General features: G+C 42.6%; 4 protein-coding genes across 6 annotated transcripts; 1 reads left to right on the top strand and 3 right to left on the bottom strand.

The window, feature by feature from the left end:
• Positions 1–5,435: 5,435 nt before the first annotated feature.
• kgd4 (alpha-ketoglutarate dehydrogenase subunit 4) lies at positions 5,436–19,922 on the bottom strand. The gene is made up of 4 exons (XM_067982648.1): positions 19,814–19,922; positions 15,979–16,042; positions 12,486–12,703; positions 5,436–6,615 (listed from the first exon to the last, which is right to left on the bottom strand). The coding sequence occupies exons 1-4, from the start codon at positions 19,862–19,864 to the stop codon at positions 6,598–6,600; spliced, it is 351 nt and encodes a 116-aa protein (XP_067838749.1). The 5' UTR covers positions 19,865–19,922; the 3' UTR covers positions 5,436–6,597.
• A 10,173-nt stretch (positions 19,923–30,095) lies between these two features.
• cenph (centromere protein H) lies at positions 30,096–52,830 on the bottom strand. Its single transcript, XM_067982144.1, has 10 exons — positions 52,746–52,830; positions 47,143–47,286; positions 44,487–44,542; positions 41,317–41,365; positions 41,083–41,154; positions 39,084–39,140; positions 34,813–34,876; positions 33,264–33,315; positions 32,588–32,748; positions 30,096–31,046 (listed from the first exon to the last, which is right to left on the bottom strand). The coding sequence occupies exons 1-10, from the start codon at positions 52,784–52,786 to the stop codon at positions 30,939–30,941; spliced, it is 804 nt and encodes a 267-aa protein (XP_067838245.1). The 5' UTR covers positions 52,787–52,830; the 3' UTR covers positions 30,096–30,938.
• A 207-nt stretch (positions 52,831–53,037) lies between these two features.
• Positions 53,038–93,708, top strand: LOC137320796 (uncharacterized). 2 transcript variants are annotated; one of them, XM_067982640.1, is made up of 9 exons: positions 53,038–53,204; positions 54,437–54,678; positions 56,979–57,055; positions 58,256–58,338; positions 66,263–66,380; positions 66,900–67,036; positions 78,384–78,544; positions 82,952–83,069; positions 91,150–93,708. In XM_067982640.1, exons 2-9 carry the CDS (start codon positions 54,461–54,463, stop codon positions 91,390–91,392), a joined length of 1,155 nt encoding a protein of 384 aa, XP_067838741.1. In that variant the 5' UTR covers positions 53,038–53,204; positions 54,437–54,460; the 3' UTR covers positions 91,393–93,708. The 2 variants fall into 2 exon arrangements, with proteins under 2 accessions (XP_067838741.1, XP_067838742.1); XM_067982641.1 differs by lacking the exon at positions 53,038–53,204 and adding an exon at positions 53,240–54,171.
• Positions 80,880–132,477, bottom strand: LOC137320797 (uncharacterized). 2 transcript variants are annotated; one of them, XM_067982643.1, is made up of 6 exons: positions 132,150–132,477; positions 131,755–131,906; positions 127,541–127,709; positions 106,961–107,035; positions 106,280–106,415; positions 80,880–82,266 (listed from the first exon to the last, which is right to left on the bottom strand). In XM_067982643.1, the coding sequence occupies exons 1-6, from the start codon at positions 132,205–132,207 to the stop codon at positions 82,260–82,262; spliced, it is 597 nt and encodes a 198-aa protein (XP_067838744.1). In that variant the 5' UTR covers positions 132,208–132,477; the 3' UTR covers positions 80,880–82,259. The 2 variants fall into 2 exon arrangements, with proteins under 2 accessions (XP_067838744.1, XP_067838743.1); XM_067982642.1 differs by lacking the exon at positions 80,880–82,266 and adding an exon at positions 97,588–98,701.
• Between the last annotated feature and the right edge of the window lie 4,788 nt (positions 132,478–137,265).

Below are 137,265 nucleotides of genomic sequence, written 5' to 3'. Positions count from 1 at the left end.
TGATGTCTTTACTTTTCAAGGTGGGATTCCTCAAAATCGTAATTTGAAACCAAAGTGAGTAAAGGAAAGGAAAGTACTTTGCATTTATATAGCACCATTCAGGACGTCCCAAAGAGCTTTACAACCAATTAAGTACTCTTGTGCATTCCCGATTTCCTTCACCCTGCCATTGGCGGCCATGCTTTCAGCTGTTTAGGCGCTAAGCTCTGGAATGCCCTCCCTAAACCTCTCCGCCTCTCCTTGTTTAAGACGCTCCTTAAAACCTACCTCTTTGACCAAATTTTTGATCACCTGTCCTAATAGCTGCTTGATCTAGGTAGAGAGGCAAGAGTTGAATGTCAGAGGAGAGGTGAGAGTAGCTGCCCTCAATATCAATACAGTATGGTACCAAGGAGCCTTAGCAAAACTGATGTTAATGGGGCTTAATGGGAAACCCTGACACATGGGAAAATGGTTGTCAGAGGGCAATCATTGCAGCCCCTGGATAGTTCCTCAGAGCAGCGTTATTGCGCCAGCTATCATCTTTAGCAACCACCTTCTTTAGCAACCATGTAACTGCTATTTCCTTAATGTAAACAAACATTCAGAGTTTAGCACAGATTTCACACCTTATGAACTCGTCCATATGAAATTGGCAATGAAGGCCTGGTGTATTCTGGTCTTTAAAGAAGGTTGTTTTTAAAGCTTGTATGACAGGATTTTCTTTATGGCATTTTTGATGGGATATTTGATAACTGGATTTCTAATTGCTTGATTTTTGTTGGCAAGATTTTTAATTTCTACAATCAAAAATCAGAATATGGTAATTCCTATGGCTATTTCTTTCTCTTGTGTTCTTTGGAAACATTAGAAGAGGATGTAAGAAGAGATGCAAGACAGATTCTCCTGCACCAGAGGTGGACTTCCCACATCAGCTCTTCCTGCACAGCTACGTGTATAGATCCAGGCACACCTCTACGACAATGTCCAAAGACAACTGCTTTCACAGATTCTACTTCATCAGGAAGGCATTGATGTAGCTGTGCTGTGTGCTAGAACCTGACCTAAACAAGGTCACTGCAGCCCTGAATTTTTATTCCTCCACCTCATTCCTAGCTACCTCAGGTGATAACAGCAATATCAATCAATCTGCAGTGCACAGATTCACTGATGTGTTGTTCGCCAGGGCAATCACTTTACCCATTAAAAACTAGCAGCACATGAGCACACAGCAATTTTTCCACATCGCAGGATTCCCCAAAGTCTATAGCATTATTCGTGGCACCCCTGTGGCCACCTGGACCCCTACACACAATCCTATGGGTTTCATGAACTGCGAGAGGTACCATTCCATCATTGTCCAGGCATAGAGGATCACACTTGTTGATGCCCAATTCCCAGGCAGGAGTTACAGTTCCTTCATTTTAAGGCAGTCCTCTGTGTTTGGGTTAGTTGAAGGAGAAGCCAAATTGAAAGGATGACTCCTAGGAGATCAAGACTTCCGTAGGCCTAGTTCATAACACTATAATGACAGCCGAGACAAAGATCCAACAAGATGTACGTAGCCATCAGGATCATAATTGAGTGCACTATAAGCAGCTTGAAGCAGTGATTCAGAATATAAGACACCTCTATCAGTATCTCCAGGATTATCATTATCTGCTGCATGCTGCTCAATTTTGTCATCCAGAGAGGAGGAGGTGGTGGCAGCCAGAGGAGCTGATGATGAGGATGAGGATGATCATGATGAGCATTTATGAGAGATACCTGGAGTGGGCTTTTGGTTAGGATAGTGGAGGCAAACACTGGAGTAATGCAAGATGCAGTTGGATGCTACAGTACAGGGGTGGGTGGATGGTTGTATCTTTCCATGGAAGGCTAAGCTAGATGTGCCAAATAGCCTCCCTCATCTACACTTATATTTGTGGAGAATGTTCTGTGGCCCTCCTATTCTGTAGTTTTGCTCCCTCCTCTTTATGCAGCTTTGTCATGCCTAGTAGTTATGATAAAAGTTTGAAGACTACATACAGTGAGAACCAAGTGCCTATCCTGCAACACAGCAGATGTAAGTAAATGAACATGCACCAAGGTTGTGTTGGAATTCGCATGTGGGCTTATCTTTGCTGATGACAATGTGGCAATAGTTTCAGTTCGATATTTCAGCTAAAAGGATTGCCCAGCTGCAATGTGAATCTAGAAAATTTGTCTGACTTCTTTGCACAAGACCTCGGTCAAGGTGTAACAGCTTTAAAAGAAACTTTTTGTAGCATGCACATTTTGACCGTCTGCTTTGTGTAGGAAAATGCTGGGTAGTTTTATCTTGGCAGACTTTCTGAGGCTGGCATTCTTTCCCACCTGCTCCCAGGTCCTTTGAACGTGGGCCATCACCTTGTCCCACCGAGCCTGGATGGCTTTTCTGTCAAGAGTGTGCGCTTCAGTGCCAAAAAGAGTGATCTTTCTTTGGCCAATTTCTTAAAGGAACAGCTCCACGATTGCACCAATGAATGCTGGGTTCTTTGCTGAACCATTACTTCCCTGCAATTGATTTGCTTCCAATTCTCTTGCTGCTGAAGAAACAACCCTATAAGTGGCAGCTGCAGCACCTTTATGAACTGTAACATACCCCATCCAGTCCAAGAGATCGCAGTTAATATATGATAGGCCTAGCCCAGCTATCTGGCAGCTCCTAATCTAATTTACGCGTGCACTAGAACTAGGAAAATCTACTCTACATATTTTTAAAAGCTCATTAGTATTAACACCTTCTTTTAATCAAAAAGAGCTTAAAATGAGAGGAAGTAATACCAGAGAGGAACTTGCATGGTTAGAAACCAAAGTGAAGCCTCCTAAGGATTTTCTCAATTGTGTAGTGTGTGGGGGATGACGACAGCAATCAGGAGTGGGAACTCCAGCTGGTTTTCCCCAGTAGAGCCCCTACTAGCCTATCTGAGATTAGCTGATTCAGCACAGATTGAGGATCAAACCTGGGACTTTCCTGATCAGTATAGCTCAGCCACACACTGACCCATTGAGGGAGCCTTCGAAAAGGTTTTATCTAAACCTTTTAAAAAAGGTGCTTTTAGCAATTAATTGTTGGAGTCTTTCACACTGCCATATTGTATTTCCCTCAAGCGGGCTTCTGTACTGTAATCACTTATGCATCATGAACTCAGTTTTTGTTTCACTGCTCGAATGATTACTTGCTTTCATATTAAGCAACTAGCATGATGGTTGATAACTGGTGAAATGCAATAAATCCTCTTGATTCAAGCAAAGCTAATTGTGAGAGGCTAGTGTCTGGAATTTTCAGTTCTCCTAGCAACTTTGAAATAGTCAGCTTTTTGAGGGCACATCTGTCTGTGCAAGATAAATAAAATCTAATGTATTACTACAAGACTGCATAAAACATAGAATTTAGAATATACATAATTTATTTCATAATTTGTCTCCAGATCACTGAATATAAACAATACAAACACCTCAACAGGAATTACAGAACCTCTTTGACCCCTGCTAAAGACTAACTTATAATCTTTACAAGTGTTTGTCATCCTTTTGTAAGTTTTTCTGTTCTGGAACATCTCCTCACCCCTCTACATCCATAATGTACCTTTGTCTGCAGTCATGTGTGGGAGGTAGCCTGTTCTTCGATCTCTGTCAATGTGATACTGAACCAGTTGTGTAAAAGGAGTCTAGATTGATTCATCCTCCAGCATTTCTCCTTTGATGTGGAGAATTCTTTCAACTCCCCAGATGGATGAAAAGAAATGCTATTAATAAGTAGAAACAACAGGTGTTTTGTGTGATCAAGTTTAGATCTAAGAGAGAACTCAAACAACCACCGTAGAGGGCCCCAATCATTCCTTCCAGGTGAAACAGTTTGTACTTTGAATTTGGTGTATTGTGTTCACTGCGGTCTCCTCTACATTGGGGAGACCAACCGCAGATTGGGTGATCGCTTTGCTGATTACCTGCGTTCAGGCTGCATGTGTAACCCTGACCTGCCAGTTGATTGCCATTTTAAGTCCCTGTCCCAATCCCCCTCTGACCTCTCTGGCCTTAACCTTCTATACTCTTCCAATGAAGCCCAACGGAAGCTCAAGGAACACCACCTCATCTTTTGATTAGGCATTTACAAGTTTCCAGACTCAACACTGATTTCAATAACTTCAGATCATAACCACTGCTCCCATTTTTTCAATTGTAAACAATTTTACAACACCAAGTTATAGTCCAACAATTTTATTTGAAAATCACAAGCTTTCGGAGGCTTCCTCAGGTGAATGTCAAGAAATCCTCGAACCTTTCGCATTTATAAATCACAGAACAATACCTGGTGATTACAGATAGTCTTTCCAACTGCCCGTCGCCAAGGCAATCAAAGTGTTCAGACAGAGAGGTGTTACCTACAGGGCCACCGAATATACAAACAACCAAAAAAAAAGAGAGAGAGAGAGTGGCAGAAACATAGAAACATCAGGAAGAGAAAGACAGCAAATGACCCGTTATATTAAAAACAGATAACTTTTGTTCGCTGGTGGAGTTACGTGTAGCGTGACATGAACCCAAGATCCCGGTGGAGGCCGTCCTCATGGGCGTGGAACTTGGCTATCAATTTCTGCTCGACGATTTTGCGTTGTCGTGTGTCTCAAAGGCCGCCTTGGAGTACGCTTACCCGAAGGTCGGTGGCTGAACGTCCTTGACTGCTGAAGTGTTCCACGACTGGGTGGGAACCCTCCTGTCTGGCGATTGTTGCGCGGTGTCTGTTCATCCGTTGTCGCAGTGTCTGCATGGTCTCGCCAATGTACCATGCTCCGGGGCATCCTTTCCTGCAACGTATGAGGTAGACAACGTTGGCCGAGTCACAGGAGTAGGAACCATGTACCTGGTGGGTGGTGTCCTCTCATGTGATGGTGGTACTTGTGTCGATGATCTGGCATGTCTTGCAGAGGTTACCGTGGCAGGGTTGTGTGGTGTCGTGCACGCTGTTCTCCTGAAAGCCATTTTTTCAGACAGCAGGTGCTGGTAATCGAAAGTAGCCATTTACAACTCCTCTAGACCCATCTTTTGTTTCTTTACTTGTCCCATTACCACCCACCTTGCCTTCCACCATCATCCCTTTTGTCATTTAATCACTCCTGCCCTCCACTCTATCACAGAGCTTCCTTTCTGTCCTTTCTTCCCCTCATGCCTTGGCCCAGCTCTGTACTTGCTTAAGAACCGTTAAACCTTTTAACTTCTTCCAGTTCTGGCAAAAGGTCATCGACCTGAAATGTTAACTCTGTTTCTTTCTCCACAGCCTGACTGGCTGCACATTTCCAGCATTTTATGTTTTTATTTAACGAGATCTTGCTTAAAATTCATCAGAAGATGATGTTGATAAGATTAATGATAAATTATAGAAATTAATCATTTGTGAACACATTTCACACCAGAATACTGCACAAGACAAAGTGTGATTTAATTCAAAGTTTTAATCATATATATTTAGATTCCTTAAATTTTTTCATTCATAATTTTGTTGAACAAAGGCATATGGCAGTAATAGTGAAAATACAGTATGCAGTTTATGTCCATATCTTTCTGTACAATGGTACTTCTCACACTCCTCCCCCCATACATTAAGTGAGTTAATTTTCAGTCCTGCATTCAGCTGATGACTGATTTAACAATTTCACATGCAGATGATGGTAACATCCTGTTAATAAGTCTTATGTACATAATTTTCTAGTTTCCTACATCACTGTTCTACAACTCTAACAAATGTAGTGCTGCAAGGTTAACTTGAATATAAAATACCCAATTAAAAATACTTTAAGTCTGATGTTAGACTGCATAATTCATAATGTTAAATTCAGCAATATATTTAAATTCATCTTTAGCAACTGCTGTCCAATAACAGCAGTTTTTAAACACGTGGATAATATTTGGCTAAAGCAGGATTTTAAGTAGAACTAAGCACTAATCTGCCAATGTACTTTACACTTAAAAACTGAGTATTGACAATATGCCAGAATTAAAGTATTCCATAGGCTTTCAAAAAATAGTGGAGTCAATAGCATTTTTTTGAAAACATTGTGATATACATGGTTCCCAATAATTTGTGTAATGAATTTCCTAATTTTTAAAACCAATTGTATGAACATTCTAAAAATGTTTGAGAATTAGGATAGTACTATCATATCTTTTGGTTCAACTTTTATTTTACATATGGCAATTAGTATGGGTACTTGTATTTCAGTTAAATTCAACATATTCAAATTATAATTTGGAAGAAATTGCCTTAAAATTGGGCAAGAAATAATTTATCCTTACTGAATTTTACAGAATAATATAAAATATAAAAGGCTATTTAATTTCACAAAACCTTTCCTATGAAAATCACTGAACACTGTTTGAGGATTACACCAGGATAATTCTGGTTTTATGAAATGGGGACAACTTTTCAATGTTTATTGAATGTTATGGTATGTACATCCATTCAGCCTGAGGACACGTAGTCAGTGCAGCGATATAAAGTGAATTCAAAGGATTGCAATTATATCCACAGCTCCGAAATCTGACAAAATCAGCAAACAGAAGCAGCCGTTGATGGAAGACAGAAATAAGCCGTTGATCTTACTCAGGTCCACCGCGCTGTAACAAAAAAATTATAGTAATAAGTGTGCAGTTCAATGTACTCAAACAATACACTCAACTAGGACAGAATAAAATGTGTTTATTATTAAACAAATGGATAATTAAATTCAACAGTTTATTGAAATTCATATTAATTATCCTCACTAAAATTCCACGTTGACTAGTTCAAATTCTAAACAAGAACAACAGATTGGTTTATGAACTTGGAACATTTCATATAACAGTGAAGTCAATATATCGAAGTCCATGGGACCCGGCAAAAAACTTTTAATATATTGAGATTTCTGTTTCTGTCCTAATCCTGCTCAGGTTAATTCTCCAGCTCTGGCAGGCTGCCTGCATTTGCTACATATACAGTAAAAGTATTCCTAAACCTGGTCCAACATGTGTTTTTTTTAAGCCTCCTACCTGAATCCCAGTGCCAGTCTGCAATTTTCCCCTACCTGACACCTGATCAGATAATGGAGGCTGGCTGATTGGGATCAGTTAGGAGAGACCAGCAGAATGGTGCTAGAATCAGAGTAGGAGGCTAAAAAACCATGGCATTGAAGCAGGTTGAAGAACAGATGTACTCTAGAGTACCTGTGTCATATGCAGGCAATGTGCTGGAGACAAGAGATGAAAAGTTCAGGTGAGCAGAAAAGGCCAAAATTATTTTCTAAAGCAAAATACTGCAAATGCTGGAAATCTGAAATAAAAACAGAAAATGCTGGAGAAGCTCAGCAAGTGAGGCAGCATCTGTGGAGAAAGAAACAGAGTTAACGTTTCAGGTCGAAGACCATTCATCAAAAGTTCTGACGAAAGGTCTTCAACCTAAAACGTTAACTGTTTCTTTCTCCACAGATGCTGCTTCATTTGCTGAGCTTCTCCAGCATTTTCTGTTTTTATTCCAAAATTATTTTGATGTTTTTCTTTGATAAACTAAATGCAATTTAATGTTGAGCAGCAGAAATGAGCCAAAATGTCAATATAGGATACTGAAATTCAATACTCCACCATATATAATTTGCAGATTATAAAGGCAAAAACATAAATCCTACTACAGTCAATGGTACCTTAATTGTTCTTTTCAGCCACTTCTATAACAATACCAATTGACTTTCCTGTCCAGCTCATATTTTCATTGTTATTCCAGAGATGTGAGCCCCATACTTTTACTACAGGACTAAAAACGATTAGCTGCAGTAAATTATATAGGGACAGTCAGCATGTAAAGGGCAGGTCGTGTTGACTAATATTTGAATTTTGTGATAAAATCACGAAGATAAAGGGAACATGTGATTTTCAAAAGTTTGAGTACAGAGAAGTGAAAAAGGAAATAAGAAAGAAATGAGAATAGACTAGCGGCTGACATAAAAGGGAATCAATCCAAAAGTCTTCTATAGGCATATTAATAGTAAATGAGTAGTAAAAGGAGGAGTGGGGCCGATTAGGGACCAAAAAGGAGATCTATGTATGGAGGCAGAGGGCATGGTTGAGGTACTAAATGAGTACTTTGCATCTGTCTTTACCAAGGAAGATAGTGCTACCAAAGTCACAATAAAAGGAGACAGTTGAGATACTGGATGGGCTAAAAATTGATAAGAGGAGGTACTAGAAAGGCTGGCTGTACTTAAAGTAAATAAATCACCCAGTCCAAATGGGATACATCCTAGGTTGCTGAGGGAAGCAAGGGTGGAAATTGCAGAGGTGCTGACCATAATCTTCCAATCCTCCTTAGATATGGGGGTGATGCCAGTGGACTGGAGAATTGCAAATCATAGAATCACAGAAAGATTACAGCACGGAAGGAGGCCATTCAGCCCATCAGGTCCACGCTGGCTCTATGCAAGAGCAATCCAGCTGGTCCCACTCCCCTGACCTATCCCTGCAGCCCTGCGCATTTATTTTCAAGTACTTAACCAGTTCCCTTTTGAAGGTCATGATTGAATCTGCCTCCACCACCCCCTCTGACAGTGCATTCCAGATCCTAACAACTCAGTGTAAAAAAAAGTTTTTCCTCATGTCACCCTTGGTTCTTTTGCCAATCACCTTAAATCTATGTCCTCTGGTTTTTGACCATTCCACCAATGGGAACAGTTTCTCTCTATCTACTGTGTCTGGACCCTTCATGATTTCGAATATCTCTATCAAATCTCATCACAACCATCTCTGTTCCAAGGAGAACAACCCCAGCTTCTCCAATCTATCCACGTAACTAAAGTCCCTCATCCCTGGAATTATTTTAGTAAATCTCTTCTGCACCATCTCTAAGGCCTTCACATCTTTCCTAAAGTGCGGTGCCCAGAACTGGACACAATATTCCAGTTGTGGCTGAACGAGTGTTTTATAAAGGTTCATCATGGTTTCCATACTTCTGTACTCTATGCCTCTATTAATAAAGCCCAGGATCCCGTATGCTTTTTTTAAAATCGCTTTCTCAACCTGCCCTGCCGCCTTCAACAATTTGTGCACATATGCCCCCAAATCTCTGTTCCTGTACCCTTTTTAGAACTGTATCCTCTAGTTTATATTGCCTCTCCTCATTCTTCCTACCGAAGTGTATCATTTTGCATTTTTCTGCTTTAAATTTTATCTGCCACGCGTCCGCTCACGCCACCAGCCTCTTGAAGTCTATCACTACTCTCCTCACTGTTTACTACCCTTCCATGTTTTGTCTCATCTGCAAATTTTGAAATAGTGCCCTGTCCACCCAAGTCCAAGTCATTAATATATATCAAGAAAAGCAGTGGACCCAGCACCGACCCCTGGGGAACACCATAGTACACCTCCCTCCAGTCCGAAAAACAACCGTTCACCACCACTGTGTTTCCTGTTAGCCAATTCTGTATCCATGTTGCTGCTGCCCCCTTTATTGCGTGGCCCGCAATCTTGATGATAAGCCTACCATGCGGCACTTTATCAAACGCCTTTTGAAAGTCCATATACACCACATCAACTGCATTGCCCTCATCTACCCTCTCTGACCTCATCAAAAAACTCTATCAGGTTAGTTAAACACGATCTGTCCCGGATTATCATTTCCAAAAGTTTCCCCACCACCGAGGTTAAACTGACTGGCCTATAATTGCTGGGTTTATCCTTACACCCTTTTTTGAACAAGGGTGTAACATTTGCAATTCTCCAGTCCTCTGGCACCACCCCTGTATCTACGGATGTTTGGAAGATTATGGCCAGTACCTCCGCAATTTCCATCACTTCCCTCAGTAATCTAGGATGCACCCCATCCGGACCGGGTAAATTATCTACTTTAAGTACAGCTAGCCTTTCTAGTAGCTCTTCTTTATCAGTTTTTAGCCCATCTAGTATCTCAACTATATCTTCCTTTACTGAGACTCTGGGAGCATCTTCTTCCTTGGTAAAGACAGATGCAAAGTACTCATTTAGTTGATCTCTTTTATGGTCCCTGTTGTAAGGGTGTAACATAATTGCATCTTTGTTCAAAAAAGGGTGTAAGGATAATCCCGGCAACTACAGGCCAGTCAGTTTAACCTCAGTGGTGGGAAAGCTTTTAGAAACGATAATCCGGGACAAAATTAATAGTCACTTCGATAAGTCTGGATTAATAAAGGAAAGCCAGCACGGATTTGTTAAAGGCAAATCATGTTTAACTAACTTGATTGAGTTTTTTAATGAGGTAACAGAGAGGGTTGATGAGGGCACTGTGGTTGATGATGTGTATATGGACTTTCAAAAGGCATTTGATAAAGTGCCACATAATAGACTTGTCCGTAAAACTGAAGCCCATAGAATAAAGGGGGCAGTGGCAGCATGGATACGAAATTGGCTAAGTGACAGGAAACAGAGAATAGTGGTGAATGGTTGTTTTTCAGACTGGAGGAGTGTATACAGTGGGATTCCCCAGGGGTCGGTACAAGGACCACTGCTTTTTTTGATATATATTAATGACTTGGACTTGGATGTTCAGGGCACATTTTCAAAATTTGCAGATGACAAAACTTGGAAGTGAGAAGGATAGGAATAGACTTCAAGAGGACATAGACAGGCTGGTAGAATGGGCAGACATGTGGCAGATGAAATTTAATGCAGAGAAGTGCGAAGTAACATATTTTGGCAGGATGAATGAAGAGAGGCAATATAAACTAAATGTACAATTCTAATGGGGGTGCAGGAACAGAGAGATCTTGGGGTATCTGTGCACAAATCTTTGAAGGTGGCAGGACAGGTTGAGAAAGTGGTTAAAATAGCATATGGGATCCTGGGCACAGAGGGTGCTGAAAAGAATTACTAGAATGGTTTCAGGGATGAGGAACTTCAGTTATGTGGATAGACTGGAGAAGGTGGGGGTTGTTCTTCTTGGAACAGAGAAGGTTGAGAGGAGATTTGATGGAAGTGTTCAAAATCATGAAGGGTTTAGATAAAGTAAATAAAGAGAAACTGTTCCCATTGGTGGAAGGGTTGAGAACAAGAGGACACAGATTTAATGTGATTGGCAAAAGAACCAAAGGTGACATAAGGAAAAACTTTTATGCAGCGAGTAGCTATGATCTGGAATGTGCTGCCTGAAAGGGTAGTGGAAGCATACTCAATCGTGGCTTTCAAAAAGGAATTGGATAAATACTTGAAGGGAAAAAGTTTGCAGGGCTACGGGGAAACAGCAAGGGAATGAGACTAACTGGATTACTCTTACAAAGAGTCGGCACGGGCTCAATGGCGTCCTTCTGTGCTGTAACCATTCTACGATTCTATTGATAAGATTGGGAAATGTTGATGTACAAAGGGACCTGGGTGTCCATGTACACCAGTCACTGAAAGCAAACATGCAGGTGCAGCAAGCAGTTAGGTAGGCAAATGGTATGTTGGCCTTCATTGTAAGAGGATTTGAGTACAGGAGCAAGGATGTCTTACTGCAGTTATACAGGGCCTTGGTGAGACCACACCTGGAGTATTGTGTGCAGTTTTGGTTTCCTTACCTAAGAAAGGATATACTTGCCATAGAGGGTGTGCAGCGAAGGTTCACCAGACTGATTCCTGGGATGGCAGGACTGTCATATGAAGAGAGATTGGGTCGACTAGGCATGTATTCACTAGAATTTAGAAGAATGAGAGGGGATCTCATTGAAACATATAAAATTCTGACAGGGCTAGACAGACTGGATGCAGGATGTTTCCCCTGACTGGGGGGGTTCAGAACGAGGGGCCACAGTCTCAGGATACGGTGTAGGACATTTAGGACTGAGATGAGGAGAAATTTCTTCACTCAGAGGGTGGTGTACCTGTGGAATTCTCTACTACAGAAGGCTGTGGAGGCCAAGTCACAATGTATTTAAGAAGGAGCTAGATAGATTTCTAGACACAAAAGGCATCAAGGGGTATTGGGAGAGAATGGGAATATGGTATTGAGATAGAGGATCAGCCATGATCATATTGAATGGCGGAGCAGGCTTGAAGGGCCGAATGGCCTCCTCCTGCTCCTATTTTCTATGTTTCTATGACACATAAGAGACTTGTTACAAAGATTGATGCACCCAGTATTGAAGGGAATGTAGCTGCTTGGATAAAGGGATGGCTGAGAGGATAGAAAGCATTCTCCATACTTCATTTATATTCCTTTTCAAATGCTATCCAGTTAATTTTAATTTATGTTAAAGTTTCTGCAGCAGCCTGATGTTCGATCACACTTTGCTGACGAGCTGCCTGTCGCTTTCTGCAGCTTGCTAACTCGATGGAGATGAGGCCCGAGGCCCAATATCGGGGGTGCCTCGGTTCTCACCATTCAGACGGAGGGATTAATCCCTGGGCCACCCCCCTCCGCCCCGCACCCGAATTTCTAGGCCTTAAAACTATACTTGACAGTAAACCTTGCTCCAGGCAATTAAAATCTCATCAAGATTGTGCAAATTCACCTGAATGTACTCCATTTCTTCTACTGACACTGGTAGCCTTCTGTATTTCTGTGGGAGAGATCTTACTATTTCTACAGTGTCACGTGTGCCAGACAGTTGGCTAACAGGGGCAGAGACTGAAGATACTGAACTTGATGCTGTTGATTGCCGTCCCTGGATTGATACAGATATTGAATTTAACATTGTCTGATGATTCATTGATTTGAGAGCTTCGTGCACTATAAAGTGAATACAAGAATTAAAAAAAAATCTTTGCTGAAACCACCACTTCAAAAACAACGTGGATTATACAGCACACAACTCCTCCCTTTCTGCCGCAACATACGGTTTATCCAACGTTTCAATCTACAAAGATTTAAAAACATATAGCAAGTAATGTTAACTATAATTGTAAAAAACTTGTATGTCAGTCCATTAGTAGGCATAAGAATAGAAAATGATAAAACATTTAATGCTAAAATTCTATCAGATTATTTATGTTTATAAAAGATTCCAGTTGTCTGAGAATGATGTCAAAAATCACAAAAATCCAGTTGGTCTTACTGCAAAAGTATTTCATAAATTAAATAAAATTAATCTAAAATTAACTAACTATTAGGAATAAATTCAAAGAATTGATTACACCAGTACTCATTGGTCATTCTACAGAAGACCTTACTGCAGGTGCGGCTATCCTTTCAAAGCTCAAGAGCTCGATATAGTCACGCCCATGGGCTAAGATTAGTTTACATTATAATTAGTTTAAAATAGATTGTTTAGCCAGGTCAAAATTGAAGAAATGCTGTCAGTTCTATTGTGGCTACTTGTATTTCTTACATCATTATTGAACATGTGGGTAGATGAAATGAGCCACTTTTCTGGTCACAGAAGAGCCACATGTACTCAGAAGATGTCTGTTGGCTATGCTTATTTCATAATCACACACCTTCCCATTCCTTAGGGCTTATACTTTGAATTTAGAACCTCAAAGATACCAACAGCTCGAGACTATAGGATGTTGATGCCTATTTATATAGTAACAAGGATGAACATCTTAATATCCATAATTACGGCTCTGCAATTTTATACAAATTACACAAAGATGTAGCTTTAAATTTTACTAGAATATTGAAATATATTTACATATTGTTCTACTGCAACATGAATTAATAGAGTAATATGACAAAAAATATAGTAAACAACATGTCCTGTACTGTGCTCCGCTCAGGTTGTGTGCGCGTGACTGGTCAATTCCTATAAGTGGTTGTTCATAGAATCATAGAAATTTACAGCACAGGAGGCCATTCGGCCCATCATGCCTGTGCCGGCCAAAAAAGTGCTATCATGCCTAATTCCACTTTCCAGCACTTGGTCCATAGCCTTTTAGGTTATGGCATTTCAAGTGCTTATCCAAGTACTTTTTAAATAAGATGAGGGTTTCTGCCTCTACCACCCTTTCAGGCAGTGAGTTCCAGACCCCCACTACCCTCTGGGTGAAAGAGTTTCTCTTCAGCTCCCCTCTAATCCTTCTACCAATTACTTTAAATCTATGCCCCTTGGTTATTGACCTCTCTGCTAAGGGAAATAGGTCCTTTCTATCCACTCTATCTAGGCCCCTCAATTTTATATACCTCAATTAAATCTCCCCTCAGCCTCCTGTGTTCCAAAGAAAACAACCCCACAATCCCAGCCTATCCAATCTTTCTTCATAGCTAAAATTCTCCAGTCCTGGCAACATCCTCGTAAATCTCCTCTGTACCTTCTCCAGTGCAATCACATCTTTCCTGTAAAGTGGTGACCAGAACTGTACAGAGTACTCTAGCTGTGGCCTAACTAGTGTTTTATACAGTTCTAGGGTAACCTCCCGGCTCTTATATTCTGTGCCTTGGCTAATAAAGGAAAGTATCCCGTATGCCTTCTTAACCACCGTATCTACCTGCCCTACTACCTTCAGGGATCTGTGGACATGCACTCCAAGGTCCCTCTGTTCCTCTACACATCTCAGTATCCTCCCACTTATTGTGTATTCTCTTGCTTTGTTTGCCCTCCCCAAATGCATTACCTCACACTTCTCCGGATTGAATTCCATTTGCCACTTTTCTGCCCACCTGACCAGTCTATTGATATCTTCCTGCAGCCTACAGCTTTCCTCCTCACTATCAACCACGCGGCCAATTTTTGTATCATCTGCAAACTTCTTAATCATGCCCCCTACATTTTTATCTAAATCATTAACATATACCATAAAAAGCAAGGGACCTAGTACCGAGCCCTGCGGAACCCCCCTGGAAACAGCCGTCCAGTTACAAAAACACCCATCGACCATTACTTGTTGCTTCCTGCCACTGAGCCAATTTTGGATCCAACTTGCCACTTTCCCTTGAATCCTATGGGCATTTACTTTTTTGATCAGTCTGCCATGTGAGACCTTATCAAAAGCCTTGCTAAGATCCATGTAGACTACATCAACACGCTACCCTAATCGACCCTCCTCAAAAAATTGTTGTTCTATTACAGTTAGTGATATTCCAGTTGTACTGATAAATAAGTGGCATTGTTCAATATATTGTAAATCTCCATCACAAAGACCGCCTACTTACAAATCCACAACATTGCCTGTCTCCACCCTTGCTGCATCATATCTGCTGCTGAAACCCTCATCCATGCTTTTGTTAGCTCCAGACTCTATTCCAATGCACCTCTGGCCAGCCTCCTATCTTTCACCCTCCATAAACTTGCAGAGTGACAATTGACACCACTGTGTCAGCCAATGAGCTGGAGGTGGGGCAGGACTTACAGACAAACAGTGAATTTTACAGGCATGAGGAATTACCCAATCATCTCCATTCTGGCCGGGAATAGTGGTGCCACTATATGCAGCCTCACTATATGCAACTATAAGCAGCCATAAACTCAAGCTCATCCAAAACTCTGCCGTCCATATCCTAACCCACAACAAGTTCCGCTCACCCATCATCCCTGTGTTCACTGACATACATTGGCTCCCGGTCCACCAATGCTGAGATATTAAAATTTTCATCCTTGTGTTCATATCCCTCCATGACCTTGCCACTCCTCATTTCTGTAACTCTCTCCAGCCCTACAACCCCCCGCGAACTCTGCGTTCCTCCAACTCTGGCGTCTTGTGCACCCCGACTTCCTTCGCCCTACCACTGGCGGTTGTGCCTTCAGCCACATTGGCCCTAAGCTCTGGAATTCCCTCCCTAAACCTTTCTCTTCTCCTTAAAACCTATCTATTTTACCAAGCTTTTAGTCACCCATCCTAATATCTCCTCTTTTGGCTTGGTGTCAGTTTTTATCTGATTACGCTCCTGTGAAGCGCCTTGTGACATTTTCCGACGTTAATAGCACTATATAACTGCAAGTTGTTGTTGTTAAATAATACTAAAGAAGGATCTCAAAACAGTATCCAATGGGGCAAAAATAATCAAGATTTTTTTTAACCTATGGCAATAAATGAAGAACTGAGAAAATTTAATTGAACTACACTTACCATTCGGCCGAGGGGAGGCTTTTCTATCTGGGAATTTAATTAATCGTTGATGCGGTTTCACAATCTAGAAGAAATTTTTAGAGGGAAAAAATACATATCTTAGTTGGTCAGTCTTGTAATTAAATCCTCATCAATGTTCACACACATTTATGATGTGGAGATGCCGGTGATGGACTGGGGTTGACAATTGAGATTTCCGAAAGCTTGTGAATTTAAAATAAAATTGCTGGACTATAACTTGGTGTTGTAAAATTGTTTACACACACATTTAAGAATTTTCAGCATCTTCCTTCGACGGTACACATTAGGAAGATTTTGCATTTAGAAAATTAATTAAATCTCTGTGCCATTGAACTTCATGAACTCGTGAAGTGAATATTTTGAGATGTAACGGTACCAAAATATGCCTCCATGCAAAATATTACCTTAGAAAGGGCAATATTCAATGATAAATATTTGTAATCTCATAACAGATTAAATCGACTGCAAGAAGCCTGGACTGAACAGGCTCTTTTCAAGATTTGAATAGGAATTCACAGGCATTACTAGTGACATTTTAGCCTCATTTCAAAAGCCCCTTTTTTTTTACATCTGACAGTTGAGAAGTCAGTTACAAGATTACAAATTTCCAGTAGTATGTTCTCGTTGGAAAAGAAAGGATTGAGAGGTGATAGGATTGCTGATTTTAGGATTCCAAAGGGACTAGATAATGACCTATGGTTCCCAAAGCCTTCCACCACTGGGGTTTTTCCTCGCCTCATGTCTGGATCTGTTGTAAACTAATTGTTAGAGTTTGATTGCCATGATTAGTCAACAACTCCATTATCATTGTATCATGTGACTACCAGGATGGTAGAAAGTGAACTAGATGGACTGTGGTCTTTTTTCCTATGTAGCAATTCCTATGTTCCTACAAATATTTAAGTAATTTTTGTAAAAAAAGAAACCCAACTTTTTATAGAATACAATTTCCTTTTGTCACAAATGCAAACTGAAAATTAAGAAGGAAAAAAAACTAGGAACTAGGTCCAAAGATAAAAAGAAATAGCAGACAGAAGGTTCCACTCATTCCATCCATGCTCTGATAAACTTTTAGTCACATGTGTATACTCACCATGTGAAGAACAAAGACTGTATAAATATACAGGCTGGGGAGTAATGGCAGTCTCAGAAGGTTATGTACTTTCTTCAGTTTACATACTGTTGTTGAAACACCTAGTAGCTCCACATTGATCAGGTCATGCTTCCAAACACTATTTTCAATTACTACCTACCCCCCAACTCTTATATTAAACTGCAGCCAGCAGTTCCCAACCTAACGGTGTACTTTCTAATACCCTCTGTTTAACTTCCTTGTAAACTTTTTTTCTGTAAAGTGAATCACTTCTGTTTATTAGCACAACAGTTGTTACCAAGAAAAATCGACAACTAATGTATATAAAACCTGCTTCGCCCATCTGTGGGGCTCAAACACCCCTCCCATGTTCTTCTCACAGTCTGCTGCACAGATAGAAGTCTTTAATGAACCTGTTCGATGGGAGGTCCCTGACTCAACACATGATTTAGCTAATGGGAAAGCAACAGTTGTGAGTAGTATTTTTGCTGAATTCCTAAAACCTGCTCCAGCTGAAAGGAGGATTGGCAGTGGTCTTGGAGAATTGTGTCAGAAACCACTGACTCAGCTTGGAATTGCCCTTCTGAGGTTGGGGAATAGGACTGTGTTCAAGACATGTATACTGTCAGTATTCCAACCTTGTGTTTTCTAGCCACAAGAAAGGAGATTCTAGAAAGCCCATAAACCACCCAGGAATGCCAACATCAGTGGCTCTTATGGTAGTTTTTCAGTTTGTCACAGCATGCAGAATGAATAGTTTGGAGACCCCCAAAGCATTTAGGAATGAAGAGGCTCAATTTCACTCATGAGGAATGTGCAGGTTGTGATTTTATCAGAGATTGAGTGTCATCATAAGGTTCAGGCTTTCATCAATTTTTGTAAAGCTTTTGACCTAGTGCCTCGAAGAAGCTGGAAGGTATGCCAAATCTTGGATTTTAACTGTGATGTGTATTCCAGCTCCGAGATCATTGTAAGGGTAGATGAGATTCTCTGTGAACCCAATTGTTAAGTTTGCGGCGTATATTATGTATCTGAACGTTTCTCGTTCATAGTTCAGAACCTTAACGTACGTACCTTCCTCTGGTCCACGTGTATGATCCAGGGCCAAGTTGAGTGAATTTGTGGCACAAAGGGGAAATGGTTGCAGGAAGGGAGAGCTCCAAACCAATCAGTCAGAGTACCCTGGAAGGGGCAAGTCAGCCTTACAGCATGCACGCCTTTTTTCCCCAAAGTCCCTTACCAAGACCTGAATTTAGCAGTTGGTGTTGATGGATGGTGTATGGCATTGGATTCAGATGTCTAGAAAATCAAGGTGGCTGGCATGTCACAAGCTGCCTTGTGTAATTTCATTCACCATGCTGAAGGTACATGTCCATTGTAGAACTGATGAGGAAACTCCCAACTTAAAGAGAACACAAGTTGAAAGGTGTTACACGGAGGCCAGATATAAGAACATGGCACACGCAGAGAGGCAATCAGCCTCGGTTGAAGCTCTGCATCGCCAACTAATGGAACTACAGTTCAAGAGGGCATGGTCAGGAGGATGGCAGTAATGTACTCCCACATTTATAGTGAACTGGGCTGATCTCTATACCACTCAACTTGGTCCTGGATCTTGCCTGTGTATATCTAAGAATTCCAAACCATAAGGAGGAACTCCTGGTACCTACTGTCCATTGATGCGAGGTGGGCTGAAACCCCTGTAAGTTGTCCAGTAATCAAGTACCAATTCTCCAGGGAGGAAGGAAGTAAGCAGGGTCTTTTTAAGATTGAGAAAGGGTCCAAGATGACATGTCTATCTTTTGAAGTTTAGAACAAGCCAACTCTCTGTGGCAAACTGGGCAATGCAATATCTGAGCCAGGCAAGTTCGTATTACTCCTGGATAATGGTACTGATTAGTGAGCCAGGTTGGCTGGTCAAAGAAACCTGCAGGAATAGATTTGTCACTGGGATTTGGGGTTCTTAATTAGGATGTGTCCACTTTGGCTCAGCAGTAACACTCTTGCCTGAGTCATGAATTCAAGCTGTACTCCAGAGACTTGAGCACATAATCCAAGCTGACACTTCAATGCAGTACTATCGCAAATGCTGTCTTTTAAATGAGGCATTAAACAGGTCACAAATCCATACCTATCTGCACCTAGAACATCTCTAGTGTGATGAGAGGGAGAAAAAAAATGAAGCCGCCTTGCTGCCACCCGTTTTTAGAAATACCATTAAGTACTACCACAGAATAATCAGCCCTACATGTCTTTATTACATTCCACTGTACAGACGGTACAACTGGAATAACTTGCGACCGATAAACAGTGTGCACAACATATCGCTGGTGACACTTCCCGTGACTCAATCGCCCTTCAAAGGATAGCCCCGGGATTAATGACACTCGAACCTGGATAGAAGCTCGGACTCTCTGTTCCGACTCACTTTTTTTCTCCCCCGTCACTCTCACGGTCTCGGAAACTGCCGGTCCAGGCCAGGCCAGGCCAGGCCAGCCCGCTGGAGAAGCTGCGGGATCTCGGGCTCTGAGCGAGTCCCATCACCGACAATTGGCTCCCCCTACAAGGACACGACCCCAGTAAAATACCGCACTCGGGCAGGACACGGACACCCGCGGCTGCTCTTCAAGGCCGCTAACGTTTGATTTGCTTTCGCAGTAAACAAACGAGACTGAAGCGGGAAACAACAACGTCAAAAGAAGCCGCAACCTCTGCTCTTACCTGAATGACCCGACCCACAGCCGCCATCTTACTCCCCCAACTGTTCCCCATAGCGACGCGAAGCAATATTCACTTCCGGGTTATAGGCTTGAGCGAGTCAACAAGACCGCATGCGCGGCGGTGACAGCGTGTGCGCTCCAAAGGAGGGAGGTGGTGAGAGCCCTGGGAGTGCGTCAATGGTCCAAGCTCAGGACTTTGGGAGGAGGGGCTTATAGTGCGTGAGCTGCCTCATCACAACCCAACACGGCGCTGTCAATCAAAACAGTCACAGTTTAGTTTGTCGACGCAACATCATGACCACAGGGTGGCGGTAATCCTGCAGCTTTGATCACGTGACGTCTGAATTATATGCTAGCTGCAAATGGCATTTCATTTACCTTATAAAGGTTCGGTCCTCACCGGTGGAGTGGTGCACTAGAAGCGTGCTGGCTCCATAACCCAGAGGTTGATGAATCATAAACTGTCTTTCTGTTGTTTACATTCTTATACTTTTCTATTCATTCATGGGATGTGGGCATCGATGGCAAGATCAGCATTTATTGCCCGTCCTTAATTGCCCTTGAGAAGGTGGTGATGAGCCGCCTTCTTGAACCGTGTGGTGAAGGTACTCTCACGGTGCTGTTAGGGAGGGAGTTCCAGGATTTAAACCCAGCGACGATGAAGGAATGGTGATATATTTCCAAGTCAGGATGGTGGTGTTCCCATGCCTTTGTCCTTCTAGGTGGTAGAGGTCATGGGTTTGGGAGGTGCAGTCGAAGAAACCTCGGCGAGTTGCTGCAGTGCAACTTATAGATTGTACGCACTGCAGCCACAATGCGCCAGGGGTGGAGGGAGTGAATGTTTAAGCAGGTGGATGGGGTGCCAATCAAGCGGGCTGCTTTGTCCTGGATGGTGTCGAACTCCTCGTGTGTTGTTGGAGCTGCACTCATCCAGGCAAGTGGAGAGTATTCCATCACACTCCTGACTTGTGCCTTGTAGATGGTGGAAAAGCTTTGACGAGTCAGGAGGTGAGTCACTCGCTGCAGAATACCCAGCCTCTGATCTGCTCCTTTGGCCACAGTATTTATGTGGCTGGTCCAGTTAAGTTTCTGGTCAATGGTGACCCCCAGGAATTTGATGGTGGGGAATTCGGTGATGGTAATGCCATTGAATGTCAGGTGGTTAGACTCTCTCTTGTTGGAGATGGTCATTGTCTGGCACTTGTGTGGCGCGAATGTTACTTATAGGAACATAGGAACAGGAGTAGGCCATTCAGCCCCTCGTGCCTGCTCCGCCATTTGATAAGATCATGGCTGATCTGTGATCTAATTCCATATACCTGCCTTTGGCCCATATCCCTTAATACCTTTGGTTGCCAAAAAGCTATCTATCTCAGATTTACATTTAGCAATTGAGCTAGTATCAATTGCCGTTTGCGGAAGAGAGTTCCAAACTTCTACCACCCTTTGTGTGTAGAAATGCTTTCTAATCTCGCTCCTGAAAGGTCTGGCTCTAATTTTTAGACTGTGCCCCATACTCCTAAAATCCCCAACCAGCGGATATAGTTTCTCTCTATCCACCCTATCTGTTCCCCTTAATATCTTATAAACTTCAATCAGATCACCCCTTAACCTTTGAAACTCTAGAGAATACAACCCCAACTTGTGTAATCTCTCCTCGTAACTTAACCCTCGAAGTCCGGGTATCATTCTAGTAAACCTATGCTGCACTCCCTCCAAGGCTAATGTGTCCTTCCGAAAGTGCAGTGCTCAGAATTGCTCACAGTACTCCAGGTGCGGTCTAACCAGGGTTTTGTATAGCTGCAGCATAACTTCTGCCCCCTTGTACTCTAGTCCTCTAGATATAAAGGCCAGTATTCCATTAGCCTTCTTGATTATTTTCTGCACCTGTTCATGACACTTCAATGATCTATGTACCTGAACCCCTAAGTCCCTTTGGACATCCACTGTTTTTAACTTTTTACCATTTAGAAAGTACCCTGTTCTATCTTTTTTTGATCCAAAGTGGATGACCTTACATTTGTCTACATTGAATTCCATTGGCCACAGTTTTGCCCATTCACCTAATCTATCAATATTGCTTTGTAATTTTATGTTTTCATCTAAACTGCTTACAAGCCACCAATCTTTGTGTCATCGGCAAACTTAGATATGAGACTTTCTATGACTTCATCTAAGTCGTTAGTAAATATTGTGAATAATTGAGACCGCAAGACACATCCCAGCGGGACTCCACTAGTCACATTGCCAATGTGAGTACCTACCCATTATCCCTACTCTCTGTCGCCTTTCGCTCAGCCAACTTCCTAACCAAGTCCGTACTTTTCCCTCGATTCCATGGGCTTCTATCTTAGCTAACAGTCTCTTATGTGGGACCTTATCAAATGCCTTCTGGAAGTCCATATAAATAACATCCATTGACATTCCCCTGACCACTACTTTAGTCACCTCTTCAAAAAATTCAATCAGGTTTGTCAGGCACGACCTACCTTTCACAAATCCATGCTGGCTCTCTCTGATTAACTGAAAATTCTTGAGGTGTTCAGTCACGCTATCCTTAATTATAGACTCCAGCATTTTCCCCACAACAGATGTTAGGCTAACTGGTCTATAATTCCCCAGTTTCCCTCTCTCTCCTTTCTTAAAAAGCGGAGTGACGTGCAATTTTCCAATCTAGAGGGACAGTTCCTGAATCTAGAGAACTTTTAAAGATTATAGTTAGGGCATCCGCAACGTGCTCACCTACTTCCTTTAAAACCCTGGGATGGAAACCATCTGGTCCTGGGGATTTGTCACTCTTTAGTGCTATTATTTTCTTCATTACTGTTGCTTTACTTATGTTAATTTTATCAAGTCCCTGTCCCCGATTCAATATTAGTTTTCTTGGGATTTCCGGCATGCTATCCTCTTTTTCTACTGTAAATACTGACACAAAGTAATTGTTCAACATATCCGCCATTTCCCCATTGTCAATGACAATATCCCCACTTTCAGTTTTTAAGGGGCCAACACTGCTCCTGACCACCCTCTTTTTCCTAATATAACTATAAAAGTTCTTCGTATTGGTTTTGACACTTATCAGCCCAATCTTGGATGTTGTCCAGGTCTTGCTGCATGCAGGCATGGACTGCTTCATTATCTTAAGGGGTTGCGAACATTGTGCAATCATCAGTGAGCATCCCTACTTCTGACTTATGATGGAGGGAAGGTCATTGATGAAGCAGCTGAAAATGATTGGCCCAAGGACAATGCCCTCAGGAACTCCTGCAGCGATGTCCTGGGACTGAGATGATTGGCCTCCAACAGCCACTACCATCTTCCTTTGTACTAGATATGACTCCAGCCACTGGAGAGTTTTCCCCCTGATTCCCATTGACTTCAATTTTACTAGGGCTGCTTGATGTCACACTCAGTCAAATGCTGCCTTGATGTCAAGGACAGTCACTCTCAGCTCACCTCTGGAATTCAGCTCTTTTGTCCATGTTTGGACGAAGGCTATAATGAGTCTGGAGCCGAATGGTCCTGGCGGAACCCAAACTGAGCATCTGTGAGCAGATTATTGGTAAGTAAATGCCGTTTGATAGCACTGTCGACGACACCTTCCATTACTTTGCTGATGATTGAGAGTAAACTGAAGGGGCGGTAATTGGCCGGATTGGATTTGTCCTGCTTTTTGTGGACAGGACATACCTGGGCAATTTTCCACTTTGTTGGGTAGACGCTAGTGTTGTAGCTGTACTGGAACAGTTTGGCTAGAGGCACGGCTAGTTCTGGAGCACAATGTTTCATATGTTTCAATGAAACATATGTTTCTATAGTGGAGGCCAAGTCATTAGATGTATTCAAGATGGAGATAAATATATTTCTTAATGCTAAAGGGATCAAGGGATATGGGGAAAAAGCGGGAACAGGGTACTGAGTTAGACGATCAGCCATGATCATTTTGAATGGCGGAGCAGGTCCGAATGGCCTACTCTTGCTCCTATTTTCTCTTTCTACAAGTCTTCAGCGCTACAGCTGGGATGTTGTCGGGGCCTTTGCTGTATCCACAGCACTCAGCCGTTTCTTGATATCACGTGAAGTGAATTGAATTGGCTGAAGACTGGCTTCTGTGATGGTGGGGATCTTGAGAGGAGGCGGAGATGGATCATCCACTCGGCAATTCTGGCTGAAGATGGGTTGCAAATGCTTCAGCCTTGCTTTTGCACTCACATGCTGGATCTGCCATCATTGAGGATGGGGATGTTCACGGAGCCTCCTCCTCCCGTTAGTTGTTTAATTGTCCATCACCATTCGTGACTGGATGTGGCAGGACTGCAGAGCTTTAATTTGATCCATTGGTTATGGGGTCGCTTTGCTCTGTCTATAGCATGCTGCTTCTGCTGTATAGCATGCATGAAGTCCTGTGTTGTAGCTTCACCAGGTTGGCACCTCATTTTTAGGTATGCCTGGTGCTGCTCCTGGTATGCTCTTCTACATACCCGTTGAACCAAGTTTGATTCCCTGGCTTATTGGTAATGGTAGAGTGATGGATATGCTGGGCGATGAGTTACAGATTGTGCTGGAATACAATTCTTCTGCTACTAATGGCCCATATGCCTCACGGATGTCCAGTTTTGAGCTCCTAGATCTATTCTTAATCTATCCCATTTAGCACGGTGGTAGTGCCACACAACACGATGGACAGTGTCCTCAGTGTGGAGACAGGACTTCGCCTCCACAAGGACTGTGCAATGGTCACTCCTACCAATACTGTCATGGACAGATGCATCTGCGACAGGTAGATTGATGAGGACGAGGTCAAGTAGGTTTTTCCCTCATATTGGTTCTCTCACCACCTGCCGCAGGCCCAGTCTGGCAGCTACGTCCTTCAGGACTTGGCCAGCTCAGTCAGTAGTGATGCTACTGAGCCACCCTTGTTGATGGACATTGAAGTCTCCCACCCAGAGTACATTCTGTGCTCTTGCTACCCTCAGTGCTTCCTCCAAGTGGTGCTCAACATGGAGGAGTACTGATTAATCAGCTGAGGGAGGGCAGTAGGTGGTAATCAGCAGGAGGTTTCCTTGCCTATGTTTGACCTGATGCCATGAGACTTCCGGAGTCAATTTTGAGGACACCCAGGGCCACTCCCTCCTGACTGTATACCACTGTGTCGCCACCTCTGGTGGGTCTGTCCTGCCGGTGGGACAGGACATACCCAGGGATGGTGATGGAGGAGACTGGGACACTGGCAGAAAGGTATGATTCTGTGAGTGTGGCTATATCAGGCTGTTGCTTGACTAGTCTGTGGGACAGCTCTCCCAACTTTGGCATAAGTCCCCAGATGGTGGTGAGGAGAACTTTGCAGGGTCGATTGGGCTTGGTTTGCCTTTGTCGTGTCTGGTGCCTAATGGTCTGATGCCAGGTGGTCTGTCCGGTTTTATTCTTATGACTTTTTGTAGCGGTATTGTACAACTGAGTGGCTTGCTGGGCCATTTCAGTGGGCAGTTAAGAATGAACCACATTGCTGTGGGTCTGGAGTCACATATAGGCCAGACTGGGTAAGGACGGCAGATTTGCTTCCCTAAAGGCCATTAGTGAACCAGATGGGTTTTTACGACAATCCGGTAGTTTCATGGTCACCATTACTGATACTAGCTTTTTATTCCAGATTTTATTTAATTAACTGAATTTAAATTCCCCAGCTGCCATGGCAGGATTTGAACCCGCGTCTCCGGATTATTTGTCCAGGCCTCTTGGTTACTCGTCCAGTAATATGCTACGGTACCCTTTTTTGGACGGCACAGACACAATGGGCCGAATGGCCTCCTTCTGTGCCATAAATTTCTATGATTCTATGAGAAAGACTTGCATTTACATGAGGGCTTTCACCACCCCAAAGTGCTTTACAACCAATGAAATTCTTTTGAAGTGTAGTTCCTGTTGGAATGTGGGAAAAGTGGCAGACAATTTGTGCACAGCAAGATCCCACAAACAGCAATGAGAGAATGACCAGATAACCTGTTTTAGTGATATTGGTTGAGGACTAAATATTGGCCAAGAAACCGGGGAGAACTCCCCTACTTTTCTTTGAAATAGTACCATGGGATCTTTTATGTCCACCTGAGTGTTGAGTATCTTTGCTCGTGGTTTTGCGCCAGCAACTGCTGTGCGAGAAGTTTCGAGAACAAAGATGCCAAGCAGGCGAGAAAGGAAAACCGAAGGTGTGGGAAGGATTCACATGGGGGAAAAGCAGAAGTGGGAGGAACTTTGATTCCACAGTAACTAATGGTAATTCACTGAAATTGCCCCGATAACTAATAGTAATACTGGTAACTCTGAGTCCCCTCATAACAAATGGTAATATAATAACTCACTGATCAATCTATTACTAACAGTTACACATAAAGTAACACCCTGATATCCTACCTGTAACTAGTAGTAAGCCTATAAACCATTGATAGTCACCCTGTAACTACAGCCAGAATCCCCCTGCACTATACAGTTTGCAGTCAGGCTCCCCAGTCGAAGCGACTTTTAACAGGCCCCATCTCTCTCCATCTCCTTGGACTTAAGTTTGGACAACTCAGAACAGGGAGCCTCGGTCACAGACAATCTGTACTTGCATTCCCACGTTAAAACCAGTCGGTACAAGACCGACCTGAACCAAACCGAGAAATCGCACAAAGGGCAGCAGACTGGGTATTTGGGGCACTTCTCACAGGGCATATTGTATTAAACTCAGTTCAGCACCAACATTTCTAAACCACTCTCTGGGCTCAGACTCAACATAGGAACAAGAGTGGGTCATTCAGCCCCTCGTGCCTGCTCCGCCATTTGATAAGATCATGGCTGAATCATAGAAAGTTACGGCACAGAAGGAGGCCATTCGGCCCATCGTGTCCATGCCGGCTAAAAAAGAGCAATCCAGCTTTATCTCACTTTCCAGCACTTGGTCCGTAGCCCTGTAGGTTACGGCACTTCAAGTGCTCATCCAGGTACTTTTTAAATGAGTTGAGAGTTTCTGCCTCTACCACCCTTTCAGGCAGTGAGTTCCAGACCCCCACCACCCTCTGGATAAAAAAAATTCTCCTCCGCTCCCCTCTAATCCTTCTACCAATTACTTTAAATCTATGCCCCCTGGTCACTGACCCTTCTGCTAAGGGAAATAGGTCCCCCATATCCACTCTATCTGGTCCCATCATAATTTTATAGACCTCAATTAAATCTCCCCTCAGCCTCCTTTTCTCCAAAGAAAACAACCCCAGCCTATCCAATCTTTCCTCATAGCTAAAATTCTCCAGTCCTGGCAACATCCTCGTAAATCTCCTCTGTACCCTCACTAGTGCAATCACATCTTTCCTGTAATGTGGTGACCAGAACTCTAGCTGTGGCCTAATTAGTGTTTTATATAGTTCCAGCATAACATCCCTGCTCTTATATTCTATGCCTCGGCTAATAAAGGAAAGTATCCCGTATGCCCGTTTAACCACCTTATCTACCTGTCCTGCTACCTTCAGGGACCTGTGGACATGCACTCCAAGGTCCCTTTGTTCCTCTACACCTCTCAGTATCCTCCCATGTATTGTGTATTCCCTTGCCTTGTTTGCCCTCCCCAAATGGATTATCTCACACTTTTCCGGATTAAATTCCATTTGCCACTTTTCTGCCCACCTGATCAGTCCATTGATATCTTCCTGCAGTCTACAGCTTTCCTCCTCGCTATCAACCACATGGCCAATTTTTGTATCATCTGCAAATTTCTTGATCAAACCCTCCACATTCAAGTCCAAATTATTAATATATACCACAAAAAGCAAGGGACCTAGTACTGAGCCTCGCGGGACATGTACAGGAACTGACACTGAGACACACACAGGCCGCACAGCAACAGACAGGAGTAAATCGCTTCCCCCTACCTGCTGTGTACTGTACATGTACAGGAGCTGACACTGAGATACACACGGGCCGCACAGCACCAGACAGGGGCGAATTGCTCCCCTTCACCTGCTGTGCACTGCATATGTACAGGAGCTGACACCAAGACACACATCTGTGATCTAACTCCATATACCTGTCTTTGGCCCATATCCCTTAATACCTTTGGTTGCCAAAAAGCTATATATCTCAGATTTAAATTTAGCAATTGAGCTGGTAAAGGAGTTATCATAGAAATTACAGCACAGGAGGAGGTCATTCAGCACCCAGTGCCTGTGAAGGGCTGGTGCTTTCTGCTGTAACCCCATTCGCCCAAGATTTTTTATATTCCTCCTTTTCAAATACTTTTCCTTTTAAATGATATTCTGCCTCAATAGCCACTTGTGGTGAAGCATCTTGTGGCCTAATAGCCCTCTTTCTAAAAAGTTCACCAAACTATTTCTGTGTCGTGGAATCTTACAGCACAAGAGGCCATTCAGCCCATTCACCTGTGATGTTCACTACAATCAAATACCTTGCTAAGCACACACGTGGATAAGATACTGGATTGTTAATAGCACTTGTGAAACATATTCAGGATAAATCACTGGGTTTGGGAGAGAAGATAAAAAGGAGAGAAAATTGGAAGGAATAACATCGTCTGTAAAAGGTAGCAAATTATCATAAGGTGGTCTAACCCTGTTAATTCAAAATTGTTTGGTGCTAGAAAATCCAAATCATCTAGTAATTCAAATTAAGCAATTGGAATAAAAAATAAAGCAGCCCTCTGGCCTTAATATTGACGAACTTCAGAGCTTATCTATAGTTCCCATTTTCTCACTAGTAGTACTTGCAGGTAATGTGAGATGGGTGTCTACCAGTGTTTCCTGAAAATGGGAAAAGACATGAAATGACCTGTAAAGTGCTACCGTGAGGATCAGGAAATGGCTACAGAGCAGAAGTGATATGTGCAGGAGACAAAAGAAAGCATAATGAGATGGGGAAAGAGAATGGGTTGGTGCTAAAGGTCTGAACACTTGGTGTTGACCTTTTTTTTCTTCCACCAAACTCCTGGAGTTGCTTCATTTTGCCAGTTTTTCATACTTCCCATTCTACTTACCTAGCCCTCTTTACCTCGTTTTCAAATCCCTCCATGGCCTCGTCCTTCCCTATCACTGCAACCTCCTCCAGCCCTACAACCCTCAGATCTCTGCACTCATCCAATTCTTGCCTCTTGCGCATCCCCAATTTTAATTGCTCCACCATTGGCGGCCGTGCCTTCAGCTGCCTAGGCCCTAAGTTCTGGAATTCCCTCCCTAAACCTCTCCACCTCTTTCCCTCCTTTAAGACGCTCCTTAAAACCTACCTCTTTGACCAAGCTTTTAGTCACCTGTCCTAATACCTCATGATGTGGCTCAGTGTCAAATTTTGTTTGATAATGCTCCTGTGAAGCACTGGGACATTTTACTACGTTAAAGGCGCTATATAAATGCAAGTTGTTGCTAGTCTCACTTTCTTGTATGTCTTTCATTTCTTTGATTTCTCTCATTATGCCTCCTTTTGTCTCCTGCACATATCACTTCTGCTCTGTAACCATTTCCTGATCCTCACGGTAACACTTTACAGGTCATTTCATGTCTTTTCCCAGTCCCCCCACACCTTTCTTTTGTTCTATTCCTTCTTAAAAATATTACAGATAAACAGCATTTAAGTTCCAAAGGAAGGTTTTATACCTGAAACTTCAACTGTCTTGTGTTTTCTGGACAGATGCTACCTGACCCGCTGAGTATCTCCAGGATTTGCTGTTTGTGTTTCAGATTTCCAGTGTCTGCAATATTTTGCTTTTTGTTGGAGGCTTTTTAGGACAATTTGAATTATCCACTGATTGAACTCAAGTGAATTTGAATTGTATTCAATTTCAGCCTCTCAATGAAATAGCACTGGCAGAAACATTGGTGTTGCTCAGCATTGTGAAGTTACTAGATTTGGAATACAATGCATTTAAATACTGAAGTTTGTTACAGTGCTGTCAGTTACAAGAAGCAGCAATTAAATGAATCCACCTAAATTAATTTATTTAAGCTTAGGCAGGGGAGCAGTCAGCTGGGAATTAAATCAATTAAATGTAGTTTTGGAGTAAATGGGCCTTAAATTAATGAATCCATGGACTGTGTCTTGGGAGGAGCAGACCCGGAAGGAATTAAATAAATGATTTTGGTTTAAATATATGGACTTGGGGGCAAAAAGCCAGCCAGCAGCTGTAAATTATGTAATTAATTAAAATATAGGATGAATAAATGCAGTCAACCTTTGGGAAGCATGCCAGACACAAATTAAATAAATTTGGCACTGAACAGATGAAATAAGGACAGCCACAAATTAATTATTTCTTTTGATCTCTGTTGTTACCACCACCACACCATATCTACTTTCAAAAATGAAATTTCTTCAGACTTACACTGTACATAGCCACACACACAAAAACTAACTTGTTTATGGGGCTAAGATTTTATTTATATTACCCCCAAGATAAAATTATACATACAGTATTAACAGCAGTTACTTCTACTTGCAAGTTTCCAGAATGTTAATATATGTAGATATATTTACATTTAAGTGGTTTAACACATCATACTGTAGACAAGTTCTAAACATTCTTAAATTGTTAGAATTTATATTTACATGTGCAATAGATACTAATATTAGGGGGGGGTGTAAGAGAAACAGAGTCAATGTACAATACTACCCATGACAATCTGATCAAAAAATGCAGTTAATTTTGGACAGTGGATTTTGTGTAAATTCTGAATGCCTCCCAAGTCATATTCAGTATTGATCAGGTGGCTGATAGATATAATTCAAATTTCTACAAGGGCAATTTAAACTGCCACCAAAAACTATTTAAAAGGCTTATTTTATAGCTATTGCTCAGGTAAAAAAATATTATATTACTTGAAGACCAAACACAATTGTAGTTTAAAGTCACTAACATGAAAGTAACATCTACAAAAAAGTTTAAAAGACAGCTATGCATAGACAATTAAAACAAAATTCTTGAGTGTTCACATTTCATATTTAGCACAGTACCAAGATGAGTTCAAGAATGTGGTTCTTTTCATTCTAGTAGAAAGCAGTGATGGGATGGTACAGGTACTGCCTAATGTGAGGTCACTTTGCACATTAAATTGAGCTTCATTTTGCCCTTCACCACTGAATGCTATTGGAAAACATCAATGTCTTGAATCTGCTTCATCAAGTGGGTTATTCTCCAGCTGCAAAACAATTTCCTTTAATTCAGGATCCTTGGCCCAGTTCACTCCACTGGCAAGAATAACACCCTGTAAAAAAAAGTCAATACTTTAATTACTTTTCAAATCATTACAGGAAAACTTTCAAGATACGCAGGTTAGTTCAGCAACTGTTCTACACATTTTCCATAGAAAATAAAAATATGGTTCCTCGATAATTCAATAAAGGCAACAAGTAATGGAGCTGCATGGACAACAATATACCAGGTTCATTTTCCAGTTTGTGCCAAGGTAGCTGATCTCAGCTGGGATTGCAAAAGGGGCACTGCAACTAGCCTCTGAGCTAATCAGTCAGCATTCCTGATAGTTATCCTCTGGATGAGACAATAAACCAAAATGCCTGTAATTCAAACAGAAAATACTGGAAACACTCAGCAGATCAGGCAGCATCTGTGGAGAAGAAGGTAGGGTTAACGTGTCAGGTCAATGACCGTTGTCAGAACCAGGAGATGTTAGAGGAACAGCCAATAAGGAGGAAGAGAGCCGGGGAAAAGGGGGCAGGCAGAAAAAAAAATGGTCTGTTTATTAAGTGGAGGACAGGAGATGATCAAGTGATAGGAGTGATGATGGTTCAAGACAAAAGGAGGCAATAATGAGAGAAAAGAGAGAAATAAAAAACGTATCAGAGAGCCAGAGGATATGTGAATGGTGACAGCAGAATAGCAAAACAGAAGAGGCGGGACACCTCTAGTGTCGCCTGCCTTTTTCTTCCACCATACTCCCAGGCCACAGGAGCTTTCTCCGCTTTTCCATGCTTCCCTTCCCCACTGTTATTCTGCTGCAACATCACCTGGTTCTGACGAACGGTCATCGACCTGAAACATTAACCTTACCATCCTCTTGTCACAGTTGATGCCTGACGTGCTGAGTGTTTCCATTTTCTGTTCAGATTTCAGATTTCCAGCATCTGCTGTATTTTGCTTTGTATTTGCTTATTCCCATGGCACTATTCGAAGTAAGCAGTAAGGGGTTCTCCTGGTGTCCCTTAAACCAATACTGTCAAAAAACAGATCACTTAACTCATTACTTTTTGTGCTGGTTGGCTGTGCACAAAATGGCTGCTGCCTTTCCCTGTATAACTATCAATGTATTTTTAAACTGAAACTATTGCATGTGATATGTTTTGAGATATTTCCACAAGATGTGATACAGCAGTATATAAATGCAAGTTTTTCTTTTTTTTGCCTTCAGTGACCCCTTGCCTGAAAGCGTTTGTATGGATATTGGGAGGGGCCAGGATTGGGTTCAGCTGTGAAACTCCTAGCAGTTGAATAGTCTGCCAAGACTCAGGCAGAGGTTTGTACTTCTGCAGTCACCAGCCTATGATTTCCCCTCATTATTTTGATGGGCAGGAAAATCCTGGTCTTGCAGTCCACAATCACATATGAAGCATGAACATCCCATGGAATTGTACATTAGAGGCAGTCAAGGTATTCAGGAGAGATGAAGGGGAGATCATCTTAAAAGTAAATAAGAAAACTCCATGTTCAATATTTAAAAAAAATTGAAAATAAAGCACTTGTATAGTATTTAAATATTAGTTGTGTTATTTAAATGTTGACAATCTCTACCTGCAAAACCTTCTGAATTATAGTCACCATCTTCATGTGCTCTTGCAAGTTCTTTTCTCCACGTTTTGGAAGTTCATTCTCCAGTTGCTGCAGCAATTGTTGCTGTTTCCTCTTTTCAGCTCTCATGTCCTTCAATAGCCCTTGCATCTTTCGTTTTAACACTAAGTGAATTGAAAAAATACACACACCGCTGTTTCAGTTTGTGAAAGATTAAGGATGTAAACCCACTTTGTGTCACTGTGTACTGGAGCTACAACACACTCACTATTAATTACATTTATTTTTGTTTCAGAAGAGACCTGTACTATCTCAAACTTGTCTGTACTTGCTCACCTAGTAACTATTTTAGAACACTTGTGTATTGTAAACATTAGAAATTTGTTTCTACTTGTGCCTCCTAGCAGCTGGCTAAAGGAAGTATTGGCAGGCCTGGGAGTAGTCATTGAGCTATTGATGACTTCCTAACAAATGAATGCTCAAAAAAAAAAAAATCTATTCTACATTTTGAAATTAGATCTGGTTGGAATGTTGTACTCTGGATAGCCAAGGAATGTTGCAGCAGAATAACAGTGGGGAAGGGAAGCAAGGAACAACACACCAGTGGTCTAAGAATAGATTTTATCTAAGTATTTATGTCTATACAATAATAGGAAACAAACATCTCCACTGCAATTACTTAGCCTCTTCTTTTGAACTTCAAGCACTGCATTCTCCAAAGTATAAACTTCCTGCAAAAGAACAAAATCAGTAATGCATTTACACCAACATCTCCTTAGATGTTAATCAAGTGTCTACTATGATAATAATAATCATCATTAACCACTTTGTTAAAGAAATGAAGTAGTGTAATCTTATCAAATGGCGGAGCAGGCACGAGGGGCTGAATGGCCTACTCCTATTCCTATGTTCCTATTAACTCCAGTTTTTTGTGTGTGCTCGTATTAGTAAAGAATGGAATCTTCCCATTTCAGGCACACAGTTTTAGCATTGAGCACTCCCAGGTCAGGTACAGCACAGCCATAAGCAGAGTAAAATTTCCTCCATTCTGTCTCAACAATATGCCGCAGCCCCAAACTCAGAAAAGCACTCCCTGCTCAATCTCAAAGTGGCTTCTGTAAAAGATCTTGTCTCACCAATCTGGTTGAACTTTGAGGAAGTCACCAAGTTGGTGGATATAGGTAACCCAGTCAACAGTGTGTATCTTAATTTTCAAAAAGCATTTGATAAAGTGACACACAATAGGCCACCAAGTAATATAGGAGTCTTGTTGGATTAGTGGCCAGATTTTGGATTGGATAAGGAATTGGTTTCATTCTTGTAGACAGAAGGCAGTTATTAATGGTAACGGTTCTGCGTGTGGACCAGTTACTAGTAAAGTCCCACAGGGATTGGTGTTAGAACCATTGCTATTTACCATCTTTATCAGTGATCTGGATTAAGTTGTCGAGGAACCACCCACAAATTTGTCAATGATACAAAGATACATGCAAGTGTTAAGACCTTAGATGAGAGAGAGATTACAGGCAGACCTAGATGAGAGGCAGGGAATGGGTCTGCATCTGGAAGATGCCTTTAAATATGGATAAATGTAGTGTTATGGATGTGGGTAGGGCCAGCACCAAGCACGTGTACACCATGCAGGGTTGAGCGCTCAAGGCTGCTGAGCAGGAGAAAGTGCTGAGCAGGAGAAAGTGCAGGAGAAATGACCAGTTAATGTTTTTTTTGGCAATTTGCTGAAGGATAAATGTTGGCCAGAACAGAGGACTCTCCTGCTCCTCTTCAAATTGTGCTATGGGATCTTTTATGGCCATCTGAATAAAATGGCATCTCTGACAATACAGTACTCCCTCAGCCCAGTGTCAGTCTTATATGCTTAAGTCTTGGAGTGGGGCTTGAATTCACAGCCTTTTGACTCAGAGGCAAGAATGCTATCCCTGAACCAAGACCGTCACCCAATATAAAGGGACCAAAGTCTTATATGAAGCCTTTGAGTTATATAGAATATGTCAAAAGTTGTTAAACTATAATAAATACTTGCATACAAACAATAGTGACAAATTACTTTGAATAGGATTACTAATGAATTTCCAATGCAACAATATCCCTTATATTACTGGTATGAATGTGTATAATTTAAAATATGAAAAACACTGCAAACAGAAAGTCAACTACAGTAGCTCATAACTACTCCAAACTACAGGAGTTATTAAACATATTAGACTTACTTTCTGGGTTGCTAGAATCTCAGAAGAAAGATCTAAAGAGTGCTTGATGGTTTGCATTATCAACCTAAAAAACAACAAATGATTCATGAGAAAAAGGCTGAAGACTTGAGTTACACACTACAATAAACACTGATCTTCATTAAAAACTTACAACAATAATTTGCATTAATAGGGAAAGCCCCAAGTTGCCGTAGAGAGAAAATGTTAAAAAAAGCTTCGCCACCAATAGGCAAGGAGTTTATGGATGGAGGAATAAAATGAATGTGGAAAGAGTGAAAAATAGGGAAAATATTACCAGTATCAGAACCATGATCTTTAGGAATAGTTATATGGATGTAATTTTACATCAATAAAAATGGATGATTATTTTATCAAAGTCAAGTGAACACCTGTATCATATCTCTTAACTTTCTCTGCTCTAATTAAAAGAATCCAAGTTTCCCTTGTCCCATAACTAAACTCTCACGTCCCTGGTATCAGCTTAGTGAACCTCTTCTATACCCTCTCTCCAGTCTTGATATCCTTCCTAAAGTAGGGAGCCCAAAACTGGACAATATTCTAACCGTGGCCTAATCAATGATTTGTGTACGTTTCGCATTACTTCTTTGATTCTGTACTCTTATGTCCCTATTATTATAATCCAGGATCCCAATTTAAAAAAAAAGTGCTATCAACTTGTCCTCCTACTTTCAAAGATTTATGTATCTAAACACCCAAGTCTCTCTGCTTTTACTACTTAGTATAAATTTCTTCTCCTCATTCTTCCTTCTTCCCTTGAATCACTTCACACCTATCTGGATTAAATTTCATCTGACATCTATCTGCCCAATAAACTAACTTGTCCCTGACTTTCTGAAGTCATATACAGTCCTCTTTAGTTGACCACATTCTATTTTTGGGCTGTTTGCAAATTTTGATACTTATGTACAGAGACAGTTGAAAACTCTAATCCAGTGCTAATACAGTTAACTCATTGTCTACATAATGCCATTCCAATTATACTTTCCAAAATCCACATTAACTGTACAATTGTACCAGTGATACCGTCTAAATCTTGAGGCTATGGTGAAAGCTGTGCCAAATAATATTGGAAGAGTACAGAAGTATGTTATAATGGCCTGCATAATTTATTGAGAAAATGGTTAATATTTACAACAGGGCAGTTTAGGCTAGATTAAAAGGACTTTAAAAAGTATGAAAGTCAGATTCTAGTAGGGGGAATGATGAGATCTTAGATTGATCCATTTGGATGAAAAATTGAACAGACTACATGTAAAAATGCTGAATTGCTAATCTAAAAGCAAGGACAGTATATATTAACTGCACAGCAATAGAGTTTTAGAAGAGGCTCTCAGCTACTTTATGGCTTCTGCAATTAAGTTAAGTTTTACTCTTAGCTAAATGCTGGTGATCGCCAAAATGCTTTCTGGATCAAAGGAGCAAGAGATACCCTGCCACCTAAACAGATTAACTATTCCTTCCAGAATGTGAATTGGATGCTGTGTATATTTTCAAGTAACATTTTATGATTAAATATTGCAGGAAAACTCTGTAGCCTGAACTAGTTCAATTAATAGAGGTCTCAAAACCTATAATGAAGGCAAGAGGGAAGGGTCATCAAGAACACCACCATGACATTGTGGACCAAGATATTATCCATTAGGAAAAGAGACACACTAGCCATGAGAACAGGAAATCAGGAAGTGGTAGTTGTGGGGGAGTTTACAAACAGGGCGATAGACACCCTGTTTTGCAGCCATAGTCAGTAGTACTGAAGGGTCATCGATCTGAAACGTTAACTCTGTTTCTCTTTCCACCAACGCTGCCCGTTTCCAACATTTTCTGTTTTTAGTACTAAAGGATCATTGATCGCCAAGGCACCACAGCAAGGAACATAAAAAAAGAGGGAAAGCAATCAGAATTCCTGGTTCATGTTGGAGCCAATGACCTAAAATAAAAAGAGTAGGATGGAAGACTTGGAGAGTTTGAGGAATTAGGTTCTACATACTGCAAAGCTGAGGGTAGAGATCAGGATTACTTCCGGTGCTATGTGTTGGACAAGTTAAAGAGGAACAGATTAAATATGTCAATACTTAGCAAGAAAGTTTATGTAGAAGGGAAGGTTTCAGCTTTCAAGGACTGTGGGTCAAGCTCTGGGGCTGGAGGAAGCCTACAGATGGGCTTCCCCTGAATCAGACTGATACCAATGTCCTTGCAAAGAGGGTAAATAAGACAATGAAGAGGGGTTAAGCTAATGACAGGAAAGAGGGACAAATAGAGCTGACAGAGGGGAAAATCAAGAGTGACGGAGGTAGAAAAAATACAGAAACTACATGTCAGGTTACCGAGCAAGGCTTGTAGATGACTGATAATTACTTTTAGCAAGTAAATATGCAGAGGGATATGACCACATGGGGAAATTATGACAAAACAAACAAATGGATGCCTCACGTTCTATACATGAGTACTCAAAAGAGTTTTAGAAATAAAATGAGACCCCCAAAGGTCCTGGCTGGAGATGTAGGCTGTGATATTATCAGACACCTGGATCAACATACAGATTACTTCGTAGAGCTAGAATAGATAAATTAGGAGGGAGTGTAGCTTTTTATGTTTAAGAGAACTTGATTATGACAGGTGGAAACCCTGTGGAGAGGGACGAGGCACAAGGGAAAGGATACTGGTATAGACCATCAGGAGGAAGGATGATTAAGAACTTCGTAGGCAAATAAGAGAAGCATGTACAGAAACATGTGCAGTTGTAATGGGAGACTTCAACTTACCAGGGATAGATTTGGAGATCTAGAAAGAGTGGAATAGGTGTGAAATCTATGAATTGTTACCATGGAAAACTGGTCATGGACCCTATGCCAGCAGAGGTGCTACTGGACCAGTTATTAAATAACAACCAAGAGATACTAGTGCAGGTCAACTGAGCAAAATGTCACTTTGCAAGGCAACTAAGCCAGGATATTATTCAAATGAAAACAAGACAATGTAGAAGAAAACGGGACAGAATTCAGGGGGAGTGTTTGGTAGGACTCTAGGAGGAATCGTTTATGTCCACCTGAGGGGGCAGGGGACCTTGGTTTAACATCTCATCCAAAAATTGGTACTTCCGACAGTGGAATACTCAATATTTCACTGAAGCGTCAGCCTAGATTATGTGAAGACTCTGCAGTGGGACTTGAACTCAACTAAGGCAAGATTGCTACCACTGAGCCAAGGCTAACACTGAAGTAGACAGAAGTCCATATGAAGAGTTCCTGCTGAGTTTATATTGATAGACATTTCAGCCACCAAGATGTGAATTTGTGACCCCATAATCCCAATATCATTTCAATTTTAGTTCAGATATATCTTCCTTCGTTTTTGAGTTTTCTTTTTAATTTTGTCCCATTTTTGGAATAAGATCAAGGTGGGATGGGAATGAGGAGTTTTGCAAAGATGTGCATCCTTCCTGGTTTGTTAATCCTAGAACTCAAATGGAGTTTGAAAGCCAAGCACTGTTTTAGACTCAAGTACAAACCAACACTGAGCTTTTGAGTTGCAGTTGATTGCCAGTTTAGTCAGCTCTGCGGCTGCCAGACTCAGGTACAACACCTGGGTAGGTATTTTCACCATCAGAAAAATTAAACATGATGCTGCTTTTATGACGACAAAAGAGAATATCTTCACTCAGGAGAAGCAATTCCCAAGGATCTCTGTAGTATTTCAGGGAAGAAGAAAATGAAAAAGGGGAAGCAGCCATTCATAGTCTTAAGACATACATATCTGAATGTATGGAGATCATGTATTGTGCTCAGTGTGATAAATTACATCTCTGGCTGATAAGTTATACATCAGATTTCAGTCTTGTTGGATGTTCAGCACATACAGGTCATAGAACACATTATTCTCCCAAATCTCTGAAAGCTGAAGCTTTGATGACTAAAAAGAATTCCAAATATAACAATGAAAGGCCATTTCACTAATCAAAACTTATTTCTTTCAAAGATTGCTTAATTAGACCCCATTCTTCGACATAAACTTAGTTCACTGCTCTTCCTTCTCACAGTAGTTGTTTTTGGCAATCAATAGGTCTGTTGCAAAACATGTTTGCAAAGTAACAGCGCTGAAGGCCAAATTTAAATTAAGTGGCAATTAAGAGAACACACTTCTTTAGAAATTCAGCAGAATTTGACTTATGACTACTTTGACTTTAATGCAAATGCACAGAAATGGAGAGACAATATAGCTTTTACTAAAATTTATGCATTTGAAATACTTACTTCCCTTCTTCATCATTCATCTGTGCTGCTTCTCGGAGCGCGTGTGTATACTGAAGTCTGTAAAACAGCAAAGGAATGCATCAGCTAGTTATTTATGTGTTTCTTCTTTTCGGGTCCCAAGAAGTTTCTAGTCTGAAAGCTGGAAAAACTATAGTCTGGTCATAGACTTCTTTAATGTAGCTATCCAGGAGGTACCGGACTGATGCTTATCAATATGGATTATTCTGCCCTTTGCAGTAGCTTGACAGAGTGATCCATCTTATGGCAAACATGTCTCAGATTAGAACTTGCAACTCTTCACAGGAAGTCCAACACCTTAATTTAAAGATACTGGCCTGGATATTATGACTGCTGACTGGATAAGACTTCCGCCCTCCCTGGAGGTGCCCCTGACCACACACCAGGCCCTGGAATTATTTGCACGTGGGAGACGGGCTCCCTGACCTCCACTGAGTGTCGCACCAGACTGGGGACTTCAGGGGCCTGCCACAATTGGAGGAAGAGGCATGAGGTACCTGCAAAAAAACTTGCCTGATACTGCTGGGTCTGTGCACACCAACACCAAGATCCCTCTTCATTAGAGCCCCAAAGGCCACCCCACACCCCATTCCTCTGCTGATTTTACAACACAGGAGCCTAAAAGACAGTCCCAGCATCCAATTGAAGAAAACAGTGGGAAATATGGCAGAGTCCATGTTTCCCTCATTTTAATTCAATTTGCATGCACCTACCCAAATATGGGAGGATGCCAGGTTTGGCAAATGCAAAATGGGGGATGGGGGGGGGTTAGAGAAGAGGCGGGATGAGACAGCTTCCTCTGTGCCCATCCCAAGTAAGTTAAAGAAAAAACAGGAAAGAAAAAAAATCGGCAGGATGTTGGCATAAAACCTAAGCCAATAAAACACCATGGGGGGAATTTTAACCCCCAAGAACGGTGGATTGGGGAGCAGAAATTTGAAGCTGGATTGCAACCCAGCTCCAGCGTGCCCACTTCCCTTTAACTGAAACGTGTTTGGCTGTGTGTGAAAAACTTACTCGCCGGAGGCACAATCATTAGGATAGGCAGGTCAGTAATTATCACAGCCATTTAGACGATTACCAGATGTTAATGAGGTAATTTTAAATTGAATTCAATAGGCATTTGAATTTAACGCCTTCAGCATGGTTTCACAGATCGCGGGAATCCCGGCAGGTAAAAGGAGGTGAGAAGGGCAGGATCCACGAGGTAAGTGCCTTTATTGCTTGTGGGCCAGGAGGAGCAGAAGTACTTCCCCACGCCCACCAAGCTTACTTTTTAAAAGCCCCACGATCAGCCGACCCCCTCCCCTAACGATGTCCGATTCCCCCCCCACGATGTCTGACTTCCCCCCCCGCCCCCCAACGAAACCCTGCTCTCTCCCCAACACCCCCCATCCAAACTCCATGATCTCTCCAAGCCTGTCAATCAGCCTGGCTGTCAATGCGAAACCTGTTGAAAATTTTTTTAAAGAAGTCCTACCGTCAAAATTGTCACGACGTGTGGGAAATCCTTACTTCCGGGATTCCCATCTGAAAATTCCTCCCCACCCACCCCCACCGGTTGCTGTCTCCCGGCTCCAAGTATCGGGGCCCATATATCCATCACTCTTAGATTACTTGGAAGCATATTGCGGCACAGGGTTGTTGCAGTCTAGTTAAGGTTTGAATTAAAAATCCCTCCAAGTTACATACTATCCTAACTTGGACATATATCACCATTCCTTTATAGTCTCCGGGTCAAAATCCTGGAATTCCCTACCTAACAGCATTGTGGGAGCACATTCATCTGCATGGACTGCAGCGGTTCAAGGCAGTGGCTTACCACCACCTTCTCAAGAGCAACTAGGGATGGGCAGTAAATACCAGCGTTGCCCACATCCCAATAATGAATACAAACATTGCAATTTATTAGATTGGAACTGAGTCACAAACAAGATAAGAGTGCCTGGGTAAAATTGGGGCCTGGATTTTTTTTTCATACCTGTGGAGGGCCAAGGTTTTGTGCTGGAAAGATACTGAAGCATCTTCTAATTCCTTTTCAATCGCTTGAATTCTGCAAAAGACGTAAAAGAAATTAATCATTCCACAAACAACTGACAGGTCATCTAGCCCTTCCATTAGGTTACTCGGTTATGAAAATAATTTTGTAATGGTAAGAAGTGAAAGATAATCCATGTTTTAGTCCACAGTAGAACAGTAAATTGCACCAACATACGCTTCTTTCAAGTTGTCTTCTGACATAGCCTCTGTATTGGTTTCAACACCTGACAATAAAACAGAGACCAGTTAAACTTGGCATTTAAAAAAAATATAAGCTTTTGTAATCTGCTTCATTTTGGTGTTGCGCTTTGCTGGTCAATTTATAGGCTCAGATGAAGCAGCGCATTCCATCCTGCATTTCTTTTTTTTTGGGGGCGGGGGGAGCGCGCACAGAAGAGAGGAAAACATAACATCCATCATACTCTGCAAAACAGCATCGCCCATCAGCCAACTGTTTAATTTCACTTTATTTTTCTTCTTTCAATTTTCAATGTCATTTTTAAAATTATGAGCCACATCTCGGGCCAGAAATCGCTCCCAAAATAAACAGAGGAGCTCATCAGTGGTCAGTTTTTAGTGGCAAATTGAAGAAGCAAGTTCCACGTTTGCACATGCCCAGTGAAACGCGGAAATCCAGAACTTGCTCCTAGTGGTTCACTGGCAATATGACAGTTTCAAATTAAAAAGGACCATCGCACTCTGCAATCAGAGAAATCAGTGAAAAAGCGCCAACTTGCTTATCTGCCCAGCTGGAAAGTAACTAATTACACCACCAAACAGGTACGCTTAAAAAGACCAGGTCTAAACCAAGTATAAAAAGCAGGTTGATCTGAATGACTGACGAACAACTAAAAATTAACTTTTAAAAATATGGAGTCTCACATTATTCCTTATTTTTTTGGTCATTAAAAAAAATTAAAAATTTAAAAAATGTTTTTTTAAAAAAACTTTTCCCTTCTCTTATTTCTTTGGCTTTTTATGAAAAAAATTTAAAATTTTTATTTACAATTACATACAGAATATAACTTTAAATGAATAACATCTGCTTGCCTAATGGAGCGATGCAGCCTGAATCTGTGGGCATGACTTCTCTTCCTGACAGATTTTGTGGGCGTGTCTTCTCCTCAGACTTTTCCAGCCACGCAGCAACTCACGCTGCTCAGAGGCTGGGTTGACAGCACACATTTTGTTTAAAGTTCAAATTCAAGCAATTCGACGCCAGAGCCCCGCAGTAAGTATTTTTGTTAATTTAATACGCAGGAGCTGCGGTGAGTGTTGCCTCACCGCTCAGATTTCTAGCCCAATCTAAACAGCACTAGAAATGATTTCATATGCTTCTAGTTATCACCCCCCTCAAAAAGTAAAATACAAAATTTCATTCACAAACATTGTAGGTGACCCAATGTACTAACATACAATGCCGCACAGGGTACCACCCATTTTATTGAGGGTTGCACCAAGGAAAGGAAAACAAGAAAAAACAGCTATGTCACATTGAGCCAATTTTAGAAAGACCCTAGAGGGCAATCACAGTTCACGCTTGAACGAGGCAAAGAAGCAAGCACCCTCAATACTTTCAGCTATGTTTTGTTATGCAGGAATAGAGAGTAGGGGAAAAACTTGTCTTTTTCTGTAACTAAATATCAAAATGAAGAGTCTTCCCTCTACAATTTTCTCTTCTCCGTACTTTAGGAACTTGCATTTATATGGCACCTTTAACATTCGTCCAAAGGTTTCACAGAGGGGTATCCAGATAAAAATGGATGCCGAGTCAAAGAAGGAGATATTAAGGAGAGGTGACCAAAAGATTGAGCAAAGAGATGAGTTTTATGGAGGGTTTTAAAGGAGAAGAGGCAGAGAGTTTTAGAAAGAGAATTCCAGAGCATGGGACCTAACAGCTGAAGGTGGGAGAAAGGGAGGGAAGGATACACAAGAGGGCAGAGTCTGAAGAACAAAGAGTACTGGTGGGGTGTAGGGCTGGAGGAGGTTATAGAGATAGGGAGGTGATTTCAATATGAAAATGAGAATTTAAATGGGAGACATTGGAGGATCTGGAGCCAATGTAGGTCAACAAGGACAGGAGTGACGCGGGATAGTATACAAGCAGCAGCCTTTTGGATGAACTTAAGTTTAGAGTATAAAGGATGGGAGGTTGACCAGGAGAGCATTGGAATAGTTGAGTCTGGAGAGTGACAGAGGCATGGATGAGGGTTTCAGCAGCAGATGGGCTTAGGCAGGGGCGAAGGTAGGTGATGTTATGTAGGTGGAAATAGGCTGTTTGTGAGGGAAACGATATGGGGTCGGAAGCTCAGCTCAGGACCTCATTATGGCTTCAATCATCCCAATGTTTAACTGGAGAAAATTGAAGCTCATGCACGACTGGATGTCTGATGAGCAGTCTGGCAGCACAAAGGTAGTGGAGGGGTTGATGAGAGGAGGTGTAGAGGTAGAGCTGGGTGCTGTCAATGTACATGTGGACAATTACCTCATGTCTTCAGATGATGTTGTTCAGGGACGGCATGTAGATGAAAATAAAAGAGCCAAGGATAGATCCTTGGTGGACTCCGGAGGTAACAGTGCGAGGTCAGAACAGAAGCTACTGCTGGAGATAATCTGCCTATGATTTAATTGTTAAAAGTAGAAGCAAGTAAGGAATTCACTGAGCTGAACAGAGGAAATGCATTGGAGCTGGGCAGTGTAGTCGATCGTACCAAAGATTGCAGAGAGGTCAAGGATGAGAAGGGCAAATGCACCAGAGTCATGGAGGATGGTAGCCAAGGGGAAAGGGGAGTCACAAGATTCATGACACTCTAGACTCATACTGGGTTACGGTTCCACTAGTACCAACTTCTCTGGTACCTCACGTTATAAGCATTGAGTTTTGGTAGGATAGAATCAAACCTATGCGCATCTGATGCCCACACATAAACTTGCCAACAGAAGTCACAGGGTAGTAATTAGGAGTGGGAATCTTGGTTGATTTTCACCGCCCCCCATGTCAGGGGACTGAGACCAATTGTCGGGCCCCACTGTCAACCAGGCTGACGCCAGATAACTCAGCATAGACTAGGGACTGAACCTGGGATGTTCCTAGTTTCTATGGCTCAGTTTCACACAGAGCAGGGCTTTTACTCAAGGGCCCACTGGGGGAACACGTAGAAGAAACTGACTGTGAATCAATGGTTTCTGTATCAGCATTATTTTTCCATATTATAATATTAAACATGTTCCACACAAGGAAATAAATATTATAGGCATTATTCTATAATAATATTTTCAAATCAAGCAACATTGGTTTTAACAAAAAGAAATAAAAGCTTCAACATTCAATTCAAAAGAACTTACAAGCTTTCACACCAGTCTCAAGTTCTACAGTTTGTTGGGTTACTTGATCCTTTAACCTAAAAAGAAAAAATACAGGCTAAGAAAGAACAAGAAGTGTTTTCTGTTGTATGTCCAAGGACAGGTCAGGACGAGCAAGATGGGAAAAACAGATGTATTGCCATAATTTCAGATTTACAAGCGTAAGACAGGCATTGGGCTTGTCTTGTAGCGTTCCATTTGAAAAAATATTACTGACTTTACATTGAATAACATTGACCCTCCACATATGTAGGATACCTAGCAGTACACAATTTTGATGTCCTGCTCAGCTGAGCTGAGCTGAGCTTCAATATCCAGTCTAACACAAAGGCTGCTTATTTTCACTTCTGTAATATTCCCTGCCTCAGTCAGTGCCTCACCCCCATCACTGCTGAAATATCTCCAGACCCAACTTCTTCAGTGCTCTTGTCATCGGCCTCTTGTATTCAACCCTACAAAATGCCAACCATCCACTTCAGGAGCTGCATCCTATCCAGTACTAGGTCCTGCTCACTTATCCCTAGTCCTCAATAGCCTCCACTGGTTCCTCATCTTCCAGTGCATTGATTTCAAAAATCTTTATCCTTCTTTACAAATTCCTCCATGGCCTCACTTCACTCTACATCAGCAACCTCTTCCAGCCTGAAGACCTCACTCTTCGGATTCAGGTATACCGTGCATTCCTGCCACCCCCCACTCCAGATCCTGCAGCCATCATGCCCCAACACTCTAGAATTCTCTTTCTAAACCCTTCCCCTCTAACAAATTGTAGAACTTGAGACTGATGTGAAAACTTGTAAGTTCTTTTGAATTGTACGTTAAGTCATTTTGGTACACCTTCAGAAACTTTGTCAAAGCCTATTTCAACAGTGCCGTGGTATAACTCTTCTCTGAAGTTCTGCTTAATTCCCAATCCCCCGTGAAGTGCTTTGGAATATTTTGCTGTTATAAGATATTGTCATCCTCATGGGGTGGGAGGCATAAAAGGGGGCAAAACTTAAGATGCTGACTCAAGAAAATACACATCCTGTACACCTCAATGGTCTTCTCTGACTTTGCTATACATTAGGCCACATTCTGGACTTTAATCCTAGCACTTTGCTGGAAGGAAATAGTACCAAGACCTCATGTAATAACAAGAGCATTGAAACATAAAATATAGCATAAGCCACGCTTGATCAGAAAGAGAAGTCAAAGTAAGGAGCTTCATATGTGGAGGCTCACCTGCAGTCAAAGAATGAGGATGACCTACCGAAGACAGATAATTAACATTTTTCTGCATTTTTTTAAACCTCCATATATAAACAAGAATTAAATCAAAACTGCCAACAGGAGGGAAAAACAGATTAAGGCATTATTGAGAATTAGGCCATATTCACACCGATGCCGAGGACACACGTCCTCATGTGTTTCCCTCCCCACCGTACACATGATGGAATTATCCTACTTGTATGTGAAGGTTGAACGAATGAGAAAGACATTTCACTGAGTTCTGTAGAAGCCAGCATCAAAGTTATAAATACATTTTTGACAAATAAAATTCCTGTAGCATAAGTTATAATTAGTTTAAAATTAGAACTTCGAGAAATAATAACATTTAAATCTTTCACAGATCAATGAAATTTGTGCCCTTTGCACAGGTGAAGTCCAATATCTTTGAAGGCAGTGCGAGTGAACACGGTGTGACAAAGACAGACATAAATCATTAAGCTACTTTAATTTACAGCAGGCAAACATACAGAGCAACATTTATACGACTACCATTTATAATGGAAACTGTCTATGTAAACTTGTTATGCTATAATTACACCCTCCTGCCATTGGTGGCGCTGTATATGCCATTTCCAATATAACACCCCCCCCCCCCCCCACCCACAGATAGATAGCAATGGATAATTAGATAGATGTGCATACACAATTGCTTTTAATGCTTCCAAGGAATATGCATCTTGATACAATAAAATAAGCCACCTGCATGCAAAACTGAATACTGTTTCCACTAGCAAGACGGTTGGAAACCAGATGAGAGACAGATTTACTGTAATTGGCAAAAGAACCAGAGGGGAGATTAGGAGAATTTTTCTTATACAGCGAGGTGTTATGATCTGAAATGCATTGCCTGAAAGAGTGGTGGAAGCAGATTCAATAGGAATTTTCAAAACAGAATTGGATATATACTTGAAAAGGAAAAATTTGCAGGGTTATGGAAAAAGAGCGGGGGAGTGGGATTAATTGCATAGCTTTTTCAAAAGAGCCAGCACAGGCACAATGGGCCGAACGTTCTCCTTCCGTGCTGCAAGATTCTATTAAGTGTTCCTCAAGAGTAATCTACTCCTGGTCCCCCAGTGACTTAAATTTAAAATTCTTGGCTTCATTTTTAAATTCTTCCCTGGCACCACCTCTTAGATGAAGCATTTAATTTGGAAGTCACTGGTTAATAAATAGAAATTCTAAAAATTAACTTCAAACTGAAACATTTTCTAAAGACAAAAGCTAATCTTTGTCCTGAATTCAACACCTTCATAATCACTATTCCAACTGTGTTAGCAACAAACATTTGCTCTAATATTTTTACTGTGGTGATGTGATATAGAAAATCTACCATACTTCACAGATTAAGTGCACAACCATTACTCACCACATGAGGTGCAGAATGGAGTCCATTACAGCAGGATTTTCTTGACCAACTGCTGGTGTTACATGAAAGTTATCAAGTGCCAACTGTCCCAACTTCATGGAGGAACGACCGAGCTCCTGAAGAATATGTGTATCTGCTCTATGACTGAGATAGAAAGAAAAAGTAAAGTATAGTAAGATGAAAAACAAAGAATATGCAATTTTTAAGTGCACAATGCTGCCTCTCCAGAGGCGATCTGTGTCACACCTGCTGTGGAGGCTACATACTTCTCCACAGGGAAGAATATAGAAAAAAAAACTTAGCCACCATCTCACAACTTCTAAAAGCCAGCTATTGGGTGTTTGACACCAACACTAGTTATGTGAAACAGGAAGTATTCGATTAGAAGCGTACGCTGGCTGCCAGAGTGGATCGATATCAGTCACACCTTCTGAGGAGGCCAGATACTACCCCCACAGGGAAGAAGGGGAAGGAAAAAAGGGGGTTTTAACTCAGTGGAAGAGCTCGGGTTTTACATTTATGAGGCCATTGGTTCATGCTCTGACACCCACCATTTAAATATTTTGTATGGGTTCTCTTTGCTCAGTGATAGCACTCACCTCCAAAATCAGAGGATTGTGGGTTCAAGCCCTGTTCCAGGATTTGAGCACATAATCTAGGCAGACACTTCAATGCCATAATGAAGTGTTGCATTGTCAGAGGTGCCGTCTTCCAGATAAGATATTAATTTCAGGCCCTGTCTAGCCTTTTAAGTGGGTGTAAAGGATCCCATGGCACTATTGAAAAAGCAAGAAAGAGCTTGCATTTAAATAGTGACTTTTATGACCTCAGGATGTCCCAATGCGCTTTACAGCCAATGAACAACTTGCATTTATAAAGTACCTTTAACGTAGTAAAATGTCCCAAGGTGCTTCACAGGAGCACAATCAGACAAAAGTTGACTTTTTTGGAAGTTCTAGTCACTGTTGTAATGTAGGGAAATGCAGCAGCCAAATATGCACACAGCAAGGAGATAACAACCAGATAATCTGTTTTAGTGAATTTCGTTGAGGGATAAATATTGGTCAGACCACGGAGGAGAACTCCCCTGCTCTTCAAAATAGTGTCATGGGATCTTTTACATACACCCGAGAGAGCAAACGGTGCCACAGTTCAACGTCTCATTCAAAAGACTGCACCTCAGACAATGCAGTACTCTCAGTACTGCACTGATGTGTCAGCTCAAGTCTCTGGAGTGGGATTTGAACACCCAACCTTCTGATTCAGAGGCTACCACTGAAAGCATGGAATTTATTCCTCAATCAACACCAAGAACAGATTATCAGTCATTCATTGCATTGCTGTTTGTGGGACCTTGCTGTGTGTAAATTGGCTGTTGTGCTTCCCTACATTACAACCATCATGAAGTTGGAATTAAAATGTTAATATTCCAAGTTTGGAAATTTTCTTCTACAGTCAACGTTCAATTTTCATTCACATTAATAGGGCTGCTTTACAAAACACATTTGAAGAAAAGTATATACATCAAGGAGCTCCCTCAATTGCTCAGTGTGAAAACACACCAACCCATATAATACTGAACCAATCAGACTACAAAGATCCTAAATTCCATCCCTAAATCATGCCGCGTTTAGCTAATCTTAAACAAAAGATGAAACACTGGAAATGTTGAAAATCTGGAACAAAAACAGAAAACGCTGGAATCATGTCAGTCAGCATCTGTGCAGACAACAGAGGAGTTAATGGCCCAGAAATTGCTGGAAAAATAATGGCGAGTTCACAGCCCTTGCTGGACAATTTGCGCCGTTCCACCATTAGTCTCACCAAACCAAAAAAAATCCAACCTTGTCATAAGCCTCTCCATTGACATTAATTGTGTGTCATGAAATTGCAAGACTTTCATTGTTCATGCAAATTAATCGCACCACAGCCATTTAGGACAGGTAATTTATGTCGTAAGGACACGGTTAATGACGTGATTTATAAGAACATTAGAAATAGGAGCAGGAGTAGGCCATACGGCCCCTCGAGCCTGTTCTTCTACCTCAACTCCACTTTCCCACCGATCCCCATATCCCTTGATTCCCCTAGAGTCCAAAGATCGACCAATCTCAGCCTTGAATATACTCAACGACTGAGCAGCTACAACCCTCTGGGGTAGAGAGTTCCAAAGATTCACAAACCTGAATGAAGAAATTTCTCATCTCAGTCCTAAATAGCTGACCCCTTAACCTGAGACTATGCACACAGTACTCCAGGTGTGGTCTCACCAAAGCCCTGTACAATTGCAGCAAGACTTCCTTACTCTTGTATTGCAAGGGAGTTGGAGTAAAGGCCAACATACCATTTGCCTTCCCAATTGCTTGCTGTACCTGCATGTTAACTTTCTGTGTTTCATGTACAAGGACTCCCAAATCCCTCTGAACACTAACATTTAATAGTTTCTCACCATTTAAAAAATTCAGTTTTTCTATTTTTCCTACCAAAGTGAATAACCTCACATTATACTCCATCTGCCACCTTCTTGCCCACTCACTTAATCTGTCTTTATCCCTTTGCAGACTCTTTAGTGTCCTCCTCACAGCTTACTTTCCCACCTAGCTTTGTATCGTCAGCAAACTTGGATACATTACACTCAGTCCCTTTATCTAAGTCATTAATAGAGATAATAACACTGATCCTTGCGGCACCCCACTAGTAACAGCCTGCCAACCTGAAAATGACCCATTTATTCCTACTCTCTGTTTTCTGTCCACCAACAGATCCTCTATCCAATAATATATACTAATATATTACCCCCCCAACCCCATAAGCCCTTATCTTGTGTAACAATCTTTCATGTGGCACCTTATCAAATGCCTTTTGAAAATTTATGGTCCTAACACGCCACTCAAACTTGGAGGCCCAGAAAGGGAACAAAAAAAAACTGTGGCATCTCACTCCCGCAGATAGTAAATTGTTCCCAGAGGTGTTTAAAAACTTTTAAAATCTATCCTGGCAGTATTTGTGCCAGTCTTGCCTTCTACACATGTTAGTTGTACCATGCAACTACCAGGATGGTAGAAGTTGAATTAGATGCATCTTGGTCTTTTTTCAATCGGGCAATTCCTATGAAAACAGTTCCATGATCATGCTGGTTCAATACTCCATGGCTCAAGAAAGTTTGTACATTTCACACGTCTACCCTGTTATTCACTCATAACTCCTCAAGGACCAATACAACAATTCCCAAACACAACTGGGTTACCATGACCTCCTCTTCTGCTTATTGCTTTAAATTTTTTTTAAAATTTTTCCTTTGTCTCTTTTTGTTCTCTCTTTTGAGCCATTCTTTATTTCTTGTTGTCTCTAATTCACCGTATTTCCTTCACCTTCTTTAACTGTTTCTTTAACCTTAAAATTAATTGGTTAAGGAGACAGACCACTGAACCTGACGCTCATGAGGTCCCAGATGTATGGTTGACATTGCTGCACCATTATCAATTTGCATTTCAAGCAATTTGCAGTGCAAAAATAATGCGATCTGAAGGATGAGGTAAAAAATCCAATTCACAACACTAAACACGAGATCGGCCACGCCAAGGTCAATGGGAATCAGGGGGAAAACTCTCCAGTGGCTGGAGTCATACCTAGCACAAAGGAAGATGGTAGTGATTGTGGAGGCCAATCATCTCAGCCCCAGGACATTGACCTTGGCCCAACCATCTTCAGCTGCTTCATCAATGACCTTCCCGCCATAAGGTCAGAAATGGGGATGTTCGCTGATGATTGCACAGTGTTTAGTTCCGTTCGCAACCCCTCAGATAATGAAGCAGTCCATGCCCACATGCAGCAAAACCTGGACAACATTCAGGCTTGGGCTGATAAGTGGCAAGTAACATTCACGCCAGACAACAACCATCTCCAACAAGAGAGTGTCTAACCACCTCCCCTTGACATTCAACGGCATTACCATTGCCAAATCCCCCACCATCAACATCCTGGGGGTCACCATTGACCAGAAACTTAACTGGACCAGAAACTTAACTGGACCAGCCACATAAATACTGTGGCTACAAGAGCAGGTCAGAGGCTGGTATTCTGTGGCGAGTGACTCACCTCCTGACTCCCCAAAGCCTTTCCACTATCTACAAGGCACAAGTCAGGAGTGTGATGGAATACTCTCCACTTGCCTGGACGAGTGCAGCTCCAACAACACTCAAGAAGCTTGACACCATCCAGGACAAAGCAGCCCGTTTGATTGGCACTCCATCCACCACCGTAAACATTCACTCCCTCCACCACCAGCGCATTGCGGCTGCAGTGTGTACCATCCACAGGATGCGCATTGCAGCTGCAGTGTGTACCATCCACAGGATGCACTGCGGCTGCAGTGTGTACCATCCACAGGATGCACTGCGGCTGCAGTGTGTACCATCCACAGGATGCACTGCGGCTGCAGTGTGTACCATCCACAGGATGCACTGCGGCAATTCACCAAGGCTTCTTCGAAAGCACCTCCCAAACCCACGACCTCTACCACCTAGAAGGACAAGGGCAGCAGGCACATGGGAACAACACCACATGCACGTTCCCCTCCAAGTCACACACCATCCCAACTTGTAGATATATCGCCATTCCTTCATCGTCGCTGGGTCAAAATCCTGGAACTCCCCACCTAACAGCACTGTGGGAGAACCTTCACCACACAGACTGCAGCGGTTCAAGGCGGCGACTCACCACCACCTTCTCAAGGGCAATTAGGGATGGGCAATAAATGCCAGCGACACCCACATCCCATGAACAAATGGGAAAAAAAATTGGCTCACGTTCCCTTTCTGGGCCTCCAAGGTTGAGTGGCATATCAGAACCACAAATCACTTAATTAACAGGGTCCTTACAACATGAATTATCAGCCCTGAAAGCTGCAGCCAGATTAATTTACATTAAGGGTGTAAATCCAACAATTTCATGACACACAAACCGTTCACCTGAGGAAGGAGGAAGCCTCCGAAAGCTTGTGGAATTTAAAATAAATTTGTTGGACTATAACTTGGTGTTGTAAAATTGTTTACAAATGACACACAAAGGGGAGGCTCCCAGCGAGATGGTAATGTTTTCAGTTTTGGAGAGGCCAACAGCGAACAGTCCAGCAATTTGTGGAGAATCGGAACTCACAGCATATCTCTTCTTCACCACCAGTTGATGGGAATTTTTTTTTATAAACGTACTAATAATGGGGAGCGCCGTGAACTCACCATTACCTTGCCACAAATTTCTGGGCTTGTGTTGGTCAGGTGAGTACAGGATTAGGTTCAGCTGTGATGCCTACCCCCACCCACCCACCAAACAATCCAAACCCCACCCCACAGTCCAATCACCCGTCCCGGCTCACAGAATGAATATCGGGCACTAGGGCCTGGTCTTAGAGGACAAGCAGCGTCCACAGATCCGTGCCCCAGCAGGTAGGTAGGCAGAGAGAGAGAGAGAGAGACTCCAGCTGGCAGAGGTGCTGACCCTCGGTCCCCGCCTATCCGTGTAAGGCTTCCATTTGCTCGGCGTCGACTGCCAAGCAATTTATAGGATTGTAGCTCCCTAGTTTATAAAGCGGAACCGGCTCTTACTCCATGTTCCCCGCCGCTCCCACTCCCGGCTCCGGCTCCATCGCGCTGAACACTTTTCAACGGTTACCCGCCGTAAGCCGTTGGTCCGCCCGTCCACTGTGCTGATTGGTCGAGCGCGTCTGCGGGGCGGGGGCCGGCGGTTATGCCCGGGGAATTCCCCGCCCTCTGTTTGGTTTAGAGACACGTCAATCAGGAGAGCCTGATCCTAGAGTGATCGATTGGGGCGCGCGCGGTCCGTGGACGTTCGGGTCCGCAGTCGATTAGTTCCGTCTGATCAGCCGAGGCAGTTCAATTTGAAGCGGGAGAGGAGGGAAGGAGGCGGTTGGAGTGGTGCAGCTCATCCTCACTGTAAATAGATTGGGCCTGAGGATAGGGGGGGGAAGCAGACCCGTCCTTTGTCTTTGTACTAATGCAACATGAGCTAATAACTAGCAATAACCACCAGAAGCACAAAGCAAGGTACGGGGGGCGGGGTTCGGTAGTAGGAAGGGTAATTTTAATTCCCAAGAACTGGTAAGAGGTTAAAATAACAGTGGCCCGGCTCTAATTCGCCAAGTTCTGGGTTTAATCCAGGCTGGTTTGTATGTGTGTGCATAGCAGACACCAGGAAGTCCCGCAGAATACTGCGGATGCTGGAAACCTGAAATAAAAACAGAAATATGCAGCAAGTCAGGCAGCGTCTGTGGAGAAAGAAACGAGTTAATGTTTCACGTCAGTGACCTTTCATCAGAACTGGAAGAAGTTGAAGACTTAACAGTCTAAGCAAGTACAGAGCAAGGCAAGAGGGGAGGAAAGGACAAAAGGGAAGGACTCTAATAGGATGAAGGGCAAGAGTGATTAAATGATAAAAGGAATGATGGTTCAAGGCAAGGACGATGGTAATAGGACAAGTAAAAAAACAAAAGATGGGTCTAGAGGAGTTGTAAATGGTAACAGCAGAGCCATTACCAGCACCTGCTATCCAAAAAAATGGGAGCAGTGGTTATGATCTGAAGTTATTGAAATCGTTGTTGAGCCCAGAAGGTTGTAAAGTGCCTATTGGAAAGATGAGGTGCAGTTCTTCGAGCTTTCGTTGGGCTTCATTGAAATAGTGTAGAGGACACAGATTTAAGGTGATTGGCAAAAGAACCAAAGGCGACACGAGGAAAAACTTTTTTACGCAGCGAGTAGTTACGATCTGGAATGCGATGCCTGAAAGGTGGTGGAAGCAGATTCAATCGTGACTTTCAAAAAGGAATTTGATAAATACTTGAAGGGAAAAAACTTGCAGGGCTGCGGGGGAATGAGTTTAACTGGATTGCTTTTACAAAGAGCCAGCCTGGGCTGAATAGTCTCCTTCTGTGCTGTAACCATTCTATGATTCTATTCTATGTGGACAATATACGTTCATTATTCACCAGTTGTAGGACCCCAACCCAATTTTCAGGTACCAATGCATGTATTTTTTAAAAAATTCACATGCTACTGCCAAATTTATCAACATATGTATTAGTACATGAACAGTGGCTAAGTCCTTTGATGTTGAAAGTGTTGCCTTATGTCTTAGGACCTTGCAGAATGTGACTTAAAGTGTACAGCTATAAATTTTTAGTACTCAGTTTACCACATGCTTACTCAGTCACATAGTGCATAGATTTCAGTTTTTAAAAAGGACTTTGTATCAAACTAAATATTATCTGTTGTTTTTCTAGGTTTGGTGAGTGTAGTGCCATATTATGGTTCCTACTCTTAGGTCAAACAAATTTCAAGAAGTAGTTGGTACGCCATGCCATGGATATAAGAACCTCCAAATAGGAGTAAAAATGCAATCTCAGCATCTCTTTGCGAACAGAAGGGAAAACATGGAGACTCCTAATGAGAAAAGTAAACTTGCTTTTACTCCACGACAGCGATTGGTAACACCGCTAATTTCAAATACACTGAATCATCTGATGTAAGTATTGGAGTTAAATGTAGAAAAGTAGGCAAAAGGCCTAATGATTGCTGCATACAATCTTACTAACCGCTAAGCATTAAATATTATTGCATTTGTATAAAATTTTATCACATCAAAACATTTCTGAGATTCTCACAAATTATTTTTTGAAGTGCAATTACTGTTATGTGGGCAAAGGGAGCAGCCATTGTACATAAGCATGTCCCACAGTGACGTGAATGACCAGTTAATGGTGTTTTGGTGGCATTGGTTGACAGAGGAATGTTGGCCAAGACACTGGGAGAACGGCCAGCTTTTTTTTTTGAGTAGTACCTTTTCGATCCTGAACCACCAGAAGGGGCATCAGGACCTCCTGTTTAATGTCTTGTTCAAAAGGTGATACCACAGTGCAATACTGAGGGAATGCTGCATTGTCAGGAGTGTCATTCTAGATTATGAGCTCAAACTATAGTAGGGAGCTAAATCCACAACTTTCTGAGAGTGCTATCAAACGAGCCAAGCAGACACATGAAAAAGTCAAAAAGTAAAACTACAACCCTGAGTGACATTTGGGGATCACAAGATAGTTACGGATGAAGAAAGCCATTTGGCCCTTCTAAATTCATCTATTCAGAATAAGAATTTTATAGCATAGGAGGAACCCATTTTGCCCACCATGTCTGTACTGGCTCTCTAAGAGTTATCCACTTAGCCCCATTCCCATGCCTTTTCCCCATACCTATTAAAATTATTATTTTTCAAATACTTATCCATTTCCCCTTTACAAGTTATTATTATCGATTCTGCTTCTACCACTGTTAGGGCATTCCATGCCATACTAGATCATTAACGAAAAGGAAGGCCATTCGACCCATCTTGATTCATCAATCCAGAAGCAACCTACAGTCCCTCAATTGCAGCATCCAGTGGTTTCTTAAATGCCTCCACTTTTGCATCCAGGAGTTCATTCCATGTGATGATCACTTCGAGTGAAGAAGACTTTCCTGATATCTGTCCCAAATTTACTATTTATAATTTGAACCTGTGTTCCTTGTCCCACTCTTTAAATTGAATTTAATGTAATAGTCTCAATTTACCTATTCCGCTTCCTTAAGTATCTTGTATACCTCTTGGAACAAACTGGATTGCTCTTACAAAGAGCCAGTATGGGCTCGATGGGCTGAATGGCCTCCATCTGTGCTGTAACGATTCTATGATAAGATCACCTCTCAGCCACCTCCTTTCCAGGCTGCCAAGTGCAAGCTTCTCCAGTCCTCCTTCATAACTCAGATCTTTGCCTCCAGTGCTTGAATGTTTTGGCGACCAGTACTCAAGGTGTGGTCTATTGTTCTGGGAAAAAAAGAGCCAATGTTTTAATTTAATGCCACAATGTACTTAAAATGCAAAATTCTACTTGTGTTTGTCAGCTTGTCAGCGAGTGTGGGAAAAGTGCACTCTTTGTCTTCTGAGTCCCACCACTTCTTGAGTGGGTGGCAGACATTCTGATTTTTCCCATGACCTCCACTTGTTTCTCCCAGAGTGTCTGCCTGCTACTGTACGTTTCCACAGTAGCTCAGACATCACTGCAATGTCTCACCACTTGGGAAATCTCATTCCAGCATTGTCTGCAGAGTATTTTCTGTGCCAAGGGAGTCATAGCATTTATTTCATTTTATTGAAAAACTGATAACATTTGCACTCCATGCTTGTTACTTATTCACAGTAATTCTTCAAGCTGGTTGGTAAGACTGAAAATACTTATTTGTTAATGCATTATTATAAGGGATGGATAGAAACTTCTTTATAAAGTTTTTGCTGGGCTCCCTGATAGCTAAGTGGGTAAATGCACTATTAGGTGTGGAACTTCATATAGAACAGGAAGATCTGAGTTCGATCCCTGGTTTGTGCTGAGCTAGCTCATCTCTATCTGGTCAGTTGTTGGGTTGCTACAATTGGGACTCCCTTTCCTTGGCTATGGGGGAAATCAGCCAGGGCCCCCAGTCTTGATTGGTACACACATCAACCCTCTGCTGGAAAGTACACTAGGCGAGGACTGGATTGGGCTTGGCTGTGGCGCCACGTGCAATAAAATAGCTTGCTGACACCCACTGTCTAGGCTCACAGTAAAGAATAGCCCTTATACACCCCTCCTGATTTTCCTTGGAAAGGAGGTGTATAATAGGCGGTCGATCCGATGCTGCCTTTTTCCACCACTACCAAAACTTAAAATCAGCCCTGGTAACTTCAGGGCAGGAAGGGAGAAAAAGTTTTCATTTCATTGAATATTTTTTTAAAAGAAAATGTTTTATTTTTAACAGCTCCAGTATTGAAAAGAGCCAAAAAAAGTCAGAAAAACCGATCAGCCCAAATCTAGCGATGCTTAGAATGACTCCAGGTGAGTTGGTAGTTTGATTAAAATCTTACTTCTCCCAATCAAATGCCATAAAGGTGGGGTGTACAAACTGTCACTTGTTGACCTCAAGTAGACCCTGCACCCTGGCAATCTGGTCTCAAAGCCCAGGCAACCAGGTCCTATTTGTGTTTATATTTCTTATTCACTGGTTTATCCTGTTTGAATTTTGTGGGTCTGGAGGTTTGGAACGTGTTGCTCTTGGTGCTGTTGCCTCATTGATGAATAAATCTAAATCAGCACATTAAAATTTGTCTATATATATATATATATATTGAGATATATGCAAAGTAATAGGAACATGGATTCAAAGTCTATATGTGGTGCCCCCCCACCCCCCCACCCCCCCCCTTCAAAGGCTCTGTGGTATGCACCTATATAACCCACAAACACTACAGGATTGGATGTCCTGCCATAAAAGCTCACTACAGATGCAAATTGGGTGAAGTATTTCCACCAGGGTTGTGAGTTATTGAGAGAAGGGTGCAGCTATGAATGGTGAGTTGGGGGGAATGCAAACAGTTATTAAAGATTTGGCAGTATCTTTAGATGCTGTTATATTTCATGGCAGGTTTTGGGCTGCTTTTACACTTCCATCTGGCGCCGTTCTTCACCATACGCTGAGTTGAGCAGCTAACAAATCCAGTAGCAGCTCCTAAGACTCATGAAAAAGGTGGATCTTTGCTGCCGATGGAACAAGGGAATTTGACAAATTTATATTACTAACTGCAGCCAAAAGCACGAGAACTATGCGTTTGCCATCGACTGCAGTTTTAAACTGTAGCAGTGCCTTAGAGCTGAGCGTACTATATAAACTTTTCAAAGGTCATCTCTGCTCTTCTTTCTCATTTGCCCCACATTTTAGTTGTTGCTGATGTTCCTGCATGAAATAAGCAATAATGGCCTCTCCCTATTCTTCGATTGGTCCATACCAATTTAGCGAAAGTCCCTGACAATTATCAATGCTCATTCATTTAAAGATGTTGTAAACTGTCTAATGGGAAGAAGCATATTCACCCACCAAACCTGATGCTTCTTTACACTAATTTTGTTGAAATATAGAATAATACATTTAAAGCTGTCAAACAGTTCTTATAAAAAGCTGTAGTTCACACTTGCAGAACTGTAGCATGCAACGTAAAATTGAAAGTCTTTTAATTATATTTTGCATATTTAATGAACCAGGTCTTCAACAGAAACAAAAGCTTTTACGGGAAAAGCATCTGAAGGCAAAATCCTCGGTGGACAAGATTCCTGTGGGAGGTGGGGTAAGTATTTATCTCTTGTAATATGTTCTCAAAGCTTTTCCTTGTATTAGATTACATCCTGCCATTTGCAGAGAACACCATGAGTTGGTTAACGGGGACATCTACACAAACATAGTTGCATTTCCTTTGTATGTTTTGTGATGTTCCATTGCTGGATAAAGAGTGCATTTGTGTTCTCATTAAAAGAGTCCTACACTTCTTAAAATAAAATTCAAGCGACTAAATCAACAGAAACCAAATCAAAGGAATCATTTATTTTCCTTCAGCTATTTAAAATGTTAGTATTAGATAGTTGATGAGGAAATAAATATCTGATCTATAGCCTTGAACTCGCTCCAGGATATCCATTATTTAATAACACATGGATACCAGTGGCTAATATGGTGCACATTCTGCTGTGGAATGATACAACATGAGCTCATGACTACAATTCTTCACTTTGTGAGTGACCTATCTTAGCGATTCTGTCACAGGAGGGGCTGACTGGAAATCAAGCCCTTCTTAACATGGAGGAGAAAGCGAGAGTTACGCTGATGTGTGCTCGTCTGCCTTCTAGCCACTGGTTTAAGGCAAGTGTTGGTCAGCCTGGGAGCAGAACACCCACCCCACCTCACTTGTGAATGATGTGGGAGTATCTGAGGAAGGTGTTCCACATCATTGTGCAGTGATATCCACAATGAAGGATCATTCGTATCAACATAAGAAATAGGAGCAGGAGTAGGCCATAATGGCCCTTGAGACTGCTGCGCCATTCAACAAGATTATGGCTGACCTTCAACCTCAACTCCATTTTCCCGCCCGACCCCCCAAGTCCCATGATTCCCCTAGAATCCAAAAATCTATCTATCTCAGTCTTGAATATACTCAACGATTCAGCATTCACAACCGTCTGAGTGAAGAAATTCTTCCTCATCTCAGTCTTAAATGGCCAACTCCTTATCCTGCGACTATGCCGTCTAGTTCAAGTGAGATCAGTTGACGGGAAGTCATTTTCATTTTATTTTTATTCTTGGGATGTGTGCGATGGTAGCATGGCCACGATTATTGCCCATGCTAGTTGCCCTGAAAAGGTGGTGTCCCTTTTTCTATAACTGAGTGGCTTGCTAGACCACTACAAAGGGGCATTAAAAGACAACAGCAAAATGTGGACTAGAGTCATGTATAGACCAGACCAGGAAGGGATGGCAGTTTCCCCTTCCTAAAGGACATTAGTGAGCCAGTTGGGATTTTACTATGATATAGCCAATTTCATGGTCATTTCTTTTCTGGGGCTAGCCCACAAAATTAGCTGATTTATTGACTTTAATTTCACAACCTTGCCATGGTAGGATTTGAACTCACAACCTCTGGGTTGCTAGTCCAGTACCATAACCACTTCCCTGTTAGCCAAAATATTTTGCTTTAACAGTAAAGTGTACAAATAAAGCTTAGTGTGTGCCATTTGTTTTAACTACAGTAAGAAAATGAGTATTAATCTCATAAGGCTTGTTAAGGTTTTAGTTTCCATGACTGATTTGGGCTTTGGGAGCAGATAACAGGCACCACAAACGACTAAAAATGTCAAAATTAAGCAATTTCCATATCCCCTCAAGGTTTTTTTTTGTCCTAACATAATAAACACTTTATCAGATGCTTCCTCTGTAGCCCAAGGATTAGTTTCAACATGTGAAAGTATACAGCTTGTCTAGAAAAAAAATCTAGTTTAACATCTAAAGAATTAATAGTACATTTGAGGAGTGAGGGAGAAACCACAGAACCCTTTGTGATTGGCACATCTCTATTCCTACTGTGAATGCTGTTTGTACGACAGCTACAGGTGAGGTGCCTGAAGATTGGAGGGGAGCAAATGTTGTGCCTTTGTTTAAGAAGGGAGGCAGGGAAAAGCCTGGGAACTACAGACCGGTGAGCCTGACATCTGTAGTGGGTAAGTTGTTAGAGGGTATTCTGAGAGACAGGATCTACGGGCATTTGGAGAGGCAGGGACTGATTAGGAACAGTCAGCGTGGTTTTGTGAGAGGAAAATCATGTCTCACGAATTTGATTGAGTTTTTTGAAGGGGTAACTAAGAAGATAGATGAGGGCTGTGCAGTAGACGTGGTCTACATGGACTTTAGCAAAGCCTTTGACAAGGTACCGCATGGTAGGTTGTTACATAAGGTTAGATCTCACGGGATCCAAGGTGAGGTAGCCAATTGGATTGACGACAGAAGACAGAGGGTGGTTGTAGAGGGTTGTTTTTCAAATTGGAGGCCTGTGACCAGCGGTGTGCCTCGGATCGGTGCTGGGTCCACTGTTATTTGTTATTTATATTAATGATTTGGATGAGAATTTAGGAGGCATGGTTAGTAAGTTTGCAGATGACACCAAGATTGGTGGCATTGTGGACAGTGAAGAAGGTTATCTAGGATTGCAACGGGATCTTGATAAATTGGGCCAGTGGGCCGATGAATGGCAGATGGAGTTTAATTTAGATAAATGTGAGGTGATGCATTTTGATAGCTCGAATCGGGCCAGGACCTACTCCGTTAATGGTACGGCATTGGGGAGAGTTATAGAACAAAGAGATCTAGGAGTACAGGTTCATAGCTCCTTGAAAGTGGAGTCACAGGTGGATAGGGTGGTGAAGAAGGCATTCGGCATGCTTAGTTTCATTGGTCAGAACATTGAATACAGGAGTTGGGATGTCTTGTTGAAGTTGTACAAGACATTAGTTAGGCCACACTTGGAATACTGTGTACAGTTCTGGTCACCCTATTATAGAAAGGATATTATTAAACTAGAAAGAGTGCAGAAAAGATTTACTAGGATGCTACTGGGACTTGATGGTTTGACTTACAGGGAGAGGTTGGATAGACTGAGACTTTTTTCCCTGGAGAGTAGGAGGTTTAGGGGTGATCTTATAGAAGTCTATAAAATAATGAGGGGCATAGATGAGGTAGATAGTTAAAATCTTTTCCCAAAGGTAGGGGAGTCTATAACGAGGGGGCATAGATTTAAGGTGAGAAGGGAGAGATACAAAAGGGTCCAGAGGGGCAATTTTTTCACTCAAAGGGTGGTGAGTGTCTGGAACGAGCTGCCAGAGGCAGTAGTAGAGGCGGGTACAATTTTGTCTTTTAAAAAGCATTTGGACAGTTACATGGGTAAGATGGGTATAGAGGGATATGGGCCAAGTGCAGGCAATTGGGACTAGCTTAGTGGTATAAACTGGGCGACATGGACATGTTGGGCCGAAGGGCCTGTTTCCATGTTGTAAACTTCTATGTTTCTATTCTATACCATATAAGGGGCAACATTACGAGTATGTGCTGCTCGGCAGTGTGCACCTGAATTTCCAACATGCACTGTTGGCAGATGAGGCTTCCTGTCAGCAAGATGGATTTGTAAAATTACCCCGATTGACTAATTTTAAGCTTTCTATAAAAAATTGCATAATTTGTACATATTGAAGGTGGACAAGCTTCTTTACAATGCCCTAGGAAAACTGCTATGTTCGCGCTTTTACCACCACTTAACTCTTTCGGCTTTTGCCTATCTTCTGGTATGCTGATTGCCTGGTGATAGCTTCTCTCTTTCCCATTGCTCACCTTGATTTGATCTGTAGGGCACTTGAACACCAACTAGAGTTGCAGTTTGCCTGGGGCTTCCAGCTATTGGAACTGTTCCAAATCTGTGCAAAAAAGGGTCACTGAACAAGTTGCAGTGACTCAGCTTCCTACGTGCACCTTTGTTTCCGAATCCACTCTAGTCCGCCAGAACAGCATGATACAGTTTTTTGAAACTGTTTTTGCAAAGCACACTTCAGTATGGAAAATGGCAGAGCATGTTCAAATAACACTGTAGTGCATGGCTTAAGACAAAGAAGAAAGTCAGCTGCATATTTTAAATGGTGTTGTAGATAGTAATGAGAAGTGCGTGACCATCTTACCAGACAGTCAGTCAATCGAAATGAGATTCTCAAAGCCCATAGCAGTGTGGCAAACACTCATTTAGCCAGTTAGAAAGCAATTGCTTGTGCACACTTGGGGTGAAGGGTTATCCACTCTGACACAGTAGAGATCAGAGAAATCTAAAATTTTAAAAACAATTTCAAAATCGAATTACTTCAGCTAAAGAAATTAAATTCCATTATTACCACATAAGCTATAGTTCTATTACTGGTTGAGTTGCAAAGTACAGAAATAACTGAGATTAGGAAAATCCTCCTTGCTCTGAAAGGTGAACTGAAACTCTTGATTATGATTATTTTGCCCTGGGAAAGTTCTGTAATGAATTTCCATCCCTTTGTATAATACTTTCAACATACGTTACTCATTGGACAAGTGTAATATTTAAGTAGTTAAAATGACCTGAAGCAGCTAAAAAATTTGCAGGGCTACAGGGAAACAGCAGGGGAATGGGACTATCTGGATTGCTGTTACAAAGAGCCTGCGTGGGCTCGATGGGCCGAATGGCAGCCTCCTGTGCTGTAACCATTCTATGATTCTATACATGAGCACTAACTGTATAGTTTTGGGAAATAGATGAAGTTATGCCACAGCTGGAGTCACTAATCTGAGTAAATTGGAAGGTTGAAAATTTGTGGACCCTCCCGGTACTTTTGTATATGGTACAAGGATGTTGACAGCAATTCTCATTCAGTGCAGAATGTAGCTTCTTTATCAGTCGACCTTTCCTGTGCCGGGAGGGGAGTATGCGTGGATGTGGCCAGACTGCAAATTGTAACATTGTACTTCCGGAATTTGCCACCATTAACATAGATCCCTAAGGTCACAACATCATCTTGAACAATATATTACAGCCACACGATGCTTCAACTAAGGCATTCTAAAATCTCATGACCTTTGTAACCAAGCCAGTAGTAAAAGTGTCCTAAAGTAGTGACTATAGAAGTTATATCTTTTTTTAAAGCTGAAGAAATTTGATATTGAAACAAACCTTTTCATTTCTGTTTTTGAATATCTTTACTCTTGTCTCCTACTTTCTGTTATACTGCAAAATCCAACTTATGTATTAATATGAATTTATAACTGAGATATTGTCCACTTTTGAAAATCCCAACTCCAATGATTATAGTTTTGTAAAGTGGAATCTCCCACTGTTTGCTGGGGGAGCTGCCTTACATTTAGGATAATGTTGCATTTAGGGATTGTAAACTCTAGTGCTGTGAGTGCTTTTTTTATATTTCAAAATACACTTTATTTCATAAAATTTAAAGATACACACAGTTCAATGAAAAAGGACACAATTCCAAGCAATGCAGATTGTACACACTGATTCCATTATTACAATTCAAAACACAGTACATATCTTCTAATACATTCTGTACAATACAAAGTGGGGTGGCCTTTCCCCATAGAGCCTTTGCGTAGGCTGCACCTCGCTTCAGTGCGTCCCACAGCACGTACTCCTGGACCTTGGAGTGTGCCAGTTGGCAACACTCTGTTGTGGACAGCTCCTTCAGCTGGAGGACCAACAGATTTTGGGTGGACCAAAGGGCCTCCTTCACCGAGTTGATGGTCTTCCAGCAGCAATTGATATCTGCCTCATTGTGTGTGCTGGGGAACAGCCCATAGAGCACAACGTCCTGTGTTACCAAACTGTTGGGGATGTACCGGGACAGATACCAACACATCTGTCTCCACACTTACTGCGCGAGGGGGCAGTCCATCAGGAGGCGGGCAATGGTCTCATCCCTGCCGCAGCCTCGAAGGCAGCTTGCGATGGTGCTGAGATTCCATGCGTGTTGGAAGGACCGCACTGGGAGGGCCCTTCTCGCCACCACCCAGGCTACATCCTGATGCCTTGAGACGTTCTGCCAAATGGCATCGACCGTCTGGTCGGGGAACTGCCCGATTGGATCCACCCTCTCCTTTCCCTGCAGAACTCTCGAAACATTCCATGCCGACCACTGTCTTGACGGCCTCGTGGCCGAAGGGGTTCCTACTCGGGAACTTCTCCACCTGGGACAGGTGGTGGGGTATGGTCCAGCTGGACGGGACGTCCTGCGTCTGCATGGCCAGCGTGGCCAGACCCAGTCTTCAGTGTGGCGTACAGGTAGAAACTCAGCACATAGTGACACTTAGTGTTTGCGTACTGGGACTCTACACACATCCTGAGGCAGCCACACACAAAGGTGGCCATCAGGATCACAGCGGCATTGGGGACGCCCTACCCCCCTTTGTCTGGGGGCTTGTACATGGTGTCCTTGCAGATGCGTTCTACTGTGGACCTCCAGACGAAGTGGAAGATAGCTCGGGTGACTATGACGGCGGATCGGTAGGGAATGGGCCAGATCTTAGCCACGTAGAGCAACACCGTGAGTACCTCACATCTTATCACCAGGTTCCTGCCGGTTATGGAAAATGAGTGCCCCATCCACATACCAAGTCTTGGCGACCCGTTCCTCCCAGTTCTTGGTGCAAGCCTGGGGCCCCCTGAACCAGATCCCCAGCACCTTCAGGTAGTCACACCTGTCGGTGAAGGGGACAAAGGATCAGATCTCCCACCTGCCAAAGAACATGGCCTCACTCTGGCCCCCAAGGCCAGCTCAAAACGGTCGCAGATGCCCATCAGGCTGTGTACCGACCACTGATCGGAGCAAAAGACGGTGACGTGATGTTACAGGGAAGCCTTAACCTGAGAGCCTCGGCTGTCTGGGATCGTCACCCCCCCCCCACCCACACCGGAGACCTGCGTCCTTCCTGATGGCTGTGGCAAAAGGCTGGATACAACATGTGAACAAGGTACAAGAGAGGACTGCCCTGCCTAACTCCAGATCTGATCGGAAGGCTCTCCGACTCCCACCCGTTGATTAGGACTGTGATATGGATGTCCGTGTAAAGCAGTCGGATCCAATCACTGATTCCCTCCCCAAACACTATTTTGGAGAGCACATCCATCATGTATGTATGGGATGTTCTGTTGAAGGCTTTCTCCTTGTCCAGGTATTCACCTAAGGCAGGTGTTCACCCCCCTGTCCTGTATGTAGGCGATTGTATCCCTGAGCAGCGAAAGGCTATTGTAGATCTTCTTGCCAGGTACAGTACAGGTCTGATCCGGGTGGATCACCACTCCAGAGCAGACTTGAGCCTGTTGGCGATGGCCTTAGAATCTTGTAGTCGACATTTAGCACGGAAATGGGTCGCCAATTTCTGATTTCTTCCCTCTTCCCCCTTCCGCTTGTAGATGAGGATGATGATGCCCTCCAGTGCTGTGAATCCTTAGTGCTACCAATCAATGTGGTAGTCCATAATTATACAAAGTCCCTGTCATTCTTTCTCTTTCCTTTCCTATCTGGTAAGCAGTTACCTAATGTGCACCCAGACTACATTAACAAAAAAAAACATATTTACTGTCAGTTAGTTGCTTGACTTTCTTGCTGTGCTTCTGTTTGTGAGGGGAGAGAGTAGCACATTGGAGTTAGAGCACGGTCTCACCTGTGGGATCTGTATTTGAATATGGCCTAAAGTGATGTGATGTATCTCCTCTCTGCCAGCTATTAAGATCCTATGTAAAATCTCTGAGTAGACAAGTCAATTGCTAGAGCCAAATGCTCTTAAGAAAAGAATCCCCCCCCCAATTTGGCACAAATAGGTACTAAAATGAACAATTACAGAGTTTAGAAGATTGTAAAGCATTGGCGGGGTGGGGGTAGGAGGGATAAGATTAACACCATGGTGTTGAGGCTAAGATATAATAGTGCAGAGTAGAGGGAATTTTACTCAGTATCTAGCTCTACTATACCTAACTTGGGTGCCCAAAATGGAAAAGTAGTTCCATTCCCAAACACTGAGGTCCCTTGTGTTGATTAGCACAAAAATTCACCAAAAGAAAAACTTGATGAGTAATTAAGCTAACCAATGAATTTAAAGAAAAATCTTTTACTTATCACAGGCACCTAATGATTCAATTTCTTGATTTGCAGGTCAGCCTATGGCCAGAAATGGACAATATGAGACTTACTAAAGGAGAAGTAATTGTTCTCACTGTATCATCTTTGCTCCTAAGTTTTGCTGTTATCATCTTGTTTGACTACTTGCATGGTATGTGTTCAGTTTAGTTCTGGAAGGGCCAAAACCTTATTTAAATTATCCATTGATACTTCACCACAGTTTTGGCTCCAAAAGTTAGCCTGTGTTGTAAACCACAGGAGATTCTGATGAAAGACCTCTCTCCAAAATGCTAACCCATCTTTTCTCTTGGAAAAGATGGAAATACACACCGGGTGCAATGTTTTATTTTTATTTCAATAACTAGCATTTACATTTTTTTCTTTAAATGAAATTGTTTTACTAGACGCTGTTGATTTTTTTGCTCTTTGGTTACAATAGATTGCATGTGATCTCTGGAAGGAGCAGGCTTGATGGGCTGAATAGCCTTTTTGCATTTCATGTATTTGTGCTCAGTTTAATCATACTTGAGTCCCTGATCCTAGGAAAATCCACCTTCCCTGTGATGCTTTGTACCATTTGAATAATTAGCTCTTAAACCTCCTTGTCCTTTAACAGGTCACCTCAAGTCACTGCGACAGTGTTAGTGATTGAACTTGTATCTGTTCTTAGGCCCATTGCTGATGCATTTGAATTACTACAGTGGGAGAGTGTGGGCATTCCATGGATACCATCCTATTACAAGCAGCTCAGAAGCAGCACTCAACCAATCACTCATAAGGTGGCACAAGGATTTCTGGAAGCTATTGGTGAGTAATGAAAAGATGGACAACTTATTAATAGAGAATCAAAGCTCAAGTTCTCTGATGCTTTTCTTGCCAGCAACCCTAGCTCCACCATACATTAACTACAACTGGTTCAAAACTCTGTTGCTTACATACTATCCTAGACTATGTGCTATTTACCCAATAAATAGGGTAGCCCAATGGTAGCCCTCTTGTCTCTGACTCAAGGTTATGGTTTCAAGTCCCACTCCAGAGACTTAAACCCATAATCTAGGCTGATACTTTACTGCAGTACTTGAGGGAGTACTATAGGCGGTGCAATCTTTTGGATAAGACGTTAAATCAAGGCCCCATCCCCGGGATCTCTCAGGTGGATGTAAAAGATCCTATAGCACTATTCAAAGAAAAGCAGGCATGTTCTCCTGGTGCTGTGGCCAACATTTATCCCTCAACCGACATTATTAAAAACAGATTGTCTGGTCATTTATCTCATAGCTGTTTGTGGAACCTTGCTGTGCACAACTTGACTGTCACATTTCCCTACACTACAACAGTGAATACAATAACAACAACTTGCATTTATATTGCACCTTTAACATAGTAAAACGTCCCAAGGCGCCTCACAGGACTGTTATCAAACAAAATTTGACACAAAGCCACATTAGGAGATATTAGGACAGGTGACCAAAAGAGTGGTCAGAGGGATATGTTTTAAGGAGCATCTTAAAGGAGAAAGTTTAGGGAGGGAATTCCAGAGCTTAGGGCCTAGGCAGATTAAGGCACGGCTGCCAATGGTGGAGTGATTAAAATCAGATATGCACAAGAGGCAAGAATTGGAGGAGCGCAGAGATCTCGGAGGATTATAGGGCGGGAGGAGGTTACAGAGATAGGGAGGGGCGAGGCCATGGAGAGATTTGAAAACGAGGATGAGAATTTTAAAATCGAGGCTTCCTGGACTAGGAGCCAATGTAGGTCAGTGAGCACAATCATGAATCTTTTCATAATTGGGAACAGAAAAAGAGAGGTGGATTCAGTAAAATTTAATGTGATTTTGTTGGGTTTTTTTCTAGGCTTATATAAGTGTTGCAGTAGAAGATGTTCCAATGTTCCTAAAATAAGGGAGTAAATGATGTAGTTGTACAACTTGTTTAAGCCAAATAGGTGGCTGGCAGAATTGTGCATATTTCAGAAATATTAGGGATCAAACATGGGACATGTTCCATTTGAAATTCTGAATATTGTCCAAGAATTTAAGTAACAGTATTTACATAATGTTTTCATGCCCTCTGCTGTCAGTAGATCAGTACTACAGTCAATTGGCTAAGTGCCAGCGAATGCGGCTTAAAAAGAAAATGGTACAGTAGACCCTATTTATCAGAGTCTTTGGGCAAAAGGCTGATGGTGCAATAGATTAGGACATGGTTCTAAAAAGGTTAAAAACTGCTTCAGTCATGAATCCTTTCATAATTGCGAATAGAAAAAGAAAAATGGATTAAGTAAAATTTAATGTGATTTTTTTTTTGTAGGATTATATAAATGTTCCTATGTTCCTAAAATAAGGGATTATAAAACGATAGCCAGATGATATTACTGGAGCCTATTCACTTTGGCAGAATGTGAAAATACAACGATGTGCTGGCAGACTGGAATAAGTTACGGTGCTTTTAACTTAGACAAGTATGATAAAGCAGACTGCATAATGATTTGTGATAAGGCTGAATTATATATTAAAAACAAAAACTGATGGTACAGCTGATCTAATCCCTGACAGATTGGCCATGACCCCAAGAAAAAATAGAGGATGAGTTCATCTGCATCACTACTCTGCACCTCCAACGCACATTTGCTGAGCTCTGACTGTACATTACCTGCTTGTGCTTGCAGGCAGGTACTGGTTTTGGTGCTTGAGAAACCTAAATGCAAGAGTAAATAATGGAAATTAATTGTTTAGGATTTAAAAAAAAAAAATCTGATCATATATTAAAATATGTGGTAAGCAGCCTCTAGTGGCTCAAATTCCAAATTTGAACATTAACATATGATTAGAATAATTATTTTATGCAAGGGTTGACATTTATTGTACTGGAAATGACTTAATGTACTATTACATAATGAATATTACATGGATCTGCTGCCTGGTTTTGTAGTCTGACTTGGTCTAATCACAGTTCTCTGAATCCTTCATGTTTTCTGAGGGGGAGGAAGGATAAGCGCACACAATTAATGTATTGTATATTTTGATGGGCTAAAAATTCAGTATTAAATTGAATTTTGGCTGTTAGGTAAACAGAAGGATCCCAACAGTAGCATTTTTATACAGCTTGTATGTTAAATATACATTGCCTAAATTTTCATGCCGATCATGAATACCAGTGAGGGCATTGACACCTCGGGGGAGTGCGGTCAGGAACAAATCCACGGCCCTGTGGGAGACTCAGCTGCACGGGGGCACAAGAAATGCTGTTTTTATATGGGATTCGATAAGGGGATAGACAGGCGTTTCTGCAGCTGCTGATGTGAGTTCCGCATGGTGCGTTGCCTCCCTGGTGCTAGGGTAAAGGACATCACCGAGAGGGTGCAGAACATTTTGTGGGGAGAAGTCGTCATAGTCCATGTAGGAACAATGATATAGGAAGAAGGATTGAGGTCCTGCAGTCAGAGTTTCAGGAGATAGGGAGGAAGTTAAAAAGCAGAACCTCGAAGGTAGTAATCTTTGGATTACTCCCAGTGCCACGCGCTAGTGAGTATAGGAATAGTAGGATAAGACCGGTTAATGCATGGCTGGAGAAATGGTGCAGGAGGGAGGGCTTCAGATTCCTGGGGCATTGGGACCCGTTCTGGGGCAGGAGGGATCTGTACAAGATGGACTGGTTGCATCTCAACAGAGCTCGACCAATGTCCTAGTGGGGAGGTTAACCAGTGCTCTGGGGAGGGTTTACACTAATTTGGCAGGGGGTTGGGCACCAGGATGAAACATTAGAAAGCAGAAACAATGTGCACAGAGCACTGGGAGGGACAAATAGCACTAGAGTAAAGAAGAGTTCAGAAATAGGAGGGATCAGATGAGACAAATGCAAGACAATCTAAAATGAGTTTGTTGTGCATGTGCGTAAATGCTCGTAGCGTGGTAAATAAGGTTGGTGAGCTGCAGGCTCAAGTTGCCACATGGGACTACGATATAATGGCAATAACAGAGACCTGGCTCAAAGAAGGGGATGATTGGGTACTTAATATTCTTGGCTACAAGGTATTCAGGAAAGATAGGGAAGGAAAGAATGGAGAGGGGGAGGGGTTGGTGGCAGTGTTGATCAAAGCAACTATTATAGCACTGGAAAGGGATCATGTAGGTGAGGGATCAAAGACAGAATCTATTTGGTTAGAATAAAGGAACAATAGAGGAGCTATTACGTATCTGGGTGTTTACTATAGGCCACCAAATAGTGGGAAGGAGATAGAGGCCAAATTTGCAGGCAAATTACAGAAAGATGCAAGAAATATAGAGTAGTGATAATGGGGGATTTCAATTATCCCAATATAGACTGGTATAGTAATGGTGTAAAGGGCAAAGAGGGGGAGGAATTCCTGAAATGTGTTCGAGAACTTTCTGGAACAGTGTGTTTCCAGCCCAACAAGGAAGGAAGCAGTGCTGGATCTGGTTCCAGGGAATGAAATGGGGAGGTGGAGCATGTTTCAGGGGGGAACATTTGGGGAACAGTGATCATAATATCATTAGGTTTAGAATAGTCATTGAAAAGGACAAGTAACAATCACATGTGAAAATACTTAACTGGAGGAGGGGTAATTTCAGTGAGTTAAAAAGGAATCTTGGTAGGCAAAACAGTAATTGAACAATGGGAGGCCTTCAAGGAGTAGATGGTTTGGGTACAGAGTAAACACATTACTACCAGGGGGAAAGGCAGGGCATCCAAAGCTACAGCTCCCTGGATGACTAAAGATATAGAGCTTAAAATGAAACAGAAAAAGGAGGCTTATGATGAATGTAAGATTCATAATACAGTAGAGAACACAAAGTACAGAGGAGATCTAAAAAAGGGAATGAGGGGTGAAGAGAGAGTATGAGAATAAAATTAGCGGCTATCATAAAAGGAACTCAAAAGTCTTTTATAAACATATAAATGATAAAAGGGTAGTCAAAGGAAGGGTGGGACTGATTAGGGACAAAAAAGGGGATCATCTTGTGGAGGCAGAGGGCATGGCTGAGGTACTAAATGCATACTTCACTAGATTAGAGGGTGCTGCCATTGTAGCAATAAAGGAGGAGATAGTAGCGATATTGGATAGGATAAAAATAGATAGAGGAAGTACTTAAAAGATTGGCAGTCTCAAAGTAGAAAAGTCACCCGGTCCAGATGGGATGCATCCTAGGTTACTGAGGGAAGTAAGGGTGGAAATTGCGGAGGCTTTGGCCACAATCTTCCAATCCTCCTTAGATATAGGGACAATGCCAGAGGACTGGAGAATTGCAAATGTTACACCCCTATTCAAAAAAGGGGAGGGAGATAAACCCGACAATTACAGGCGAATCGTAGAAACATAGAACATAGAAGCAAGAGTAGGCCATTCGGCCCTTCGGGCCTGCTCCACCATTCAAAATGATCATGGCTGATTGTCTAACTCAGTACCCTGTTCCCGCTTTTTCCCCATATCCCTTGATCTCTTTAGCATTAAGAAATTTATCTATCTCCTTCTTGAATACATCTAATGACTTGGCCTCCACTGCCTTCTGTGGTAGAGAATTCCACAGGTTCATCAGCCTCTGAGTGAAGAAATTTCTCCTCATCTCTGTTCTAAATGGCATACCCCTGAGACTGTGACCCCTGGTTCTGGACTCCCCAGCCATCGGGAACATCCTCCCTGCATCTAGTCTGTCTAGTCCTGTTAGAATTTTATATGTTTCGATGAGATCACCTCTCATTCTTCTAAACTCTAGTGAATATAGGCCTAGTCGACCCAATTTCTCTTCATACGTCAGTCCTGCCAACCCAGGAATCAGTCTGGTAAACCTTCGTTGCACTCCCTCCATGGCAAGGACATCCTTCCTCAGATAAGGAGACCAAAACTGCACACAATACTCCAGATGTGGTCTCACCAAGGCCCTGTATAACTGCAGTAAGACATCCTTGCTCCTGTACTCAAATCTTCTTGCATTCGCCTTCCTAACTGCTTGCTGCACCTGAATGCTCGCATTCAGGTGCAGCAAGGACACCCAGGTCTTGTTACACCTCCCCTTTTCCCAATCTATCACCATTCAGATAATCTGCCTTTCTATTTTTACAACCAAAGTGGATAACCTCACATTTATCCACATTATACTGCATCTGCCATGTTCTTGCCCATTCACCCAACTTGTCCAAATCACATTGGAGCCTCTTTGCATCCTCCTCACAGCTCACATTCCACCCCAGCTTTGTGTCGTTTGTAAACTTGGAAATGTTACATTTAGTTCCCTCATCCAAATCATTGATATATATTGTGAATAGCTGGGGCCCAAGCACTGATCCCTGCGGTACCCCACTAGTCACTGCCTGCCACCCGGAAAAAGACCCGTTTATTCGTACTCTCTGTTTACTGTCTGTCAACCAATTCTCAATCCATGCCAGTATATTGCCCCCAATCCCATGTGCTTTAATTTTGCACACTAACCTCTTGTGTGGGACCTTATCAAAAGCCTTCTGAAAATCCAAGTACACTACATCCACTGGTTCTCCCCTATCCTACTAGTTACATCCTCAAAAAAAACTCCAGTAGATTTGTTAAGCATGATTTCCCCTTCATAAACCCATACTGACTTTGTCCAATCCTGTTAATGCCTTCCAAATCAGCCTGATGTCTGTATTAGGACCACTGCTCTTTTTGATATATATTAATGACCTGGACTTGGGTATACAGGGTATAATTTCAAAGTTTGCAGATGACAAAATAATGTGGAGGATAGTAACATACCTCAGGAGGACAAAGACAGACTGGTGAAATGGGCAGACACATGGCAGATGAAATTTAATGCTAAGAAGTGTGAAGTGACACATTTTAGTAGGAAGAATGAGGAGAGTTAATATGAAGTAAATGGTACAATTTTAAAGGGAGTTCAGGAACAGAGAGACCTGTGGGGGTATACGTGCACAAATCTTTGAAGGTGGCAGGATAGGTTGAGAAAGTGGTTAAAAAAGCTTACGGAATCCTGGGCTTTATTATTAGAGGCATAGAGTATAAAAGCAAGGAAGTTATGCTAAACCTTTATATAATGCTGGTTAACCCTCAGCTACAGTATTGTGTTCAATTCTGGGCACCACACTTTAGGAGGGATTTCAAGGCCTTGTAGCAGAAGAGATTTACTGGAAGGTACCAGAGATGAGGGACTTCAGTTATGTGGAGAGACCGGAGAAGCTGGGGTTATTCTCCTTAGGGCAGAGAAGGTGAAGAGGACATTTTGATATAGGTGCTCACAATCATGAATGGTTTTGATAGAGTAAACTGTTTCCAATGGCAGACGGGTCAGTAACCAGAGGGGACAGATTTAAGGTGATCGGCAAAAGAGCCAGAGGAGACATGAGGAAACATTTTTTTACGCTGCAGGTTGTAATGACCTGGAATGCACTGCCTGAAAGGGTGGTGGAAGCAGATTCAATAGTAACTTTCAAAAGGGAATTAGGATAAATACTTGAAGGGAAAAAATTTATAGGGCTATGGGAAAGAGCAGGGGAATGGGACTAATTGGATAGTTCTTTCAAAGAGCCAGCACAGGCATGACTAGCCAAATGGCCTCCTGTGCTGTACCATACTATAATATGATTTCAGCAAGCAAATAACAGTACTTAAATAAATAAACCACGGGTTACATGGCTGCATAACTGCTCACTACTTCTGATTTGATTTTAGTACTTTATTAAATTTCCATCTTGACCTTGTGTATTGCGTAGAGTGAACGCTTTCTTAATATGCAATTTTTGATCTTGCTTTGGTCAATTCCTGCCTGTTGACTCATTCCATGTAGTCATGAGTTCTTAAAATCAGAGCCAATTTGTTGAATATGCACTACTCAGCAATGAAGTCCTGAAACTGTTATGTTTCGCCTCTCTTTTCTTGTAGGGCTTAATCATAATGTTAGTTATCCCATGATACTGAAGGCCTTACATAAATTTCACAGGCTAAATTGCTGAATATTATTTCAAATGTGTGTGTTTAGCACTGCATGAAAGAGAGCACAATAGCACACTTGTGTTGAGAACAATCGTGTGTTACAGAATCATATGATCTCCTATGCCACAGGATTCTGTGGTCCATTGCACCTGGGCCAGCTCTCAAAGTCCCATTCCCCCACCTTTTCTCCATATCCTTTAAAATTTTTATTTTTCAAATATTTATCCATTTTCATTCTAAGTGCTTTTATGGATTCTGCTTATACCACTGTTTCTGGTAAGGCATTCCATTTCACCCAAGATAATTATGGATGAAAAAGGGCATTCAGCCCATCTTGATTCATCCATCCAGGGAAATCAAGGATGGGTAATAAATGCCGGCCTCGCCAGTGATGCTCACAAGCCAAGAATTAAATTTTTTTTTTAAAAAAGCATCCCCTCAATTACAGTATCTAATTGTTTCTTAAATGATTCCGGGTTTTGCCTGCACCGTTCTATCCAGGAATCCATTCCATGTGTTGATCGCTCTTTGTAAGAAGAAGAACTTTCTGATATTGATCCTAAATTTACCCGTTACTTGTTTAAACCTGCGTTCCCCTTGCACTACCCTTGCAATTTTCTTTAAAGTAATATTCAGGATTTATCTTTTTCATACCCATAAACTATCTTATACCTGTATATGATCATCTCTCACGTGTAAAACCCACGTTTCTCCAGTCTTTCCTCTAACACTAGGAAGCAGCCTTATGGCTCTTCTTTGCACTTTTTTAACCATTTGTGGATTTCACTGGCAAAGCCAGCATTTATTGCCCATCCCTAGTTGCCCTTGAGAAGGTGGTGGTGGGCCTTCGTCTTGAATCGCTGCAGTCCGTGTGGTGATGGTACTCCCAAAATTATGTTAGGTGGGTTGTTGGGATTTTAATCCAGCAACACTGAAGGAACAACGGTATATGCTTAAGTTAGGATTAATGTAAAGAATCTTACAACACCAGGTTATAGTCCAACAATTTTATTTGAAAATCACAAGCTTTCGGAGATTATCTCCTTCGTCAGGTGAGCGTGGGACTCCTTGAACGTTTCGCATTTATAGTCAGAGAACAATACCTAGTGATTACAAATAATCTTTCCAACTGCCCGTTGTCAAGGCAATCAAAGTGTTCAGACAGAGAGGTGTTACCTACAGGATCACCGAATACACAAACGGCCAGGACACAAGACAGAGAAAGAGAGAGGGAGAAACATCCGAAAGGAAGAGAAAGACAGAGGATGACCCGTTGTATTAAAAACAGATAACCTTTATTCGCTGGTGGGGTTACGTGTAGCGTAACATGAACCCAACAAGTAATGGGCAGTTGGAAAGATTATCTGTAATCACTAGGTATTGTTCTCTGACTATAAATGCGAAACGTTCAAGGAGTCCCACGCTCACCTGACGAAGGAGATAATCTCCGAAAGCTTGTGATTTTCAAATAAAATTGTTGGACTATAACCTGGTGTTGTAAGATTCTTTACATTTGTCAACCCCAGTCCATCACCGGCATCTCCACATCATAAGTTAGGATTGTATGATATGCAGGTGATGGTGTTCCCACGTACCTGCTGCCCTTGTCCTTCTAGGTGGTGGAGATCTTGGGATTAGGAGGTGCTGCCAAAGTAGCCTTGGAGACCAGCCATTGTGCATCCTGTAGATAGTATACACTGCAGCCACTGTACATTTGTGAAGGGGGTAGATATTTAAGTTCGTGGATGGGCTGCCGATCAAGTGGGCTGCTTTGTTCTGGATGATGTTGAGCTTCTTGAGCGTTGTTGCAGCTGCACCCATCCAGGCAAGTGGAGAGTATTCCATCACACTCCTGACTTGTGCCTTGTGGAGAGGCTTTGGGGAGTCAGAAGTATTCACTTGAGTATTCACTCGAGTTTAGAAGAATGAGAGGGGATCTCATTGAAACATATAAAATTCTGACAGGGCTAGACAGACTGGATGCAGGGAGGATGTTTCCCCTGGCTGGGGGGGTCCAGAACAAGGGGTCACAGTCTCAGGATACAGACATTTAGGACTAAGAAGAGGAGAAATTTCTTCACTCAGAGGGTGGTGAACCTGTGGAATTCTCTATCACAGAAAGCTGTGGAGGCCAAGTCACTGAATATATTTAAGAAGGCGCTAGATAGATTTCTAGACACAAAAGGCATCAAGGGGTATGGGGAGAGAGCGGGAATTTGGTATTGAGATAGAGGATCAGCCATGATCATATTGAATGGCAGAGCAGGCTTGAAGGGCCGAATGGCTTACTTCTGCTCCTATTTTCTATGTTTCTATGTGAGCCATCAACTTACCTGATCTAGTAGCCACGGCATTTATGTGGCTATTCCAGTTTAGTTTCCAGTCAATGATGACCCCAGGATATTGATTGTGGGGGATCTGGCGATGGTAATGTCCTGGTGATGCAGTTAAGCTCTCTCTTAGATGTTATCATTGCCTGGCACTTTTGTGGTGCGAATGTTACTTGCCATTTACCAGCCAAAACCTTGATCTTGTCCTGGTATTGCTGCATGCGGGCATGAATTGCTTCATTATCTGAGGAGGTACATCTAGCACTTATGTCTCCATTGTGCCTTGGTAAACTGAACTGGACACAGTACTCGAGATGTAGTCTGACCAGACCAGTGTACAGTTTGATCCTCTGACTTGTACTCTACCATTGTGGTTATATAGTTCAACATTCTGTTTGGCTTGTTAATTGCTGCTCAACTTTGGTTGTGCATGTTTAGTATTGAGTTTGATTGCTGTTCTAACAACCATCTGCATTTTTTAACAGAAATTCTCCTTACCCCTTTCTCGATAATAAATTTATACCCTCTAGTTACTGATTCACCTGTGGTGTGTTCCTTTCAGCGAGTTGCATTTTTTCCCTTTTCTTTCCAACCCACAAAGTTTGTATAGAATGACAAAATCTCTTGTTCAGAAGGGTTCTGCCAACTCCTTGGTTGACATGTCAGGTTGTGCACTTTCCAAGAGTGAAATGGGATCTCTGCTTCTTCCAGACAATCTTTCCTTCAAACTGGCAACATTTCACACCAGTGTATAGCTGAAATGGGAATTTGTGAAGACTGAGAGTTTCAAACTCTGGCCTTCTTGTTGGACTTTAGTGTTGATATCAGGACTTTTCTTCTAAGTGGTATTTTTAAGGATATTTAGATGAAGCCTCAGATGTTGAATTAAATATTGTAAACAATTTTACAACACCAAGTTATAGTCCAGCAATTTTATTTTAAATTCACAAGCTTTCGGAGGCTTCCTCCTTCGTCAGGTGAACGATGTGAAAATGAAATCGCATTTATAATTCACAGAACAATGCTTGGTGAGTACAGACAGTTTTTTCAACTGCCCGTTGCCAAGGCAATCAGTGTGCAGACAGACAGGTGTTACCTGCCAGGTCTCACAGAATATACAAATCACCAAAAAAAAAACAACAAACAAAAAAAAAGAGATAGAGAGGTAGAAACATAGACAAGACAGCAACTGACCCGTTATATTAAAAACAGATAACATTTGTTCGCTGGTGGGGTAACGTGTAGCGTGACATGAACCCAAGATCCCGGTTGAGGCCGTCCTCATGGGTGCGGAACTTGGCTATCAATTTCTGCTCGACGATTTTGCGTTGTCGTCGAGCAGAAATTGATAGCCAAGTTCCGCACCCATGAGGACGGCCTCAACCAGGATCTTGGGTTCATGTCACGCTACACGTTACCCCACCAGCGAACAAATGTTATCTGTTTTTAATATAACTGGTCAGTTGCTGTCTTTTCTATGTTTCTACCTCTCTATCTCTGTTTTTTTTTTGTTTGTTGTTTTTTTTTTTGGTGATTTGTATATTCTGAGAGACCTGGCAGGTAACACCTGTCTGTCTGTACACTGATTGCCTTGGCAACGGGCAGTTGAAAAAACTGTCTGTACTCACCAAGCATTGTTCTGTGAATTATAAATGCGATTTCATTTCGAGGATTTCATTTTCACATCGTTCACCTGATGAAGGAGGAAGCCTCCGAAAGCTTGTGAATTTAAAATAAAATTGCTGGACTATAACTTGGTGTTGTAAAATTGTTTACAATTGTCAACCCCAGTCCATCACCGGCATCTCCACATCAGAATTAAATATTATCATCGCTACTAAATGATGTCATTTCTTACTTAGTGTAATTTGTTTAAACTGCAGGATAACATTCAACGACAGTTTGAAGTGCCCTTTCATCGTGTGCATGTGACCTTCGTCCTGTATATAATGTTGTACATTGCTGGGATAACGGTGCTGCTTTACTACCTAGTGGATAACATGATTCAGAAAAGCAGACTCACGCCTAAGAGAATAAAGATCTGGTAAGTTTCTCATCGCCTAATGTACGTATACATACAGCCACATCTTTTTGTTTCCCTTCTGTCTCCTTCAAGAGGAACATTGTGAGGGCCTAAGCCGTAGAACCGTACAAGTTTACGGCACAGAAGGAGGCCTTTTGGCCTATCGTGTCTGTGCCATCTGTTTGTTAAAGCAATCCACTATACTTCTCCATGGCCACTTTCAATCTTACTTTTAATCTGTCAAAAGTAGCTTCCTTTGTGGAACATGGAATGCTTGTCAGGGGAGCCCATCACTCTCCACCCTCAACCCACCTCTTCACAAAAACAAAGAGTTGTCTGGTCATTATCTCATTGCTGTTTGTGGGACCTTGCTATGCAACCTACCTGGTCTGGCCTCCATGACCCGAATCCCACAGTATGTGGTTGACTCTTAATGCCTTTAGGGCAACTAGGGATGGGCACTAAATGCTGTCTTGTCAGCATCGCCACATCCCAAGAACAAATAATGGAAAAAAGTAAGAACGTTGTAAATGTTGGAGTTTTTACAGCAATTCTCAGCTGGTTAAAGCCGTTCTTTTATGCCTATTTGTAATTAATTTAATTCATTCTCGGGATGTGCGCATCATTGGCAAGGCTGGCATTTGTTGTTGATCCCTAGCTACCGTGAGAAGGTGATGGTGGTACTTCTTGAACCGCTGCACTGTAGCAGTTTGATACAACTCAGTGGCTTGCCAGACTACTTCAGAGGGCAGTTAAGAGTCAATCACATTAGTGAGGGACTGGAGTCACATTAGTGAGGGACTGGTTAAGGACAGCAGGTTTCCTTTCCTAAAGGACATTAGTGAACCAGTTGGGATTTTACGACAATCCGACAGCTTCGTGACCACTTTTACTGACACCATATTTTGTTATTTCCAGATTTTTTTTTTAAGCTACATTTAAATTCTCAAACTTCCATGGTGGGATTTCAACTCACATTCTCTAGATTACTAGTCCAGTAACATAATCACTACATTAACGAACCAAGTAAAATTAGTAAAAACAAGGATTAAAAAATACAAAATGAAATTTATACCGCTCCTTTAAAATATATTTTGTAAACCGGTTTATTTTTGTGACCTCACAAGCGGTAGCATATGTAAGAAGTATTCCTAGTCCCTATATAACATACATGATATAATTGTTTTGCATTTCTCCTTAAAGTCAGAAATGCAGAATTTATTTTTAAATTTCAGTGTGCATAAATATTAAGGGTTTTCACACCATTGCATGATGTACAATAATTATTTTGCCATAACCTCTAGTAGTATCCTGGTATTCTGTTCACACTACTGAAACAAAGCTGTACAGCTCCACGTGGCTACCAACATGTTCAATTACTTACCCAAAAAAGGGGAAGCTAGATAAATGTATGAGGGAGAAAGGAATAGAAGGATATGCTGATAGGGTTAGATGAAATAGGGTGGGAGGCGGCTCGTATTGGAGCATAAACATAGGCATGGATCTGTTGGGCCAAATGGCCTGATTCTGTGCTATACATTCTGTGTAAAAATTAATCTCTATAGTGTGGTCACTACAATCACGCCTTTTTGTGATCACAGGTTTAAGTCCTGGGTGAGGATATTGGAGTCTCCGGACATTGTCCTGTACGCCATATGCTAACTCTTCTAGTCATAGGTTTTAACAGTCTAGTCTAAACCAGTGTAGTCCAGTAGAAATCGCTGACTAGCCACTAGTGTGGCTATGACAACACCATTTTAGCCACATGCACTCATTTTAGTAGAAAATGCCTTACACACAATGCAGGTAAATGTACTTCACATGTACATTTACTTTACAAACATCTACCACCATTCTGTGCAAAACTTTGCGGTCTTTCTCCTTCACCAAAGATTGGAATTCTGGTATGATCAGACCCAGCACATCTTGGTGCAGTTTCTAGATTTGTGCCCAGCAGTTGTGAGCGAAACTTTGACTTCATAAGAATGATAGCTGAGAATATTGACTCCCACAGCAAGTCACTCCAGACCACCCCTTGCTCTCCGCCAAGAATGCAGTTGGATATTGCTTGCCTTTTGCAGTGACATGCTCTGTTGGAGCTGTTCATTATTGGTTGGGCTTGCTTTCTTCTGTTGACCTGGAGTGGTTGTTCTGATTGGTTGAACTGACTACGATGAAAGCTCCTCTCTTCATACAATGTTGGTGCTGTTTCCATGGTGCTGAAGTCTGGTATTTTTCACTCACATTTCACACCATTTTAGCAGATAACCAATAAGCAGGAACCAAGGAAGTAAAGCACAAAACAATCAAAAGACGTGCCCTCTGCTTTTCGCCTTATTATTTAATCAACAAACGCACAAAAAGGATAAAGTACACATGCATACTCCATGCGAATATGAGTATTGAGATCACATGCCCAATGACTGTGTCTATTACTCATTTATTTACTAATTAAAAATACAATTAGCCATATCTGAATTCAGAATTAGTCATATAGGCTAGTGGCTAACATATTGGACAGCAGTGGTCTAAACCATGCACAGCCTAATCTCACCCGCATTTGATCACTGGTATTTCACTGTGCTTGTAAACCTCCAATGGGTAAAATATTTTTGTTGGAGTTTTGGCCTAGAAATCGAATGACAAAATGCACAGGTCTGCTCTGAGTTGTGTTCACAAAATTTGTATTTGAAATCCATCAGTAGATTCTAGCAATGTGTTATGCTTTATGTACAGCATTTTAAACTGATCCCTCAGATATTAGATTATTTTCCTACAGTATGTTGCCTCATTGTAAATTACAGATGCATACATATAAAGGTGAAACTGACAGTTAAAACAACCCACCACAATTCTGATCTGTTTCTAATCTGTTTTCAGGCATGTATAGTTTAGTTGTGGACATTGTTGAAGTTATTAGAATTTAACTTCAAATATTTAAAAAATGTCTAAATATTTTGTCTGTGATATGACCCACTGTAACCAATTAGTTAGATGATAACATGCCTATGGAAAAAGATACCATGACCTACAATGTATTTCTTGATATCTTCTGCTTGTAACAGAACTGTCCTTGGTGTAGGAGAGAGTTATGTAATGTGCTATGTACGGCACAGACAATCTATTTAAAGTATGCTTTAGAGAGCTACATTAGTTATTTTAGTCCAAGGTTATTTAAAGTTCTCTATTATACTCCTCATGCCAATACAAATTGTTTAATGATTTCACGTCGGGACTTTTAGATTCTTCAGTTAACTTGATATAAGTAAAACAAAATAGATTTATGTAATTCTGTTAGTGTATCACCATCAATCTCTTAAGACACTCATTGAATAGTCCTTGAGATAATTACAAAATTGTCTTGTAATACGTTTTTACTGTCACTAGATGTCACCAGCACACTTGGTACAGGAAAAGTCTGGCTGGTTCAAAAGATACTATGGGGGTAATTTTCACTTTCACTGCCTGGGCGGCAACCTGGCGTGTGGATTGCCCACCTGTATAGAACCCGCCTGAATTTTGGTCCATTGGTCACACTTGCCTCATGGTTAGCCCTTGGCTGATCAGGACTGGAATCTGGAGGAAACTAAATGCATTTCCTGCTGTTGTAGACTGGTTGCTGAAATGTCGTACCAGGCAATCCTTACCGAGTCACCAAGCGCGATAGTGTTTCACTGTATTTAAGACAGTCTACCAGATGGTGGACTTTCAACTTTCCATAGTAGTTGGAATCATTTCAGCATCTGTTGGATGTAAATGGCTGTTGTTAGTGTAAAGTGGAACAAATAACACCTCCTATGTTGGTGAAATTGGAACTGTGACTGAACTATTAACAGCAGAATTTTGCACCTGCATGTCAGTTACCATTTCTAATCCAGTCTGTTTGCATATGGAAAAAAGTGAAGTTACCCTACCTGCTTCATAATGCATGCTCTATGGAATACAGATCAAATTTCACATTTTGGAAGTTATTTGACTTTTTTTCGATTTTTCCTGTTGCAATACATTTAGATTGTCTGTCTATGTTTGTAGTTTTCTTTTATTTTTTAATTCCCTTTGGTGCTTTCACTGGTCCGAAACACTGGTGAGCCATATCAAAAAAACACACTCGCTTGCAACATGGTGATTGCTGCCCAGAGTGGTGCCCTGTGTAGTTTGTAAGGGCTACTTAAATAGCCGTAAATGACCTCCACTTATATGTGAATCTGCTGCTGGGGTTGTGGGGTGATGAGGGGAGGGCGAGGAGGAGAGACGTGGCGGACTTGCTCTAATAAATTGATAAAACCAGATTCATTGCAAGTCATATTGTTAATTGGTTTTTGGGGTATTGTACTAGCTCCAGCTGTTACACTGGAGCAGCACAGTGCTATTATAATGCTGTCTGTTGACAAAACCGTTCATAATAAGTGTATTTGCTCTTTTAAATAGGTTGACTCTGCTGGTGGTCACTGCATCTTGGACCTTTCTTATGATAAAGCTGCTGGTTGCTGCATACCACCTGGAACGTGCAATTGAAGGAACAGTCCATAGATTGATAGAAGAACTGGTAAAGGACATAGATTATCACTTCATAGCACTGTATAACTTTAAATTATAACCACAGCATGCAAATTAGATGCTAGCTACAGGTATTTTACACTATTTTAATGAATTTTTGAAATAATAAACTTAGGAACATAATAAAATCCAGAGCAAGATAAGGTCACACAGCCCTTTGAATCTACTGAACCCCGAGTCCATGTATAATTATTAAATCAAGAACTCCCCCGACTTGTTGATCCTCTATTTTAAGGAACACCAGTTCCCTTCCCAAGGAGGAAATAATCCGACAGTGCTGTTAAATATCTCTAGAACACTGAATTCTATATCTTGAATTCTACATCTCAATAGATATCGATGCAACTCCTTTATAGAAGTGCTGATTGATCCTGAATCAACTACCTTCTCTAGGAGTTTGTGTGTGTGTAATAGATATATTTCTAACTGTGTTCCAGAAAATATATCTAGTGAGTAGTTGGTAATGTATACAGTAATCTTCCTCGTGCTTTTAGATTAAAGGTGTATTGCTGGAAAGCCAGATCAGAGTGTGCATTTTGAGCAGGTACAATACATCCGAGAACCCACTCTTTCTTCCCCCCCCACCCCCGCCTTAAATCTTCAAAGGCTGTGAAATCTAGAAAGTTCAGCTTTCATTTTTTTTTGGTAACTTTTAATTAAAATAGTAAATTAAGTTTAATTAATGAGCTGCTACAGAATAAGGGTCAGTGTTGATGCTATAAGATTCAAACTGATGATAATGAGAACACGACACAGTTTGAAAAAACACTATTGGGAGTAAGCTAAAGCTGGTGACATGTTAAAGTTTCATATAGTCCCGAACTGCAGTGTAAAAATAGCATAGGGTTCAAGTCAATGATGTAAAAAAAATTATATTTAGACTACTGCAGTGATCTTAAAATGAACTTGGAGTTGAGTTTTACACGATAACACCCACGGTCTTAGTCTAATTATGGTGCATAGCACAGGGGAATGCCTAGAAAAAGGGAAGAAGCATTACAGAATGGTTTAAATTACACACCCTCATTCCTGTGCCATTATTCTAATTTTGGCCTCTTGCATCGTGATCTTAATAGAATGAAATTAATCTATAAAATCTGAAGATTGTAGTAGTGGTTTACAGTCAGAATGAAGTTCTGTAAAGAATCTGAAAACTTCATTTCAATAAGTATATGAATAAACTTATTGCATTACAAGATATTTTCTTTCACCTTCACTGAAACCCAAGGAGTTCCTTCGGTTATCGCTGCTGTTATACTAATCTGGGCAGCGCAGAAAGACTTATTTAATCAGTTTGGGTAGAGATAAGAAATAGTAAAGGCAAGAAGTCACTTGTGGGAGTAGTTTATAGGCCCCCTAACAGTAACCACACTGTAGGGCAGGGTATACAGGAAGAAATAATGGGGGCTTGAGAAAGGAACAGCGATAATCATGGGTGATTTTAACCTACATATAGATTGGAAGAATCCGATTGGCAAAGGTAGCCTAGAAGATGAGTTCATAGAGTATTTTTGGGACAATTTCTCAGAGCAGCACGTTCTAGAGCCAACAGGCTATTCTAGATCTGGTAATGTGTAATGAGACAGGATTAATTAATGACCTCATTGTAAAGCAGCCTCTAGGTAGCAGTGATCACAATATGATTGAATTTCGCATTCAGTTTGAGGGAGAGAAGAGGAAGTCTAAGACTAGTGTTTTAAACTTAAATAAGGGCAATTATGAGAGCATGAAGACAGAGCTGGCTAAAGTGAACTGGGAACTTAGGTTAAGGGATATGTCAGCAGAGATGCAGTGGCAGATATTTAATGAGATATTTCATAACACTCAGCAAAGATACATTCCAGTGAGAAGGAAAGACTCTAGGGGAAGGATGTACCATCCGTGGCTAACTAAGGATGTTAAAGATAGTATCAAATTGAAAGAAAAAGCATACAATTCCGCAAAGATTAGTGGCAGGTCAGAAGATTGGTCAGAATATAAAAAACAGCAAAGAATGACTAAAAGAATAAGGAGGAAGAAATTAGAGTAAGAGAGAAAGCTAGCTAGAAATATAAAAACAGATAGTAAGAGTTTAAAAAGGAAAAGAGTAAGTAGAGTGAGCGTTGGTCCTCTAGAGAGTGAGTCTGGGGAATTAATAATGGAGAATAAGGAAATGGCGGATGAATTGAACAGATATTTTGCTTCTGTCCTCACAGTAGAGGATACAAATAACATGCCAGAAATAATTGTGAATCAAGAGGTGAAAGGAAGGGAGGAACTTAAAATATATACAATCACCAGGGAAAGGGTTCTGAAAAAAATATCAGAACTAAAAGCTGACAAGTCCCCAGGTCCTGACGGACTTCATCCTAGGGTCTTAAAAGAAGTGGCTGCAGAGATAGTAGATGCATTGGTATTAATTTTCCAAAATTCCCTAGATTCTGGAAGGGTCCCATCAGATTGGAAAATAGCTAATGTGACTCCTCTATTCAAGAAAGGAGGGAGACAGAAAGCAGGGAACTACAGGCCAGTTAGCTTAACATCTGTCATAGGGAAAATGCTAGAATCTATTATTAAGGAGGTTATAGCAGGGCACTTAGAAAATCTCAATGCAATCAGGCAGCGTCAACACGGCTTTGTGAAAGAGAAATCGTGTTTGACTAATTTATTGAAGTAACAAGCAACGTGGATAAAGGGGATCCTGTGGATGTGGTGTATTTGGATTTCCAGAAGGCTTTTGACAAGGTGCCACATCATAAATAAGAGCTCATCGTGTAGGGGGTAACATATTAGCATGGATAAAGGATTGGTTAGCTAACAGGAAACAGAGAGTAGGCATAAATGGGTCATTTTCAGGTTGGCAAGATGTAATGAGTGGAATGCCACAGGGATCAGTGCTTGGACCTCAACTATTTACAATCTATATCGATGACTTGGATGAAGGGACCGAATGTATAGTTGCTAAATTTGCGGATGACACAAAGGTAGGTAGGAAAGTAAGTTGTGAAGAGGACATTGGAGCCTGCAAAGGAATATAGATGGGTTAAGTGAGTGGGCAAAAATTTGGCAGATGGAGTATAATGTGGGAAAATGTGAACTTGTCCACTTTGGCAGGAGGAATAGAAAAACAATATATTATTTAAATGGAGAGAGATTGCAGAAATCTGAGGTACAGAGAGATCTGGGTGTCCTAGTACATGAATCACAAAAAGTTCGTATGCAGGTACAGCAAGTGATTAGGAAGGCAAATGGAATGTTGTCATTTATTGTAAGGGTAATGGAATATAAAAGTAGGGATGTTTTGCTAAATTGTACAGGGCATTGGTGAGACCACATCTAGAATACTGTGTGCACTTTTGGTCTCCTTATTTAAAAAAGGACATAATTGCTTTGGAGGCAGTTCAGAGAAGGTTCACTCATCTAATTCCTGGGATGAGGGAGTTCTCTTATGAGGAAAGGTTGGACAAGTTGGGCCTGTATACATTGGAATTTAGAAGAATGAGAGGTGATCTTATTGAAACATATAAGATCCTGAGGGGACTAGAAGGGGTAGTTGCTAAGAGGATGTTTCCCCTTGTTGGATAGACTAGAATTAGGGGCCACAGTTTAAAAATAAGGGGTCTCCCATTTAAGGCGGAGATGAGGAGAATTTTTTTCTCTGAGGGTTGCGAGTCTGTGGAACTCCCTTCCCCAGAGAGCGGTGGAGGCAGGGTCATTGTATATTTTTAAGGCTGAGTTAGATAGATTCCTGATTAACAAGGGAGTCAAATGTTATAGTAGGTTGACGGGAAAGTAGGGTTTAGGTCGCAATCGGATCAGCCATGATCTTATCAAATGGCAGAGCAGGCTTGAGGGGCCGAATGGCCTACTCCTGCTCTTAATTCATATGTTCATATGTATCATGCCTAATTTACGTTGCCCTGGGTTATACCGTGTGAATACAATTGATGCTCTGGCTTCCTCTGAAACTCTGAACACCAGTGCACAGGCATCTTGTACATGTCTCATTGGCACTTACATGCCTCTGACTTCTTCAGTCTCTCTGGCTGAACCAAGTGGTGTGCAGCCTCAGGGTCTTGTTTGATCTTGAGCTGAGCTTAAAATCTCATGTCTGATCTGGCACTGACCTGTCTCAATTCCATAGTGAGATCCTTATCTACACCTTCACTACCAAGAGAATTTATTTCTCGAATGCACTCTTCACCGGCTTTCCCACCTCCACATTTCAGCTACTCTAGAACTCTTTGGCCCAAATTCCCAGCCACACACCCATGTCCCCTTTTTTTTGTTCTCAGGATGTGGGCAATGCCAGCAACGCTGCCCATTCCAGTTGTACTGAGAAGGTGGTGGTGGGCCTTCTGCTTCAACAGCTGGATTCCTTGTGGTGATGGTGCTCCCACAACGGCGTTAGGTTGGAAATTTCAGGAAATTGACAGTTACTACAAAGGAACAGCGATAAACATCCAAGTCAGGATGTTGGATAATTTGGGGAGTTTGGAGGCAATGGAGTTCCCATGACATTGCTGCTCTCGTCTTTCACCATGGTAGAGGTTGTAGGGGAGGGAGCTGCTGTCGAAGTAAGCTTGGTGAGTTGTTGCAGTGCATTCTGTGGATCGTACATACTGCAGCCTTAGTGCGCCAGTGTTGGAGGGAGCGGGTATAGAGTCCAGTGGCAGGGCCACCGATCAAGTGAACTGCTCTGTCCTTGATTGTGTCTTCCCCAAGCAGCACTATGCATCAGCAAATTGATTTCAATAAAGATATCCTCCCCAGATTTGCTCGCGCACTGCTTGAGGTTTCCGTTTTGTTACTGGTTAGGCCTTGTTTGGCACAGCCATCCCTGACCAGCATGGCCTGGAGATTGGTCTTGACACTAAGCTCTAAATTCCAGTCACAACACTGAGTTGAAGTGACTGAGACCTTACCTTGTCCCTCTGTCCTTGTCTCTGGCTGCATCTACAGACTAGAATAACCTAGCAACAAGCACGCTACTGGCCTGCGAGGTCAGATGTGTGCTTTTTTTTTATTTATTCATTCATTCATGGGATGTGGGCAAGGCTAGCATTTATTGCCCACCCCTAATTGCCCTTGAGAAAGTGGTGGTGAGCCACCTTCTTGAACCGTTGCAGTCAGTGAAGGTACTCCCACAGTGCTGTTAGGTAGGGAGTTCCAGGATTTGACCCAGCGACAATGAAGGAACGGCGATATATTTCAAAGTCAGGATGTGTGACTTGGAGGGGAACGTGCAGGTGGTTGTGTTCCCACGCGCCTGCTGCCCTTGTCCTTCTTGGTGGTAGGGTTCACAGGTTTGGTCGGTGCTGTCGAAGAAACCTTGGTGAGTTGCTGCAGTGCATATTGTAGATGGTACACGCTGCAGCTATGGTACACTGGCGGTGGAGGGAGCGCATGTTTAAGGTGGTGGATGAGTGCCAATCAAGCGGGCTGCTTTGTCCTGGATGGTGTCGAGCTTCTTGTGTTGTTGGAGCTGCACTCATCCAGGCAAGTGGAGAGTATTCCATCACACTCCTGACTTGTGCCTTGTAAATGGTGGAATGACTTTGGGGAGTCAGAAGGTGAGTCACTCATCGCAGAATACCCAGCCTCTGATCTGCTGTTGTAGCTACGGTACTTATGTGGCTGGTCTGGTTAAGTTTCTGGTCGGTGGTGACCCCAAGGATGTTGATGAGGGATTTGGCGATAGTAATGCTGTTGAATGACACTGGGAGGTGGTTAGATTCTCTCTTGTTGAAGATGGTCATTGCCTGGCACTTGTGTGGCGCGAATGTTACTTCCCATTTATCAGCCCAAGCCTGGATGTTGTCCAGGTCTTACTGCATGCGGACACAGACTACTTCATTATCTGAAGGGTTGTGAATGGAACTGAACTATGCAATTATCAGCGAACATCCCTGCTTTTGACCTTGTAATGGAGGGAAGGTCATTGATGAAGCAGCTGAAGATGGTTGGGCCTAGGACACTGCCCTGAGGAACTCCTGCAGCAATGCCCTGGGGCTGAGATGATTGGCCTCCAGAAACCACTACCATCTTCCTTTGTGCTAGGTATAACTCCAGCCACTGGAGAGTTTTCCTCCTGATTTCCCCCTATTTACAATCTATATCAATGACTTGGATGAAGGCAGCGAGTGCACTGTGGCCGAAATATCTGCTGATACAAAGATTGTTGGAAAAGTAAATTGTGAGGAGGACACAAAGTGTCTGCAAAGGGATATAAATAGGTTACGCGTGTGGACAAAAATTTGGCAGATGGAGTATAATGTGGGAAAATGTGAAGTCATCCACTTTTTGGTAGAAAGAATAAAGCAAAATATTATAAATGGAGAAAGTCTACAGAATGCTGCGGTTCAGAGGGATCTGGGTGTCCTTGTACATGAAACACAAAGTAAGCATACAGGTGCAGAAGGTAGTTGGGAAGGCAAATGTAATATTGGCCTTTATTTCAAGGGGGATGCAGTATAAAAGCAGGGAAGTCTTGCTACAACTGTACAGGGTGCTGGTGAGACCACACCTAGAGTACTGCGTACAGTTTTGGTCCCCTTATTTAAGGAATGATATACTTGCATTGAAGACAGTTCAGAAAAGGTTCACTAGGTTGATTCCGAGTTTGGAAGGGTTTTCTTATGAGGAAAGATTGAGCAGGTTGGGCCTATACTCACTGGAGTTTAGAAGAATGAGAGGACATCTTATTGAAACATATTAGATTCTGAGGGGGCTTGGCAGGGTAAATGCTGAGAGGATGTTTCCCCTCAGGGGAATCTAGAACCAGGGGGCATAGTCTCAGGATAAGACGGAGATGAGGAGAATTTTTTTCTGTGAGGGTTGTGAACCTTTGGAATTCTTTGCCCCAAAGAGCAGTTGAGGCTGAGTCATTAAATATATTCAAAGCTGAATTGGACAAATTTTTGATCAGCAAAGGAGTCAAAGGATATGGGGAACAGGTGGGAAAGTGGAGTTGAGGCCAGAATCAGATCAGCCATGATCTCATTGAATGGCGGAGCAGGCTTGAAGGGCCAAATGGCCTACTCCTGCTTCTATCTCTTCTATTCCCATTGACTTCAATTTTACTAGGGCTCCTTGATGCCATACTCTGTCAAATGCTGCCTTGATGTCAAGGGCAGTCACTCTCACCTCACCTCTGGAATTCAGCTCTTTTTTCCATGTTTGGACCATGGCTGTAATGAGGTCTAGAGCCGAGTGGTCCTGGCAGAACTCAAACTGAGCATCGGTGAGCAGGTTATTGATGAGTAAGTGCCGCTTGATAGCACTGTTGACGACACCTTCCATCACTTTGCTGATGATTGAGAGTAGACTGATGGGTGGTAATTGGCCAGATTGGATTTGTCCTGCTTTTTGTTGACAGGACATACCTGGACAATTTTCCACTTTGTGTGGTAGATGCCAGTGTTGCAGCTGAACTGGAACAGCTTGGCTAGCGGCGCGGCTAGTTCTGGAGCACAAGTCTTCAGCACTACAGTCGGGATGTTGTCAAGGCCCATAGCCTTTGCTGTATCCAGTGCACTCAGCCATTTCTTGATATCATGTGGAGTGAATCGAATTGGCTGAAGACTGGCTTCTGTGATGGTGGGGATTTCGGGAGGAGGCCGAGATGGATCATCCACTCGGCACTTCTGGCTGAAGATGGTTGGAAACGCTTCAGCCTTGTCTTTTGCACTCATGTGCTGGGCTCTGCCATTGAGAATGGGGTGTTGACGGAGCTAGTCGATAGTAAATAGTTACAGCGGGATCTTGATGCATTTGATGGTGTTCTCCTGTGGTTTGGATTCTGCTCTATTTCTTACTTTAGCTGATGTACTGGAACTAGCCTGTTATTCTATCACCAGGCTTTTACTTTGAGTAGACTACAGTGGAGGCCCTATAGTTGAAGTGGGGTCAGATTCAATGGCTTTATGAATTTTGCAAATCTGCACAGTTATGGATTTAAAACCTACAACAAAGACAAAGGATTAAATTACCACCTGGAAGTATGCCTTCTGCTGCAAAAATGGAAGGAAGATTAATTTTTTAAGCTGTATGATGGTGAAAACTAATCAATATATTTTTCATAATTTCAGGCTGACCTAGCAGTAACGGGCCATGATCTTCGCTGCTACCATGATATTGTCACCTATTGGCGATTCCGATGCCTTCCTCCAACAACCCGTGGGATTTTGAACATCTTTGGATTAATAAAAGTCCATGATGTCTCCGTTTACTTTCAATACTATAGCCTGCCAGTGATTACTGCGTTGTGCACACCAGTTATTAAACTATTACTTGCATTGAAGGATATCTACAGCAGGCCATGTGTCTGTTAAACTGACTTGAAATTTTAACTTTTCTTCCAAATCAGATTGTACAGCTATTCAGGGATGTGAGGTCTTTGCTGTATTACTTTTTAAAGAATTATGTAATTGTTTTATGATCAATTTTTGTATTCTGATTTTTGGGGTACTTCTTGTTTTGCAAACAATTAGACCTTGGTATTGGTGTCAAAATTGTAACTAATTTGAGAACAGATATCTAATAGTCTTACTACTCTCTAGCAGCTCTGTATAACAGACTTGTTTAAAAGTAATTCTATTTTAATTCTGGACTAGCAATTTGACTTGTGTTTTACCAATACATTTGTGCAAAAGATTTAGGAATTTCATTTTAAAAAGACCTTGACTTTGGAATGATTCAGATACAAATGAGTATAATCATGTATTGCACCTTACACAGGAATATTAGGAACGGGAGTAGGCCATTCAGCCCCATGAGCCTGTTCTGCCATTCAGTTAGATCATGGCTGATCTGTACCTCGACTCCACTTACCAGTCGTTGCTCCATATCCCTTGATACCCTTACTGACCAAAAATCTTGAAAGCTCCAATCGACCTAGCATCTACAGCCTTTTGGGGGAGATCATTCCAGATTTCTACTACCCATTGTGTGAAAAAATGCTTCCTGATTTCACTCCTGCATAGCCAGCTCTAATTATAAGATTATGTCCCCTTGTTCTTGATTTCCCCCAGCAGAGGAAATAGTTTCTCTGTATCTATTTATTGAATCCTTTTAACATTTTAAACACTTGTAAATTATTCATACAGACCTGCGGAAGATGAAACCCATGATACTGCCACGACTTCTGGAAAGTTTCCCAATATTTTAGTTCAATATTTATTGTTTCAAAGATTCCAGTTTTATAATTTAATTTTGAGACTTGCCTTTTTTGTAATTCTATTTCTATATCTCAGCATAGAATTTTAGAGACCACCACAGAGATTCTATAGATGATCTGCTGAGAAGGAAATTTACTGAGATGGCATATACCTGCCCCAAGTATCCAAGTTCCAATAAATTGTACAGGAAGTAACAAAGGACAGGAAGGAAATGTTACCCAGTATTTTAGAATATTTCAATTTTAAAAATTAGATGGTTTACAAACCCCCTCCCCCAGTCCTATCAAGAAAATGTCCAATTTCAAAGAGAAAATTATACCTCCACATGCAATTTTGTTCAGAAGCATTTTTACAGCTTCATAAATATCTATTATAGAAGGGGCAAAGGTTATTTTGAAGACTTAAAAAAAAATTAACACCTTGATGATTCTGATGCTCAGTGTGTCAGATAATAGACTCTTTTATAAGGAGTATAATGCACAATGTATTTTTCTACTGCAAAGTCTGGTTGTTACATAAACACAGGGTGAGCTTAATCAGAATTTAAAGGCAGATTGGAAGTTGCTTATTAAATTCAGGCTCCAGGTTAGTGACTTGCAATGTGATCTTTGAAATCTGACTAGTGTGTAGATTTTTAAAAATATAATAGCAGATCTTCTATGGTGCTGCTCGTATATTGTTCCTGCCCTTATCAAATAGTAAGTCCTCCAACTGACCGTGTTACACACAATGGGGCTGATAATGAATGCCATGGCTAGTGCTCCTTGTACTGAAATTCATTAAGGCCATGCAATTTGTTTAAATTAGAGCTGCCTGAGCACTGCTTCAGTTACTCAGGCCCAAATTAATTTGCCCTCCCTTTCTCTATACTTTCAAATGTGACGCAAAAATTTAAACGTGACACTTGAAGTGTGATGGACTGGAACTGTGCACTAGATGTACCATTTTTATATTATACATAAGCATAAGTGCCTGAGCCATACAGACCAGGAAGATCCCAGTTTCAATCCCTGGTCCATGGTGAGTGAGCTGGTCTTAGCTCGGGGCACTATAATTAGCCCCAGAAACCTGGATTGGGGAGTGGACAAATCAGCCTGGGTTTCCACTCGAGATCACTATTCAGTGATTCTTGCTGGTAGTGTATATGTGGACGTCCGGTGCGGGAAAGATTGGTTCATTCGTAACACCCCCTGCAGTTGAATAGTCTGCTGATGCAAGCTGCAAAATGAGCAGCTAGATAATGAATAGCTGAGCTGAAATAAGACCAGTTTATATTGCAAATTTTGTAGCAGTATAATAAACCTGCTGCGAGCATAAAATTGTGGTCATGAATATGAAAGACTATATAAACCTGCATTTAACTGGTCTTAAGTCTTGTGTCCAACTATTGTACCATAAAAAATTCTCAAGACTTCAAGCTTTCAGTTGTATGCAAGCTCCAATATGATCGAGTCAAGGTACAAAATGAATAACAGGAATAACCAGGTCTGCTGTATCTAGACTGGATTTTCAAACCATTACTGAATGTAAAAATGACATGATGAAGTTTTGCGTTTGTTATAAGAGCATCGTACATCACACAATCTGGTACCTATTCTCTAAACAGAAAGTTCACACTTGTACAATGACTTTAGAAGCGAACAGAATTAATATACTACTTTTAGGAAGAGGAAAAGACCATTAAGCCCAATCCTACTGACATCTTTGGTCATCAAATGCCTCAGCAACTTGCATTTATATACTATTTTTAATGTCAAAAACACCCCAAGGTGCTTCACAGAGGCATAAGGAAAACACGTTGAGCCAAACAGGAGCAATTCAGCAGGGTGTTGAGATGGGTTTTAAGGAGGGGGAGATGGAAGCAGAGGATTTTAGGGGGAAAATTCCACTGAGTAGGACCTAGACCACTGATGTTACAGCCACCAATGGTCAGGTGAAGGGAGGGGGGAGATTCACAAGATGCTGGAGTCAGAGGAACAGATCCGGGGCAGAGGGTGTGAGCTAGAGAGGTGATGCCAGGGAAGGATTTAAAAATAAAGCCAAGAATTTTAAATTTGAGCCATTGGGGGACCAGGATCCAATGTAGGTCAGCAAGTACCTCAGTCATTACTCTTCAAGAACACTTAATAGAATCTTGCAGCACAGAAGGAGAACATTCAGCCCATCGTGCCTGTGCTGGCTCTTTGAAAAAGCTATGTAATTAGCCCACTCCCCCGCTCTTTTTCCATAACCCTGCAAATTTTTCCTTTTCAAGTATTTATCCAATTTCCTTTTGAAAGTTACCATTGAATCTGCATCCACCACCCTTTCAGGCAGTCCATTCCAGATCATAACAAACTTGCTGCGTAAAAAAATTCTCATCTCTCCTCTGGTTCTTTTGCCAATTGTGTTAAATCTGTGTCCTCTGGTCCCACCCACCAGTGGAACAGTTTCTCCTTTTTTACTCTATCAGAAACCCTCAGAATTTTGACCATCTCTATTAAATCTCCCTTTAACCTCTGGTTTAAGGAGAACAATCCCAGCTTCTCTAGTCTTTCCACATAACTGAAGACCCTCATCCCTGGTATCATTCTGGTAAATCTCTGCACCCTCTCCAAGGCCTTGACATCCTTCCTAAAGGGTGGTGTGCAGAATTTGACACAATACCTTAGCTGGGGCCTAACCAGTGATTTTTAAAGGTTTAACATAACTTCGTTGCTTTTGCACTCTATGCCTCTATTTATAAAGCTAAGGATCCCATATGCTTTTTAACAGCTTTATCAACTTGTCCGCCTAGTTGTCTCTTGAACCAACTTATGTTACGTGCTTCAATGGTCTTCCCTGATAACTAGCTTATTTAACAATTCTATTACTATTTGTATTTTTGCTTGACTTCCCTTTTTATTCCTAACTTCCTAAATTTATTTTGTGTCCCCTGTTATTTAGGGTTGTTACATTCTACAATGGGAGGAAAAACTGACTGCTACGATTTTGAACTTTTTTGTTGATTATTCTGTTAATTATAGGATTGTTAATAGCACTTTGAAGCTACTGCCATTTCAGAGTTACTGACACCACTCCAGTCACAGTGTATCCAGAAATTTGAGGTACAACTCTACCAACAGCCTTACCTTGACCTTCAACATAGAGAGAATTCCATGCACATACCGGTGTTAAATTAAATTGCAAATATTCTGCATAATGATAAGAACTATCTAGTTAATTGACTGTTGGCCCTTTGCCTGGTTAACAAGTAGGATTCAATCCTCCATTTGTGTTCTCTTTACCGATAAAAGGAGATCTGAATGTACAGCAATAGAAGGCAGGAGGCCAACTTGAGACTAACTGATTAACTAGCAAACTGACACCTGGTGACAGTTCTTTCAGGCTTCTGCATAATCTGGACAGCTCAGCTAGAGCACTTTGTAGGAGCGAGTTCCACTAAAAATAAAAGTTGATATGTGTGTGAAACTCCAACCTCTCATTTGGAAGAAGAAAGTAGCCAGCTAGCAGGATCCTCACACATGCTATTACTGGGTTGGAGGCTGATCTTGCAGTTCATGTGTGCCTGTGTTGGAATACATGTTCTAGTGATGCTGCCTCCAGTAGCAGTTGTTACATTGCTCTGGTTAGTGGTCGATGGAAACAAGCTGCAATTGACTTCCACTGTTAGCAGGGAACCGCAGGTCAACTTTGCATCGGAGTGCAGCTGGGTTGAATTCAAAAACAAATGGTTTCTATAATGCTGGTTAAAAACTTTAACCAGTAACTGATGTCATACTAACATATGAACACTCAAGCAAGCTCCAAGAGTCCATGGTTACCCATGACATATCACTGCACTAATGTATACAATTGATGTATCCCTCCCCATATTCTCAATTTTTAGGAACATAAGACTATACAGGGCCAGAAATGGATGCTGCGAAAAGTCACAGACTTTAAATCCATTATACCCCTGCATTACCTGTCAAAGCATTTATCCATTAATTTGTAAAAATTGGTTTCACTGGGGGAAAACATGGTGATGTGGTCACCCTAATGGTATTTCAACCATTTTTGAGTGAACAATTTTCTTAATCCCCTTCATAATCTTGAAAACTTCAATTAGATTACTTTGAAGTCTCTTTTCCAAAGGGAACTAACTCAACTTTTTAACCTTTCATCACTACTTAGATTCCTGCTTCCTAGAATTATCTTGGTTACTTGCCTCTGTACACTCTCAAGGAGTATAACATTATCCCTACAAATAGATAATCAGCTAACCGAAGGAGTTCAGGGGCCTCCAGCAAGATTAGTTATAGGGTACCCCCACTGCCACCCGAATTTACCCCAGTCATCATCACTACCTCTGCAGATTTGTCCGGTCAATTTTTATTTCATCTCTAACCTGTGTGTGTACCAAGGCTGTGCCCAGGATTTTCAGACCTACTAGTCCACTTATTTCTTATCCTAACTCATTTGTCAGAGAGTGATCAAGACTCGGCACCAAAGACAGTTTGATTGAAAGACTATGACCAAATAATAGACTAAGTAAAAGAGGAACATTAGATGGAAAAGAGAAACAAATCAGTAAAACATGTGTGGAACAACAAGAGTGAAGAGAGAGAATAATGTTTGCTGAACTTGAACATAACCATAACATTAATGTCCATGTCCATACAACATGTGACAATGTTAGATGAGATTATTTTTATCTCATTTCATTACATTTAATGTCAAGGCCACTTTCACCTGTGAAATGAGGATGGATTCAAATGTAAATGCATGTGTCAAGGATCAAAACATCGTTCATGGTCAAAGGAAATAGGAATAAGGCAGCTGTGTCATTACCTGGGTGCCCATTAACATCTGCTTTACTTTTCATCTAAATTTGGATTGAGAGCAAAGGCTAGATCCCTACAGAGAACAACTCTGACATTAAATGGGATTAAAAACGTGAAAATAAACTGTCAGGTTAAAACACAAATAAATAAAGACCAATAACTGTGAAGTTAGTTGAGACAATTGTCTGGAAGGTGCAGATTTGAAAACTCTGATCTGAATGACCCCATACATGCTAACCTATAAAACTCAGAAAAGCTGACAACTTAAAAAACAATGTACAACTGACAATCATCATTGAGTAAGGCCACTTCAAGGCAGCTGAATACTTTTTTTTGGTGTTTTGAGATCACATTCCACAATTCAGTTTGTTTTTCTGTGAAAACTGACATCAGATGGTCTCATGTATCATATATAAAGTAGATACAGTGGGATTGCAGTGGGATAGTCATCATTTAAGCTGTAGTATATCCAATATTTCATACATTTTATTATTAAAAATTTTAAAAATAAAGTACATAGAAGTGCAATTTTTGCAGTGGTAGATTTAGAAATTTTTGAAAGGGAAAGTAATCTCTGGTAGTGCAAAGTTTATTTCTGGTAGGGGGATCTGGGGGTTATCAAACCCATAGACGTTACATGAACTGAACAAGTACTCAATTTTCTAACTTCTTAAAATTTAAGGTAAGCAAAGGGGAATATAAAATGACTTACTCCTCCCATAAACTGTGACTACAGTACATGTTGGTGAATCTTATAAGAGGTCATGTCAGTGCTTGTGCAGTTGCTCTGGGATTTAGGTATGTTCCCAGAGCCCTGTGGTTCACCCTTTATCAGTAAATTAATATAAAAGCCTACATATTAGTATTACTTCTTAAATCAAACAAGATCAGAAATGGTTAGTGTTATCAAGGTCAAGAAACATTGTTTTATTGAGGCATTTTGTATGTGTATATAAAACCCTCTTCAGCCCAGATAATCTAATCCTCATAACATTGCTAATGCCACGCAAATAATAACCACGGGGTGTGATTTTAATAGCCTGGAGCAAAGCTATATTTTTACAAATATAAGCTCTGTGTTGCTATGTAATTATAAAAATATCAGTAAGTATATTAAAAGGGCTGGGATTGGCCCACAACACAAGGCAGGACTCAGGCTATTTTAAGTGGGAAATGGTTATTAATGCTAAAGATTTACACTTACAAGGAATACACAGTTAAACAGTGGAGAAAGACTTAGTGTAGTTCTAGTCTCATCGGAATTTTTCTTGAGCTAGTTGAATTTTTTCTAAAATATCAGTTTGCATGTTGAATGTCACAGACCATTCCAAGGGCATGCAGTGGCAGGTGTTTAACAGATAAAGGTGATCAAATCGTTTGCATTACATTAGTCAATCGTTTTCCTATGTTAATTGAAAGTGCGCAGCAGGCTCGTCTGCCCAATGGCCATCTGCCGTACAGGTAGCATATTCACACTGTATCCAGGGTACTTCAGTGTCATATTAATTCTAGAATTTTCCAGCTTTCTTATAAGTTCCTGGAGTTCGTGGTTAAGATTTTGTAGTTCTTGATTTTCTAGTAATGTGATATTACGTTCCCTCACAGTCATGTCTCTTTCCCGACTCACAGAAGCCAATTCTTCTTCAAGTTCTTTTATTCTGAAGTTGAAAGTAGTTATTGTTACAATAAAACAGCCTAGACATAATTATCATAGAAGGTACAGCACAGAAGGAGGCCGATCGGCCCATCGTGCCTGTGCTGGCTCTTTGAAAGAGCTATCCAATTAGTCCCATTCCCCTGCTCTTTCCCCATAGCCCTGTAAATTTTTTTCCCTTCAAGTATTTATCCTATTCCCTTTTGAAAGTTACTATTGACTCTGCTTCCACCACCCTTTCAGGCAGTGCATTCCAGATCAGAACAACTCGCTGCGTAAAAAAATGTTTCCGCATGTCACTTCTGGCTCTTTTACCGATCACAATAAATCTGTGTCCTCTGGTTACTGACCCTTCTGCCACTGGAAACAGTTTCTCCTTATTTACTCTGTCAAAACCATTCATGATTTTGATTTTGAACACCTCTATCAAATCTCCCCTTAACCATCCCCATCCAGTCCCTCTACACCTCCAACCCCCACCAGGACAGCCTGTGGGCCCTCCGCTTCTTCCTTGAACTGAGGCCCAACCAGTCCCCATCCTCCACCACCCTCCTCCGCCTGGCTGAACTTGTTCTTATGTTGAACAACTTCTCCTTTGACTCCACTCACTTCCACCAAATAAAAAGTGTCGCTATGGATACCTGTATGGGTCCAAGCTATGCCTGCCTTTTTGTGAGATACGTGGAGCATTCCTTGTTCCAGTCCTACTCAGGTCCTGTCCCTCACCTCTTTTTCCGGTACACTGATGACTGTATCGGTGCTGTTTCCTGCTCTCACCCCGAACTGGAAAATTTCATCAACTTTCCTTCCAATTTCCACTCTTCCCTCACCTTCACATGGTCCCTCTCCCACTCTTCCCTTCCCCGATTTCTCTATTTCCATTTTTGGGGCTAGGCTGTCAACCAATATCTACTATAAGCCCACCGATTCCCACAGCTACCTTGATTACACTTCCTCCCATCCCGCTTCCTGTAGGACTTATTTCCTTCTCCCAAGTTCTCTGTCTCCATCACATCTGTTCTGACGACGCCGCCTTCCATACCAGTGCTTCCGATATGTCTTCCTTTTTCATCAACCAAGGATTCCCTTCCACTGTAGTTGACAGGGCTCTCGACCGTGACCTTCTTATTTCCTGCACTTCTACCCTCACCCCTTCCCTGCCCTCCCAGAACCATAATAGGGTCCTCTTGTCCTCACTTTCCACCCCACCAGCCTCCACAATCAATGTATCATTCTCCGCCATTTCCACCACTTCCAGCGCGATCCCATCACCAAACACATCTCCTTCCCTACCCTTTCAGCATTCCGAAGGGACTGCTCCCTCCGCGACACACTGGTCCACTCTTCAATCACCCACTCTCCTCCCCACGGCACCTTCTCGTGCGAGCGCAGGAGACACAACAACAGCCCCTTTGCCACCTCTCTCCCCACTGTCCAGGGCCCCAAACACTCCTTCCAGGTAATAGTGGTTTATTTGTACTTATTTCAATTTAGTATACTGTATTCGCTGCTGGGGATGTTCGCTGATGATTGCACAGTGATCAGTTCCATTTGCAACCCCTCAAATAATGAAGTAGTCCGAACCCGCATGCAGCAAGACCTGGACAACATCCAGGCTTGGGCTGATAAGTGGCAAGTAACATTCGCACCAGACAAGTGCCAGGCAATGACCATCTCCAACAAGAGAGAGTCTAACCACCTCCCCTTGACATTCAACGGCATTACCATCGCCGAATCCCCCACCATCTACATCCTGGGGGTCACCATTGACCAGAAACTTAACTGGACTAGCCATATAAATACTGTGGCTACAAGAGCAGGTCAGAGGCTGGGTATTCTGTGGCGAGTGATTCACCTCCTGACTCCCCAAAGCCTTTCCACCATCTACAAGGCACAAGTCAAGAGTGTGATGGAATACTCTCCACTTGCCTGGATGAGTGCAGCTCCAACAACACTCAAGAAGCTCGACACCATCCAGGATAAAGCAGCCCGCTTGATTGGCACCCCATCCACCACCCTAAACTTTCACTCCCTTCACCACCGGCGCACTGTGTATCATCCACAGGATGCACTGCAGCAACTCGACAAGGCTTCTACGACAGCACCTCCCAAACCCTCGACCCCTACCACCTAGAAGGACAAGAGCAGCAGATACATGGGAACAACACCACCTGCACGTTCCCCTCCAAGTCACACACCATCCCAACTTGGAAATATATCGCCGTTCCTTCATCGTCACTGGGTCAAAATCCTGGAACTCCCTCCTGAACAGCACTGTGGGAGAACCTTCACCACACGGACTGCAGTGGTTCAAGAAGGTGGCTCACCACCACCTTCTCAAGGGCAATTGGGGATGGGCAATAAATGCTGGCCTCGCCAGCAACGCCCACATCCCATGAACGAATAATAAAAAAATACGGTCTCCTCTACATTGGGGAGACCAAACGCAGACTGGGTGATCGCTTTGCTGAACATCTCCGCTCAGTCCACAAGCGTGACCCTGACCTGCCGGTCACTTGCCGTTTTAATTCCCCATCCCACTCCCACTCTGACCTCTCTGTCCTCTGCCTCTTACGCTGTTCCAATGAAGCTCAACGTAAGCTCGAGGAACAGCACTTTACAACCTTCCGGACTCAACATTGATATCAATAACTTCAGATCATAACCACTGCTCACATTTTTTCAGTCAGCTAGTGCTGGTAATGGTTCTGCTGCTGCCATTTACAGCTACTCTAGACCGATCTTTTGTTTCTTAATTTGTCCCATTACCACCCTCCTTGCCTTGCACCATTATCCCTTTTGTCATTTAATCACCCCTGCCCTCTACCCTATCACAGATCTTCCCTTTTGTTCTTTCTTCCCCCCTTTCCCTGGTTCTGTACTTGCTTAAAAACTTTGACTCTTAACATTTTCCAGTTCTGATGATAGGTCTTCGACCTGAAACGTTAACTCTGTTTCTTTCTCCACAGATGCTGCCTGACTTGCTGAGCTTCTCCAGCATTTTCCGTTTTTATTCTTCTTAACCTTCTCTGTTCTAAGGAGAACAACCCCAGCTTCTCCAGTCTCTCCACATAACTGAAGTCCCTCATCCCTGGCACTATTCTAGTAATTCTCTTCTGCACCCTCTCTAAGGCCTTGACATCCTTCCTAAAGTGTGGTGCCCAGAATTGGACACAATACTCCAGCTGAGGTCTAACCAGTGTTTTACAAAGGTTTAGCATAACTTCCTTGCTTTTCTACTCTATGCCTCTATTAATAAAGCCCAGGATCCCATATGTTTTTTTTAAAACAGCCTTCTCAACTTGTCCTGCCACCTTCAAAGATTTGTGAACGTGCACCCCCAGGTCTCTCTGCTCTTCTATCCCCTATAAAATTGTATCATTTATTTTATATAGCCTTTTCTCATTCTTCCTACCAAAATCAAGTCACACTTCTCTGTGTTAAATTTCATCTGCATGTGTCTGCCCATTTCACCAGCCTGTCTATGTCCTCCTGAAGTCTGTTACTATCCTCCACATTGTTTACTACATTTCCAAGTTTCGTCTCATCTGCAAACTTTGAAATTAAACCATCTGTACTCAAGTCCAGGTCATTAATATATATCAAAAAGAGCAGTGGTCCTAATACTGACCCCTGGGGAACACGCTCTGCTTTCTGTCCCCTAGTCACTTTTCTATCCACTGTCCCTTTAATCCCCTGGGCTTTAATTTTGCTAACAAGTCTATTATGTGGTACTTTATCAAATGCCTTTTGAAAGTCCATATACACATCAACCAAACTACCCTCATCAACCCTCTCCGTTACTTCATCAAAGAACTCAATCAAGTTAGTCAAACATGATTTTCCTTTAACAAATCCATGCTGACTTTCATTTAATAGCCCATACTTTTCCAAGTGCCAATTTATTTTGTCCAGAATTATTGTCTCTAAAAATTTCCCCACCACCGACATTAGGATGACTGGCCTGTAATTGCCAGATTTATCCCTTTCTCCTTTTTTGAACAGGGTGTAACATTTGCAATCCTCCAGTCCTCCGCACCATTCCCATAGCTAAGGAGGATTGAAAGATTGTGGCCAAATTCTTTTCAATTTCTACCCTTACTTCCCTCAATAACCTAGGCTGCATCCCATCTGGACCAGGTGACTTTTCTACTTTGAGTACTGCCAATCTTTTAAGTACCTCCACTTTATCTATTTTTATCCTATCCAATATTGCTACTACCTCCTCCTTTACTGCTACACTGGCAGCATCCTCTTCTCTAGTGAAGACGGATGCAAAGTAACCTGCCTTATCTTCCTATTTCTGTACTCACTAGCGCGTGGCACTGGGAGTAATCCAGAGATTACTACCTTTGAGGTCCTGCTTTATAACTTGTTCCCTAGCACCTGAAACTCTGACTGCGGGATCTCATCCCTTTTCTTTCATATGTCATTGGTTCCCACATGGACCATGACTTCTGGCTGTTCCCCTTCCCCCCACAAAATATTCTGCACCATCTCAGTGATGTCCTTTATCCTAGCACTAGGGCGGCAACACACCATGTGGGACTCACGTCAGCAGTCATAGAAACACCTGTCTATCCCCCTGACTTTCGAATCCCCTTTGACTACCGCATTTCTACACTTCACTGTGCCCCCCTGTGCAGTCCTTTGCCTCATGTTACCATGCTCAGGACTGCACTCCTTTGTGGTGTAGATTCTGTCTATGACACTTCAACTACTTCATCCCTTTTCAGTGCTATAATAGTTTATTTGATCAATACTGTTTTTCTTTCCTTCCCTATCTTTCCTGAATACCTTGTAGCCAAGAATATTAAGTACCCAATCCTCCCATTCTTTGAGCCAGGTCTCTGTTATTGCTACGATATGACAGGTCTATGTGGTGACTTGAGCCTGCAGCTCACCAACCTTATTTACTACGCTACATGTATTTATGCACATGCACCCAATCTCATTTTAGATTGTCTTGCATATGCCCCCTGTTTGATCCCTCCTATTTCTGAACTCTTCTTTACTCCAGTGCTACTTGTCCCTCCCAGTCCTCTATGCACTTTGTTTCTCTTCTCTAATGTTTCATCCCGGTGCCCACCCCCCTGCCAAATTAGTTTAAACCCTCCCCCAAAGCACTAGTTAACCTCCCCGCGAGGACATTGGTCCCAGCTCTGTTGAGGTACAACCCGTCCATCTTGAACAGGTCCCTCCTGCCCCAGAACTGGTCCCAATGCCCTAGATATCTGAAGCCCTCCCCCCTGCACCATTGCTCCAGCCACCCATTAACCTGTCTTATCCTCCTAATCCTATACTCACTAGCGCGTAGCACTGGAAGGGCACAGAATGTACTCTGGGTGGGGGACTTCAATGTCCATCACCAAGAGTGGCTCAGTAACATCACTACTGACTGAGCAGGCAGAGTCCTGAAGGACATAGCTGCCAGGCTGGGCCTGCGGCAGGTCGTGAGAGAACCAACATGAGGGAAAAATCTACTTGACCTTGTCCTCACCAATCTACCTGTCGCAGATGCATTTGTCCATGACAGTATTGGTAGGAGTGACCACCATACAGTCCTTGTGGAGACGAAGTCCCGTCTTTACACTGAGGACACTGTCCATCGTGCTGTGTAGCACTACCACCGTGCTAAATAGGATAGATTCAGAACAGATCTAGCAGCTCAAAACTGGGCATCCATGAGGCACTGTGGGCCATCATCAGCAGCAGAATTGTATTCCAGCACAATCTGTAACCTCATGGCCCGGAATATTCCTCACTCTACCATTACTATCAAGCCAGGGGATCACTCCTGGTTCAATGAGGAGTGTAGAAGAATAGGCTAGGAGCAGCACAAATCGTACCTAAAAATGAGGTGCCAACCTGATGACGCTACAACACAGGACTATGTGCATGCTAAACAGCGGAAGCAACATGCTATAGACAGAGTTAAGCGATTCCACAACCAACGGATCAGATCAAAGCTCTGCAGTCCTGCCATATCCAGTCGTGAATGGTGGTGGACAATTAAATAACTAATGGGAGGAGGAGGCTCCATGAACATCTCCATCCTCAACGATGGCAGAGTCCAGCACGTGAGTGCAAAAGACAAGGCTGAAGCGTTTCCAACCATCTTCAGCCAGAAGTGCCGAGTGGATGATCCATCTCGGCCTCCTCCCGATATCCCCACCATCACAGAAGCCAGTCTTCAGCCAATTTGATTCACTCCACGTGATATCAAGAAACAGCCGAGTGCACTGGATACAACAAAGGCTATGGGCTCTGACAACATCCCAGCTGTAGTGCTGAAGACTAGCGATACAGAACTTGCCGTGCCTCTAGCCAAACTGTTCCAGTACAGTTATAATACTGGCATCTACCCGACAAAGTGGAAAATTGCCCAGATATGTCCTGTCCACAAAAAGCAGGACAAATCCAATCCGGCCAATTACCGCCCCATCAGTCTACTCTCAATCATCAGCAACGTGATTGGATGGTGTCGTCGACAGTGCTATCAAGCGGCACTTACTCATCAATAACCTGCTCACCGATGCTCAGTTTGGGTTCCGCCAGGACCACTCGGCTCCAGGCCTCATTACAGCCTTGATCCAAACATGGACAAAAGAGCTGAATTCCAGAGGTGAGGTGAGAGTGACTGCCCTTGACGTCCCCATCCACCACCTTAAACATTCACTCCCTCCACCTCCAGCGCACCGTGGCTACAATGTGTACCATTTACAATATGCACTGCAGCAACTCACCAAGGCTTCTTCGACAGCACCTCCCAAACCCGCGACCTCTACCACCTAGAAGGACAAGGGCAGCAGGCACATGAGAACCACACCACCTGCACGTTCCCCTCCAAGTAACACACCATCCTGACTTGGAAATATATCGCCGTTCCTTCATCGTCGCTGGGTCAAAATCCTGGAACTCCCTTCCTAACAGTACTGTGGGAGAACCTTCACCACACGGACTGCAGCGGTTCAGGAAGGCGGCTCGTGCCCATCCCTAATTGCCTTCTCAAGGGCAATTAGGGATGGGCAATAAATGCTGCTCTTGCCAGCGACGCCTACATCCCATGAATGAATGAATAAAAAAAAATAATCCATAGATTACTACCTTTGAGGTCCTGCTTTTTAACTTATTCCCTAGTTCCTGAAACCCTGACCTCGGCCCTTCTCCTTCCTACAGATGCAGTCTTGAACATGGCAATTGTGCATCAAAAAATAATTTTAAGGTGCTGCATATTAGACTAACATTAATTTTATAAATTATTCCCTCTTCCCAGGTTGTTTAAATTTTCTTTCTGTTCTTTAGATGCCCTGTCCCATACCAAAGGGCCATTCCCTGAGAAAGCAAGTAAATCTCTGCCAATGTTGTTCTGTAACCAGGCAGCAGCAGCAGCAGGTGCAACATAGCTGGGCTGGATAACTTGCCCTCTAATTTTGATTTACAGTCTGACAGGGATTGTAAATTCACCATTGTTGCGAATTGCAGAGACCAGCACTTAACTGGAATATTAATGTGGGAATTAAGTGCTGTTGTAATTATTTGCTGTTCACATTTTGAAAACAATTTATGTCTTTGATGTTACCTCTGTAAATATTCTTTCCTCATATGTTCCACTTTTTGACTTAACTCCAGATTGTCTTCTTTTAGATTTCTGTGAGCTTCTTTAGGAAGGCACACGATTTCTTTCAAGGTTTGTTTTTCACCAATAGTTGCTTGTCCTACGAAGGTAAAGTGAAATTAATATACAACTGAAAGATGAAGTTCAATATTCTATACTGTGTATCACAGTCCTTCCAAGTTTACCTACAATTCCCTCTTTACACAGAATTCACTCTTTATAGGTAGTTGACCATTTGTTTTTACAGCTTTTCAATGCAGGAAGCAGCGCCCTCCCCCACTTTTAGACAAACTCAATATGACCCTCCTCTCGAATATATCCAACTTGACCCAAGCCCACCCTTGGGCAGATCCAACCTGGCCCCACTCTCAGGCAGAAACAAGACGCCCTCCAATTTTAGGCTGATCAAACCTGACCACTCTCTCAGCCAGACCCGACCTGACCCTCCTCTCGGGCAGAACCCGATCTCCTTCCAACCTGGGCAGACTTAATCCACCTGCACTTAGCCCTGCTCTTGGGCAAAACCTGACCCAACCCCACTCTTGGGCAGACCCAACCCACACAGGATCTACCCATCCATGGTCCATTATTGAGTCAGAATGGCTAGCCAATCATTAACAGTGCCCTGAAGTACTATATACCTACCTGGCTCAGGTATTGGATTAGTGAACTTCACCGAGTTCCAACCTTCCATCACCAGACGTGTCATCTTGGAGCCACCTTGATTTCCCCCCAAAAAACAAATAAATTAAAGGGAGTTGGGTAAGTGTCATAACTTACAAAAACAAAATTTAAAAAGGAGCACAAGCACAACCTGGAAAGAAGCTTAGTCAAACATGGAGTGAAGCTCCTTAAATCAATGATGTGGAGATGCCGGTGATGGACTGGGGTGGACAAGTGTAAGGAGTCGCACAACACCAGGTTATAGTCCAACAGCTTTATTTGAAATCACAAGCTTTCGGAGGCTTTCCTCCTTCGTCAGATGAAGTCACCTGACGAAGAAGCTAAGCTCCGAAAGCTTGTGATTTCAAATAAAGCTGTTGGACTATTACCTGGTGTTGTGCGACTCCTTAAATCAAGACTGAGGCTTGTGGAGGCCCAGCTGTCTCTATGCGAGTGTGTTGTAATTAGTTTGTACAGTCTGCCATTTTATTCATGGAAGCATCTGATGATTCACTGGTCTGATGGTTCATAACATTTAAACCATCACTATTTTCAAAAATAACAACAGAAAATGTTGGAAATGCACCATAGATCATCCAGCATCTGTAAAGGGAAAAGACAAGGGTTGTGATATTTTGGGTGTGTAGCTATTTATCTCTTAGCCGTCAGCCTGATGGTACACGCCTGAAACATCATTACCAGTCTTTCTCTTTGCTGAGAACTGACCTACTGTGTATTTCCAGCATTTGGTTTTATTTCAGATTTCCAGCATTAGCAGTTTATCTTTTTCCTTTTTATTTTACTATTTTCAAAAGCTTTCCTCTCACTCTGAGCCCAGCTGGAGAGAACCATGACAGCTGCATCTCAGAGAATTTCTTTTGACACATTGTGATTGGGTAGATCTTCTTCCTGCAATGCGATTGAGAAGTAAATTGAAATTTGGGAGAAAGATTTTAGCTAATATAATTGGTAAAGAATGAAAATAGAAAATAACTGATCGGAAAGGAGGAAGCATAGAAACTTAACCAAAAATCAACAAACAAATTCAATGGTCATGACATAGATCATGATCACCACAAATGTGAAAGGCTATTATCAAGGTTAGCAGTACTCCCATGCTGTTCCTCATGATAAGTCGGAGGATATGCTATTTGTTTAACAATAGGAATATTTCATCCTAGGGTTGCTAATCCAGTGGTGGGTGCCCGATCTGATGAAATGCATCATGCATCCCTGGAAAATCGGCACCAAGGCCTCAAACGTGCCTGAGGTGCCCAGTGCACTCCCATGCGTGCGGAAAGCGCAAGAGGGCTGAGAGCCTGCACATAAACTGTGCCCATGGCTCTTTAGGCCCCAGCCATCTATGGTAATTAGGCAGCTGCTCCATAATGTGGCTGGAATCCCTGAGCCAGACTCCAGCCAGACTTTTGGAACAGGAACTGAAAGGGAGTCCACCATTCAAGTTTCTTCTTTTAAATGAAGCACGCCTGCCTTTTACACTCCTGGGCCCCTCTGCACATCCCTGTCCTTTGTATCCAACATGCCCAGTGTCCCTCCCTCCTGTGGTGGGAAATTGCCTGGCACACAATAGGCAACCAGTAGTCCTTCACTGGCTGGCAATGCCCGACAGTGCGATCCTGGTGTTTAATGCACACCCTGATCACCAGAAAATTGTATAAACGGCTTGACCTTGCTTTGTCCAATGAGGTCAGCTCATTTGTGCACAGCTCATATTGCCGTCCTCACCATATAGAATATAGTTGTTCACCTGTGGCAAATCAAACAGTCAAAAATACATATTTCCCTGGGTGGGAGCAGATCATCTGCTTGTGCTCTCCGACAAGGACTGGGACGTGCTGTGGGACAATCCTATAAATTTTTAAAAATGAATTCTCAGGATATGGGCGTCGCTAGCAAGGCCAGCATTTATTGCCCATCCTTAGTTGCCCTTGAGAAGGTGGTAGTGAGCCTTCCTCCTGAATAATTAGACATAATAAATCTGGGGGATTTTTTTTATAAATAAGATGTGAAATAGATGGAAGAATTTTACATCTGAATTCTGTAGATAGGAGCTTTTAACCTACACTATAATTAAAAAGAATAAAGCTTTGATAAAGTGGAAAAATTAAACACATAAATTTATTTGAGTGATTTGCTCACTTCATTTCTGCGACTTGCTTGTTTGGGATAAAAACTCTAATTAAGTAAATAAATAAAACAAGGTTAGATAGAGATGCCAGGGTGGTGGTGTCATAACTGCAGCATGTGGGAGTTTGTGGAGAGCAGCGTGATCCCAGGCAACCACATCTGCAGTAAGTGTCTGCAACTCGAGGAACTTCGGCTCAGAGTTGTTGAGCTGGAGTCCAAACTGCAGACATTGTGATTTATCTGGACACTTTGATCCAGGAGGCAGTCACACCCTTTAGGTTAGGTAATGGTTTAGATTTGGTCAGTGGTCAGGGACAGGTGGATGTGACAGCGAGTCAGGCAGGTATGGGGACCCTGGATGCAGTGATAGAGGAGCCTCAGCCTTTGACCTGTCCAACAGGCATGAGGTACTTGCTACCTATATGAATGAGATCAAAGACTGCAGGGAGGATGGACAAACTGACCATGGCACCGTGGTACAGAGGCCATTCAAGTGGGGTGGGGAAACGGAATGTGGTAGTGGTAGGGGATAGTATAGTCTGGGGGATAGATACTGTTCTCTGCAGCTGTGATCGGGAGTTGCGAAGGCTGTGTTGCCTGCTCGTTGCCAGGGTTAAGGACATCTCCTCGCGGCTGGAAAAGAACTTGTAGCAGGAGGGGGAGGATCCAGTTATCGTGGTCCGCGTAGGGACCAACGACACAGGTAGAAATAGGAATGAGGTTCTGCTGAGGGAGTTTGAGGAGCTAGGGACCAAATTAAAAAGCAGAACCTCAAATGTGATAATCTCTGATTTACTACCTGAACCGCGCGCAAATTGACATCGGAACAAACAGATTAGAGAGTTAAATGCGTGGCTGAAAGAGTGGTGTGGGAGATGGGGGTTTCAATTCATGGGGCACTGGCACCAGTACTGGGGAAAAGAGGGAGCTGTTCCGTTGGGACGGGCTCCACTTAAACCGGGCTGGGACCAGTGTCCTGGCAAATAGAAATAACCAGGGTGGTAGATAGGGCTTTAAACTAATAAGAGGTTGGTGGGGGGGAGGAGTCATAGAGTTATACAGCACGGATAGAGGCCCTTCGGCCCATCGTGTCCGCGCCGGCCATCAGCCCTGTCTACTCTAATCCCATATTCCAGCATTTGGTCCGTAGCCTTGTATGCTATGGCATTTCAAGTGCTCATCCAAATGCTTCTTGAATGTTGTGAGGGTTCCTGCCTCCACAACCCTTTCAGGCAGTGAGTTCCAGACTCCAACCACCCTCTGGGTGAAAAAGTTCTTTCTCAAATCCCCCCTAAACCTCCCGCCTTTTACCTTGAATCTATGTCCCCTTGTTATAGAACCCTCAACGAAGGGAAAAAGCTCCTTAGTATCCATCCTATCTGTGCCCCTCATAATTTTGTACACCTCAATCATGTCCCCCCTCAGCCTCCTCTGCTCCAAGGAAAACAAACCCAATCTTCCCAGTCTCTCTTCATAGCTGAAGCGCTCCAGCCCTGGTAACATCCTGGTGAATCTCCTCTGCACCCTCTCCAAAGCGATCACATCCTTCCTGTAGTGTGGCGACCAGAACTGCACACAGTACTCCAGCTGTGGCCTAACCAGTGTTTTATATAGCTCCATCATAACCTCCTTGCTCTTATATTCTATGCCTCGGCGAAAAAGGCAAGTATCCCATATGCCTTCTTTACCACCTTATCTACCTGTTCCGCCGCCTTCAGGGATCTGTGAACTTGCACACCAAGATCCCTCTGACCCTCTGTCTTGCCTAGGGTCCTCCCATTCATTGTGTATTCCCTTGCCTTGTTAGTCCCTCCAAAGTGCATCACCTCGCACTTTTCCGGGTTAAATTCCATTTGCCACTGTTCCGCCCATCTGACCAACCCATCTATATCGTCCTGCAGACTGAGGCTATCCTCCTCGCTATTTACCACCCTACCAATTTTTGTATCATCAGCGAACTTACTGATCATACCTTTTACATTCATATCCAAGTCATTAATGTAGACCACAAACAGCAAGGGACCCAGCACCGATCCCTGTGGTACCCCACTGGCCACAGGCTTCCAGTCACAAAAACAACCTTCGACCATCACCCTCTGCCTTCTGCCACTAAGCCAGTTTTGTATCCAAAGTGCCAAGGCACCCTGGATTCCATGGGCTCGTACCTTCTTGACCAGTCTCCTGTGCGGGACTTTATCGAAGGCCTTACTGAAATCCATGTATACCACATCCACTGCGTTACCCTCATCCACACGCCTAGTCACCCCCTCAAAAAATTCAATCAAATTAGTCAGACATGATCTTCCCTTGACAAAGCCATGTTGACTATCCCTGATTAATCCTTGCTTCTCCAAGTGGAGACTAATTTTGTCCTTCAGAATTTTTTCCAATAATTTTCCTACCACTGATGTTAGGCTCACTGGCCTGTAGTTCCCCGGTTTTTCCCTACTCCCCTTCTTGAATAATGGTATTACATTAGCGGTTCTCCAGTCCTCTGGCACATCCCCTGTGGCCAGAGAGGTTCTGAATATATGTGTCAGAGCCCCCGCAATCTCCTCCTTTGCCTCACACAGTAGCCTGGGATACATTTTGTCCGGGCCTGGGGATTTATCCATTTTTAGGCCTGCTAAAACCGCCAATACCTCCTCCCGCTCGATGTTAATATGTTCGAGTATATCACAGTTCTCCTGCCGTATTTCTATGTCTACATCGTCCTTCTCCATTGTGAAAACAGATGCAAAAAATTCATTTAGAACCCCTCCTACATCTGCCGGCTCCACACACAGATTGCCATTTTTGTCCCTAATGGGCCCTATTTTTTCCCTAGTCATCCTCTTACCCTTAATATACTTATAAAACATCTTAGGATTTTCCTTTATTTTGCTCGCCAGTGTTATTTCATGGCCCCTCCTTGATCTCCTAATTTCTTTTTTAAGTATCCCCCTGCACTTTTTGTACTCCTCTAGGGCTTCCTCCGTCTTTAGCCTTTTGTATCTGCCAAAAGCCCTCCTTTTTTTCCTAATCCATTCTCGTATATCCCCTGACATCCAAGGTTCCCTGGAGTTCTTGGAACCACCCTTGACCTTTACGGGAACATGTTGCCATTGTATGGTCTCAATCTCCCTTCTGAAAGACTCCCATTGCTCCGATGCGGATTTTCCTACAAGCAGCTGATCCCAGTCCATTTTGGCCAGATCCTGCCTTATCCTATTAAAATCGGCCTTCCCCCAATTTAGAACCTTTATTTCCGGCCCCTCCCTGTCCTTTTCCATGACGTGGAGATGCCGGTGATGGACTGGGGTTGACAATTGTAAACAATTTTACAACACCAAGTTATAGTCCAGCAATTTTATTTTAAATTAAAATAAAATTGCTGGACTATAACTTGGTGTTGTAAAATTGTTTACAACTTTTCCATGACCACCTTAAATCTCACCAAATTATGGTCACTGTCACCAAAGTGCTCACCTACTAGCACTTCTTCCACTTGGCCGGCCACATTCCCTAGAATTAGGTCCAGTACCTCCCCCTCTCTTGTAGGACTTTCTACATGCTGGCTCAAAAAGCTCTCCTGGATGCACGTTAAGAATTTTGTACCCTCTCAGCCTTTTACACTCTGAATATCCCAGTTAATATTGGGGAAGTTGAAATCCCCCACTATTATTACCCTATTATTTGCACAATTTTCTGAGATTTGCCTACATATCTGTTCCTCTATCTCCCCCTGACTGTTTGGGGGCCTATAGTACACTCCCATCAAAGTGCTTGCCCCCTTTTTGTTTTTAAGCTCCACCCATATGGCCTCATTAGAGGAACCTGCTAATATATCATCCCTCCTTATGGCAGTAATTGATTCTTTAATTAATATTGCGACCCCCCCTCCTCTTATACCTCCCCCTCTGTCTCGCCTGAAGATTCTGTACCCCGGAATATTGAGCTGCCAGTCTTGCCCCTCCCTCAACCATGTCTCTGTGACAGCAACAATATCATACTCCCATGTGTTTATCAACACCTTCAGTTCATCCACCTTATTCGCAAGACTCCTTGCATTAAAATAGATGCCATCCAGCCTTGCCCTCACATATTTGCCCTGTCTTCCAAGCTGACTTGTTTTTTCTCTATATTTGGCTGCACATCACCCCCTATTGTAGCTCCACTCTGTATCCCATCCCCCTGCCAAGTTAGTTTAAACCCCCCCCAACAGTGCGAGCAAACCTCCCCGCAAGGATATTTGTCCCGCTCTGGTTCAGGTAAATGTCATTTTATCAGTCTAAAAAGAAAAGTCAAGACTGGGTAAAAACAAGCAGAGTGTGTCAGGAAGGGACAGGGAGTTTAACAAAGGTAATAGGGCATTAGTGCATTAGTGACTAAGGTCACATCAGGGAAAAACAGTGAAAAGTTAAAATTATAGGTGTTGTATCTGAATGCACAAAGCATTCAGAACAAGATATGAATTTCATTGCACAAATAGAGATAGATGGGTTTGATCTAGCAGCCATTACTGAGACATGTTTGCAGGGTGACCAAGGTTGGGAACTAAATATTCCAGGGTACTTGACTTTTCAAAAAGATAGGCAAAATGGAAAAGGGGGGGTGGGTGGTTAGCCCTGATAATAAAGGATGAGATAAAGATAGTATTGGGAAAGGATTTTAGCTCAGAAAGTCAGGATTTAGAATCATTATGGGTGAAGCTAAGAAATAACAAGGAGCAGAAACCTCTGGTGGGAGACGTTTACAGACCCTCTAACAGTAGTTATAGTGTTGGACAGAGTATAAATCAGGAAATTAGAGGAGCATGTAACAAGAGTAACGTAATAATCATGGGGGACTTCATTCTTCATATAGACCGGGCAAACCAAATTGGCAAAAGTAGCTTGGAGGATGAGTTCATGGAATGCATTCAAGACAGTTTCTAGAACAATATGTCGAGGAACCAACTAGAGAACAGACTATTTTAGATCTAGTATTGTGTAATGAGACAGGGTTAATTAGTAATCTTATAATTAAGGATCCTCTGGGAAGGAGTGATCATAATATGTTAGAATTTCATATTGAGTTTGAGAGTGATGTAGTTAAGTCCAAAACTAGGGTCTTAAATTTAAGTGTAAAAGGAGAGTGCCGAGAGCGGGAGGAGAATCCGAGAGCGAGAGGAGAGTCCAAGAGGTGAGCGCACTGTAAAAGGAGAGTCCCGAGAGCCAGAGGAGAGTCCGGGAATGGGAGGAGAGTTCGAAGGTGTGATTCCGAGAGGTGAGCACAGTGTAAAAGGAGAGTCCGAGAGCGGGAGGAGAGTCCGAGATGTGAGCGCAGTGTAAAAGGAGAGTCTGAGAGCGGGAGGAGAGTCCTAGAGGTGAGCACAGTGTAAAAGGAGAGTCTGAGATCGGGAGGAGAGCCCGAGAGGTGAGCACAGTGTAAAAGGAGAGTCCCGAAAGTAGGAGGAGAGTCCGAGAGCGTGAGGAGAGTCTGAGAGGTGAGCGTAGTTTAAAAGGAGTGTCTGAGAGCAGGAGGAGAGTCTGAGAGGTGAGCGCAGTGTAAGAGGAGAGTCCCAAGAGCGGGAGGAGAGTCCGAGAGCGGGAGGAGAGTCCGAGAGCGGGAGGAGAGTTCGAGAGGTGAGCGCAGTGTAAGAGGAGAGTCCCAAGAGCGGGAGGAGAGTTCGAGAGGTGAGCGCAGTGTAAGAGGAGAGTCCCAAGAGCGGGAGGAGAGTCTGAGAGCGGGAGGAGAGTCCGAGAGCGGGAGGAGAGTCCGAGAGCGGGAGGAGAGTTCAAAAGTGAGAGGAGAGCCCGAGAGGTGAGCACAGTGTAAAAGGAGAGTCCCGAAAGTAGGAGGAGAGTCCGAGAGGTGAGCACAGTGTAAAAGGAGAGTCCCGAGATCGGGAGGAGAGTCTGAGAGGTGAGCACATTGTAAAAGGAGAGTCCAAGAGCGGGAGGAGAGTTCGAGAGCGGAAGGAGAGTCTGAGAGGTGAGCGCATTGTAAAAGGAGAGTCCAAGAGCGGGAGGAGAGTTCGAGAGCGGGAGGAGAGTCCGAGAGGTGAGCGTGGTGTAAAAGGAGAGTCCGAGAGCGGGAGGAGAGTTCGAGAGCGGGAGGAGAGTCCGAGAGGTGAGCACAGTGTAAAAGGAGAGTCTGAGAGCGGGAGGAGAGTTCGAGAGCGGGAGGAGAGTCCGAGAGGTGAGCACAGTGTAAAAGGAGAGTCCAAGAGCGGGAGGAGAGTTCGAGAGCGGGAGGAGAGTCTGAGAGGTGAGCGCATTGTAAAAGGAGAGTCCAAGAGCGGGAGGAGAGTTCGAGAGCGGGAGGAGAGTCCGAGAGGTGAGCACAGTGTAAAAGGAGAGTCCGAGAGCGGGAGGAGAGTTCGAGAGCGGGAGGAGAGTCCGAGAGGTGAGCACAGTGTAAAAGGAGAGTCTGAGAGCGGGAGGAGAGTTCGAGAGCGGGAGGAGAGTCCGAGAGGTGAGCACAGTGTAAAAGGAGAGTTCGAGAGCGGGAGGAGAGTTCGAGAGCGGGAGGAGAGTCCGAGAGGTGAGCGCGGTGTAAAAGGAGAGTTCGAGAGCGGGAGGAGAGTTCGAGAGTGGGAGGAGAGTCCGAGAGGTGAGTGCAGTGTAAAAGGAGAGTCCAAGAGCGGGAGGAGAGTTCGAGAGCGGGAGGAGAGTCCGAGAGGTGAGTGCAGTGTAAAAGGAGAGTCCAAGAGCGGGAGGAGAGTTCGAGAGCGGGAGGAGAGTCCGAGAGGTGAGTGCAGTGTAAAAGGAGAGTCCAAGAGCAGGAGGAGGGTTCGAGAGCGGGAGGAGAGTCCGAGATGTGAGCGCAGTGTAAAAGGAGAGTCCAAGAGCGGGAGGAGAGTTCGAGAACGGGAGGAGAGTCCGAGAGGTGAGCGTGGTGTAAAAGGAGAGTCCAAGAGCGGGAGGAGAGTTCGAGAGCGGGAGGAGAGTCCGAGAGGTGAGCACAGTGTAAAAGGAGAGTCCAAGAGCGGGAGGAGAGTTCGAGAGCGGGAGGAGAGTCCGAGAGGTGAGTGCAGTGTAAAAGGAGAGTCCAAGAGCGGGAGGAGAGTTCGAGAGCGGGAGGAGAGTCCGAGAGGTGAGTGCAGTGTAAAAGGAGAGTCCAAGAGCGGGAGGAGAGTTCGAGAGCGGGAGGAGAGTCCGAGAGGTGAGCGTGGTGTAAAAGGAGAGTCCAAGAGCGGGAGGAGAGTTCGAGAGCGGGAGGAGAGTCCGAGAGGTGAGCGTGGTGTAAAAGGAGAGTCCGGAGAGCGGGAGGAGAGTTCGAGAGCGGGAGGAGAGTCCGAGAGGTGAGCGCGGTGTAAAAGGAGAGTCCAAGAGCGGGAGGAGAGTTCGAGAGCGGGAGGAGAGTCCGAGAGGTGAGCGCGGTGTAAAAGGAGAGTCCGAGAGCGGGAGGAGAGTTCGAGAGCGGGAGGAGAGTCTGAGAGGTGAGCGTGGTGTAAAAGGAGAGTCCAAGAGCGGGAGGAGAGTTCGAGAGCGGGAGGAGAGTCTGAGAGGTGAGCGTGGTGTAAAAGGAGAGTCCGAGAGCGGGAGGAGAGTTCGAGAGCGGGAGGAGAGTCCGAGAGGTGAGCACAGTGTAAAAGGAGAGTCCGAGAGCGGGAGGAGAATTCGAGAGCGGGAGGAGAGTCCGAGAGGTGAGCGTGGTGTAAAAGGAGAGTCCGAGAGCGGGAGGAGAGTTCGAGAGCGGGAGGAGAGTCCGAGAGGTGAGCGTGGTGTAAAAGGAGAGTCCGAGAGCGGGAGGAGAATTCGAGAGCGGGAGGAGAGTCCGAGAGGTGAGCGCGGTGTAAAAGGAGAGTCCCGAGAGCGGGAGGAGAGTTCGAGAGCGGGAGGAGAGTCCGAGAGGTGAGCGCGGTGTAAAAGGAGAGTCCAAGAGCGGGAGGAGAGTTCGAGACGTGAGTGCAGTGTAAAAGGAGAGTCCCGAGAGCGGGAGGAGAGGCCGAGAGGTGAGCGCAGTGTAAAAGGAGAGTCCCGAGATCGGGAGGAGAGTCCGAGAGGTGAGCGCAGTGTAAAAGGAGAGTCCCGAAAGTAGGAGGAGAGTTCGAGAGCGGGAGGAGAGTCTGAGAGGTGAGCACAGTGTAAAAGGAGAGTCCAAGAGCGGGAGGAGAGTTCGAGAGCGGGAGGAGAGTCCGAGAGGTGAGCGTGGTGTAAAAGGAGAGTCCAAGAGCGGGAGGAGGGTTCGAGAGCGGGAGGAGAGTCCGAGAGGTGAGCGCGGTGTAAAAGGAGAGTCCAAGAGCGGGAGGAGAGTTCGAGAGCGGGAGGAGAGTCCGAGAGGTGAGCACAGTGTAAAAGGAGAGTCCAAGAGCGGGAGGAGAGTTCGAGAGCGGGAGGAGAGTCTGAGAGGTGAGCACAGTGTAAAAGGAGAGTCCGAGAGCGGGAGGAGAGTTCGAGAGCGGGAGGAGAGTCCGAGAGGTGAGCGTGGTGTAAAAGGAAAGTCCAAGAGCGGGAGGAGGGTTCGAGAGCGGAAGGAGAGTCCGAGAGGTGAGCGCGGTGTAAAAGGAGAGTCCGAGAGCGGGAGGAGAGTCCGAGAGGTGAGCGCGGTGTAAAAGGAGAGTCCCAAGAGCAGGAGGAGGGTTCGAGAGCGGGAGGAGAGTCCGAGATGTGAGCGCAGTGTAAAAGGAGAGTCCGAGAGCGGGAGGAGAGTTCGAGAGCGGGAGGAGAGTCCGAGAGGTGAGCACAGTGTAAAAGGAGAGTCCAAGAGCGGGAGGAGAGTTCGAGAGCGGGAGGAGAGTCCGAGAGGTGAGCGCGGTGTAAAAGGAGTCTGAGAGCGGGAGGAGAGTTCGAGAGCGGGAGGAGAGTCTGAGAGGTGAGCGTGGTGTAAAAGGAGAGTCCCGAGAGCGGGAGGAGAGTTCGAGAGCGGGAGGAGAGTCCGAGAGGTGAGCACAGTGTAAAAGGAGAGTCCAAGAGCGGGAGGAGAGTCCGAGACGTGAGTGCAGTGTAAAAGGAGAGTCCGAGAGCGGGAGGAGAGTCCGAGAGGTGAGCACAGTGTAAAAGGAGAGTCCAAGAGCGGGAGGAGAGTTCGAGAGCGGGAGGAGAGTCCGAGAGGTGAGCGCGGTGTAAAAGGAGTCTGAGAGCGGGAGGAGAGTTCGAGAGCGGGAGGAGAGTCTGAGAGGTGAGCGTGGTGTAAAAGGAGAGTCCCGAGAGCGGGAGGAGAGTTCGAGAGCGGGAGGAGAGTCCGAGAGGTGAGCACAGTGTAAAAGGAGAGTCCAGGAGTGAGAGGCGAGTCCGAGAGATGAGCGCAGTGTAAAAGGAGAGTCCGAGAGCAGGAGGAGAGTCCGAGAGCAGGAGGAGAGTCCGACACGTGAGCGCAGTGTAAAAGGAGAGCCCAAGAGCGGGAGGAGAGTCCGAGAGATGAGCGCAGTGTAAAAGGAGAGTCCGAGACATAAGCACAGTGTAAAAGGAGTGTCTAGAGAGCGGGAGGAGAGTCCGAGAGGTGAGTGCAGTGTAAAAGGAGAGTCCGAGAGGTGAGCGCAATGTAAAAGGAGAGTCCGAGGGGTGAGTGCAATGTAAAAGGAGAGTCCGAGGGGTGAGCATGGTGTAAAAGGAGAGTCTAGAGAGCAGGAAGAGAGTCCGAGAGGTGAGTGCAGTGTAAAAGGAGAGTGTAGAGAGCGGGAAGAGAGTCTGAGAGGTGAACGCAGTGTAAATCTAAGGCAAGTCTTGGCAGCAGAGCTCGCACCCGTGATATGCTCCTCCTGCACTATGTGGGGAGTCATGGACACTACAGGTGTCCCTGGCGACCATGTGTGCAGGAAGTGTGTCCAGCTGCAGCTACTGGCTAACCGCATTTCGGAGCTGGAGCTGCGGGTGGATTCACTGTGGAGCATCCACGATGCTGAGATTATCGCGGATGGCACGTTCAGTGAGGTGGTCACACCGCAGGTAAAGATTACGCAGGCAGAAAGGAAATGGGTGACCGCCAGGCAGAGTAAAAGGACTAGGCAGGTAGAGCAGGAGTCCCCTGGGGCCATCTCCCTCTCAAACAGATATACCGCTTTGGATACTGTTGGGAGAGATGGCTTATTAGGGGATAAGCCATCGTTCGCAGCAAATTACCCAGCTTTCAGGAGAACAGCGTCCACGACACCACACAACCCTGCCACGGTAACCGCTGCAAGACATGCCAGATCATCGACACAGATACCACCATCACACGAGAGGACACCACCCACCAGGTGCATGGTTCATACTCCTGTGACTCGGCCAATGTTGTCTACCTCATACGTTGCAGGAAAGGATGCCCCGGAGCATGGTACATTGGCGAGACCATGCAGACACTGCGACAACGGATGAACGGACACCGCGCAACAATCGCCAGGCAGGAGGGTTCCCTCCCAGTCGGGGAACACTTCAGCAGTCAGGGACATTCAGCCACCGATCTTCGGGTAAGCGTTCTCCAAGGCGGCCTTCGAGACACACGACAACGCAAAATCGTCGAGCAGAAATTGATAGCCAAGTTCCGCACCCATGAGGACGGCCTCAACCGGGATCTTGGGTTCATGTCACGCTACACGTTACCCCACCAGTGAACAAAAGCTATCTGTTTTTAATATAATGGGTCATTTGCTGGCTTTCTCTGCCTTCCGGATGTTTCTGCCTCTCTCTGTTTTTTTTCCTGTTTGTTTTTTTGTTGAATGTGTATTCGGGGGTTCTGTAGGTGACACCTCTCTGTCTGAACACGGTGATTGCCTTGGCAACGGGCAGTTGCAGGGGCAGTCTGTAAACACCATGTATTGTTCTATATGTATAAATGCGTAGGCTTCAAGGAGCTCCTGAACATTTACCTGAGGAAGGAGGAAGCTTCTGAAAGCTTGTAGATTTCAAATAAAAATTGTTGGACTATAACTTGGTGTTGTAAAATTGTTTACAATTATCAGGGGAAAGCAGCAAGAGCCAAGTTCGTGGCACCACGGGTGGCTCTGCTGCACAGGAGGGGAGGAATAAGAGTGGCAGGGCTAGAGTGATAGGGGATTCAATTGTAAGGGGAACAGATAGGCGTTTCTGCGGCCGCAAACGTGACTCCAGGATGGTATGTTGCCTCCCTGGTGCTAGGGTCAAGGATGTCACGGAGCGGCTGCAAGGCATTCTGGAGGGGGAGGGTGAACAGCCAGTAGTCGTGGTCCATATCGGTACCAACGACATAGGTTAAAAAAAAGGGATGAGGTCTTGCAAGGTGAATTTAAGGAGTTAGGAGATAAATTTTAAAAAGCAGGACCTCAAAGGTAGTGATCTCAGGATTACTACCAATCCCACGTGCTAGGAGAATAGACCAGATGAATGCATGGCTGCAGGGATGGTGTAGGAGGGAGGGATTTAGATTCATGGGACATTGGGACTGGTTCTGGGGAAGGTGGGACCTGTACAAGCGGGACGGGTTACACCCGAGCAGGACTGGGACCGATGTCCTCTCAGGGCTGTTTGCTAATGCTGTTGGGGAAGGTTTAAACTAGAATGGCAGGGGGATGGGAACCTGAGCAGGGAGACAGAGGAGCGGGAACAAGGATAGAAACAAAAGACAGAAAGGGAAGAAGCAATAGTGGAAGGCAGAGAAAACAAGGGCGAAAAACAAACAGGGCCATAGTGCAAAATAAAACTAAGATGACTAGTAATCTTAAAAAGTCAAGTCTAAAGGCATTGTGTCTTAGTGCGTGGAGCATTCGCAATAAGGTAGATGAATTAACAGCACAGATAGATATTAACAGTTAAGATATAGTTGCGATTACGGAGACATGGCTGCAGGGTGACCAAGGATGGGAACTGAACATCGAAGGGTATTCAATATTTAGGAAGGACAGGCAAAAAGGGAAAGGAGGTAGGGTAGCGTTGTTAGTAAAGGAGGAAATCAATGCAATGGTGAGGAAGGATATTGGCTTGGAAAATCACGATGTGGAATCTGTATGGGTGGAGCTAAGAAACACCAAGGGGCAGAAAACGTTGGTGAGGGTTGTCTATAGGCCCCCAAACAGTAGTGGAGATGTAGGGGAGGGCATTAAACAGGAAATTAGAGATACATGCAAGAAGGGTACAACTATAATCATGGGTGACTTTAATCTACATATAGATTGGTCAAACCAAATTAGCAATAATACTGTGGGGGAGGAATTCCTGGAGTGTGTACGTGATGGTTTTCTAGACCAATACATTGAGGAACCAACTAGAGAACAGGCGATTCTAGACTGGGTATTGTGCAATGAGAAAGGATTAATTAACAATCTTGTTGTGCGGGGTCCCTTAGGGAAGAGGGACCATAACATGATAGAATTCCTCATTAAGATGGGGAGTGAAGTAGTTGAATCCGAAACTAGGGTCCTGAATCTAAATAAAGGAAATTACGAAAGTATGAGGTGCGAGTTAGTTATGATAGATTGGGAAACTTTACTAAAAGGGATGACGGTGGATAGGCAATGGCTAATATTTAAAGAACGTGTGCAGGAATTACAACAATTATTCATTCCTGTCTGGCGCGAAAATAAAACAGGAAAGGTGGCTCAACCGTGGCTTACAAAAGAAATTAGGGATAGTATTAGATCCAAAGAGGAGGCATGTAAAATTGCCAGAAAAAGCGGCAAGCCTGAGGACTGGGAGCAGTTCAGAATTCAGCAAAGGAGGACAAAGAGATTGATTAAGAGGGGAAAAATAGAGTATGAGAGTAAACTAGCAGGGAACATAAAAACTGACTGTAAAAGCTTCTATAAATATGTCAAGAGAAAAAGATTAGTGAAGAAAAATGTAGGTCCCTTACAGTCAGAAATGGGGGAAATTATAATGGGGAACAAAGAAATGGCAGAACAATTAAACACATACTTTGGTTCTGTCTTCAAAAAGGAGAACACAAATAACCTCCCAGAAATGTTAGGGAACCAAGGGTCTGGTGAGAGGGAAGAACTGAAGGAAACCAGTATTAGTAAAAAAAATAGTGCTCGGGAAATTAATGGGGCTAAAGACTGATAAAAAATCCCCGGGGCTGATAATCTACAGCCCAGAGTACTAAAGGAAGTGGCCCTGGAAATAGTGGATGCATTGGTGATCATCTTCCAAAATTCAATAGACTCTGGAACAGTTCCTACAGATTGGAAGGTGGCAAATGTAACCCCACTATTTAAAAAAGGAGGGAGAAAAAACAGGGAATTACAGACAAGTTAGCCTAACTTCAGTAGTGGGGAAAATGCTCGAGGCTATTATAAAAGATGTGATAACAGAACACTTGGAGGGCATTAACAGGATTGGACAAAGTCAGCATGGGTTTATGAAAGGGAAATCATGCTTAACAAATCTACTGGAGCTTTTTGAGGATGTAACTAGTAGAATAGATAAGAGAGAACCAGTGGATGTGGTGTATTTGGATTTTCAGAAGGCTTTTGATAAGGTCCCACACAAGAGGTTAGTGTGCAAAATTAAAGCACATGGGATTGGGGGGAATATACTGGCATGGATTGAGAATTGGTTGACAGACAGGAAACAGAGAGTAGGAATAAACGGGGCTTTTTCCGGGTGGTAGGCAGTGACTAGTGGGGTACCGCAGGGATCAGTGCTTGGGCCCCAGCTATTCACAATATATATCAATGATTTGGATGAGGGAACGGAATGTAACATTTCCAAGTTTGCAGATGACACAAAGCTGGGGTGGAATGTGAGCTGTGAGGAGGATGCAAAGAGACTCCAATGTGATTTAGATAAGTTGGGTGAGTTGGCAAGAACATGGCAGATGCAGTATAATGTGGATAAATGTGAGGTTATCCACTTTGGTTGCAAAAACAGAAAGGCAGATTATTATCTGAATGGTGACAGATTGGGAAAAGGGGAGGTACAACGAGACCTGGGTGTCCTTGTACACCAGTCGCTGAAAGCGAGCATTCAGGTGCAGCAAGCAGTTAGGAAGGCGAATGGTATGTTGGCCTTCATTGCAAGAGGATTTGAGTACAGGAGCAGGGATGTCTTACTGCAGTTATACAGGGCCTTGGTAAGACCACATTTGGAGTATTGTGTACAGTTTTGGACTCCTTTTCTGAGGAAGGATGTTCTTGCCATGGAGGGAGTGCAACGAAGGTTTACCAGACTGATTCCTGGGTTGGCAGGACTGACGTATGAGGAGAGATTGGGTCGACGAGGCCTATATTCACTAGAGTTTAGAAGAATGAGAGGTGATCTCATCGAAACTTATATAATTCTAACAGGACTAGACAGACTAGATGCAGGAAGGATGTTCCCGATGGCTGGGGAGTCCAGAAACAAGGGTCACAGTCTCAGGATGTGGGGTATGCCATTTAGAACCGAGATGAGGAGAAATTTCTTCACTCAGAGGGTGGCGAACCTGTGGAATTCTCTACCACAGAAGGCAGTGGAGGCCAAGTCATCAGATGATTCAAGAAGGAGATAGATATATTTCTTAATGCTAAAGGGATCAGGGGATATGGGGGAAAAACCGGAACAGGGTACTGAATTAGACAATCAGCCATGATCATTTTGAATGGTGGAGCAGGCCCGAAGGACCGAATGGCCTACTCTTTCTCCTATTTTCTATGTTTCTATGTAAACAAGGCCAATTATGTCGGCATGAGGGGCAAGTTGGCAAAGGTAGATTGGGAAAATAGATTAAAAGATATGACAGTAGATAAGTAATGGCAAACATTTAAAGAAATAATTCATAATTCCCAGTGAATATACATACCCTTGAGGAATAAAAACTCTGCAGGAAAAGTATTCCAACCGTGGCTAACTATAGAAATTAAGGATAGTATTAGATTAAAAGAGGCTTATAATGTTGCTAAAAAGAGTGAGAAGCCTGAGGGTTGGGAGGGTTTTAGAAATCAGCAAGAAATTGATAAAGAGGTAGAAAATTGAACATGAGAGTAAACTAACAAGAAATATAAAAACAGATTGTAAGAGCTTCTACAAGTATATAAAAAGAGATTAGTGAAAATAAACATGGGTCCCTTAGAGGCAGAGACAGGAGAAATTGTAATGGGGAATAAGGAAATTCCCATTTCCTTACGGCAAACAAATATTTTATATCTGTCTTCACAGTAGAAGGCACAAAAAACATACTGGAAATAGTGGGAAACCAAGGGTCTGAGGGGGAGGAACTTAACATAATTAAGAATAGTAAAGAGAGTTTTAGAAAAATTAATCGGACTAAAAGCCGACAAAGACCCTGGACCTGATGGCCTACATCCTAGGGTTTTAAAAGAGGTGGCTGCAGAGATAGTGGATGCATTGGTTTTGATCTTCCAGAATTCCCTAGATTCTAGAATGGTCCCCGTGGATTGGAAGGTAGCAAATGTAACCCCGCTATTCAAGAAGGGAGAGAGAAAACAGGGAACTGCCAGTTATCCTGACATCAGTACGGAAAATGCTAGAATCTGTTATTAAGGACGTAGTAACAAGGCTCTTAGAAAATCATAATATGATTAGGCAGAGTCAACACGGTTTTATGAAAGGGAAATCATGCTTGACACATCAATTAAGAGGATTTTGAGGGTGTAACTTGCAGGGTAGATAAAGGGGAACCAGTGGATGTAGTATATTTGGATTTTCAAAAGGCATTCGATAAGGTGCCACACAAGAGGTTGTTACACAATATCAGGGCTCATGGGATTGGGGATAATATATTAGCATGGATTGAGGATTGGTTAATGGACAGAAAACAGAGAGTTGGAATAAACGGGTCATTTTCGGGTTGGCAGGTTGGCAGGGTGCCACAGGGATCGGTGCTTGGGCCTCGGCTATTTACAATCGAAATTAATGACTTAGATGAGAAGACCAAGTGTAATGTATCCAAGCTTGTTGATGATAAGTGGGAAAGTAAGCTGTGAGGAGGATGCAAAGAGTCTGCAAAGGGAAAGCGACAGGTTAAGTGAATGGGCAAGAAGGTGGTAGATGGAGTATAATGTGGGGAAATGTGAGGTTATTCACTTTGGTAGGAAAAATAGAAAAATTGAATATTTTTTAAATGGTGAGAAACTATTAAATGTTGGTGTTCAGAGGGATTTTGGTGTCCTTGTACACGAAACACAGAAAGTTAACATGCAGGTACAGCAAGTAATTAGGAAGGCAAATAGTATGTTGGCCTTTATTGCAAGTGGGCTGGAGTACAAGAGCAAGGAAGTCTTGCTGCAATTGTACAGGGCTTTGTTGAGACCACACCTGGAGTACTGTGTGCAATTTTGGTCTCCTTACCTAAGGAGGGATATACTTGCCTTAGAAGTGGTGCAATGAAGGTTCACTAGCTTGATTCCTGGGAGGACAGGGTTGTCTTATGAGGAAAGATTATGTAGAATGGGCCTATTCTCTCTGGAATTTAGAAGAATGAGAGGTGATCTCATTGAAACATGTAAGATTCTAAGAGAGCTTGACAGGGTAGATGCTGAGAAGATGTTTCCAATGCCTGAAGAGTCTAGAATTAAGGGATATAGTCTCAGGATAAGGGGTTGGACATTTAGGACTGAGATGAGGAGGACTTTCTTCACTTAGAGGGGCATGAATATTTAGAATTCTCCACCCCAGAGGGCTGTGGATGCTCAGTCGTTGAGTATATTCAAGACTGAGATCGATAGATTTTTGGACACTAAAGAGAATCAAGGGATATGGGGATCGGGTGGGAAAGTGTAGTTGAGGTAGAAGATCAGCCATGATCTTATTGAATGGCGGAGCAGGCTGGAGGGGCCGTATGGCTTACTCCTGCTCCTACTTCTTATGTTCTTATGATTGATAGCTTTGAAAATTAAATGAGCAATTTGACTGCTTGGCTTTCTGCTGCTTGTTCATTCTTCATTAGTGGTTACCAACTAATTCAAGTTGCTTTTCTTTTGTTAACGTTTAGTCAGTCACATATTTCAAGCCCTTAGCATTTAGTGTGTAATTATACATACATAAAATACAGCTTATTTAAACCCAGTGTATTTAGGTGCAGGTTGGCAAGAGGCGAGGCTTAGGATCCCCCAAGTGTGTACACGGATACTGTTAGAGCTTAACCAGCTAAAACTGCACAACCTACAAGCAATAAGAGAAACAACTTGTATTTATATAATGTCTTTAATATAAAGAAACATCCCTAGGGACTTTACAAATAGGTGTAAGCCAGCAAGAGATTAGCAGGGATGACCAAAAGCTTGGTTGAAAATATGGGTTTTGAGAAGGTTTGTAAAGGTAGAGGGAGAGATGGAGAGGCAGTGAGGGATAGGGAGATGGAGTTTTAAAGAGTAAGAACAAGGTAGCTGAAGGCACTGCCATCAATGGTGGCACAGAGCACGGTTAAGCTTCCTGTTGCTTGTTTTGCTATGAGCACTCTAGCCATTAAAGCACTCACTTGGAAGACTATCTGAAGCCGAGTGGACGAATCCAGCTCCAAATGACAGGTCTACTTCTTCAGGTCCCATCAATGATCCAGACTGGTTGCTCAATCATCAGTGATGTACTAGAATACTACAGACCCGTCTGGCTCAGAGTATCAGGTTACCAAGTCTGCTACCAGGGATCAACTAGGTTCTAATCTCACATCACAAGGTGTGTATTTTTGAAGCCAAACTGAACCTACTTAACTCCTCCTCCAAGGAGAATTAGCACTAGTTGGTCATTTGACAATTGACAGTCTCATCACTTGGAGGGAGGGAGATAGCATTTATCCTTCCCCTCTCCACACCAATTTCTTGGCTTTAGTGGCCAGCATTGCTCACTTTTTGAATGAGACTATACAGAACTGAAACCCCACAACACCAGTGAATGTCATACAAGTAATATTATTTAATAAGTAAAATAAGATTTGCTGAGGATAGATTCCTCCACACTGATGGTTATGGTTGGATTGCAAGTCACTGGATAATATCTGATTTAAAAAAGACATACATTCATCTTCAGTTTAAAAATAGGTTTTCTGCCTGAATTTTGTTCATAAAGTCATAAAAAGTGTATCAGTGTAAAGGTAGAGAAAAATATTTTATTAAACTGTGATTGGTTTATAATGACAGTTTAATTTTTAAAAAAATTCTTAACTTTAAATATATGGGTAAAATATATCATTACATTTTGATTTTAACCATTCACTGACATAGGAAATTTTGTTTATCCAATAAAATGTGAAATTTGAGTCAATGGTATAGGAAAAGTTAAAGGGTACAGTGCCCCTACATGGAATGTACTAATAAAGAATTTTTCTTCATTTTAACTGCCATACTTATAATTAATAATCCATACAACTCCCTCAGATAACACTCATCTTACCATTTATTAGAAAACAACAATTAGTACTTATAAAAATAGAACAAATTGTATTCAAAATAGTTTTAAATCTGAATGCTGATACATTATATTAATGAATTTCAAAAGAAGCTGTTGAAGTATATAAAATGGATTACTGGGAGCTAGTATGTTTGAAATAGACTACTGTCAGACCAACAAAGATATACCAAAGTTTGAAGAATCTGTTTCAATTCAGTTCATTCTTTACCTGTAGAAGGTGTGCATTCCTTTTCTTCAGTAGCTGTTTGAAGAGTCTGAGCAAGGTACCAATATCCCATCTCACCCAGAACACTGCAAAATGACTTGAACACGTGGCCATCAGCATTTCTAACAATCTCAAGAAGTTTGGCCACCTTCAGCTCTGCCAAGTCCTCTAACTGTATGGATTACCAATCATCTGTGTTAGTTTGTTAGGTCTCTTTCAAAAGGTTTGATTTTTAAAAAATTGTGCTTATTACCTGCTTCATATCATTCAGATGCAAATCATTGTATAGCTTTAAAAGTCCACATACCAATTTTTAAAGTTATTAGAACAAAAGAAAACATGGAATGAGAAAAAATGGCTGCTTGGCTCATCAAGCCTTTTCTTGTAACAAACCATTTACAATTAGCTCTTTCACGCAATCCAGTCAATCTCCTCAGTGAAGCAACCAACCAGAGGTAAAAGTTCCAAATCAATGAAGCTCTGTGAAATTCCTGTATGACCCAAGCACAATCAAGTCCAACTTCAGGATATGAATCTAACTTTGGAACCCCCGCCATTAAACCCTGAGCAGCCGTATCTTATTGAGTTGACGTTCCATAGAGAACTTTATCCTCTATGCCTATCTTCATTGCATTCAATCCTGTTTCTTAACCAGATATTTATCCAGACTTTCTAAAAGAGGTAATTGACACACTATCAACCACTATTGCTGGGAGTCACTATTCTGTAAAAGAAGAAATTACTCTCATTTCTAATCTTGTTTGAGGTCTTATTAATGTACTTCTCCTGTTCTCTAGTTCTACAATCACAATCTAAGTGAAATAAACTGCTGAAATCTTCATCAATAATCACATCCAAATACTTTTCTATTTTTACCTTTGCTGATGAATACTCTGTGTTCTTACATTAAATTATTTTCTATATTCCTAATAATATAGAATTAAATAATAAAGCCATTACAACTAGATTTATTGTGGTTAAAAGCAATGTTATCTTCAGGCAATATTCATCAACTTAACCTCTACTTACAAATGCCATCTTGCAGACTGACTTACTCGTCCAGTATGGTTGTAACTAGTTGTACTTAATTGAAACATTGAGGGAACATCCATAAATTCTCAGACCCTGAATTTCTGTGGGAGTCTCCCGTTCTCCTGCCATAATTTTGGTGAGATTGGGGGAATCCTCGGAGAAGCATCATAAATTTCTATTTTATCTGTTTACGGCGTTTCTCCGGATTTCTGCTAAGTTTCCACTGGAGAACCCCTGTGGAAATTTTAAGGGTCATACTCAAACTGGATCATAAACACTCAGGTCATGAAATTCCATAGGATGCAATGGGAACATAGGAACATTAGGAACAGCAGTAGGCCATTCAGCCCCTCTAGCTTTCTCCGCAATTCAATTAGATCATGGTTGCTCTGCTCCAACTCCATTTTCCTGCCTTTGCTCCATATCCATCAATACCCTTACCTTACAAAAATTTATCGATCTCAGTATGAAAGCCCCAGTTGACCTAACATCCACAGCCTTTTGGGAGAGAGAGTTCCAGATTTCTACTACCCTTTGTGTGATAAAGTGCTTCCCGATTTTACTCCTAAATGGTCTAGCTCTAATTTTAAGATTAGGTCCCCTTGTTCTTGATTCCCCCACCAGAAGAAATAGTTTCTCCATATCTACCCTATCAAATCCTTCTAATAATTTCAACACCTCAATCAGATCACCCTTCAATCTTCTATACTCAAGGGAATATAAGCCAAGTTTATGCAACCTGTCCTCATAATTTAAACCTCTAAGCCTCAGTATCATTCTGGTGAATCTGCGTTGTACCACCTTCAAGGCCAATATATCCTTCCTGAGGTGTGGTGCCCAAATTTGAATGCAGTACTCCAGATGGGACCTAACCAAGGCTATATACAACTGAACCACATCTTCCTGCCATTTGCATTCCAGCCCCTTTGAGATTCAAAATTCCTGGTACTTAGGTTGGGATTGCAACAGCCAATATCCACCAGTGCTGACCCCACTGGTGTATGCTGGGTCAGGGGGAGGGCACCTAATTTGCATGAGGTTGTTGGGCACCTGCACCACTGGGGCACTTCTCACTGTCCATCTGCTTTAACCTCCCGCTAAATCCTGTCCTGCTACCAAGTCTGCCCGGCCCCCCCACCCACGAACAATAAAAATTGACCCAAACTGGCCCACTTCGTGGCCCAATGACAGAAATATATTTTAAAAGATTACTCCTTCAATCTTCGGGGATTCAAGCCAATTGGCCTGAATCTCCCCAGTGGGGCCTACTTCTGCATTTCAGGAGGCCAGTACATATCTTTTCCCTTGGCATACTAGCCTCCAATGTTACTGTGGGGACAAGGACAAGGGAATTCCCTGCACAGGGAATCCCCACCTTGGCCCCACCTTTCTGATGCAGATGCCATTGTAAAGGGCAGATGGAGATTTGGAGGCTCTATAGGCCCTGCAAACCCCTTCATGTAGGGCTGGGCCTGAAGTTACAGAACAGTCAAGGAATTTTGACCCCTGATTAATATTAAGGGAATGTCATACTCGAACTGCATACCTATTCACTAGGTATCCTTATTTTATGATTTCTGCTTCACTGTGCATAACTTTACGTTTATCCACATTAGAATCCATCTGTCATTCCTTAGGCCATAATTTGTTCAGATCCTTTCAACTGCTAACAATTGGGCAGATTTTTCTCTTTAACGCTTGTGCATAATGCCTATGGAGTGCAAAGAGGAAAATCTTTGGAGGGTTGCACACCTGTAATGAAGCCCACACAACTTTCTGTCCATTCATTAATTATACATTGGGACCCACCGTGATCCATAATAATTCATGTAAAAAATCTAAACTCTGCAAACTCAAACACTCAAAAAAATTAATGACAGAACATTTTTCATTCAAATATTAACAAACCAAATGAACATAGTATAGACCATAATGTGATTTCATTTAAATACCACAGAAGTGTCAATGTAATGGGCATTTAAAATAAAATTAGGCTTTGCTTAAGAAAAAGAAAACATTTTGAGAAACATTAAGCAAGTAATATTTGCTGATCATTCTGATAACCACCCAGGGAGTGGACCTTTTAAAATACCATTAGTATTTTCACAGAAAATGCCGGAAATATACAGCAGACCAGTCAGTATCTGTAAAGGGATAAGACAAAGACAAGTTAGTCCTTGGTCAGATCTGTTCAATACACTGCAAACATTAACTTGCCTTTCCCTTACCTCTTTACAGATGCTGCCTGGTCTGCTGTGTATTTCCAGCATTTTCTGTTTTTGTTTAAATTTTCCAACATTTGCAGTTTTTTTTCCCCACAGATGCTGCATTGTGAGCAAGGTGCAAAAGACTTGTGAACTGGCCGCTTGGGTTAATGGCCATGGGACCAGATTTATGGCAGAGATTCAGCAAAGGTCACAGTCAAGAAGACATGTGGTGCTGTTAACTGGTCCCAGAATGACTAACAATTACCGGCAATTACAGAAATGGAGGGCAGCTCAGAATTCAACGCTGCCAGCTCCAATAATCCTTGCTATAAATGAATCGACCTCAGAAAATTATCGCTTGTCTTCAGCAAATATTGCTCAACTTCAGCAATACAGCTTTTCCAGCTTGCCCTTTTTAGGCAGAACAATAATTTATACTCTGACAAGAGCAGAAGCAACTCAACAGTGCAAATAAAATGTAAGGCAGAAAACATCCATAGTTAAAAAGAATGTACACACTGAAGAGACCAGCAGAGGTGCAAAACAGTGAGCCCATGTTTGCAGTTTAATTAACAGATTCAAATTTCCTGGGCTCTGGGGGGTGGGGGGTCTGCAACAGTCACTGTGACTTCCCTACAAAGTCAACTAGTACACAACAGGGCAGACTTCCCCAGAGAGTAGACCCCACGCACTTCTTCCACACAGAGGGAAAATCAAAGGCCGAGGGCCAACTCTGTTGCACCTCATAGACGGAGAATGGCGCCCGACTCAGAGACATAGAAACATAGAAAATAGGAGCAAGAGTAGGCCATTCGGACCTGCTCCGCCATTCAAAATGATCATGGCTGATCGTCTAACTCAGTACCCTGTTCCCGCTTTTTCCCCATATCCCTTGATCCCTTTAGCATTAATAGGCACAGCAGAATGAAAAAGAGTCAAATTTTCAACGAAACAAAGGAAAATCAAAGATAATCCTACCTCAATCTGTCCTATTTGGTCAGTAGTTAAGACCCCCTTCTCCTTCAAAGCCCGGTATAAAGGAGGAGATAAAGTAAGTTGTTTGACCAGGAAAGGGAAGTAGAAGCGAATTACACTGGAATGGGGGTTGCCTCTTCCACCAGTCTTTTCACCTAATTTTTAAGGGATATGAAAAGTGATTATTAAAGTACTGCTACAAAGGAAGAGATTTCACCTCAGTTCTGTATTACCACCAGATTAAATACAAGGAAAAGAAAAAAATCGCTGACCAGCCAAGGGTAAAGTAGAATATGCACTAGGTTATTATACAAAAACAGTACATACTTCCGTCCATCCCACAACTGAAATGACAAGCTGCCTCGATAGCAGGGTCAGGATTCGGGGCAATAACTTACTATAAGTTAGTTGCTCTCTAAAAGTTACTTTCTTTTTTTTCCCGAACGATCTGGACATCGCTTGAAGATTGTCTTCGATGTGTGGATTTATAATAGCGCGGAATCTATGCTGGCATCTTTTCCCAGTGCAGAGTCCCTGCCCGGGAGAACCACTGCAGCCCAGTCCTCGAAGGGCTTGCTCCCGTCTTCCGATCCCAAGTTCCAGCGGCTTGGAATCCCATCTCAGGAAATCTAATTCACGGACGTTTCAATCAATTGAGTCGGGATTTCCATTATTTATCAAAACTCACGTAGAACCCACTCAAGTGTGAGCCTAGATTATATTCTGTGTTTGTTGTATGCAGTTGCTAGGTGGCATTAGGATTCAAGTGGGAGTTGCTAAGCACAACCATGAGCTACTCAAACAGGGATAACTTCAGGAATAAGGAACGGCTAGAACATATAAACATCCAGTGCACAATAATGATGGAACTATGTAGGAATATGTTTTTTTGGGGGGGGGGGGGGAGGGAAGAGAAAGAGAAGCGTGATTTCATCTTGCTAAGAGTTGGATAGTGATCAACAGAACAACGTATTGTTTCGATACAAAAAGATATAGATGGTTTCAGTGGGACCAAAAGAAAGACAAGGATAAGTATTCGGAATGGATTTGAATGGTTCCAAATGTAAATACCTTTATTAAAGGCTGTATCCGTCTCCAATTCATTGGCTGACAGTGATGTCAATAGATACTCGGTTTATTGTGTGTGTTTTTCAAATCATAATACACCTCTCTTAGGCTGCTGTCATGCTGGGACTGCTACTTTGCTACAAAGAGGTTTCTGGTTTCCCAGGTCTGCTGTGAATAGCTGAACTGTCTTTATTAGACCAAGCTGATGAATTCAATGTGTATGTAGAGCAGTGCTTATCAAGCCAGGATTTGTTTTGGTCTCATTTCCTAGAATATCTTTATTTGCAAGGGAAGCTAGAGAGATCTAGGTGTGACATGTTCAGCCCGTACAGAGTAGCAATCGACAAGGTAAACAGAATCAGTGAAATCAGTTGAATAGATGTTTGAGATTATCTAAAAGCTCTACGGTGAAAGACTGACCTGCATTTATACAGTCCCTTTTGACATACAATTAATTACTTTGAACTGCTGTCATTTATGTAGGCAAAAGTGGCGATTATTTTATGCATAGCAATGTTAGTGACCAATTAATTTTTTTTTGGGAGGGGGAATGCAAGTTGAAGGAAGAATGTTAGTTAGAACACTGTTGGAAAAATACCACAAGATCATGAACATTCATCAGATCCTCTTGGTTCTGGTGGGGTAAATCCTGCATTCTGGGCAGAGGTGCAACATCCAAGCCCAGGAAGCAGTACAGAGAAAAGCCCTGATGTTGCTTCATAGCATTAGAGGATAGAGAGATGAGGAAAGATTAGGAATTTCATTCTTCAGCTTTGGGAAGACAAATAAAGTTTATATGATACAAAGTATACAAGATACTCAATGAATAGTAAAACCCAGAGCACTATTTCAAGTTGAACCACGACTGCAGGACTAAAGGACACAAGTATAAATTGGTAAAAAGCTAGCTCAAAACTGATGTCAAAAAGGACTAACTCAAAGATCAATGCATTGAATGGTCTTCCAGGCAGAGTATTGAGGACAAAAACTCAATCAAGAGACAGTTAGATGCTATGAAAGATGAGCTCAATGGAACCAATTTTGTGACCACTAAGTATGGGAATAAAACTGTACATATCTGTTAACACATTAGCACTAACAGTTTTATAAACCAGTTGACTCATTAACTTCAAATTAGACCAGAGAAAAATTTGGTAGAATGAGTTCCCAACTCAGGCAGTCATTCAGTGGAGAGAAAGCCACCCACAAGGCTTTTTATGTATAAATAAATCTCCCATGGTAAAGATATCGTTTGTTGGGAAGTGGATCTGGTATGGCATTTGCCATGAGACTATGTGGTTTATGGGGTTACTTAGTTGCAGTAAAGGATCAGTTAGGTTGGCAAAAAGAATTTTCATTGTTAAGGTACTAGACTGGGGAAAACAGGTTGAGAAAAAAAAATGCAGACAGGGATTTAGTAAAGAGTAGTGGGACTGGGAAAGAGAATCAGATTCCATAGCTTGAGGATTTTGCACCAACAAAATTAGACATTTAATTGCATAATAAGACCATACAAGATAAGAGCAGGTGTAGACCATTTGGTCCTTCAATCCTGCTCTGCCATTTAATGAGATCATGGCTGATCTGATTTTTACCTCAACTCCGATTTCCTGCCTTTTCCCCATATCCTTTGACTCCCTCGCTGATCAAAAATTTGTCTAACTCAGCCTTGAATGTATTCAATGACTCAGCCTCCACAGCTTTTTGGGGTAAAGAATTCCAAAGATTCATAACCCTCTGGGAGAAGAAATTCCTCCTTATTTCCATCTTAAACAGGTGACCCCTTATTCTGAGACTATGCCCCCTAGTTTTAGATTCCCCCGTGAGGGGTAACATCCTCTCAGCATCTACCCTATCGAGTCCCCTCAGAATCTTATATGTTTCAATAAGATCTCCTCTCATTCTTCTAAACTCCAATGAGTACAGATCCAACCTGTTCAATCTTTTTACATAAGACAACCCTTCCATACCCGGAATCAACCTAGTGAACCTTCCCTCCCCTTTGCCCCTTGATTATCTATGATTATTGGTGTCTTCTACTGTGAATACAGAAACAAAATATCTGTTCAATTCCTCCACCATTTCCTTGTTTTCCATTATTATTTCCCCAGTCTCATCCTCTAAGGGACCAATGTCTACTTCAGCTACCCTCTTCCTTTTTATATACACTTGAAGCTTTTGTCAGTTTTTATATTTCTTGCTAGTTTACTCAATTTATTTTCTTCATTTGTTAGTTTTCTCAATCTTCAGGCTTACCAATAATCTTTTCCACATTGTATGCTTTTTCTTTTAACCGGATACCATCCTTGACTGCCTTAGTTAGCTATGGTTGGTTCACCCTGAATCTTTCCTCCTCACAGGAATATATTTTTGTTGCGAGTCATAAAATATCTTTAAATGTTTGCCACTGCTTATCTACCATCATATCTGTTTACCCCATCCACTTTAGCCAATTCTGCTCTCATTCCTTTGTAATTGCCTTTTATGTTTAATACAGTAGTTTCAGACCCAAGATCCTCATTCTCAAACTGGATGTGAAATTCTATCATGTTATGATCACTGCTTCCCAAGGGATCCTTTACTTTGAGATCATTAATCCGGTTTCATTACCAGATCCAAAATGGCCTGTTCCCTGATGTATTGGTCTAAGAAACAAGTCCAAATACACTACAAACTCCTCAGGGCTACTTTTACCAATTTGATTTGTCCAATAGTTAAAATCACCCATGATTATTGCATTACTTTTTTTTTAAATACAAGCCCCCCTTATTTCCTGATTTATACTTTGCCCTACAGTGTAGACACTGTTAGGGGGCCTATATACTACTCCCACCAATGATTTATTTCCTTAGCTATTTCTTACCTCCACCCAAATTGATTTGACAGCTTGAGCCAAGATTTCTCATACCAATTTTATCCTTTATTAACAGCTACCCCACCATCTTTACTTTTTTTCCTATCCTTCTGAAATGTTAAATAACCTTGAATATTTAGCTCCAAACCTTAAGTCACCTTATAACCATGTCTCTAATGGCCACAAGATCATATCCATGTGTTTCTATTTGTGCTGTCAATTCATCTATCTTATTACAAATGCTGCACTCATTTAAAAAAAAACCTTTAATTTTGTCTTTATTCTTTCCTACCCCAGCCTCATTTGCTAGTGCACTCTTATGTTTGTACGCTCGGTCCTTTCCTGACACACTGTTCATTACCCCAATCACTTTCCTATACTACTTCCTTGTCTTTTTTTCCCCCCCCTATCAATCTAAACTTCACCCCACTTGAGCCCCCCCCAAAAAATTTAGTTTAAAGCCCTCTCTAACGCCCTAGTTATTTGGTTCGCCAGAACACTGGTCCCAGCATGGTTCAGGTGAAGCCCATCCCAACAGAACAGCTATCTTGCCCCAGTGCCCAATCAATCGAAATCCACTTATTCCACACCAGTCTGAGCTACACTTTCATCTGACCAGATTTACCTTGTGCCAATTTGCTTGTGGCTCAGGTAATAGTCTGGAGATTACAACCTTGGTGGTTCGGCTTCTGAAAATTTAGTCCCTAGCTGCTTAAACTCCCTCAGCAGAACCTTTTAGTCCGACCTATGTCGATAGTACCTAGGTGGACCACGACAACTGGATCCTCCCCCTCCAAGTTCCTCTCCAGCCCTGAGATGTCCTTAACCCTGGCACCAGGTAGGGAACAGCCTTCAGGATTCTTGCTCTTGGCTGCAAAGAACAGTGTCTATCCCTCTAACTATACAATCGCCTACTACAACCAAATTCCATTTCACTCCCCCACTTGAATGGTCCCCTGAACCAGTGCTGTGGCCAGTTAGCTCATCCTTCCTGCACTTGTCCATAAGGGCTGCAAGAACCTTGTATCTATTGGACAAGTGCAGAAGCTGAGGCTCCTGCACTACTACCTCCTGGATCCCCATACCTGCCTCACTCAGTCACACCCTCCTGTCCCTAACCACATGCCAATTCTACAGTATTTCATCTAAGGAGTGTGACTGCCTCCTGGATTAAAGTGTCCAGGTAATTCTCCCCCTCCCTGATGCATCACAACGTCTGCAGCTCCTCAACTCTGAGCCAAAGTTCCGAGCTGCAGTCACCCTGGCCAAAACGGTCAGGTAGCTCCCACATATTGCAGCTGCAACACATCCTGTCATAACTAATTTAATTGATTACTACAATGTCAAATTATTTGGTTTTTACCAAGTACTGGCCTTGTTTAAGTTTAGTTTTTTAAAAAAAAATTGTTTTATGCTATGTTACTTAGCCCACAGTCCTAAGCAAATAGAAGATATACTCACCAATCCCCTATCCACCTACTTGTGACATCACATTGCAGTTTTGTTTTGCTGTGACCCGCTGACTAATCAAATGAGTCTCACCCCTTACTCAAATTCCCCAATTATACACTGTTGAAACCAGACTGCCGATA

Source organism: Heptranchias perlo, chromosome 4 (assembly GCF_035084215.1).
Source record: "Heptranchias perlo isolate sHepPer1 chromosome 4, sHepPer1.hap1, whole genome shotgun sequence".
In the NCBI taxonomy this organism is placed as follows: Eukaryota; Metazoa; Chordata; class Chondrichthyes; order Hexanchiformes; family Hexanchidae; genus Heptranchias; species Heptranchias perlo.
This window is presented reverse-complemented; position numbering and strand designations above follow the sequence as displayed.

Bases quoted from the DNA above. Each gene is read 5' to 3' on its own strand.
- kgd4 (XM_067982648.1), bottom strand. From the start codon at position 19,864: ATGGGGAACAGTTGGGGGAGTAAGATGGCGGCTGTGGGTCGGGTCATT. The intron at 16,043-19,813 runs GTAAGAGCAGAG...AATTTCTTCTAG, and splicing joins CTGTGGGTCGGGTCATTCAG to ATTGTGAAACCGCATCAACG. The intron at 12,704-15,978 runs GTAAGTGTAGTT...TTCACTTTATAG, and splicing joins AGCCTCCCCTCGGCCGAATG to TGCACGAAGCTCTCAAATCA.
- cenph (XM_067982144.1), bottom strand. From the start codon at position 52,786: ATGGAGCCGGAGCCGGGAGTGGGAGCGGCGGGGAACATGGA. The intron at 34,877-39,083 runs GTAAGTATTTCA...GTTGTTTTTTAG, and splicing joins ATGAATGATGAAGAAGGGAA to GTTGATAATGCAAACCATCA. The intron at 31,047-32,587 runs GTAGAGATTGTC...TTTTTTTTACAG, and splicing joins TAATTCAGAAGGTTTTGCAG to GGTGTTATTCTTGCCAGTGG.
- LOC137320796 (XM_067982640.1), top strand. From the start codon at position 54,461: ATGGTTCCTACTCTTAGGTCAAACAAATTTCAAGAAGTAGTTGGTACG. The intron at 57,056-58,255 runs GTGAGTTGGTAG...TTAATGAACCAG, and splicing joins GATGCTTAGAATGACTCCAG to GTCTTCAACAGAAACAAAAG. The intron at 67,037-78,383 runs GTGAGTAATGAA...TTTAAACTGCAG, and splicing joins AGGATTTCTGGAAGCTATTG to GATAACATTCAACGACAGTT.
- LOC137320797 (XM_067982642.1), bottom strand. From the start codon at position 132,207: ATGTCCAGATCGTTCGGGAAAAAAAAGAAAGTAACTTTTAGAGAGCAA. The intron at 106,416-106,960 runs GTAGGTATATAG...TTACCTTCGTAG, and splicing joins TAATCCAATACCTGAGCCAG to GACAAGCAACTATTGGTGAA. The intron at 98,702-106,279 runs GTAACATCAAAG...TTTCAACTTCAG, and splicing joins AGGAAAGAATATTTACAGAG to AATAAAAGAACTTGAAGAAG.